General features: G+C 44.9%; 1 protein-coding gene across 3 annotated transcripts; it reads right to left on the reverse strand.

The window, feature by feature from the left end:
• Window positions 1-9,971: 9,971 nt before the first annotated feature.
• Window positions 9,972-68,135, reverse strand: LOC147703415 (phosphatidylserine decarboxylase proenzyme, mitochondrial-like). Of its 3 annotated transcripts, none has more exons than XM_086931862.1 (8): window positions 67,999-68,135; window positions 53,757-53,845; window positions 42,839-42,965; window positions 41,534-41,764; window positions 35,566-35,707; window positions 32,663-32,809; window positions 12,384-12,544; window positions 9,972-11,271 (listed from the first exon to the last, which is right to left on the reverse strand). In XM_086931862.1, exons 2-8 carry the CDS (start codon window positions 53,807-53,809, stop codon window positions 11,047-11,049), a joined length of 1,086 nt encoding a protein of 361 aa, XP_086787988.1. In that variant the 5' UTR covers window positions 53,810-53,845; window positions 67,999-68,135; the 3' UTR covers window positions 9,972-11,046. The 3 variants fall into 3 exon arrangements, with proteins under 3 accessions (XP_086787988.1, XP_086787986.1, XP_086787987.1); XM_086931860.1 differs by lacking the exon at window positions 67,999-68,135 and adding an exon at window positions 67,887-67,957; XM_086931861.1 differs by lacking the exons at window positions 53,757-53,845; window positions 67,999-68,135 and adding an exon at window positions 45,372-45,442.
• Window positions 68,136-144,179: the final 76,044 nt, after the last annotated feature.

The following is a 144,179-nucleotide window of genomic DNA, read 5'->3' on the forward strand; positions in this document are numbered from 1 at the left end:
AAATATTAGGCGTTACGAGAGTGTGTAAATAAGTAGTCTGTACATATCCCCGTGTATAAAATAGTTCCCTCCTCACGATTCACCGTGCACTGTGTATAGATTGTATATACGTGTGAGAGTGGCACTATCACGACTGTAGATAAATACCCTTGCACGTCCCGACACCAACGTCACCCTATTCCCTGTCCGCGCTATATCTCCACCCCTCTTACCTTCCCATCCCTTTCCTCACAGTCGTTCTAGCCCCAACACTCCGGTGAAGGAACAGGATCTTGTCCTTAGATCCACCGACAGAGCTAACGGCCATATTTTCTCTCTCCTTTTCCCCCCCTCCGAGGAACCACCGTCCGGGAGCTGAGCCTATCGACACCTCGAGGATTGGCCCGACTACCGTCAAGACCAACGGCTGTCCCTGGAAGACCATACCCGGACGACTCCCTACCTCGGAACCGGAACCCACAACCTTTTTGGAACTCTCTACTTCCCTGTATTATATCATTGCACCTTTGTACAGTAATAAACACCGGCTACGAAATAGCCCACTACATACGGCCTCCACGCCTGTTATTCCGGTCTGCTACCCCCACCAGCCCACAATCATTTTCTAATGTTATATGTTACCTGTCACGTTGTCCTTGGAGGCGCTGCCACCACCCCTCATGGTGATCACCTTCAGATTGTTGTGTGAATTTCGCAAATGCTATCTATGGTTACCTTTCAGTACTACAGAGGAAAGATTTGTTTTGCACTGTTATTTGTTAACAATGATTCTGCCTCTCTGGTTGGGCAGGGAGGCTGGGAGGCGGGAGGTGGGTACAGGGGGGGGGACAATGTTTAGTTTCACTGGGATATTTTCATTTGCACAGATTGTTGATTGTGATAAGTACACAAGGTCGATTTTCATTCAATGCACATTCACATTTCCCCCATGGCCCAGATAGGACATAACGCTGGCCCCTCAGAAATTGTTTTGGCTACCTGGAACGTCCGCGGACTGAATAACACTCTGAAAAAGAGACAGGTAACACAGTGTCTACTACGTCATAAGGTAGAGGTGGCTTTCTTACAAGAAACTCATCTGCCTCCCACCAACCAGTTCCGAATTGCCACAAGCTGGGGTACACACAGATATTTTGCTAACTACAGCAACTTTGCAAGAGGCACTGCTATACTCATTCACAAGCGGCTTCCATTCCACTTGAAATCAGTATTTCATGACTGCGAAGGTAGATATATTATTGTACTGGGCACCTTGTTGGGTCTCAAAGTAGCCTTAGTCTGTATATATGGCCCCAACATCGATTCCCCCGACTTTTATTACTCCCGGCTTTCCAAACTGGCGCAGCTAGGCCCAATTCCCCTTTTGATAGGGTATGACTTCAACATTGTCCAGGATTTATCGTGCAACACCACATCTAGCGCTCCCGATCCCAAACCACGAGCGAGAAAGGCACTGAGTTCACTCTGAGAGCACTTTACCCTAACAGACATTGGTAGGACGCATAATCCTATCCACGCTGACTTCACTCAAAACACCAGTTGTCATAACACGTGGACTAGACTAGATTATTGGCTGGTTTCCCCAGTTAGTCAATTGGTGTCAAGCGGTCAATACACTCCCACAAACTTTCTCAGACCACTCTCCAGTATTGTTGACTTTGAGGATACCTCGTCCTGAGGGTTTTGAAAGGCAGTGGAGGGTCCCCAGTCGCGCACTTGATGATGTATTTCGAGAGGAACTACGGGAGGCAATAGAAGACTACTTCGCCCTTAACACTGGTTCAGTGGATACTACGGCAATGCTGTGGTAGGCTTTTAAATCCTACATGAGGGGAGTATGTATATCCAAAAACGCTGGAGTCTTACGAGACATGCGCAACACATTAGCTCGGCTAGAGCATGAATTAGGAACATTAGACTCTGCACAGCTACAGACAACTGGCTCTAACCTAGACGAGCTTAAGCTTTCCCTGCTCGCTAAATTCAGAGACACTGCTGAGAGGGAAATACTCTACATAGGAAAATACCATAACGCAAGGGTGTACGGCGAGGGTGAGCGTCCAGGCCGAATACTTGCTCAAACGATTAGACCCCTCTATAGCAAGGCATATATCCCCGAGTTGAAGACCACACTGGGACAACACATCACTGACCCACTGGACATTCAGAGAGAATTAATTTCTTATTTTAAGGCTTTATACACTACTGACTGGGTGCGGATAAAACTGATCGAGAGAGTTATCTATCCGAAGTTGCGTTAGTGTACCTTGACAAGTTCATGCAGAACTTTCTTGCTGTTCCCATAACGGAGGAAAGCATAGATGAGGCTATCTCAGCCTTGAAGAGTTCCTCCGCACCGGAACTCGACGGATTCACAGCAGACTTTTATAAGGCTCATAAAGAGTTGTTGATTCCCCAGCTCCTGGCCATGTATGCAGAAGCCCTGGAGCATCAGGGGTTACCTCCCACCCTGCATGAGGCGGTCATTATTTTACACTTCAAACCCTCTTGTGTGGCCCCTATCATTCATTGTCACTTCTCAACCTAGACTACAACATTCTGGCAAAAGCTCTGGCGTGCCGGCTGTCTCTATTGATGGGGTCCATAATCTACCCTGCCCAGTCTAGATTCATACCGCACCGATCGACTGCATTCAATCTACATACGTTTAACACTTTACACAGAATTAACCCTGAAACCCCAGCGGCGTCTATTCTATTGAATACCGATACCCTTGATTCCCTTGAATGACCTTTCCTTTTATCCATCATACAGCGAATGGGAATGCCGTTCGGCTTCATCGCCACCACTGCCCTGCTATATAGTCAACCGACGGCCCAGTTGAGGCTAAACGGCACACTGACCCCTCACGCTATCCCGCGGCACCAGGCAGGGTTGTCCGCTTTCGCCGCTGTTGTTCATCTTGGCAATGGACCCCCTTATTAGCCACTTTCAAAAAAAACATTTGCACAGAGGATTGCAGTTTCATACACAGGGCTCAAAAATTCCACTCGACCGCCTGCATAGTCGAGCTAAATTTAACAAGGTCGAGCTGTTTTTAGGTCCTACTCGCCCTTTCTGGCGAGTAGGAAAACAAACCAACTTTTGTCTTCTGTCTGTGAAAACGGAACAAATGTGGCAAGATAACAAGGTTTAACGGCATTTTTATTGCTCACAAAGTTAATGAGCAATAAAGATGCCTTTAAATCTTGTTATCTTGTCACATTTGCTCCGCTTTCAGAGACGGAGGTCAAGTAGGTTGCAGTTAGGTTGAGGACATTTTTTAAGGGGCTAGTCCTGCAGGACTAGTAAAAATTTTGGGATTTTTCGAGCCCTGCATACAGGACCGCTGTTAGTCTCACTATACGCTGATGACATGGTTTTATATGTTCGCAATCCCCAGATTACCTTAGACCCCCTCATTGGGGAAATATTGCATTTTGGTGTGTATTCCGGACTGGGAATCAACTGGCACAAATCTGTAATTTTTCCGCTTCCTGCCAGCAGGATCCAATGGGACCTGGAGTTCCCTCTGGAGTTGGAGTGGAATACTGATTTGGTTAAATATTTAGGCATTCATATACATCTTAACACAGAACAGATTATTCGTCGTAATTACGGGACAGCCGTTGCTAAATTGGAGACACAGGTTGAGAAATGGCTTCAACTCCCACTGTCCATGGCTGGCGGAGTTTCCCTCATTAAAATGGTTGTACTGCTGTATAAAATAGAAACCTTCTTACGGGTCTCACTGATACTTGGTCCTTTTAAACCAACAAAGAAGAAATTGGCACAGAAGCTGTAATATAAAAAGAATGCATTTATTCACCTCAGATGAGGGAGAATACGTCACACAGAAGCCTTAGCAACTGAATGAGGCAGTCTAAGGAGTACAGAAAACTGGGGCCTTATATGTGCTTAGGGTTACATAGTCAGCATAAGACCAAGGGGCAGTCCTGGCTCATGTAAGCATGCAAAATGACTAATATGGGCATACAAGATCTGCTTGCTCAACAAAGTGGGAGGAGCTAACAGTTGCTAATTCTGGTGAACACATCCTAACATTTACAGACTAGAAACAGCTGCAAGGGCAACTGCAAGCTCAACTGAGCTTGTGCGAAGGTGGAAGATGCTAAATATAGTTCGTTTCTAGGCAGATTACAAGAGCAGTTAACACTGAGCGAGGACAGAGCACATGTATTGTATTGGCATGCACGTGGCAACACATGGCAAACAAGATGGCTGCCAGAAATACAAAATGGCTTTCAGCTCATGCTAACAAATCCCTGCAATATTTAACACTGCCTACATTTTTATATCTATTTCAAAACATCCCCATCCCACTCACAACGAAATTCTTTTTAACTCTGCGTTCCCATTTCATAAGACTGGTCTGGGGGTGTGGACACCCTACGGTGAGCTGAAGGGTGATGACACTCCCCTGCGATAGGGGTGGTTTTGGAGTACCTGATCTCAGACTTTACTACTTAGCTGCCCAGTGTAGTTTTGCGCAGACATGGTACCACCCAGACGCCAGAATCCCCTACCTCCGACTGGAATCAGACTTAGTCCTTCCAGACACACTAGCGGCACTTTTACCAAAGCGTTTCCCCAGAGACCCCAATGATATTCAACCTGCCTCGACCACTAGTTGGGCCTAGGACCAATTGCGCCGCATCACACACACTCCACTACTCTATTCCTTGGATCTCCCACTCCCAAACCCTAAAATGATACCCATAACTAGCAAAAAGTTGATACAGAAGACTTGCTAAGATGGGCGACTTATTCCCAAACGGACATGCCTTTGACCCAGATGATGACTCCTGCTTCCCAGAGTGGGCTAAAGAACGGTGATGGATTAAACCCAGATCTCTTGACTGGGTGTGAGTGTTTGATTGATTCAGATGCTCTGTCCATCACCACCCCCTTTTGTACCGCTTTTGGCCGCCATAAGTGTGGCAGGGTATGCTCAGACGTGAGTCCCTTGCTCACTTTGCCACTGGATTCAAGCAAGCCGGGCTGAAGACGGCTGGAATGTCAGAAACCGGTCCTCGGAAGCTTGTTTCCAGTCCAGGGAAGACATGGCTTGGCAGTTCGGGCTGAACTGTTCCCATGAGGCACAGGGTCAGACTGATTTGCATATAGCCATGTCTGAACTGGGGTGGCAGAGTGGGCTAAAGAACAGTGATGGATTAAACCCAGATCTCTTGACTGGGTGTGAGTGTTTGATTGATTCAGATGCTCCGTCCATCACCACCCCCTTTTGTACCGCTTTTGGCCGCCATAAGTGTGGCAGGGTATGCTCAGACGTGAGTCCCTTGCTCACTTTGCCACTGGATTCAAGCAAGCCGGGCTGAAGACGGCTGGAATGCCAGAAACCGGTCCTCGGAAGCTTGTTTCCGGTCCAGGGAAGACATGGCTTGGCAGTTCGGGCTGAACTGTTCCCATGAGGCACAGGGTCAGACTGATTTGCATATAGCCATGTCTGAACTGGGGTGGCAGAGTGGGCTAAAGAACGGTGATGGATTAAACCCAGATCTCTTGACTGGGTGTAAGTGTTTGATTGATTCAGATGCTCCGTCCATCACCAACCCCTTTTGTACCGCTTTTGGCCGCCATAAGTGTGGCAGGGTATGCTCAGACGTGAGTCCCTTGCTCACTTTGCCACTGGATTCAAGCAAGCCGGGCTGAAGACGGCTGGAATGCCAGAAACCGGTCCTCAGAAGCTTGTTTCCGGTCCAGGGAAGACATGGCTTGGCAGTTCGGGCTGAACTGTTCCCATGAGGCACAGGGTCAGACTGATTTGCATATAGCCATGTCTGAACTGGGGTGGCAGAGTGGGCTAAAGAACGGTGATGGATTAAACCCAGATCTTTTGACTGGTTGTGAGTGTTTGATTGATTCAGATGCTCGGTCCATCACCACCCTCTTTTGTCCTGCTTCCCTGACGCCACCTTCATGGACAGATTCGCCCTTTTGTGACTTCGCTCTGCCCTACGGGCTGCCTTCCCAGACTACCCTTTGGAACCCCCTCCTTTCCCCCACTTACTAAGGTGATTGGTAGTGAGAAAGGGGTGCACATGGTGTCCCAGCTCTATAGGTCATGCGCTGATATCATGCCGGTCAATGAGGATAAAATACTCAAAGCTTGGGAAGAGGACCTGGGTGGTCCCATCTCGTACGAACAATGGGGCGCCTGCTGTGCGGTCACAAATGGGTCCCCCTCAACAGCAGACACAAATTAATCCACTTTAAATTCCTTCGTAGGATGTACATTAGCCCGACCAGACTCCATAGAATAGACCCTACCAGATCACATCACTGCATCAGATGCCATGCCCGAAGGCCGATTTCGCTCACCTTGCCTGGACCTGTCCGAATGTTCAATCATATTAGGTGGCAATACATGGGAGGGTGAGTGACATGGTCAAGGTACCAATAACCCTATTTCCTGAGATTGCATTACTGGGATACGTTACACAGTTCCCACAGACTACACGTAGATTTGTTGCTATTAGTTTGCTCCTGGCCAAAAGGGAAGTGGCAATCCACTGAGGTGGCAGGACAACGCCCTCGGTATCAGGATGGCTAAAGAGCATGGCATCTTGCTCTACAACCAGTGACGTTTATACAACTACACTCCCCACCTACTTCCAGGCCCAAAGATATCTGGGGTCCCTTCAGGACGTTTCTACAAGCTCAACAACTGACCCCCTCCGCTCAGACAGACCACGGTATAGTGCCAGTTGGTGTTGGCTAGGCTGTCTCACAGCATATGGCACCACTCACCTCTTCGATTATGTGTTATTCCTTCTGCCATTGGTGCTATGTACCCTGACATTGAGTATGTAAACTACTTCTGTTGAGCATGTGATTGAAAGGGCCTACGCTTTTGGAAACGCACGCTGGGGCGGCAAATGACCACCACAGCATTGTTGAATGAATCATGGGAAATGTATCTTTTACCTGCTTGTACTGACCAAATAGTTCTTTTCTGGTACCAGTGCACTGCTGTAACTGTAACTAAAAGCTAAATAAAGTTTAAAATAAAAAAGATTTTTGCGCCCCACTTGTAAATTATTCTTGTCACTATTTGTTTCAATAAGCATATTTCCAAAACAAACTCTGTCTGGCTGGACAAAGAACATATTGTCTATCTAGAATATGTTACATTGTTTCTTCATATCTATTGTCTAGGGACCACGGGCTCTAACTTCCAGTCTTTCTAGGGGAAGTGTCATGAGATATTTTTTCCAAGGGCTATTTTTTTCCCCCCAGAGCGAGTTCTCTATTGAGGTGAATTCTACACAAATGTATGTTTGATTGTTTTCCCCTCCACAAAATATTTTTCCCATGGAGAAGATATCACCCTACCCCGATGCTTCCTTTCCCATCCAAGAAAAGAAGTTGCTAGAGCCCTTGACTGGATTTTTCCAGAAACACTGAACCAATTCTAGAATGGTTATAACTTAAGTCAGACTGAGTTTGGAATGTCCGTAAAAGTGCACGATTTTGAGATCTGCCAAAACACACCTTAAAACAGCCGCTTCTCAACCCTTAAGTGGGATTTACTACTGTGAATTTCTTTGCACTCATCGTAGAAAAACGAAACTTGTAAAAACATTTAGGCTCACGGGTGCTCAATTTTTTAAAATGTAAGTGCCATCGTCCAAACTATCTTGCACGAGTCCACTGCAACTGGCACCACTTACTTCTCACCTTAAACTGTCTTAAACTATAGGTTGGAGTCCTAGTTTTATCCTTTTTTTAAGGAGTACTAAATAGCTAAATGCTCCACTAATAAACCCTACAGAAAAATACACACAGAGCGCCACAAAGTGGTTGACTCTATGAAATACATGCAAGTGTTTCCAAATAAGTGCCCGTGCTCTACACCATCAAATGCTGGCACAAATTAAGCACTAATACCTACAGGGAATCCTTTGTTAATTCCATGGCAGGTTTAAAATTGGGTCATTTGCTTGTAAACTTAAGGTTGCTACCAAATGTGCCTTTGCGATTCAATCCCTCTATGTTTTGTGTTGCCATTGATGAAGTGATGGCTGTGAGGAAACCACGTTTTGTCCTTGACGGAAGTACCATGTAAACCATGGACAAAGCTAACTTTACACATCATGGGCCAAATTATGGAGCTTGGGACATTAATTTATTGATTCATTCACACCAAATGGACTAATATCAAAACCTATTAAAGAAGTTACACACGTACAGTTCTGAAATTTTTTATGTTTAAAAAAAACCTTTTAGAACTATTAGTCACAAAGTTACACCCACTGTACTTCAGAGGACTCTGCTTCTGTAATATGGTGCGGGCACAGAGTTAAAGTGCTTCATCATTTGCATGGGAACTCTTCCCTTGTGTTTGCATCAGCAAAACTTCTGCAGCCCCTCCAACAATATTCAGGGGCGTGGGGGGAAAAGTCTGCATTCATTTTGTGTGTGCAGGGCACAGGATTTTAAGGTGATAAAAGAAACAGGCATTGACTGATCCAGAAGGTACGTCCTCTGTATAGTGCCTGCCCACAGAGATAAATAATGTTGAGGGGGACATGCAGACAGACAAGATGCATGTATGCAACACGTGCAGGCATATATGCACACACTACTAAATAGCTATGCCCATGTAGGCGGATGAATTCATGAGTGTCGGTGGTTCATGGATTAATTACAGATGACCAGATGTGGCTGCATGAATGGATCCATTGATATGACTGGTAGATGGTAAACACCCCTAACTCCGTCACCACGCATGTTGTTACAACATGGTCGTTACAACGACTGCGTTGTGACAATGTATACCATTACCCCGCAAGTCGTGACAACGACTTGCGAAGGGGGGAGAAGGTGTTGGATGTAAAATCCAACACCTTCCTTACTGTGCGCACAGACTGGAGTTGGAATAGTAAATTATACTATTCCAACATCCAGCGCCCCCCTCCCCAAGTCGTTGTTACGACTTGCAGGGTAATGGTATGTGTTGTTAAAATGCGGTCGTTGTAACAACATGCGGGGTAAGGGAATGCGGAAAAAAAAGCATATTCCTGGTAGATGATTGAAAAAAAACAAGCATCTGGTGCTTATGTTGTTGGAAACTTCACTTTTTTCTATTTTTGTATCCTAGGTCTAAATTAGTTTGTGTTGCAAAAGTAGTTGCAAAGTTAGAATAAATTTGTTCAGCAAATGAAGCAGGTTTTTTTGTGCGTTCCGCTATTTGAGCGACTAGCAATGGAAGCATACGAAGAGGTCCTATACTGCCCCAGGAAAGCTAAAATTAGTGTGGCAAAATAGAATTATTTAATTTTGAGAAAAACAGGCCTCAAACTAAAATATTTGCTTTACTTAAGGAAAAGTAAAAAACACACCTGCTTCTGTCTGCTAATTGTGCTAGGATATACACACAGTCAATAGACTGACCTCTATAAAGAGACTTTCAACTATGGGATTTCAAGATAATGTAGAATGACACGAGGAAATCCCATACTAGTGCCGTGGTAACTTTGTAGCTCTATTGCTTTCTTGCCAAGCACCAATCCTAAAGTAAACAATGTTGCATTTTACCTAAACCCCCTTCTTCTTGCATATGCCATGCATTGTCCATGAATGGTTAAGCTAAACCTGAACAGTTACCTATTATATGTGCATGGGAAAACTTTACAAGTTCAGAGTTTGAAGGTAGTCCTTTGCACCTTCTGGCCACATGCATTCTCGCTTGCACCCATGAGCACTCGGTGTTCCTTTAATACTGAGTGATTTATGCAGACGCTTTCTGTTTTTACTGTGTGCGCTTTGAGTATAAAAAGATCTCATAAGTAACCCAAGTGCCAGTCTTTAATGGCGGAGGGGCTGCCCCCCAAACCCCCCCCGGCAGACATAAACAGTGTCTTAGGCTGATCAAAGACCAGGTAAGGCACCCCCATGCTATACATCTGCTAAACAAGACAAGAGGCTGCAATCAATTTCAGTTTTATTAGATTCTGTGGCCAGCACAGACATTTTCCTGCCACAAACGTTAACAAATGTTAAAAAGAGTTAATTTATTAAAATAAAAAAACAACACTTGTTACTTCAGGTACTGAATCCATGTAGGCGGGGCAGAGAACCATTCCCTTAGGAGGCTGCAGTCTATATTGGTTTTGCCAGTGGCAATTTGGCATCGATCAGAAGAGCACTGCCATGTTGGATGGCAGTTTTGTCAGCAGTATCAGTACAGTAGGTAGGGCAGTGTACTAGATTCTTACTGCGTCGATCCTTGGGTAGACAAGCATTTGGTAGAAATGAAGCTACAAGGTGCGACTACAGCAAGTCACATTCAGATGGAGCCTGACTTTAAGATGTTTGGGAACTGTAGGCTAATGGAAGTATGGTGCCCTTAAGTCATTCTATCTTCACTGGCCTTGTTGGCTTTTTAGAGACAATAAGCATTGGCTCATGGATTTTCTGAGGCCCAGTGAGATGGTGTTTTGCTGTATCGGCCCTCCCTTTCTCCAAGCCACGATGGTCATTTTTGGGGCTTTTTGTTGCAATGCGATGACCTCTTCTGGTGGCGCCTAAAGTAGTCATTCATATACATCAGCCCAACATGCATATGGCTACTCCAATCCTTGCAGATTTTCTTAGTATTTGCTCTGTCTAGAAAGTCTGCCGCGGAGTCTCGCTGATGACACCTCACCTGGATCCCAGTTAGCAGTGAGTTTAAGTTAGACCACCATTCACGCACTACCAATATTGTCTGAGCAAGTTGCAGACCATTTGTTAAAATCAACTATCATTTCTCAAGATCATCAATCTTTAGTCAATACTGTGCAAATGAGCTTCAAGATATCCCTGTCTCATCAGGGCAAACATTTGTGGAGAAATGATCCCCTAGGCTTTCATACTACATATACTGCCCTTCCAATTAGATACGCAGACCACTTCCAGGCAAACGCCACGGATGACCTGCAAAACCTCTCCCTGCCGTCTCTGGGTTCATGGCTTTGTCATCATCCTTCACGTTTTTGTCTCGCTCCTCTGGGTTTTGCCTCAGGGGTTCCCCAGTGCCTCACCCACACGAATCTTCCTGCCGGCCAACAAGCCAAAGTCAAAGCGTCGTGGAGCCTCAAAGATCAGGACAATAGTGGAGCCAAGATTAAATTCACCCAGATCGGCACCCTTTGCCATGAAGACCCCCAAGGGCCCATAACTTTCTGTGTAACTTACGTCATGATACCGTCCCTTCACATGACGTGAGCAGTTTGTGCGTAGTTCCTGTGACAAATGGGAACACAAGTGTTTATTAGGTAGGTAAACCGAATGAACATGGAATATATACGAAGTCACAATGACTGGACAACAGGAAAGCAATCACCCAGTGTCACTGCCAAAGAAGGAGTAGACCCAAAGCGGAAAGCTACCCCCACCCAACCCTAAACCGTCTTTTTCTCTCTCTCTCTGCTTCATTACCCCAATAGGTATAAAATGACCCACAAAAGCTTTAAGAAGATCATTTTATTATCCTTTGTGTCGGGATGGGAAAATCCAATAATTGCCTAAAACAAACAATTGAAAAAAAAATTTCAAGCACACAGATTTCATGTGTAGGGGAATGTGCAGAAAGAAAATTGCACTGCTCCATTATAAGGTTTTTTTCCACATATATTTAAATAGCATACAATTCCCCCAATTATATTCACCTTTATCTGGCCCTATTGCCTTGGAACTCAATACTACCACACTTCATGGTGACGGGTGTAAGGGGAGTGGTGCAATTGGCAATCTACTGTTGTTCATCTAAGGTTTACCTTTAATGTCATTCCTCCACACTTTGAGAATCTCTGGATGAGACCTGACTGGGTCAGGAACAGGGGGCTCAGTAACAGGAGATCCTGGGAATCTATCAGTATCTATTGTGGAAAATGGTGGCGGGCCCTTCCAGACACCTCTATGATTAAAGGAATCGCCTATCTGCATTACATCACAGTGCCACTGAAGTGATGGAGGATACACTTGAATATTGCATTGTGAGGGATAAGAGTTAATAGTAAAAGACTAACCCATTTAAGAAAGCTCCACTAAGTCCTTGGCTTCATATAACAAAAGTTAAATAGAAATTCAGTGAGAAAATGCAGTACACTCATCCTTCATGAAATGAAGGCCAGTGAATGCACAAAGCCACCCTCTTCCCCTACCTCAGTTTGCTCTATAACCCACAGGTAACATGGATTAGGTTGGAGGCTATCTAAGGAAAACCTTCCCCTTTTTGTGCTGGTGTTCACATGCTTCCCTCTTCAGCTGTCTCGAAGACAGAGTCTGCAGGGAGTGGTGGGCTGAACTGAGCGTTGGAGTAGAAAGAGAGTTGCAAGGCCCAAGAGAGCACTTACCTGATCACAGTGGATTTTTATGGAACCCACGTTGGTGGCACCCACTGCAGTGAGTGAGAAGAATCCGTGCTGCCACTCTCCTGAGAGAACCACCCGCTCGTTCTGGCAGAAGAGGCCTTTGATCCAGTGGGCAACTCCGGGGTTCACGGACATGAGAGATCCTGTGAGACAAGGAGAGAGGTCAGCATTGGTGATGCATAGAAGATCTCATAATTGTAGACATCAGGACAGTGAGGTTTTGTATACAATGTGGAGATGTGTGTGAAGTTGTTGTTCAAGGACTGGTTAAGTCTATAGGGTTAGGGGTATTGATATCGAAGACGGTCAATCCAGACAATGTGGTTCCCATTTCAGTTTTAAAGTGGTCATTTTATGGCAGAGTTGTCTCCCATTGGTGTAATGGGGGTTCCTTTGGGGCTGATCAGTGCATGAGGCTGGTACTCAAATTTAGTCTTCCCACTAGTGAAGCAGAGAGTGAAATGCGTGCTCCAGGGCAGGATGAGTTCTCATTGGTGGAATGCTTTTATGAGAGAGGTGAAGTTGGAGTAGGATCCAGAAGTGGCAGTTTGTCATGGGTCCCTCTTAGGTATGGTTAGTTCTGTTGACTAGTTCTCATGCGTGCGTGAGGTGCTAACACCGGAGTTGGTTTCCATGAGTGCAGCGGCATCAAGTTATGCCTCCAGGTCGGGGTTGGCTGAAAATGTGTGAGTTGTAGACCCTCAGCAGCACAGTTTGTTACCACAAGAAGAGTAGTGTGACAAGATGTTCTCTCAGGATGGAGTATATGCCTATGTAAAATCTAAGGTCAGCAAATGTAGGTATGGTGGGATGTTGCCCTGTTCAAGGGAAATGTTTTTGGGAGTAAGTCTCTTCAATTCTTAGGACCAGAGTGGGGGGATGACCTGCTAATCCCTCTCCCTAAATCTGAGTGTTCAATCAAACTGCATTTGTGAAAGTAAAATTAGATACTACACACACAAGTAACAAGTAAGGCAGTACAGCTTATATTTTTTATCAATTGAGCCACTTAAGTGAAAGAAGTAACAGGGCATTGGTGGAGATGCAATGTATTCTTGTCATTTTTATTTGAGGCTCTGGGTGTGAGAAGCAATATTAAAAATTGACATTACATCAGAGTGCTTCTGCCTTTGCATATATGTTTACGTTTTTCCCTGTGGAGGAAGGCATTTTTAATGAACGTGGAACAGTGGAGCTATATATTCCTTGGTATTTAGGAAGATTGGGGCATATTTACAAGGGAAGTGGCAGAGTGAGGTGTTAGCCTTCATGCATAATGCCTCACTGTGCCACTTTAGAAACACAGGGCTGCACCATATTTACAAGAATATGATGCAGCCCTGTGTCTTTCCCTGCACTGGAGCTACACTTAGTAGCCCAGCGCCAATGCAGGCGCCAGATTGTTTATGTACAGGAAGGTCCCTCTTCCAGCTCTAAAACAAACTTTAAATGCCGTTATGTAACTTCTATGTGTGCTGTTTAATGCAGCACACATAGAAGTTGCAAAATGACATTTAAATTTTTTTATTGTTTATGTGCAGGAAGGGGACCTTCCTGTACATAAAAAATATTTGGCCTTTTGCTATTTTCATGTGTGATGCACATTGGAGCACACATGAAACCAGCAAAAACGAGGAGGAATGAAACATTTCTCCTCGTTGCGCCAGAGTAAGACCAGGTTTTCCCTGGTCTTAATTCTGGCGCCGCCTCCTATTTACACATCCCTTGTAAATAGGGGGCAGCGTCAGAATCAATGGGCGTTGCTGTGAAGCGCCCACAGCAACAACCATTGCCCTCCCCTTTCACGCTAAGCATAGTGTCAAAGGGGGCCTTATTTACAAAGTAGCGTTAGGCAACGTTAAGTGGCTTAACGCTGCCTTGTAAATAGAGCGAAGCCCCTATCGCCACAGGAATGTCGTAAAAAGTGACGTTCCCGTGGCTGTAGGGGCTTGTAAATATGCCCCTTTGTGTCTTGTAGTAGTTTAACTTGAGGAGTTTAGGTTTTGTGTGACAACACCATATGTACTCTGTGTTTCTACAGCCAGTAAGCAGCTTTACTCTTGTATGAGAGAGAACCACTAAACATAATGTTGTTTAAATAGTATACATCCTTTTATTGACATTTAAAAATTATATAATTCAGTGACCCTAGGTAAAGCCAGAGAAGAAGCAAGATAAGAGCATTATGACCCTTTTAGGAAAATCAAATGAAACAGATGAAACAGAGGGGCAAGTATTGAGGCACATGAGTGAAGAGAATGACACCAGGAATCGGAGCAGGGAATACGTTTTGCTGCCCCAACTTTCTGGGAAGGAGTTGTCAAGCTTCTAGGCAAATCTGAAAGTATTCTCAGCATGGATTCCAGATTTTTTGATGCTTCTGGGGGCATTCCAGGTACATGCCCTTGTTGATACCCCTGATCTAAACTATCAAGATGGGCAGATTAGTGACTCTCGATTGTTGTGCAGTATCACTTTCTGCTAAGACCAGACCGAGTTTCAAGAGGATCTTAAAGTTCCTATTAGCATCAATGTTGTCCAAGATATTTAATAGAGTGGGTTTGGGAGGCGGTGGAATAGACGAGCCCAAGACTTTTGAGAGCATGGATTTACAGCTATGGCATACTGAAGAAGGTCCCTAAAGTTAAGCTGTGATTGACCCCTGAGATAGTAGACCCTCTGTTAGTCCCTTAGTTGTGCACAATGACAGTGGAAAGATATATTAACTTTTTAGGGAACATAAGGATGTGCCGCCAGTCCTCATTTGTTAGGGCTCCTATGTTCTCCTCACAAGCCTCTTGTAGTGTGGAGAGCGTATAATTAAGGAGTGGGACAGTCATGAGATTTTCTTGCCTTCTCAGTGGCTTATGGTAAGCTCTGCTTCTTCCGGGTTAAAGTTGGAGATCTCACCAGTTACTTTCAAGTAAAGGTGGAAGAGTCTTAGCTTCAGATAATGAATGAATTGGGACTTGTGGAGTGGCAATTGTTGCAGCTCTGCAAACAACCAAAGTTGGGACTGCATGATCCTCTTTCAATGGGGAACTCTGAGGTGGCCTATCCTTCAAATCACTTGAGGAACGAGACCTGTGTCCATAGAGGAGTCTTACTACTCAACTGGTTATGCCACTGGATTAAGCATATTGTGTCCAGTGGCAAAGTATCCAGTGGAGCCCCCTGTGATGATCCGACCCCCATAAATATGGCACTTAAGTGAGAAGTTGCTTATGGCCTATCGCTCAGTCGCATAGACAGGGTCATTCTGCGAGCTATACAGCCATTCTAATTAAATGGGAGGCCCTCTAGTAGGAAATGATATCTATCATGCCTGTGTATCCTTCTTATGGTGATTTACGGAACTTAAATGGAGCTAAGCAGGACACCATCTCACCAATAGGAAATTATGAAGGAGGGGTTGATTTTGCAGAACGTTGGGGGATCCGGTGAGGAACATTCTGCTTTGCATTTAATAATTTGGGCAGGGTAACCAGCTTAATGAATGCAATGCAACTGAAAAAAGACAGGGACGATGAAAGAAGTGCTTTAAATCCCTAGGAAGGTATTTCACAAGTTGGGGATGTTGCCAGTCCAACTTTATATTGGCGAGACATAGTATAGACTCTGATGTATCTGCGCCTTCTGATTCTACCTTGAATTATGGGCACCTTTGCATGGCGTCTCTGTGGAACCTCTAACCATTTTTCTTTCATACCTCCTCAGATCTTTGGAATTATTTTCCCTACTTCTTGGTTTTATCTTGGTGATAACACCCTACCTCCCACTATCTTCAATTTGTCAATTATGACATCTGTATATACTTTACAGCCTTGGAAACATCGCTTAGACGAAACACATGTTGGCTGCATTAGCTTCTTAAGATGTCTTCGACTGTATACATCAGATATGCATCAGATCACAGAACTACATACTGTTTCCTAATAAGTCTTCAATTGCATCTAAAATTGACAGCAGTATCATATTGCTGGTACTGTTAATAGATGGACTTCACCACATATGCTGTTACATTATTCATGGACACTGGTTGTATTTGAAGTATGAACTCCTGAGAAGTTTTTATTTTATTTTATTGGCATATTTTTCAAATATGGAGGCAATCACTTTGGTACAGCGGAGTTTTGGAGATGTATACACTTATTACCAAATCATATATTTGAAATAAACATAACTTAACAAAATAACTCCAATGCAGTTGTGTATGTTCATTACAAACTCCTGAGAAGTTTAATAAAATTAAATACTTGATTAAGAATATTTGCCGTGGATGGTCGATAAGTTACTGACAATTATACTTTGAACTTTAACCACTGATTTGGTGTGCTCCCGGCTACTTCATAGTTTCATGTAACAAAGTGTATTTGCTTTGGTGTTGCTTTCGACTTCCTCTGGGTCTGAACAAGTTTAGTTTAGTCTGGGGGGAGCCATTATGCAGTAGTGTGTGTGTCATAGAGGACCGAATTTAGGCAGTAGATTACTCTCCAAATCTCTGGTATGCCATTGTAAATTATCACTTTGGCAATCACTGGACTGGGTGGTACACTGGTGGAAGGCCTCTGTGGAGAGAGAATTTGTGAGCACTACAGAGCTCAGCCACAGTTCAGGGAATTGTTTACTTCGGCACCCTCTAGAAAGCTCACTAAACACAGGTTGTTTCCCTATGTATTGCCCTCTATGTCTCTGATGCAGTTTTCGAGACAGTAGTCAGTTGTGCAATCGAAGATAGTTGCTGTCTAACTGTTCGGAATCTGAAATCCAGTTTCAGCTTTAGAGACCTTATTGACTGTGTTGTTGTGAAGATAGTGCTTGATTGACCCACTGATATTTAATAAACACTCATTCTCTGACTTAGGCATCCTGGTGCTAGGAACAATAAGACAAAATAATAAAAACAAGAAATGTAAGAAGAGAAGAGGGTGCAGATATGTTGAGTTTTTACTACCATTCTGAAGGCTAGGTAAGAGTGAATATTATTAAAGTGGAAAGGGAAGCTGTGTTTGGGCCCGAGCGAATGAGAGCGCTCCAGTCGATCCAAGAAAGTTTCACACAGAGGAAACAAGACCAAAACCTGGGAGCTTGGATCCGAATTTCTCAAACCGTTGCGCCAGGTGAAGCCCTGGCAAACTGGTGATCTTTCTCACCATAAAAATCTGTACATGTATGGTATGGCACTTTGAAGAGAATTCTTTGTTTTACTGGGAACCAGTGAAGATTGAGTCTAGCCTGGGTAACATGATTAAACTTTCATAAGTTGCTTGAGGACAGCAACATTCTGAGTCCTCGTAGCTGTCCAAATGAGGATTGTGGCAGGCTCAGGTAGAGGATGTGACAGCGTGTAGGCAGAGACTGCCTGATTGTGAAATGGTGAGGTATTTCTTAAATGTCTCTGGTAGAAAAAACATGCAGATGATATAGCATTGGTCTAGGCTTTAAAAGAGAGATGTGAGTGAGTCTTAACTCCTAATGATTTGACTTTAGTTGCTGGTGAGGGAGATTTTCCTCGTAGTTGTGGGCCAAAGAGTGATTGGCATCCCTCAGTGGTATTACTGACTAACAGAACCTCCGTCTTGTTGGCATTAAGTTTAAGGACATTGTGGACCAGTCATCACTGGACTTCAGTCAATCACATGGTAAATTTGGTTGCGGAATAAGGTGCACAATAAACTGTGCATCATTAGCGTAGGAAACTCTGAGGCATCCAAAAGACCTAACCAGCTGAGTTAGAGGGCATGTTAAACAACAAATAGGCGATATAGTAGCTCTGTGGGACCCTGCAGTTGACAGACTGAGGAGACGAGCGATAAGATGAATGTGCCACCGTCTGGGTCTGCCTGACAAGGAGGCAGGAAACCCATGCTAAGACAGGCCCTTCAAACCCAACTTTGGCTAGGAGGCAAAGCAGTGTAGCATGATCCTCCATGTAAAAGGCTGCTTAGAGATCAAGTAAAATAACAGCAACTGAACTCCCTTTGTCTAAAATGGATCTTAATTCAACAAGAGCAGCGTCTGTGCCTCAGCAAGGGCGGAAGCCTAGTTTCCAAGAAAAGAGCCAGTGAAATCCTTCCAGGTAATAAGCTAGCTATTTAGCTACAATCTGCCCAGTGACTGTTCCCGATAGGTGGAGGTGGATAATTCGTCTTTATCGTGTTCCACCATTGCTCGGTCCAGGTTTACCATTTTGAAAAGAGGGAAGACTACTCTCCCTATTTGTCCAAGTGGGGAGAGACACAGATTGATGATAGTGGTCTAAGATTGAACTAAGGCCTGTGAACAAGACTGTAACAAACATTGGCAAAGCCAAAATGTCTGACTTTATTGTGGATTTTGTCAATGCAGGTTTGGCATTTATCATACAAGACTTTACGTATAATACTGCCTGCCTACACATGTGATATGCATTATTGTTATTAATGTAAGATGTGCATTGCATATGTGGCAGAGGAAATGCTTTGCAGGGAAAAAGTGTAATGTGCCAGTTGGTGTTGATTGGTACAAAGGGTGCTCGTGGCCCTTAGGATAGGAATTAAGCAGAATCTGGGACCACAAAGTGCACAAACATGAATAGGACAGAGCTGGGAATCTACTTGTTCGAACTTATTGGACAGATATGAGGCAAAGACGAAGGGCTGCTACAAAAGCTTCATAGGGATGTGGGCTTGGAGGAGAGTGGTTAAGGTGAGGTTAGGAGGAAAGGAAATGGAAAGTGTCATTTCTTCTCTATACCAACACTTGTAAAAGTCCTGTGTACACAAGAGCACATCAATAGAACACTAAAACATTCAATGAGAAATGGCCAATTGCGAAGGATAAAATATAAACCATTTATATCACCTTTTTTTGGTCCATAGGACAAGACATTAAATACATTTTTCGCACTAAATGTGTGCCTTATTGTCAATTAACCTTTCAGTAAACATTAATTCCCAGGAGGAGGCAGGCTTGGCCCAATCATGTCTGAGATCACTAAACATATAAAGATGAAGGAAAAGTAAGGTCACATATGAATGGAAAATATATATTTTATATGAGACCATTTGGAGAGAATCATTTTTTTCACATTTAAGTGCAAAGTTACACAAAGTGTAGAGTTGAGTGCACAAGAGGAATAGTTTTGCATAGTAGCCTTTTGAGACAAGCATTTGCAGCGGTATATATTGGGGATGATGGTAGAAAGAGTTTGTTGGGTAGCATACAGGATGATAGCAAATGATATGACACAAAGTGGATGTAAATGCCCCAGAGGGCCTAGTTTGGACAGCAACAATGTACATAAGACCTTGAGCAAGCCGTTACAATTGTCAACAAAAATTAAGGCACAGAGCATGAAGGGGCAAGTGTCCTACACATGCGCAATCAAAAAGGGACGATGGTGCAGGATACAGTAGGTCTTAGAGGAGGATGAAATTCCATCGTCCACATAGGGCCCAACATTCACTGTATCCTTTTAGCTGAACCGCCAATCAGTGGGCGAAACACTGCGCGCACTTTTCATTTAGCTTTAAGTCCAATGGGAGGAACACCATGTTCTGGTGTTCAGGGTGGACAGACACAGAAAGCAATACTCCAATCATGGGGCTGGCTGGATAGTGATTAACACAGCTGGTGTGCTTCAGTGGCACTGAAAAGCTAGAGAACAGTGTCAGCAACAGAGATTGGGAACGATCTTTTGTAGTAACATAAACATGACATTATCTGGCACATAGAATGGCTTTCTGTGCAAAGCCCTGCCGCAATTTGCTAAATCTCTGAGTAGCATTAGCAAAATCATAGTTAATCATCTGCCTCATGACAACAGGCAGAGAGGTGTAATCCATAACAGCACATAGTGCACAGCACAGTCAGGTACTGTACTCATGCAGCACAGACCTATTTGCTCTTGTGACTTATTTATCTTCCTCTACAGCACTCTGTAATTACATCCTTTCCACTTGACTTCACTTCCTTCCGTGTACTGGAGCTCTGAAAGCAGTGATGTAGGAAGAGACTGTGTGGCTGTCAGTTTCACAGCGCAGAAAAGTTGCTGAGTGCTGCAACTGTTTCGTGTTACTTTCTGTTGATCCAGAAGGGTTAAGGAATGCCTGCAGTTGTCTCCAGGTTAGACTAGCAGGAGTCAGGCCTACCTTTCAATAGCCATATGCCCTCCTATTTTACTTTTGTGGTTTTATGTGGTGTGGACAGAGCCAAGGGGCATCAGAGCTCTTTACAAGAGTGCAGTGACCAACAGTCATCGCAAGTATGTTTCTGCGATACGGCACAGAAGTGAATAACTGACATTCGAGACTGTGTGGGAGATTATAGATCTAGCCCAAGTGTCATTCAAAGATAAGAGTCTTAAGTTGCTTTTTAAAAGTAGCATGGCATGAGGTCATACGGAGTGTTGGAGAGTTCGAAAGTCTTGACGTGCTTCCAGATAATGATTGGTTCTTGTGTTGTTTTCGTTTGAAAGTGGAAGGCTCCAGGAGAAGGGATTGTAAGTTTAATGAACCCTGTTTTGCACCTGCAAATTGGTGTGGCGCCGCGGCTAGGGCGACTGACTCCGGAATCTGGTGATCACGGTTCGATCCCTGGCACCAGCAGCAGATTAGGCCAGCACCATGTGACTCTGGGCAATAGCTTGCTTAACCTTCCCGACGGCCCCCAGCGCCTAGAGACCCTTAGTGATTATACGCTTTACAAATGTGGATTATTATTATTATTATTTATTATTTGGTTTTAGGTAGATGAGCGAAGAGGAATGCAGGGATTAATCCGTGATGAAGCAGCTCTAAACTGAGCTCTCACCTCAATAGAAAGCCATTGGAGGGATAGCAGGACAGGATAGACATTTGAGCCCAGTTGCAAAGCAGGCTACACCATGCAGAAATGCTCTGAGTGGAGCTAAGTGTGCTTTGTTAATGCATGAGAGGAGTGAGTTCTCGTGGTCTAGTCTGGGGAGAACTAGTGCCTGAACAACAGATTCAAAGTCCTGTTCTAAAATTAACTGCCTGATACCCCCAACCCCAGAGTTGAGTTAGTTGGAACTGGGTGCTCTTGGTCATGGCTGCGATTTGACCGAGGAGGTTGATCCGATTGTTGAGAATGAAGCCAAGTGGCTTGGTGTTCTAAATAATGGTGCGTTGACACTCCACGTCAAAGAGGAACTCTGTCCATTCTTGTACAGGTAGGTCGTAATTCTTGCCAAGGTGTTGGAGAGAAGTGTAATGTCACCCAGGGATGAGACATTCACATAGATCTGGGTAACGTCAGCGTACAGCTGAAAGAGGATCCCAGAGTTCCTAAGGGGCTCACAAAGTGGCTCATGATAGAGGTTAAATAGGTTTAGATAAAGGATCGAGCTTGCGAAACCCCTTATGACTTTTTTTTGAGACAGAGCTCCCAATTTTCTGTACTTGTAAATTGTTCATGAGATAGAAGGTAAACCCGTCAAGAACTACCCCATTGATGCCCCTTTGATTCCTGAGGATGCTGATAAGAGCGTAGTGGTTGGCTGCATCAAAGGCAACAGAGGGATTGAGAAGAACTAGAAGACATGATTTTCAAGTGCCAAGGATGCAGAGTGAGTCATCAACGATCTGCAAAATGGTAGTCTGTGTTGTAGCCCTGTCTGAAGCCAGATTGGAGAGTGTCCAGAAGGTTATTTTGCATGGCAGGATCGTAACGTACGCTGCTGCATCACCTGTGGCACAGGAGGGATCCTAGCCCTTCAAGGGGCTTCCAAAACTTCACGGGCCCCTATTCTGAGGCCAGAATACCTATGCAATATGGGACACCCAGGGGCTCCTCGTCACATTATGCAGAGGGGCCCCATCATTTTACGTTAAGCCACTGTTGCATGCATGTGAGATGGCAGTCAGGAGTATACGCAGCTTGATATCACCTTACCTAATAAAGGAAGAGAAGAGGCTAGATGTAAGTTGGCTAGGTCATCGGAGTCCAGTAATCTTTTTTTTTTTAAAGACAAGTGATTTGGGCAACTTTCAGACAGCCAGTGAAAGTACTTTTTTCAACAAAAGAGTTGACTAGGGTGGACTTAAAGGGGAGGAGCTGTTTGGTGAGCTCTTTACTGATAGAACCATCGATAGTGTCAGAATGGTGGTTCGATGGTTTCACCTTAGTTATGGTCTCCAGTAGTTCTGACACTGGCGCAAAAAGAGACCATGGACACTGTGCTTTGCACATTACATTTTCTTCAGCTATTTTCTAAGAACAGGCTGGCAAGGAATAGTCTATGCCCTTTAATTTTTGTTGAAAAACTCCTCAAAGTCATTGCATGAGGACACGGGCGTGGTTGTAGATGAAGGGTTGTTATCCAGCCTGATTACTTTGAATACATGTTTAGGTCGATTCTTTATCATGTCCAGGATGGATCTGATATGCGTCAACATAGTTCTGAAAATGTGGTCTTGGTATCTTTTTCTCCTGGTTCTCAGCCGAACCGGACTCAGTGGAGAGGGTGATTGTCTCCATTCGTTCTCAAGTTCTCTGAGGTACACACGTCTTTTGAGAACCAAGGTAGAGAAAGAGATGAAATTCCTCTATAAAGTTTTCCATGCGCTCATTAAATTTGTCAGTGGCCGCTTGATGTCAAGTTGGGGAACTAGCAAGGTGAGATTTGAGTGAGCCTTGTTTGCAAGGGCCTTAATATCGATGTTTCTGCAATCCCTAAACCAGATTTTCTCCTTCCTTTGGTTGGCCAAAGGTTTTATTGCACAAAAAGCTCACTGTGAAGCAGATTAGAAGGTGGCCAGACCAATCTACCGGGATGAGATCATCTGCTGTTAGGCGAGGAGCTTTGGATATGATTAGATGCGGGAAACATCCTTTACATCGCTGTGATTACACTGCGATGCAGTTGCAACGCAGCAGTTACTACGCAAGCGTTGCATCGACTTGTGCTGGATGGCGCTATAACCTAAGGAATAGTAAGATTCACTATTCCAACACCTTCCCTACTGTACGTAGACTGGTCTTGGAATAGTAAATCTTACTACTCCTAAGACCAGCGCCCTCCAGCGCAAGTTGTTGTAACGACTTGCGTTGTAAAGACTGCGATGTAACATACAGCGAACATTTTGATTGCGTTGTTACATCACATATTCATTAGATACAGAATGTATCCCTTGTAGTGTGTGGGTTTCTGTTAGTGTTGCAGGAGATCATTGTCATTAAGAAAGGAGGAGCAGGTGTTCATTGGTTTGCGTCTCTTGATACCCAAGTAAAGATTGAAGTCACCCAAGAACATGATGTTGATGATGCTAATGTTTTGGGATGAGATGAACTCTGTGTATTCTTCCACAACAGTTATAATTTTTTCTGGAGGATGATAAATAATGTTCACTCTGCACGTGAAGAAATTATAGCGAATCAAGGGAAGAAGCAAACAACTTAGCAAGTTGTTTGCCGATGACAGCTAACCCCCATTGTGTCTGTTTTTCCAGTCGCAGCGCAGAATGGAACAGAGTGGAGGCAAAAGGTCCAGTATGTTGTTTGCAGCATCACTGAGCCAGGTTTCATAGAAAAACATGATATCCAGGTTGAAACTTGTGATCGTTTTAATGAAATCTCAAGGCAGTGTTCAGCTCCTTAGCAGCATTTATGGAGCATGCACCTGAGAGAAGAGCTGGTGAGTGTAGGCACCGGGTCTCCAGGGGGTGCTATGGCCATTTAGATAAGGGTAGTGTGATTTTGGGTGACTGCGTTAGGTGGGCCATGGGGTCTGTGGTTCTTGATAATGGTGAAAAAGGGTATATAGCTTTGAGCTCCTTTGAGTGGTTGCCTGTCAGTAAATTTAGGATGTTGTAGCTTTCAAGGAGAGTGACTGTTCTCATCAAGAGAGGAATACATCCAATGGGGTCTGGGAGTGTGGTTGTTTCTGGGAATACTGTACCTCTGATGTCTGTTATTTAGGGAAGGGTCTTGAAGTTACTGTATGCAACATTTGTAGTGAATCACTGTGCAGACAAAAGACTGGACGTTAAGGACCTTATATATGTAGCATTAGTAGTTGTACTAGTAGCAGTACTAGTAGTCAAAGAAAGTATTTTGAGCAAGTTCAGAAATGTTCCTGTGTGGTAATGGTAGAGAGATTTTAATATCACGTGCTCTACATCCATCATACTTCCTGACCGCGACTCCATCTTTCTCTAAAACCAGTCCAGCCTGGATTTCCCTAGGGGTATCCAGGTCCCTTAACGTCCATGGCCAGCTGCTCACAAAGCTGGTCTGAGCTTCTGATACATGTTTTTCATCGATGATACCGTAACTATTGAGCATCCATGTGTTAGAATGGACCACCCATCTGGTGATCTCTCTTCAAATCTTTGCAACTGTTTGTTACCAACTCATTGGAATGCCACGCAGATGGACTGGCCATTAACTCAATCAGGGCTGCATTACAGACGACCTGTTGAAAGCAGCTTTGCTGCTGCTTATGGGTTGCTCCACTGCAGATCAGATGATCATATTTCTCCTTATTAGTATCTCTTAAAGAGAATGTGTTCCTAAAGCTGTGTTGTGTATCACACCGTGTGCGCTGTTGCTCCTCCTTACCTGCAGTGTCAGACGGGGAAAGAAAATCAGCCCTGGCAAAAATGTTCAAACTAGCCTGCTTCCTTCCTCGTCTTTCTCGCTATCTTTTCCTCTTTTTCTCCTCTCTGCTAAAGTATCCACTGTGCCCGCTGTGGTTACCTGGTGGGGGATTAAATGGCAGGGGTGGAGGGTGGGCTTAGTGGTGAAAGTGGCAGATGTGCCAGAAGTGGCCTTCAAAAACCTAGTATCTGGTACACCTCCCCCCTGAAGGACTGCGCAATGGAATAAAAGGGTAGTCCAGCACAGCCTGGTACCCACTGATGACACTTTTGAAACAGAAAAATGTCTGTGATGTAAACCTGGAGACTTGGGCGTTAAAGTACCTGGACCCAACAGCACTGCAAGGCCTTGCTATATAAATCTGTTAACATAACATCTAAACAAATGCTGCCTGCAGGCACCTCTGCACAGCTCATGCACAAAGTGCAGGACTGGGCAAGTGACTTCTCATGAGCCACTCGAGGCGATGTCAGCCACACTTGCCTCTCCCTAAGATACAAGTCTGCTATAGGAGTCTCTTCTCCCAGGCCATAAGGGTAGCATATTGGGATGTACGACGTTACAACGCGCACTTTTACAACGTGTGCCGTTACTACACAACTTTTACAATGCAAGTTGTTACAACGACTTGAGTTGGGGGGTGCTGGATAGTAAATATTTTAATTTACTATTCCAACTCCAGTCCCCGTGGATTGTAGGGAAGGAGTTGGATAGTAAATTAAGTTATTTACTATCCTGGAGCGCCCCCCAGCGCAAGTCGTTGTAACGACTTGCGTTGTAAAAGTTGCGTGGTAACAGTACCGTGTTGTAAAACCTTTGTTGTAAAGGTTGTTCCCCAGCATATAGGGTTGCCACATTTCCCAGAGAAAAATACTGACAATCTGTTCACAATTTAAGATTCTACAAAGTCCCCGACATGATCCCTGTGTGCACTTTATATTAAAGTGCCTGTATTAATTTTGAACACAGCCATTCTGTCCTTGCTTACTTTAATAATTAGTCCAGGGTCATTAATGGAGCTGTAGAACACTTTTCAAAGTGTTTCTGCTTATATTTACTGTTTGAAATATGTATCGATAAGGGGAACATTAGAATACCGGTCAGGCCGGTAAAAACCGGGCAGGTGTCAACCCTAGTGGCATACATGCCATTTGGGAATATATATAGTAAACATATATAGTCAGGGTCGGATTGGGATCACAATTCGGCCCGGGCACTGACGAAAAAAGTGGCCCACATTTAAGAGGCGTGGCCCATATTTAAGGGGCGTGGCCCACATTCAAGGGGCGTGCCCTTTCATGAAACACCATTTGCACAGACATGGAATGAAAGTGGGAGGATACTGTTCTTGCACACGACACAGGGCCAAAGTGACAATGGCCTAGATGCTGAGCAACTAAAAAAATAGCAAGGCCCCTTTTTGTCACAAAATTATTCCAGCCCTCCAGCACAGGAGCACCTGAAAAGCAGGAAAGCCCCTGCTATTACTAACCTACTCAGCCCTCCCCAGACCTTCAGCTCAGGAGCACATGAACAGAGGTAAGGCCCCTGCAATTAGTAAATTAATCAACCCTCCAGGCCTTGGGAAAATGTCCTGGCAGGGGAGGACAAAACATAGCTTTCTGGGTCATCCAAGGTAGCCAGGTAGCCAGGGGGAGGCTGAGGTGAAGCTGGTGCATGGGAAGTGCCTTCCCAGTGTGTTCTGGCAGTTTGAGTGTTTACCATTTACTGTAGTATTACCCTTGTACCTGTGTATGGTACCCTTTTGTAACTTGCACAAGTCACTTTTCTCTTGTAACACACTGTTTGCTCCTCTCACTATTGTTTGCTTTAGATACTTGCACAAGTGCCACCATTGCCTACGTAACGTTTGTTCTTGTGCTGGAGTGTCTGCCATTAATTGCAGTATTATACCTCTACTTGTATTTTGTACGCTTTTGTAACCTGCACACATATCTCTTTTTCCTCCTGTAATGTATCGTTTGCTCCTCTTGTATTTTGGTTGCTCACTATTGTCACTTTTGATTCATGTAACTTAACGTTTGCTTTTGTAATTTGTCCACTTGTAATTTTTCTCCTCATGTATTATTGCTGTTCCTTGTGTGAAGCGCTCTGACTCCTTCGGGTAAAGTCTGCGCTATATAAAATCGCATAAATAAATAAATAAAACAAAAAAAATTCCAAACATCACCAGGCCCCCACAGCAAGACCCATTCTTCCTCGCCCACTGTGCCCTGAATGTGAAGGGCTGTGGGCGAGGTGTTAAGACTAACACCGTTTCTGGGCTGCATGGGCGCCAGGGGGCCGAGGTGCAAATGGCTCAAAGGCCTGAGAAACACCTGGCCCCCAGGGAGGCCGATTATTGCAAACAATCACCCCTGCCCAGCCCAGCCTCGGCTTGATTGCTTGGCAGGGCAGGGGTGAAGGAGAGGCCACAGCTGACAATCGCTGTCTGGCCCCACAGCGAGGCTGCTTTCATTTTCTCAGTCTCTGTCTCCGTGCACTCTGTGGGCCGGTTTTTTTCTCCCCTTTCCTAGTCCACTCTCTGTGGACTGGGACAGGGGAGAAAAAAAACGGCCCACAGAGGGCACTGAGGCACCGGCCCTTCGGCCCATTCCCGACTGCCCGCCTTGCCAATCCGACCCTGTATATAGTAAAATAGCATACCTGCCAACAGACCGGATCCAGGCGTGAGACTCCCGATTTTATTGTACCTGTCTCACGCCTGAAATTGCTTTTGTGCCAATAGAAGTCAATGGGGAAAATACATTCCTTCATTATTTTTTCAAAATCTTCCACCTTTCCTGCTCTGAAATGTTGGTATCAGGTTTAGATACTAAAAGGTCGAGGGTTTTTCGTTGATTTCAGTTCCCCATAACCTTGCATTGATTTGGAGGACATTTTAAGGGAAAAAAAGATACAATTAAGCAATTCGTATGTTCTTTAAAATTCGGTATCCCCAGGCCAGGCCTATCGGGAGCGGCTATCATCAGGCATGTGTTAGCCGCTGAAACGCTCACAATATATTGGCAGTTTCCTGTTTGACCCGGCGACAGACAAACAAACACAGCTGGTACGGCAACCGCACCACAAGGCGCACATAAAGGCGGTAAAATAATCTGATGATGGAGTCGGTTACTGGTACTTTGTGGGTTTCCGGCCCTCAGCCGAGGAAGTAAGTAATTCTAGACAATAGATGAGAAAAACAACTTGCAGTTTTGGATTATAAACACTAGATGGCGGAACGGACACGAAAAACTACGAGTAACAAACGGCCTTCTCCCTTTGTATGTGTGGCACTGGCAAGAATAATACCGAACTCACGTTTGGACCCTGCGTCCTTGTTTCAGAATCAGTCATTATTAATGGAGTTACCGGAGCCCACTCCATTTTTTTTTTGCCTCCTTAGGACGATCTTAATTCCTGTAGGAATGGAGAAAAGCAACCCTTTTTTTAGCCTTGTACCGCCAGTCAACTTGCTGGTTTATCTCCAGTTATTAGAATTTGTTGGCCAAATTGAAAACCGAACTGGAAAAAAAACGTGTTTTTTTCAGAATATGGGTCCCTTTATTGGTTAAGAGTTGCCAATTTAAAAATTCCCTTCCTCGGTCTATCGGACTACCCTGTTCGACCTTTACTTCTGATAAATTAATTAAATACATTACTTGTTGTCTGTATACTTGTATATGGTTTTCACGCTCATTTTTTTTTTTTATCAAAACACCCAGGGCGGCTCAGTGTGCAATAAGCGTTTACAATCCAGGATGCAGAAACCCTTATGAACCTAAAACGTTCCATTGAAATTTTAAAAACTTGCTCTTGGGTGGGGGTCTGGAATGGCACCCTATGCCACGAGCTCTCCCCAAGGTCAGGCAGGCTTATAGGCAGGGCTTCATTTGAAAAATAATAAGTGCTGGGGCTCAAAGTTTTGCTCAGAAGCCCGCAGCAGGCGGTGTTGAAGGTTCGGGTGCGAAATACCAAGGCCGCGTAGTCTTGATTGCATTTCACGCCCCTTTAATCTACTCCATACGCTTCATTTCTCTTTATCTCATGCTTGCAGGTTATTTTTCATCCCTCCTTTCTCATATTAACACTGGTTCTCCCTTTTTCTCTTCCTCCTCTCTTTAAATTTTTATCTCTCTCTTGCCCTTGATCAAAGTGTGCTAAGGAAAAATAAGTGCTGGTCCCCAAAAATGAGTGTTGGTGGGACTCCCTGCAACCACCAGCTCAAATTAAACACTGCCTATAGCATGCATGTCAACCCTTCCGAGTCAGGTGGGAAACCACCGATTTTAAGGCTAGTCTCCCGCCTCCCGATTCCTGTATGCAAAAACCCGATTCCTCGTTGAAAAGATGCACAGAGACCATCACTGTGGTAAGCAGAAGCTTTATTGACCATCAGCCATCCACCTCGGGCAGCAACTGCCGACCACAGAATATTGCAATGAAAACATTGCTGACCCAAACGTTCCCATTCTAATACAGACCCCACACATCTCCCTTCTTACACAAAAGAACATACCAAATATCAACAAATGGAGAAACAATAAGCAATAATGAAACAATAAAGAAAACGCAAAGTATATGCAAGAATAATGCAATGATGGGAACACGAGAATGAGGTTGAAAGTAAAAGCTGAGAACACAATAGCACAACAACATCAATGCATTACATAATCACTATAACGTGTGGGAGGTTTCTTGTTTCGAACAGTAGCCTCAGCTAAAACACCACTGCAATTCTCACCAGAAATCTTGATAATTACAGTTCAAGGACAAAGTGCGTAGGGCTGAAACAAAATTGTTGATTGAATCTCCAGAGTTGTGCCTGTTGTAAAAACCTATGTCTTTCTAATACTACATTCTTTTTAGTGGAAAATCTTTTGCACATAGTTTGAATTAAAGATGCATATTCATCAACGATAGGTTCAGCATTTCCCTCACTGCTGGGAAGAACATATACCATTTCGATCTGTAATGTTTTCAAAATCGATCTACCCTTGTGACCTAAATGATACACTAAAAGCGCTTTTTTTCTTTTTGGGTGTGAAGGTGTCCCCCTAAATAGCATCAAGATAAGCTTTGAAAGCCTCATGCCATAGTACCCAGTTCAACGGTGGAGAACCAGGATCTGCTAAAAAGGGAGGTGGTGGAGCTATTCCCTCCATGACTAAAAGAGCACTCAAGGATAGTTGCTGCCAGCATAAAAATAAAGTAAAGTAAGAACTGAATATATTACTGACTCGAAGAGAAAGCACAACAAAGCAAAATATGTGATTATCACCACTTGTACAGTATTGCTAAAAAGTCACGCAATCAACCAAAAATGCACCCAAAAGTTGACAGGAAATGATCAAAGGTGTGCCTGTCACCGTACACAAGATGGCACTTGAAACGTTGGTCACGCATATGCAGCGATGGCATTAGGAAGAAAGTTTGGAGATCAACAGCAATACTTTAGAGTGCACCTGTCACCGTGAAGAAAATATACCTTAAAGATGGACGCCGCACGTACAGCGGGGGCACCTTGACGTCAGGGGTAACCCTTGGTAGAAGAAAGACACGTGCACAGCCACGCAATCACCCGCTGCCGCACGAGCTGCGATGACTTGGTTTCACACGAGCTCGAACACGCGCCACCCAAATCCTGCTGAGGTCCCGATGGCTCACGAAATTGCAGAAAAATGCCACGGACACCACAGGAAGAAAAGCGAGGAACCCTGATGAAGAGAAGAAGACTAGAGTGCTGGGAACGACGACACAGCAGCGCAATGCACCAGCGTAGAGAAACTGGCGCACCCAAAAAAGCAGGAACCGTGCTCCAGGAAGGTAGCAGGTAGCACAAAGGAGGTGGACAGACTGACGGTCACTCGTCGCCACTGAAAAGATGGACGGAGACCATCACTGTGGTAAGCAGAAACTTTATTGACCCTCAGCCATCCACCTCAGGCAGCAACTGCCGACCACAGAATATTGCAATGGAAACGTTGCTGACTCCAGCGTTCCCATTCTAATACAGACCCCCCACTCGTCAAGCTTCTGCAGCCAGGGACTGGACTTGAGTGACTCAGAGTATGCACTGCCAGTAACCTGTTCCTGCACACCACTGCACAACATTTATTATTATGCCCTCTTTGCCTGCCATATGGCCTTCTCCGTGCTCCTGACAGGTAATGTAAAAAAAAACTATATTTTTATTTAGTCTCTGTACATGATGATAGAGCCGATTCAGCTGGTGCTTTCCGGGGCTCAGCACCAGCAGTTAATTGTTTTTCAGTGCTCGGCACTGGTCCCTAATTGTCAACACCATACTTGGAACAGTCTACCACATGGTGGCACTGCTCATATAATTTAGAGAGGAGCAGAACAACTGTTGTTTAGGAATCCAATATACATTAAAATTGCTAATACCTGTCTCCCCAGCCATTCTTTTAGCTTTTGGGACCTGGAATAATCTGAACTGTCGCATTTACATACGAGAGAGGTGGTTAGTAGTTGTTTTGACAGCGATGACAAGGGCGATAGGTGGTGCAAGCTGCAGTGGCCTGCTGGTCAGAGCCCTGGTACTTAATATTTTACAAATTAAGCACTGGTTTGGTGGCTGTTTGTGGGCCTGTGTGATGGTCTGTGGCCCGTTTTTCGCTATTGAGATTTCCCTGATATTACCATAAACATTGCCTGCAGCAAGCACAAATGCACGCAGTCTTGCATACTTTGTAAAATAACTATACAGCTTGTCTTTTCAAATTCAAATCAATCCTGATTTGCAAAAGTGGGCCATATTTTAAGCTGTTTCATTCACTAACGGGGGTTACTTTTATTTTGGAGCCTGGGCCTATTTTCTATCCCAGTCCAAGCCTCTTTTTTACAGATGCCTCCTTCTCTGGATTGTTACACCAGCAAGACAAGAGAGGCCGGTTTTACCTGTGAAATCTGTTGGATTTAACTCAGAAATGCAAAGTAGCTTTTGGCCACAAATGAGCAGTGGTAAAAGGAGAGAATCAAGCAGATTGAAATACACCATTTACCAAGTTCTAGATTTCAATTGTGTCTTTGGTTTTATTCTCTTATTGACCTACACCCCAACCCTCAAATAGCTACTTCTTGTTTAGGCCCCCAGGATAATGCAAAGGTTGTCAAAGAAATGCGAATAACAAAATTGAGTCACCATTTTTTTTTGCTGACAATAAATGGGGGTGTTACACCTTGTCAGGAAGATCATGCTATGTGTTTTGTGTATCAAAATTAGTTTATTGGTAAAAAACAGAAGTACAGAATATAAAAAGTAGCAACATCTGCTAGCTATGTACACATCTGAGTCTTGTGCAAAAAGATATCTTTCAATTTTTATTCCCTCTAACATAACACGGCTTGACGTGAACAGGTTTGTTGTCTATTAGTTGACCATCATGTGAAGATGGACTGCCATGGTTGGTTCCCATGGGTGGAATAGTGTGTAAGGAGATCCAACAGGGGCACTGATGGTTCCTTGAGAGGGACTGTGCATGAGGTGGTCTCTCTAGGGATCTGTCTGTGGGTGGAGCAGTGTGTGAGAGAGCTCTAAGGTTGGGTTGTGGGCTGAATGTAGTTTATCAAACTAGTGTTGGTTCCAGTAGGTGGAGCAATGTGCAATTTGGAAGTACATACTAGGTAGGACTCACCAGGAAAATGGCGCCGGTGGTGGATGCACCAGTCCGTAGGAGAGTGAAAGCGGTGATAATCCCCCGGAGCGAGGTAGATGACACAATGGTATAGCCGGTTACCTTTCTGCAAGCCCAGCTGCTCTTGGAAGGATCCTTTGACATCACCTGGTGGAGATAAAGAATATTGAAAGGTGTTCAGTAGCCTCAAGACTCCCAGACAAACCTTCAAACAGCATGGTGAAGTCCAATCGCAGTGAGGTCTACAAAGCGATCTGAGTGCAGGTGCACAGCAATATTAATCTCCTGCACCCAGAAATTGATGACAAAAGAGATTTTATTGACCACTTATTGACCACTTAAATGGGCCGTAAGAGATGATGCTGCCTCTACTGAGTCCCCAGGACAGAATAGTCCCTCTACCCTTATGAAAGATCATAAGGTTGACTCTCAAGACCACAGGACTGAAATAACTCAAAGAAGCCCATTCCTTCTAACCCTGGTCCTAGTATAATTATGTATGGCCCAAGCAAGTAGTAGAGGGAGTGAAAATCTAGGGGCCTGAAAGGACCATGTAAGCCGTGTGGGGCAAGTAACTAGACATTCTGGTAGTACAATTCACCTACCAAAGGGAAGGGCATCAACCACATGTATACCATCCCACACTGTGTAAACTCTGTACGAACTACACAATTTAAACCTCTCCCAGGACTCTAACAGCTTTCGGGTAGGAGACATCAAGAGGTGATTTCAGGAAGATATACCCCAATGCATATACTGATGAAAGATTCCAGGGAAAGGCACATATGCACACACCCAATGAGTAGAGATTACATGGAAGAGACGGGAAAACACCAAGAGACACAGCCCACATGACTGGACAGAGGCACAGATGTGCAAAACACTGAGGCTTTTAGTCCAAGTGCAGAGCTGAACCGTGCAAACACTTGTTTGAGCAGGGATTGGAATTACAAGTTGTATGATAATTAGAACTCTCAGACAGTTTTATCGTGATCTGTTTCCACAGGTTTGACCTGCAAGAATCTATCAGGTGAAAAGGCCTGCAAAAAAAAGCCAGAACAATGGAATTGTGTATGTTAAATAATGATACCACGGTTATGCCTCATTTGAAAGTTAGAAAATGTATATAGAAGCTCTTTATCATAGGTGGTAAATTTATCAGTCAGTCAGTCATAAGCTTTTATTCGATACGCAGAGATATCTTATAAGCACATACATAATACAATCAATACAAATATACAAAAAGTTTTATGCCATAAGAAGTCAGTAGAAATGTTGGAATATTAAAAAGTGATAAAAGGGTGTAAGGTCCATTAATAAATTAGCTAAAACAAGGATTAAACAGCTACTGACATTCTCTTACATCGAATGAGCCAAAACTGCTTTAAAAATTTAGCTAATCCACAGACTATGGGGGGGGAAGTGTCAGTACTCAGGATACGCAAGGCTACTAAGTGACTGCGTGTGCCCATGTTACGGCAGAGTGGCTTCAGCCAAAAGCTCCTAGGCCTTGCATAATCCGGGCATTCAAATAAAACGTGCGCAATAGACTCAATCTTACTCGGGCAACATGCACAGTTGGGAGAAGTGCGATCCGCTGTTGACCATTTCGATACCAGGGCACCTAGCGGGAGGGAACCAACTCTAAATTTAAAGTAAAGCGCACGGTCAAAGGGGAGAGTGATCAAGTCCAGGTAAGGTTCAATGGCCACAGTGTCTTTAATTTGTAAAAAGGTGGCAGTGGACCTGCAGTGATAGAGGTAAATTTATCATCCCGGCGTAAAGGTATCTATACCACTTGCGCTAAATATCTCACCTATTTTGCCTAACTTGTAATGAAAGCGTGGGACTGTATTGTATAGAGACAAACCTCTATAGACCTCTGAGGGGAATTCCAGTGAGGAAGGCAGACACACACTTTCTTGTTCAGACAGAGAAACACTTATACAAACAGTTATAATGAATGACACAGATATGGAGGCATATAATTATGAGAAGAGGCTCTTGGGAGATGCGCACATGTGAAAACACAAAATACAATTCAGAAAGGCATGCATGCACTCCGAGAACGCAGGCTATACAAATGCATAGAGGTTCTAGGGAGGCACCCATATTCGGATGTATGACGGTACAACGCGGTATAAAACACCGCAGACCATCACAACGCAAGTTTTACAATGCAAGTCGTTACCACGACTTGCGCTGTAGGGTGCTGGACTTAGGAATAGTAAGATTTACTATTCCAAAACCAGCCTACGTACAGTAGGGAAGGTGCTGGAATAGTAAATCTACTATTCCTTAGCCTAGAGCGCCCTCCAGCGCAAGTCGTGGTAACGACTTGCGTTGTGAAACCCGCGTTGTAATGGCACTGCAGTGTCATTCCTGCGTTGTAAAGGATGTTCTCCCCCATATTCTAGTCGGATATACCAAGACAAAGAGTGGAGTTTGGGGGGGGTGGGGACAGACATAATATTTTATGAAAACATTTGTAATTTCACCGAAAATTAAAGGGAGGGACTTTATTTTCATATGAAGGGCCTGGCCAAGTATCTCACACCTTTTATTCACTCTCGGCTGCTGTAAACCCTTGAGTTGTCACAACTTTTGTGTGGGATTGAGGCGAGATTCCTGGCAGACATATTCACTCTCTAGAAGAATTCAGTTACATTTGGTTCCAAAAGTTCCAGAAACGTAAGCGACAAACACACATTGTAGACAATAAAAGCTACAAAATTAAACAAAACATTAAAGAGAGTTAGTCTACTAGAGGTCTTGATATAGTACAAGGAAGGAATGGGGACACTCTTTGTCCATCCATTTTTTGATATAGTGGGTTTTAGGATGATGCATTGCCAGTGAATTGGAATCTAATCTAATGTTTCATGCCAGATGCCATCACTCACCTTCGATCTCATCATAACAGCTCGCTCGCCAGTCCTGTGGCCCGAAGAAGGTCTCGAGCGGGTAGGTGAGACCCTTTACCTGCTCCACCTGGCAATGCTGCACTCGCCCAAAGTGCAGAATCTTCCCATCTGCCGGGCTGACCTAAAGGAGCAGGAACAGTGAGCGTTAACTTGGGCTACAATGGAGAGGCAGAAATAGAGATGCAGAGGCATAGCTTCAAGGGAGGGGTGTTTGGGGTGTTACACCTACTTTCATAAATGTATTCTGCAGTGGCGGCTGGTCTTTTTCAAAGTAGTGAGGCTTAAAAGTCAGGGATGAGTTTTACGCAACAAGTGAAGCGAGCAAGCTCGACTATAGTCATGGGAATTAAGTGGGTTTCTCCCTGTGAGAATGTTTTTGCAAATGGGGCATATTAAAGCTAATTTCAAAAAAGAATTTTGTGAGACAACAAGGTTTATAAAACAATTCTAAACCTGTAGTCTTGAATTAGTACATTATTTAAAAGCATTGAAGACTGCCTCGTACCTTAGTGCATTAAATCTGTCCAGCAGTTATTCTAGTGTGCAATTGTGCTGTGCCACAACTAAAGTTTTTAATTGTCATATTCAGATTTTTTTTCTGCATCATTAACTTGCTTTCATGCAGGACATCTTGAAGACGCCTCTTTTTGTTTAGAAAGTACTGATCTGGTTTAGCAGAAAAGCTGACAAGGGTTATTTTTAAAGCAAACAAGGCCAGTATTATCCCCACTCTATTTGCCTTGTCCTGTTTGCACTCCAGCGAACTTAACCATATCACAACCCCTCTGAACAGGAACACAAGCAACAAAGACATTTGGCATAGGCTTTCTTCGGCCTTGTCAGAGCAGTTCTGCGGTGACGTCTCTTTACAAACTGCACATTGCACATGTATCTTCATTCTGCGCTGTGGTTTATGTTCAGGAGCAGAACATTCACAGGGCCTACCCACCTAAATTAACCTACTATATCTGCAGTGCATGCACATATATAACAATAAATAATATAATATGCATATATTTACAGATTTATACTGCACATTCTTGATCTGGAGGTATTGGAGCACTTTAAGAGAACTCATTACATTGAAAGAGGCCTGATTTATTTTTCAAGCACAGGGTCATTAACCCCTCCCATGCTGAGCTCGTCATGAGCCACGGTTCTCGTGTGCTCATGACCAGCTGAGCTGAGCTCGTCATGACCTTTAGAACGCTCGCACGCTGGGCAAATTCCCCTGCTGTGCGAACGTTCTAAAGAAACGGGTGTGGTCATGACGAGCTCAGCTCGTTATGAGCACACGAGCACTGTGCTGCATGACAAGCTGAGCTCGTCATGAGCACAGGGGCGCTGTGCGCGCCCCCCCTCCCAGCAACACAGCGGGGGAATGTGCCCAGCAGGGAAGGGGTTAATTGACTTGCCTAGAGTCACAGGATGGTTGAGCTAACACCGAGACTTGAACTTTGCTCTTCTTTTCAAAAGAGGCAGCTAGGGATGTAACGCTAAGCCTTGCCACTCAGCCCTGTGTGCGCACACTGTCTAACTGGCAGAACAGCAGCTACCCCTTGATATTGCACGTCTTAGTATTACTTTTTAATTCAGTTGCCATTCAGCACCCACAGTTGTAAATATGTGACAAACACCAGCTAGAGCATTCACCTTATTCAGTTCAGAAAACTTTATTTCGGACAGAATGGCCTTAAAAGTACAACTCACAAAACATATGTTAAAATGCACAAGAAAATACATAATTATTTTAGAGCATTTCATAAGGCACAGACACCAGAATTTGGAAAATTGTCCCCCTTACTACATCGAAACATAATAAAATACCTAGGTATTTTTACTAAGAGGTGATTGCATAATAGTTTTCAAAAAGTGCTTAATGCAATAAATAAATAAATACTTTAGCTAAAAAAAGTTCATAAAAAACACAATTCCATAGATCAGTGACACTACCCTTAATCACGGGCTACATATATACTACATTTAAAAATAACATTATTTCCCTAGAAGATCCTTAACCTCCCTGGAAGGTTTCAGTAGAACCCTTCTAATGTTCCACATAGAGAACAAAAATCCGGCAACTGAGAAAACAATCCGGATACTGGGATCAGACATCAATATCCGAAAGACATCTCGGTAGTATCTACTGCCTATATACCTACAAATCTGGACCAGCCACCGTTTCCTGGCTTTTCGGTAGCCAGGGCAACTGAAGAAAACGTGTAGCACCGTTTCTTCAGCGAAATCACATGCAGCGCAATGAATCACAGTCTGATTGCTCCACTTCGCTGTGAAACATCGGAGCGGCAAAACCCCATACCTGAATTGTAGGAAAAGCTTTCTTGCCTTCACAGGTGTAATAAGATCTAAGACTACCTCAAAACATGGTTTATCTTTTATTTCTAAGAAGGCTAGAGATAGTTTGCCTGTTTTGGGGCAAGAGTAGAGTTGGGCCATTCTAAATTCCTCATAACGGGTCTTCAACTCTTTCCTCGAAATTTCATGACAAGCTCGAGCAGGTTCGGTCCACCAATCACCCAATCCCATGTTAGTTAAGGTGAGTTTGATATGGGCAAAACAAGGGAGTTTTTCGGCGCCCTGTAGCGACAGAACTTCAATTAATTCCTCCCTGTACGCTAAGAGTTCACGAGTGGTCCACAGACGTCGCCAATACATTAGAGGTTTAAGGCCTGACACGTATAAGATCGCCACCACTCCCGCATCTAAACGCAGCGGAATTAATGGGGTGCCTATTGGTAGTCTGAACAGTTCTCTGAGGTATTGATTTTCCACCATTACCAGTGTTTCAAGTTTGCAATGGCCCCATAACTCGGCACCATATATTGCTCCACCTCGTGCTTGGGCCTTGTAGATTTCTAATGCCGGGCTGACAGCTCTCTTGTCGGACCTGCTAAATACCTTCATGATTCCCCCTGTACATTGAGCTAATTTTAATGTTGATTTACTAATGTGGGCCCCCCAGTCCATGTTATCAGTAATGGTGATGCCTAAATAAATGAACAATGTAACTCTCTCACCTTATTGAATTTATTGGCGCCCTTTACCCAGCACCTCTGTTCCCGGTTTATTCCTCCATTAGGATGGCAATGGGGGAAACGCAGATGTTTTATTTAAATAAATTTCGTTATTGCAGTCATTATTGCTCGAGTCTGTCAAGCAGCATTTCTCTGCATGTTTCTTTGAGATAACCTCTTAAAGTAATCGTTTGTGTGTCCCACTCGCTTACGCCCGTTTTACAGAGGGCGTAAGCGAGTGGGAGCCCCTGATGAACGTACATTTTAGGCTCATTTTTGGCAGGCTTTATAATTTGCTCTGCACTTCGAATATCGTCTACGTTTATTTTAGTGGACACCTGACCAGCCTGCTGTTCTGTACCGGTAAAACCAACTTAGAGCGGCCTCTAACACACCAATCACCACCCAGGCCCTTTATGCACGGCGTTGATTGAAGTGCGCAGCCTGGGATGGATAGACGTGTAAACAGCTCGATGGGAGTTGAGATAAACATATGGACGGACACACGGAAGGAAGAGTGGACACAGAAAGACGGAAAGCACATGATCATTTCTGGCGTGGGGTAGTGTCCACACTTACCAGGCGTGAGTTTAGCTAGGATTGACGGGCGCTGGACCCCGGGTGGGATTAGAACGGATATGGCTTTTGTGCGGTGCAATGATCGAATCTCATGTAGATGTGTGTGGAGGGAGGTGGGGGTCTTTGTTGGTAGACCTGAGAGGCTCAATGGGGTGTGTTCTTGTTTCTCTCCGAGGTTATGGATCTAACCCTATACCCAGGGCTTTAAGTGGGATGAAAAAACTGGGGTTCTCTCAAAGGGGCATGACCAATGGAATTAAGGGTGTGGCTTAGAAACACCTAAACTAAAAATCTTTGCTTAGTAAAGTGTGCCGCCAGACTTGTTTTTTGCTGTTTCTATCATTGCATCCAGATATCTGATACAACAAGTAACATCATACCTACAAGTCAGTACTATTGGCTTTGTCAATGGCTGTTAGTTGCATAAGACAAATAAGCAGCAACTACGGCTTGTTTATAATATTGAAAAAGCTTGCACTTAAAGCCCTAGTGACACCGCGACAAAGTTGCTGCTCCTGAGTTTCAAAAAGAGAAGGGATATCCAGAAAGAAAATGACTCTCTTTAAAGGATTTCCCTTCCCCTACAACGCTTACCTGGCATGAGGTCATGCCCTAACTTCTCCACTAGTGTGAAGTGAGCAATGTGAGCACGCGCACATCGATGTGCCTGCTGTCACTGCAGTCCAGACAAAAACGGACGCCTGTGCAGGTGCACAAAACGGAGCCCGATAGAGACCCGGTTCGAGGCCTCTTTTAAAAAAACTGTCGGTGCTCAGCACGGTGAGACACGGCCCACTTAAAGCCCTGCCTATACCTTTAAACGGATTCTGGGGCTGCACCTCAGTTCTTGTGTCTACCTGTGCCTTCTTCCTCAAGCCAGGGCCCGGCCCCCTTTAGCTCCTCCCCCAGTCTGGTTGCCCGACAGCTGGCAGTGACCTGGTACCTGGGCTGGGGCTTTGGAGCCAGGAGGAGTTCAAAGTTATAATCCTGACTGGCTGTCTGCAAATCACGGGCGATTAGGGCATGCGCTGTGAGCCTCGGTGCCCTGAGCTGCTCAAATCGGATGCACATTGAAGCCGATATTAAACTGCTATGTACATCACAGAACCCTTTCATCAGGGAGTGTCTAGAGGCCATTCATTTGGTGTTATTGTGCTATGAAGGTCTCGCTCACTCAGCCCGCTTAGTCGGTAAGTTATTGTTCCCTAGAGGTCTGTCTGTACCCCCTTTGTAATACACTTGCACAATGTCTCACTCAGTCACGGCTCGCAATACAGGGGGGGGCGGATAAAACAAAAAATAAATAAATTTACCTAACCGGGTCCGGGGTACCGCGTACCAGGGCAGGCCCGTAATAAGTAGCACAAACCGCCCCTGTGAACAGTGAACACGAGTCTAACTCTGACTCGGGGAGGCTCCGACCTCACCATGCTAGCTCCTGGCTGGCTGGCAAGCACACCATATGACTCAGCCAATCCAGATGCTGCTCCAGCAGCACCAGGATTAGCTTGAGCAGTGATACCTGCCACTCATTAAGAGACATGGGGCTGCAGCATGGAACAACCCTCGCTCTTCTAATGAGCAGCCTCGTGCGCATGTTCGGGCTGATCGCATCATTTTTCAGCCCTAAACAGAACATAGGCACTCTTGCTCCGTCGACCACCTGATTATCGAAGTCCTCGGCACTTGCACGCACTGAACTCCTGCTGCCTCACCCCCTTCTGAGCCGTGAGTGACGGCGCACGCGCGTGAGGCTTGCTTGAGTGCCTCTAATTAATTAGTGGGGCAACGCCCAAGCGCCCTAATGGTATTCTGTGCATTCTGTGATAAATAGTTGGTTACAGGTGCTTTCAGTCGGGTATGGTGAGGTATCTGTCATATTTCACAAGGACTTAAAAAAAAAACAGACAAAAAAGTTCACACACACTCTCCCTCTTTCGGTTTGGAAAGACTTTAAAAATCGTTTGCTTATTTCACAAAATAATGTACGTTCTCTCACTCAGTACTCCCACTTAGCATTCCTCTCCCTTTCTGCTACCCCTTAAGCCCCTGTCATGCGCCTTGCTTGTCGTATAATGTAATTTAACATTATGTGCCAGAGTGATAGTTGGGAAATCGAACCTCAGCCCCACCAATCTTACTTACCAAGCTATGCCCCTGTAGAGATGGGCAGCTATGACACCAGGAATCTAATGAAGACTTGCTCAGGAGCACGTAGCAAGGAGTGGTAAAGCATAAGCTAGCAGGACAGTCCTGTATGTTCACCACAGCATAGACAGCCTGCATCCCCGGTGCCTGCACAAACCCAGCTACAAGAAAGGTTGTCCACATACCAGGCTGTGGGAGTCTATAGGCCTCACGGAGGGCTTGAGTTGGCGCCGGAAGAGCTCGCCCAGGTTGCGGTACTTCTCCAGGTCCTCCACAGCCGCTTCCTGCATGTTCACAGAGAAAGCCCAGACGTACACTGCAAGCAATGGCCGACGCAGCCACAGCGGGAGGTTCACGGTGTTTAGGAGCCCCCAGAGGCGTGAGAGTAGGCGAGTGGGCGCTCTGCTATACACTGCCTGTGGGAAGAGATTTGGATCATTGATGTGAGGGCCAGTTGTAAATACTGTCGTTCACACAGACCGTCACGCACCCAGCAATAATCCTAGCTCATCATGCCATTAACGCTAAATCTACCTTGTCCTATTGGTGTAAATTAATCAAATGAAGTTAATTCAACTGTTTGCGTCAAATGTACTTTATCTAATTGCATACATCAAATTTAGATGATCATGACGACACCAAATGCACCACATTTCGCCCCTGACAGCAACAGCATCTTGTGCCAACCCTGCAATGACTACAGTCCACCTTAACACTCGCAACAGATCTCACTCATATCACTCTCCCTCCACTGACACTAAATGTAGCTCATCAACACGATGACACAGATATAGAGCATTTCATACCTAGCATCAGATTTTGCTTATCCCAGTGCTGACATAAAATTCAGTCTATCACAAAACTGAGACCAGAAGTAGAGCAAGCCAAGATCAATTGCAATGTAGCTTGCCCCATCTCTGATGCAAAAAACCTACCTCACCACTAACACAAAGTATAGTTGGATCCACTGGTAACACCAGTTATAGGTCACTCGGCCACTGACAGTAAATGTAACTCATTACCCTGCTGAAATGAAATGTAGATTATACACTTACTGACATCAAATGCCACTCATTCCACCACTGCCATCAAGTGGAGCTAATCTCACCGCCAACACCAAATGTAGATCATCCTACGAGTGGCATCAATGTTGAATCCCCCTTCATCCTAAACAAGCTTCGTTTGTCCAACTATTGATACCAAATATAACTCATCCCACTGCCAAATGATATAGGGTGCCATAATTACAGTTAATTTAAAGTCTGACAATGGCTTTTTCTACATTTCTGTGCTTCCAGGCTATGATTCAATTTTTGATATGGCATGGTCCGGGTCAGCCAAGCCTCCTGGAAATCCAGATAGCTGCCCCATCTTCTGGTCTGATTAAGAGGTGGTTTGGGTCAACGCTCATATCTTCATACTTGTAGTATGTGAAAAATTCCCGGCTCCTCTCCGGCCCAGAGTCCCCACCATTGTCCGCATGATCATACCTTGCTTGTAGGCCTCAGACCAGCAAAGGCCAGGGGTTTCAGCACCTGCCAAGATTTCAAACGAAGGGCATGGCGAGGAAGCTGGCTAAGGCGTTTCTTCAGGGAGAATCGTGGCATAGATGCGAGCCTTGGAGAGGTACAGAAGGAGAAAATGCTATGTTAGATGAAAGCATACAATCAGAATAATTACTTTTTAAAAAACTCATCTGCTCAGACCAGTCCATTCGCTCCAAAAACATGCCCTCTAGACCATAACCAAGATCAGACATACATACCCAGGCAAGCTCATGAACACCATGCAAAAACAAACCTTCCTTAGGGCAAAGAGACCCGTATATCTTAAAAAACACCACGTAAGATTCAACACACTGTTACCTTGTTACCCAAAGACCTGTCGATACATATGAAAAATCTCTATGAACACATTATTTCAATCAGCAAAATGCTTTGAAATGGTCTGTGATAGAACACATTACTTAAAGATCTATGCATCATTCCAGAGTAGTCCCATCTCACAAAGTCAATCAACATTGTCCACTTAAATCCAGAAAATGGTTCAGATGACACCATCAAAACACTCTCACGTGGCTCCTGTTTAGAGAAAATTGTTTGGTAGCTACAGGCACTTCCTATACGAGAGTGATGATACCAAACCTAAAAAATGTATCCCGTGCAGATCTATGTGTATCTGTTTTGGGGAATTCCGGTACATTTAGGTAGGACAGTTGTTTTATAATTTTCTGTGACGTATTATCGACAATTCACAACGGGAAGGAGAAAGGGGAACTTTCCAAATAAGTGAGAGCCAGACCCTAGGATACTGACTGCACTTCGTTTCTTACAGCACCTTGAAACAAGCCTTGACAAAGGCAAAAGGCTGGCAGAAATTACACACTGATTAAACTTTAAAATGCAATCGTTTTCATAAATACAAGTTATAGCCTTAATGCTAAAAAATGAATTCTAGATTTGTAATTATTTACCTAGTTATGAAGCTATTAGACTAAATAATCATGTACTGTAACATTTTTGAAAGTGGTAATCTCGGATAATACATTTGAGAGCTACTTATTCTTTCCTTCTTTTTAGAATGAATATAAGCCTTTCAGTACTCGCCTGATGGATGGTTGATTTGATGTAACTGGAGAATGTACATTGGTTTTCCCACTTAAATGAACACTTTACAACTATTTTGTCCAATCTGAGGGTTTTAGCTACCAAATCGAATTAACTTTTGTATTTCGTGTGAAGGCTTTGAATTTATGTTCTAAGTTTCTTATTGAAAATGTTGATTGTGTTCTCTCTGGCTAGATGTATGCTATTTATTTTAGCACCCTTTTCTTTTCTTCTTTTCTGTCTATATGTTACTTTTAACAGTGCAAGTCTATTTGTGTCCCTACAAGTTGAAATTTGCACAGTAGTTTGTGTTAGAAGTCAGTGTATTTCACTAAAGTTTTATAATAATGTTTGAGCTTTGTAAGTTGGGGCCATATGTACAAAGCCCTTTTTGAGATTGCAAATGGCTCGATTCTTAGAATTGGACTGTTTGTGACCGCAAATAAGGTTTTTTATATGTACAAAAGCTGCATTGTGATTCAGTAATCTGTTACCAAATCTCAATTTGGGTTTGGAATCGGGATTTGGAAGGGGCATGTTTAGGGCGTCCCTTCCTAATACCGATTCACAGTGGTATGTATGAATGTTTTTGCTACCAGATTTTGGTTTGAAAACATTCATTTTTTTATCCACACCTCAGGGTAGGTGGTAACCATTCATGAATGGGTAGGAGTCCCCATAGGACTCCTTCCCCTTTATGAATGTTGCTACAAATATTTTTTAAGAGCAGGCAGTGGTTCCATGGACTCTTAAAAAATTAAACCTAAATGTTTCATTTTTTCTTTTTAAATGCTTCCCATTTTCGTTTAAGGAAAACAGGCTGTATGTAGAAAAAAGATTATTATGATTAAAAAGCAATCACAGACATGGTGGTCTGCTGGCCCGAGCAGGCCACCATCCCTGTGATGACTGCAATTCCTTATGGGTTGCAAACTGCGATCTACCTCATAAATAGTCATGAGGTAGGTCGATTTGTTACCTACTAGGAACCGCTAAATGAAACTCAATGTGTTTCATACATTAGGAATAGCAATTTCCTAATTGTAATTTGCAGAAAATCACAATTAGGTAATCACTATTCCTATATTTATTACATATAGCCTTTAATGTGTTGTAATTGTTTATCGTACGCTGGTGCATGAGGGTTCGAAGTATGAAATGGTTAAGATTCCCCATTTAGGTTGGTGGTTATTAAGATTTATAAAACACAAGTTCAATTCCAAAATGTTGTTGAATGATGTTGTGTTCTTTAATGTGAACAGGATACTTGGTACTACAATTGTAATGTTACTCTTGAGTTTGGGTAAAGGTCGTACATATTTGAAGTAAGACCAGCAGAGATGGTGCAAGTAAAATGTGCTACCTTTTTTTTCTCTGTAACATGTACCACGCCTGCACGGCCAACATGCCACCTCACCTTCTTGCTCTGTCCGCCACATACCACATGAAGGATGCTTGCCCCTTGCATATTCAACTGTCCTTTTGTGCTATGGTAAAATTAAAGCACGTATAATATCTCAATTGATTCTGACAGAATTTGAAATAATGATCAACAAGAAGGATTTAAAAAAGCAATACGATCGAGATTAGGAATAATGACTTTACCAGACGCATTAGAAATAATGACAAAGCCAGGCAAGATTAGATGTGAAGACACTACCATAAAGAATTAGAAATAATGACTATAGCAGACAGAATTCGAAGCAATGATAATGTAAGGTAGGTTTAGCCAGTACTATTTCCAGGCTTTGGCATTCTTACCATATAATGTAACCTTTCAAACAATGAACCATATAATACAGGATTTAGGATAACAACCATATGAGGCATGGTTAGCTCCAATACCCATATTAGGCAGGATGGGGAAAAAAGAACTTATGAAATAACCACGTGATGCTGGCATTGAAATAATGCCTATGTGAGGCACGGTTTGACATCCTGGCTGTTTCAGACAGGTTTTGGAAACTAAATCATATCAGACAGAATGGTCAACAATGGGCTACATTAGGCAGGACTAGCAAAAACATGTCTAAGACATGCAAGATATGAAATGAAGACCATCTTAGGTTGGTTTTTAAACAATGGTCTATGACACACTGTTAGCAATGACCATCAAATAGCATTGGGAGAATTGACCGTCACGCACAACCGCTCCTTCCACGTGTGCGCATTTTCAAGCAATCACATGCACTCATAGATTTCGACATTCAAAGATCGCCTCCATGGATTGCATATCCCACCACATATGTGGTCCACCAAGCACACACAAACCCTGTCACACATTGAGCCATGACATAGAGACCCCAATACTTACGACCATACACAGACCCGCTGCACATATCTCTTTCAAAGGCTGCTCACATAACAAACAACATTCTATCACATTTACAGACTCTGCCATAACTACTCTATAGGTGCCATACAGAGGCATCCCCAACACATACAGAGTAAGACTGCACTCCCAAACCCCCTCACACATACGTTCACACAAAGACTTCTCCCATACACTGAACCACAGTGCACAAGACACAGACTCCACGATTCACAAACTTCTATCACACGCAAGCTCTCTGCCAAATTGACTCCCTGTCACAGATATTCTCACACCACACACAAACACACTCACTCCTTGGCACACAGCCTGTGCACACACGGATGCCACAAACGTTCTACCCACACACAAAGCTCACCATACATCATATGTTGCCCCATAGGCAGACCACATCATACACAGTTCTCAAGACACCCACTCTCTACAAATGTAAAAGATCTCTCTCTCGCTCTCTCTCTCTCTCTCTCTCTCTCTCTCTCTCTCTTTCTCTCTCTCTCTCTCTCTCTCTCCCCCTCAAAATTACACAAGCAAAACTCACAAAGAAACTTAACGAATGTAAATATAAGCTCACCAAACACACACACAGAAACTCCCCAAGCAAGTTTTCATTTATCTATGTGTTTATTCACTTTTGTAAACAGTCAAAGACGTTGCTATTTGCACAGAACGGTTTGTCATATTTCACTCTAGTTTCTCGGTTAGAATCTGTTGTCTCAGCAACAGCTAGGATTCCTTACCTAAATATCTCTTTACCATTGCCTGCGCAGGTGAGGAGGAGGAAGGAGGCGGGGATGAGAAAGAGACTAGGGGAGAAAAAGATGGAGAAAGGGGACACAGACTACAGAGAGAGAATGCCCCAGAGAGTGTAGAGAGGGGCTGACATTTGACGGAGTGTGATAGGAGGAGGAGCAGAGACACAATGGACAGAAATGAAGAGTGGAGATAGCAATAGAACAATACAGTTTTCATGTGAGCATTGAAGTGCCGGAAGCGTATGAGTCTAAAAGAGAGTGAAAGAGACAGTAAAGATCTGAAAGCTGAACTGAAAAAAGCAAGAAGAGAGATAAGTATTGGACATAAAGGAGCACTGTGGAGGAAGTCTAGAGGTGCGTAGCAACAAGGCTGTTAGTTTTGATGAGTAAGGCTTTTTCCTGTGCACATTTAGAAAATGTAGGTAAATCTGAATTTCTGCTATTAAAACCGCTAAAATTATATATTTATTCCCCAATGTATTTGAAACAAATTAGCCTGACAGTGTATCCTTTGGCCACATATGGAAAATGAATAGGTGGAGTCGGTGTCAGAATCCATAAACTCTTAGAATGAAGGTGCTTTGACGAGGATGACCCAGATTTGCCAGATGAGATAATGGTTACCTTAGCCAAGCTGAACTCTTTATCAGCCCCAGGTTACAGCAGATCGCAGCAAAGTTCTTTATTAGAACTTTATGGGTCTATCATGTCTTGGGAGTTGGTTGGGTATACCCGCAATCTTCTAATACAGAACTAAAGGGCTAATATTCTATCCAGTTGAGAGAGAAAACACGAGGCATCGATGGACGCCACTCTTCTGGAATCAAATTAGCGGAATTACCAGTATTTCTAATTCAGTAGACTGCAGGATATTAGCAAAATATTGTTTTATTTGCATTGTGTATTTTTCTTACGTTTAGATGCCCCTTGGTTATTTAAAAGGTGAATGGGCATGTGAGTTCGAGGGAGTGACTGCTGTGTGCAGGTTTTAAAACGTTGAAATTAAGAAAGAGATTGTGCCATGTATGGTCGGCACAAACTTGTTAGAGGGTCAGTAGTTGATAATGTACAATTAGAACAGGTGATATTGTTAATATGTAGTTCTTAATGGATAGTGCTCTCTGTCAGAGCTCCAACGGAGCTGGGAAGAATCAGTACATGTGTTGATCCGTGGTGTTGTCAGAGAATGTTTTACAACTTATAGTTACATGTTTTTCAAGGATCACATTAACAAGAATATTCCTGAATTAATTTTGCTGAGTCCTTCTGTTTTGGTCTCGACTGGTGACCTCTGAGCTTTTTCAAGGTGTAATGTTTCTCTTCAATCGTTTAGCTAGTTTTGCACTAAGGTAATTTTCAGTCAGCTTTTAATTCGTGTACGGTCCTTCTTTGGTCTCTTCCTAGAGCTGCATTCACATATTGCCCACTTCCTCTGTCTCTTCATGCTTCCATCAATTTAAAATACTGTATTAAGGGTTCTTTAGAAGCTAAAGTAGGTTATATTCAGACTTCCATTTCTCGAAATAATGTGTTAGTTCAAGAAGCTGGAAGCTGTTTGTAGCTTTACCATGTTCAAATGGCTAGGTGTGAGATAAAATGGATGCGATTTCTTTTCTCAGCATCTCAAAACCCTTTATCTTCCTAGATGCATGAATGTGAAATTAAGGCAATGTTTTTGACGAGTAGCACGTAAGTTGACCAGTGGCCACCGGGACATGGAATCTGCATCACATATGTGGCGCTTTTACTCATTTCGAAACTGAGGGATGTATGAATGCAAAGACAGAATCTCAGATTAATGGCATAAACTTGTTCCTGTATACACATTTTTATTTTAATAGCATTGCTATTAATACATACTAACATAATGAAATACGAAAACATTGAATATGAAAACGGCTTTCTGCCCAGCAGCACATCAAGGCACCCCATTCAGCACTTTTTATGGAGCTCAGTTAACATTAAATTTCTTTGTTCCGCCTGAATGCAGAGTCCCAGAGCAGAACTGAAGGCCAGTCTCTCTACTCCCGGGTCTCCTAAGTAGTGGAAGATGGTCACTGCTTAATTTATACCGGTGTTTGCCAGTGCTCGGCACCAGCACCTTTTTCTAAATGGCACAATGTATTTATCCACCATATGGTGGTGTTGTGTGTCCATTTTCTTTTTTGCAGAATTCCTCAGTGGCGATTTAATATGTATTTTTAAAACGACCATCTATGTACTGCTATCACTGGCATTTGGCAGCAGTGGCAGGAGCTGAGGTGTGGTGAGCTGTAGTAAACTCCAGAAAAATACTTCAGGCGCTTCATTTTTTGCAAATTTAGCCCTGAAAGATGGTCAAAGGTGTTCCTCACCCAATCTGCCACCATCAAAGAGCCCCTCTAACACAGGCTTGAAAGGTTCTAGTTGCATTTATGAAAGCTGCAGCGATCCTGCTGGGGTAAGCCTCCAACAAAGGATACCTAAGTGATATCAAGGACAGCCTACAACAGTGGTTCCAAAATGGGGGTCGCGACCCACTGGTGGCTCTCGATTTTTGGTGGGTAGCAAAACTCCAAGCAATAAATAAAGATGACTTTAGATTCTGTATGCGTCTTGTCAAATTTGCTGTGCTTCAAAGACAGAGGTCAAATGTCAAGCTATGTCTTCTGACAAATTTCTGCTTATTTTTTAACATGGGGATTGGTGTTTAATAACTCCTCTCACTTTGCAGTCAGAGAAAAGTAAAGAAAAGTAAAGTGAATTATGTAACAGTCTTGTTGGGGTAGAGTGTGTGTAAAAGGAAAGGTGTACAATGTCTTTTAGTGACACATCAAAGAATAAAATACCTATGAATGAACTGTTCCACATTCAGCAGTTAGGAAAGTTCAAATGAAGCATAACTTTTTTTGTATTTCTGAAGTGTGATGGAAACAAGATTTTAATAGGATCACAAGAAATCAAGATACTTTTAGTTGGTGATGTTCAAATGATAAATATTCAATGAAACCCAATTTACACACATTATCATTTTGTGCTAGATAATTTTGTCAGTAAACCTGTATGCCTGTGCAAATTTAGCGCCCATCTCAATGGAAAATGGGCTGTCTGTAAATGACAGTGCGCTACTACACGAGGCTTTAGTTACATTAAACCGCCCCCCCACCTCGTGTCCATCAAAGCTAGGTGGGTCGCAAACTTTTTTTGTTTAAAAAAAAGTAGGTTGTGATTCTCAAACGTTTGAGAAGCACTGCCCTACAAAATGTGCCACCCTGCTTTCAAAATCAGGCTGAGGTGAGGCAGTACAGGCTAACCCCACTACTAAAGACGAGGCCCTCTTTTTCCTTGTAGGGACCCTGAATAGGAGAACTTCCAAAACGATGGCTCAATGTGTTACAAAAACAATGAAAATTAGGATATAGATGCCCACAAACCAAAAATAAATTAGGGTACCATATCAAAACCTGCCTGCACAATGTTTTCTGTCACTCTTAGGAGTGCTACAACGTCTAATCAAATTGCCCTACTATGTATTCTAGGCAAAAGCCTGTGCTTTAAAAAGTGCTACAAACTGATTTCAGTCCCCTATTTGAAAGTATTTTGGAGACTATCAGACTTTTGGTTAATTTTAGTCAAGTATTTCAAAGATTATAGAGGGGAAAATGTAGAAGAATTCCCAGTAGAAGATGCAATATCGCTTTACATATGGTTGCACAGGCACCTGCTGCCAGCACTGCCGAATGCCAAGCATGCCTAGTTTTGATTCCATCTTATGCCTCTTTCTTCCACCACCCTACACGTCCTCTCTGTTTATCTCATTCTTACAGGTTCTCTTTTGTCACCCTGCAGTAAAGTAAACAGCCTCATAAGCGCTGAGCAATTCTCAGATAATTTTATTTCAGTAACTGTCATCACCATCTCAGCAGCTGGGCTACTGTCAAAGAGATGATATATTTATCCAGCATTTTCAAGGAGCAAACCAATTGGCAAGTGAGAGAAGTGGAACGCAGGTACCAACAGGGAGCAAAATGGAGGCGGTGAAGATCAGGAGAATAGGTATAACAGTATTTAAAAGCTAGAACCTCAGTACATAAACTAAACGCTAAAACCATAGATACAATAGACAATAAGGCATGGATGCATTAGATGACAGGGAGTATTTATAAAGTACAAAGCCACTAAACACTGCTTTCTCACTGTTTTCCTACCGTTTGCCTTTTTATCTCTCAAGTCTGATGATGAAAAGAAAATATTGGTACCCAAAATGAGTGCCAGTGTCCACCGCCTCCGATCACTGGCACAAATTAAGCACTGGAGGTGCAAATGCCCTATCTAAAATTGCCTATAGATTTAGAACTCTTTGAGAAAGATTCAGCAACTTTCAAATAATTTTCTTCAATACACGTGTAGTTTGGTGACACCTAGTGAAAATGTCATAATTCAAAAACGTGTTCTGAAGAGATTTTTTGCGGTTATTTTTTTTTACAGTGGGTTGCTCGACAGTACATAGAAAAGCAAAAATAGTTCAGAAGTGTCCAGGTCAAATGCATACTACAAGTAAAGAACGCATTTGGACCCACGGCTGCATAATTACAAAATGGTAAAAAGTTGTTTTCGAAAGGAAAAAAAAACCTGTTTTAACCCCATCCTAATTTATCAATAATGTGGGTGTTTCCAAACTGAAGAAAGTGATATTCAGTGACTCGTTGGGAAGCACATCTTGCAGTACTCAAAGAAGCTATTACCTATACATGTTTAGGTGTAATAGAGCCACATTGACATGTGCATTACGTAACACAGGAGGCACAATAATTGCAGCTGAGTCCAAATGAATATGCTTACCAGCCAAAGGGCATTTGGACTAACCAATGTACATTTGAAGTACAAATTGATTGAACATGATTTTTTTCCGGGTTATTTACAATATGCAAACCTAACCTAGGATGGCAGTTGAGCCAATAAGTTGCAAATATTAAATTCCTTGGATCCAACTAAGAGTGCTCCAAGTGAAGAGGCCTTGAAAGAAGCCATCTTCAATGATGCAATATTGAATAGTCACACCATTAAAATGAATGTGCAAAGAATTCCTTTCTGGACTGGATTACTCCAAAAACACAGCATCCTTAAGCCACTGGTGGGCAGCACACCAACTCACCAGGGCAGTGGAGATCCTGGCCTCCCCTCCCCTGGGGGGTGACCTCCCACCATCTTATGAGATCCCCAACTGCCTGTTGTGGATCTCTGGGCTTTCGGTGTGACCACCTTTGCGGCAGAGGAGTGCGACGAGTGAGAATTAAGATTGTTTGGATCAAACAACTATCCCCATTTGCTTTCCCTCGAACAAACTCTCAAAAGCAGGAGTTAGTTTCAGAAAAACAAAAAAATTCAGGGTCCCCATACACATGAAGGTTTCTGTCTTCACACCAGGGCTGTTGTGTTCTTTTTGCAGGTCAGGACCTCACAGCACCCCCAGGCTGGGACATCCAGTGGCAGGGTGATTGTCACTGTGACCTCATGTCTCAGAGGCAGACAGGTTGTCAGGTCAGTGGACTGAAGCCCACTGAGGTTCTGCCAATGCAAACTCCATGGATTGCCCACTTCTATGTGAGTCATTTAGGGGGATGCCTAAATCTGCCCACCTTTAAATACCCCAAAGTTTTCAGCTGGAGCTGGGTGTACAGTGGGGGCAGACAACTTTAATTATAAAAAAATTAAAGCCCCAGGAGTAGTGCAATACATCAACCTAACATAACACAGACAAAGTGACTTCGATACAATTAGAGAATTGGCCACTGTTTCCAAGCAGGTTTCAAAAGAGTGTGATTAATGTATAAATGTAAAAATGACAAGTGCAATCATAGCTATATTCTCTGACTTGTACAAAAACACATTTAAGAAAGTGAATGTCCATGCTCTTGGCACCACTAGTACCCCACATACAAAAGAAACAAATTAATTCGATTGAGTTAAGCTCTTGTTAAGTTTACAGGTTTCCATACTAAAATAAAACGAGGGCTGTGTGAAATGCGCATGACAGACACCATTAGGCCAGGGACGGAGCTATGCGCCCGCCTCTGACCTATGGTATGCTCCCTTTAAAACAAACACACACGTAAAGGCCAATAGCAGACCGGAAAGCAAAAAACACACGCACGAGCGTGTGGAATTTGTGGAATGTACAGGTCCATTTCTGAAACGCTAGTAAGAGGGCTTTTCGCTTCGCGAGCCCTAAAAACATCCTCCTATATGTAGTGGAATGCCAGTGTCAACTTACGATTGCAACATTAACTCACATTATTCTACTCAGAATTGCATTGTAAGTGATATGTCGACTCACAACAGGTCATGTGTTGCAATGGTATGGCTTGCAATGTGCTGTGATATCCTGTCACTTGATGGCTTATAAATTCCTGCGGACTGAGCTCTAACCAGTTGTGCCTGTCATCTTGCATCCATCTTGAGTGGGAGTTAAGGCAATATTGACGCCTCATCTCTGATGAAAACCCGCCACATTAAAGTCTTTCTTTTTTCTTTTTTTCTAAGTGATTGTTAGAGCTATAAATAAAATGTATCTAATTGTCAGACTCTATTCCAAAGTTTTTTCTTGTGAATAGCTAGATGAATGTTAGCATGATAAGCTAATGTGGTATTATTGGCGAACTCCAGGGAATCCTGCAAATGCTTTTGAAAAATTTGCCAGTTTGCTACTGATGAAAATGTAGCATATAGAGACACCTACCAGCGCTTGGGGCGCAGCAGCCCTGGACCAGAAGCCTTCGCTGTTTTCCGCATCTTCTGGCACAGCGGAGATGATATTGATAAACCAGTCTAAAAGTTAAAGAAGACGGGGTTAACATGGCTTCCACATCAGTCAGAAAATACTCAGATTCCCCCACTTTCACCCAGTTAGGTTAAGCATATATGTTATTTTTAAAAAGTAATACATCTGTTGGGATATACCGCGGTGGCAAGTGTCGGCAACCATTTTAGGGGCAGGATGTAGGTTCAAGAAGAAGTTCAAAGGTTGTTATGATCGCGATTGAGTCTTGGTGCAGGCAGCGCATGCACACCGTTCATGTTTTCTTACATATCAGTTTTCCACAGAGAACTCACTCAGACTGACTCACACATGCCATTCGCTCCAAGCAAAGGCAGTGCGTGTACATGAGACCCGACATGGACATGACCTTGGTTGTGAGCTCTGGCCGCATCGCACTCATCCACTCTCAGAGCAAGGAGAACCCACATGTCTGAATTTACTGTGGTCTACACTCAGTAGCGAGCTCTCTGCATGTCACATTCATTATTCAGTCCAAGTGGAAGCATCACATCTATGTAAAGATCCACCCAGATCTCTTTTCAGTAGTGAGTTTAGCTTGTGTCGCACTTGCCGTTTGCTCCTAATGAGGGCAGTGAATGATTGTGAAAGTCCTCCTGAACCTGGGCTCAGTGGAAAGCTCTATTTTTGGGTCACATTTGTTACTGGCTCACATGGAGACTGTGCATTCACGTAAAGCTTGACTATCATCTTGACTGAATAGACAAAGCTCTCCATTTCACACTTGTCAATCACTCCCAGCTGAATCGGAGCAGGCAAGTGACAATTCACATGTCACTTGACTCAATTGAAAACCCCATCCCCACAACCTCAGCATTTGCTTCGGGAGGAGGCGCGTTGGGGAGACAGGTCAAGGTTCCAGCATCTCGGCTCAGCAGAGATCTCTGCCTGTTACTTCAATGATTCTTTAATGCTGCATCCATGTGAAACACCAGCCTCTCCCCTATTCCCTGCTCATCTATGGAACCTGCATATTACTTCAAGCTATGACCCTATGACAGGAGAATATACAGCTCTTTGTGAAGCCAGAGTTGAATAGTCGAGCTGTCATTGAGGATATACACACGGTTCAGTCTCTGACTTCAGAATTCAGGGCGATACCTTAAGGGAGACAAATCTTTCACGCCACAGATTGTAAGGATGTTCCCCAGATAACCCCAAATAGCGGTGAGGTGCCCTTAGTCACTCCAAGAGCACGAGCCAAACTGGTAAGTCCCTCGTCTATTTTGCCTGGAAGAGGAGACTGTCGCCAGTGATGTCATCTGGGGGTGCCCGGACAGCATATATGGCATTACGATGCAAGGCATCAACTCCTTTTTCCCTCTCCACCCTGCACCAGCCAGTATACCTCTGCAAACAGGTCTCGGTCTTTTAGCTGTATAAAGCGAATCTGTAAACGGTGAGCATCGTAGATGGTGGGGACCTGTGGCATAGCCTGGGATAAGGCTGCAGTAATGCAAAAATAGAGCAGGTAATAATTTGGTGGGGTCCTCTAGCACTCATTCTGGGGGTCCAGCACAAGCGTTGTGCTGTAATGGGTGGAGACAACTGTTTTATTGCTTACACAATCGTTCAGATGTTTTGCTGATCTTATGTCTGGTATTTTCATAACTATGTCCGTAGCTGATCTTACTGTATTCTCATAACAATAGTATATGCCTCAACCATGGTTATCATTACTCACTGCTGCTATGTGACTATGTGAATAAAAGGCTACGCCCTTGGTTAAACCACATTTATTGCAGTTGTCTATCTCCTTGGGAGTAGTTTCAGTAGGGGCTGCGGGTGGCACATTGTGAGCGCACTATGGATGGGGTCTCAGTGAGCAGACCTGTCTCTCTGGTTCAAATATCTCAAGGCTGGATGCCTCGGCTGGCACATCAGTCCCTCATGTTCCACTGATCTCCAGGCCTGAAGCATCCAGAGTTGAAATGTTGTGGAGACAGACACAGGGTCAAATGTACAAAGGGTGTCGGGCTAGGCAACTGATGATCCCTCAAGAGAATGGTACTCCAAGGAGATGAACACAAATGGAGGATTGTTTTCTTCTTACCCTTCTAATAGCGAGTACTCCAGTTACTGCGCCCTACAAAGAGCGTCAATGAGCCACTCGGTTTTCCTTTTGTAAACAAAGATGCCGCCCATGGCGCTTGCTCCACACCGTCCGCCTCCTGCCCCATTTTGATTAGCCACAGGTTTCAGGCTTGCTTTGTTTCCCACATCGACCTCTTCTTTAACCTGGTCATTGCTTCCTTTAGGAACTGCTGGCTTCTTTTAAGTTTAACAGTGCCTTCTGCTTTCTTTAGGGAGAACTCCCTCTCCCCTCTGTTCAGCAAACAGCCCTATACCACACGCATGTCCTATTAGTCAAATAGTGTGTGCAAAGTGCTTTAGAGTTACTTCCTTGTCTAGCTCTCTTCCTGTGCAGGGGGTGCAGAGTGCTCTAAGAGTCCTGCTTCAGCATCTTTCCCTCTGTGCAGTAAACTATGACGTGGCAGCTAACACACAGGGGAAGTTGTGGTGTGGCACCCGGTCTGCATCGCTATTTGACGACTCAGAAAACTGAGTATATACAATACGCCAAGGTATACATACATACATACATACATACATAAATAATTATACACTTATCCCATGCCATAACAGGTGGCAGACCTGTGTATGCTACTTGCGATCCTATTGTCACACACGTATGTCTCACTCCACCAAGTCTAGAGGACAGACTATAGGCCTCGCACATGACACCAAACCTCACCACCAATATGAGTTCTGCCAACGCCCTTATTCCATCTGTGCATCACAAGTGTAGCAAGGTGTACACAGATGTGGCAAAGTGTCATTACAGAAGCGGCAAGGTGTATTACAGAAGCAGCAAGGTGTATTACAGATGTAGGAATGTTGCCTTAAAAGTGTAGCAATATGCATTACAGATGTAGCAATGTGCATTACAGAAGCAGGATTAAATCAAAAGAGGGAGAAGGAAGAATTTGTGATCCCTTCAGCTTCCTTGTACATAATCAAAAAAATCAAAGTGGGGAAGGATCACTTGTCCTGAGTAACCAGGGTTTTGTTATTATTCATTCTGGTACCGATAAAAAACCCTCATTCGCGTACTTAAGCTTGAATGGCGGTATATGTTGATTCTCCGCCTTTCTTTGGTTTCTAGCTACGTGACAGCATCATCATTGGGTTGACTTCTGTGCTTCCTCCACCCGGAGGTAAACAGTACAGTAGTGATTTAGTACATTTAGTCATTTAGTGATTTAGTACAGTAGTGATTTAGTGATGAAAAAGGATTAGTGCATAAGAAAAAGTGTTCTTGCTAAAAGGCCTGGGTAACCAAAAAGTGATTTTATTAGGTTTGGTATCAGGCTTGTTAAAAAATATTTTTGTGCGTAGGTAGGAACGTTATGGGGCTTCCGCACTGTTTAGAGTCCATACAAAAGGTCGACAAGTTTCAGCCTTGGTCTGCCCAGGGGGGGTCAAGTAGGCTTTCTTCAGGACCTAGAAACTAGTGGAAAATAAATTGAAAGAACCTCTTCGTTGTGAAGGTTGGTCTAGGTATATTATTCTGACCTGTATCAAGGTCTATGAGTACCTCGTCGGGGTTTATTCTAAACTTCGTCAGGCTGCCAGAAAGGGGGGACCTGCTCTTGCGCAGTCGTGCACCACTTGTGCTTACTCTGCCCTTCTGGACCCGGATCCAAGCCTGACACCAAACCTAATAAAATCGCATTCTTTTTGGTTACCCAGGTCTTTTAGCAAGAACACTTTTTCTTATGCACTAATCCTTTTTCATCACTAAATCACTACTGTACTAACCAGTGGTTCACCTTCGGGTGGAGGAAGCACACAAATCAACCCAATGATGATGCTGTCACGTAGCTAGAAACCAAAGAAAGGCGGAGAATCAAGATATACCACCATTGGAGCCTAAGTACGTGAATGAGGGCTTTTTATCGGTACCAGAACGAATAATAACAAAACCCTGGTTACTCAGGGCAAGTGATCCTTCCCCACTTTGATTTTTTTTTCATTACAGAATCAGCAAGGTGTATTACAGATGTAGGAATGTTGCCTTAAAAGTGTAGCAATATGCATTACAGATGTAGCAATGTGGCATTACAGATGTAGCAATGTAGCATTACAGGTGTAGCAATGTGTATCACAGATGTAGCAAGGTGCATTACAGATGTAGCAATGTGGCATTACAGATGTGGCAATGTGGCATTACAGGTGTAGCAATGTGTATTACAGATGTAGCAAGGTGCATTGCAGATTTAAGAATGTGGCAGTACAAGTTTAGCAATAGGTATTACAGATGAAGTAATGTGGCATTACAGATGTAGCAAGGTGGCATTACAGGTGTAGCAATGTGTATCACAGATGCAGCAAGGTGCATTATAGATTTAAGAATGTGGCAGTGCAAGTTTAGCAATGTGTTTTACAGATGTAGCAAGGTGGCATTACGGATGTAGCAAGGTGGCATTACAGGTGTAGCAATGTGTATCACAGATGCAGCAAGGTGCATTATAGATTTAAGAATGCGGCAGTGCAAGTTTAGCAATGTGTATTTCAGCTGTAGCAATTACCCACCTGATAGTCTGGAAAGTGTTTTGTGGCATCTACAAGGGGTTGGGAAGTGCTAAGTAAATACTGAAATGCAATGCAACACATACATCTGTGATGTATCAGTGCACATTTTGGGATTCTTGCCGCCCTCTCCCACTCCCTGGCTGATCAAAAATCTAAAAATAAATACATGCAGGATATATCGTCAGAATCATTAATGACCCCTTTGGTAAGAAAGCCATATCTCAAACGTATGACACTAATAAATAACTAACCAGACCTACTAAGGAAGGTTAGAGAAAATGGGATTATGGTGTTGCCCATGACGAGGACGAGGAATGGGAGAAGGCCAAGAGGGAGGCAGGTTCCGACTGATACAATTTAAAGTGTTTCATCTTACATACTACAAAGGAAAGAAACTTTGTTCTATACACTGTGTGCAGCCTGCCCTCTGCTTAAGAGGATGTAAAAACGTGGGAAATTCAATCCGCACGTGGCGGAATTCCCTAAAGTTGCCAAATATTGGAAAAGAGCCAGTGAATGCTAGAGCAAAGACACAGGGACTGAAACTGACTGAGACATTTAAAAGATGTTCTTGGAATATGGGGGGACCGAGCCCATACGAAACATAAACTGCTGTTCTGCAATCTAGAAATGGCCATGTCCAGGGGAAATATACCCCACATATGGGATGTGAGAATAACAGCGAAGGTGAATGACCGGCTGCTGAGGATGGGTGGGTGTCATAAAGCAGAAAGAGGGGCGAGGGTGTTTAAAGCAGGATCGGAAGGTCTGGGGAAAAGGGCGTGAGTTACACAGCCTCAACTATGAAAGAGAGCGAAATTCATAAATCTATATATTTCCATATAGTAACAGGGTATATACTGAAAATAAGTATACGACAGAACCTATGTATATGATGTATGGAGGGCTCCCAGACAATTAATAACACAGTCTATTGAAAGAAGTTAATTCTCCTGAGCACTCAAAATGTACAGTTCAATATCCAAATTAAAGTTCCGCTGAATTTATCTGAAGCAGTCCCAGGTTGGTAATCCAAAATAAATCATCAACGAAGGTCCTTCAAATCACGGATAATATTTTATTTTCCTCTTTTCTGGATTCAAACTCTCCAAATTCCATATACAGAAGTCATTGGATTATTCAGCCAACACGTGTTTCGTCATGTTAATTATTTACACATCGACTTCATCAGGGCTGAAATCATAATACAAATAAACATCACTATGATTCATTTGAGATAATATATAAATCTAATAATTTGTGAAATCCCGTGATGAGCAGAAGAGAACCCGGCAAGAAAAACCAAGAAAAACATACACCCGATATGTGCACGTCTTCATTAAGCCACCACCAAACATTATAATTAAGTTTCAAGCATTCAATCCAAAAGATTTTAATATATGTAACCTAAAATCCTCTTCCTCGTATCGAAAAAACATTTGCTGGTTAAATTACCCCAAATAATGCCCCACAAGGGATCTGCTATCTCATATTTTTATATTTTAGATGAACGGCCCCATCATGAGTAATGCCTCATTTAAGACTACTAATCGCGTGTTACTCTATCTCATGTTTTTCAGAGTAATTATAGACTCTAAGTCACCACCCAAAGCAAGAGTCAACTCGGGTGCTTTAAAACAATATTCCAAGAAATTAAAGGTTCTTTACCGTAATCCACATGTATCGATAAGTTCCCTGTTGAACTAATCAGTCACTTCGTATTTCCAATATGAAGTCAAAAGACCCTGCAATTTAAGCAACCCCAAAACCTCCAATTAGAAAAATATCCCAGGATAACTTATAAACCAACCTATAACACCCGTAGTTCTCCATCAGAAAACTTACCCCACTCTTTAAGTATATTCTGAACAGGAGTCCTCACATATCTTCCAACGTAATCGAGTTACCACACTCACGATCTGTAATAATGATCGAGTGTAAGATTAAATATTTCTGTATTTTTATAAATATGTATTTAAAACTATTCAGTTTTATCTAATAGTTCTCACATAGGTGAAATCCTCCTCGTACATACCTATATCTAGTTTCGTGTTCGTCTATCCACGAACGCGTTCCCCGGTCTGGCGTTCTGCACCAGCGCCATATTGGAATTCCTATTTATATCCTCCCAAATCACACGCCATCTTGTAGTGGCTTGGTAGGTTAGTACGCGAACATGTTTTCTGGTCGGCGTCCTATCCGGGCGCCATATTGGACTCTTGTTAGTATTCTTATTCCTAAAGCGCCATCACGTAGTGGGTTCGTTACCGTGTTATATAAATGAATGTTACCCTTACAATACGAAACTATCTATTCAATCTAATTAGTGTTTACTTAAATCTATCTACATCAATATTTGGTTCTCATCTTGGGTTTGCGAAGATTACGAGGTCTCATTCATTCCACAGCATAGTAGTAGATGAAAATGAAAAGTGGGAGTTACGGTGAGACATATAATTACATCCTCAAGTTTTCACTTCTCTTGATTCCAAAAGAAACACCAAACAGTTATTTACACAAAGTCTCCGGTGTAAACAAAGACCCTCATCAATTATTTAAATACAATAGATTCACGAAGTGGAGAGTATCAAATTCATTTCAAGTTCTAAACATTTTCGTATGACACAGTTCAAAACATTCAATAATTGGGATTTGTGGTTATTTGCCACTTCTGAATAGACAGCCAAATACAGTTAGTAATTATATCATCACAGTTTGCATATTACTCATCTCCCAAATAGTACTGGAACTCATGGTCATTGTTTAGACCTAGTTCCACAGCTTTAAGTCTCATCAACACTGTTACCTAAAGTGAAGAGTACGGGATCTAATGATCAAGTAAGAATGATTACAAATTACAATATGGATAGTCATAAACTCTTTTCCATATTGAATCGGTATTGGCATTTATTGAGAACAGACAAAGATTTGATGCCCTATATAGGGGAAAGACCGAGTATTACCTATAGAAAGGGAAAAACCCTGGCCAATGCAGTCAGTCCGAGTTACCCAAATATGAGACCAGATAATTGGCTGACGAATAAGACTAAGGGTTTCCACAAATGTGGACGTTGCAGCTCTTGCAGGTGGGCACAGAAGAAGGTACTAAATTTCAGCTACAATGGTTCTGGAACATATGATATTGTGAGTTTCATAAATTGTGACACTACGTATGTAGTGTATGTGATAGTTTGCTCATGTGGAAAGATTTATGTGGGCAGCACAATCCGGAGACTACGAGACAGGATAATGAAACATATAAGGGCGTGGAAGAATGGTGATACTCGATATCCCATTGCGGCACATGCTGTCCAAAATTGTGATAACAGGGAAGGACATAACTTTAGCTATCATGGGATTGAACATATTAGCCCACACCCAAGAGGAGGGAACAGACAACTTAAATTGAGAAGGACAGAGGTTATGTGGTTGATGAGACTTAAAGCTGTGGAACTAGGTCTAAACAATGACCATGAGTTCCAGTACTATTTGGGAGATGAGTAATATGCAAACTGTGATGATATAATTACTAACTGTATTTGGCTGTCTATTCAGAAGTGGCAAATAACCACGAATCCCAATTATTGAATGTTTTGAACTGTGTCATGCGAAAATGTTTAGAACTTGAAATGAATTTGAAACTCTCCACTTCGTGGATCTATTGTATTTAAATAATTGATGAGGGTCTTTGTTTACACCGGAGACTTTGTGTAAATAACTGTTTGGTGTTTCTTTTGGAATCAAGAGAAGTGAAAACTTGAGGATGTAATTATATGTCTCACCTTAACTCCCACTTTTCATTTTCATCTACTACTATGCTGTGGAATGAATGAGACCTCGTAATCTTCGCAAACCCACGATGAGAACCAAATATTGATGTAGATAGATTTAAGTAAACACTAATTAGATTGAAAAGATAGTTTCGTATTGTAAGGGTAACATTCATTTATATAACACGGTAACGAACCCACTACGTGATGGCGCTTTAGGAATAAGAATACTAACAAGAGTCCAATATGGCGCCCGGATAGGACGCCGACCAGAAAACATGTTCGCGTACTAACCTACCAAGCCACTACAAGATGGCGTGTGATTTGGGAGGATATACATAGGAATTCCAATATGGCGCTGGTGCAGAACGCCAGACCGGGGAACGCGTTCGTGGATAGACGAACACGAAACTAGATATAGGTATGTACGAGGAGGATTTCACCTATGTGAGAACTATTAGATAAAACTGAATAGTTTTAAATACATATTTATAAAAATACAGAAATATTTAATCTTACACTCTATCATTATTACAGATCGTTAGTGTGGTAACTCGATTACGTTGGAAGATATGTGAGGACTTCTGTTCAGAATATACTTAAAGAGTGGGGTAAGTTTTCTGATGGAGAACTACGGGTGTTATAGGTTGGTTTATAAGTTATCCTGAGATATTTTTCTAATTGGAGGTTTTGGGGTTGCTTAAATTGCAGGGTCTTTTGACTTCATATTGGAAATACGAAGTGACTGATTAGTTCAACAGGGAACTTATCGATACATGTGGATTACGGTAAAGAACCTTTAATTTCTTGGAATATTGTTTTAAAGCACCCGAGTTGACTCTTGCTTTGGGTGGTGACTTAGAGTCTATAATTACTCTGAAAAACATGAGATAGAGTAACACGCGATTAGTAGTCTTAAATGAGGCATTACTCATGATGGGGCCGATCATCTAAAATATAAAAATATGAGATAGCAGATCCCTTGTGGGGCATTATTTGGGGTAATTCAACCAGCAAATGTTTTTTCGATACGAGGAAGAGGATTTTAGGTTACATACATTAAAATCTTTTGGATTGAATGCTTGAAACTTAATTATAATGTTTGGTGGTGGCTTAATGAAGACGTGCACATATCGGGTGTATGTTTTTCTTGGTTTTTCTTGCCGGGTTCTCTTCTGCTCATCACGGGATTCCACAAATTATTAGATTCATATATTATCTCAAATGAATCATAGTGATGTTTATTTGTATTATGATTTCAGCCCTGATGAAGTCGATGTGTAAATAATTAACATGACGAAACACGTGTTGGCTGAATAATCCAATGACTTCTGTATATGGAATTTGGAGAGTTTGAATCCAGAAAAGAGGAAAATAAAATATTATCCGTGATTTGAAGGACCTTTGTTGATGATTTATTTTGGATTACCAACCTGGGACTGCTTCAGATAAATTCAGCTGAACTTTAATTTGGATATTGAACTGTACATTTTGAGTGCTCAGGAGAATTAACTTGTTTTGTAGACCTACTGGATAGGTTGTGTGGGGTGTTGGTGACCACACCCTTCCTTAGGAGCACCGATAAGATATCTTGGAAATTTATACTACTCCCTTACTTGCAGAGCGCCCTCTTGACCTGGGGTACCAATTGTTTGCAGTCTATTGAAAGAGACGGCGAGGGACGCTTGTAGAGAGAGGTAAGGTGTAAATGTCCCCTCTGTACTTAGCTGGGAACCTTGGAAGTTGAGGGCAGAGAAGCCTGCAGTGCAGAAGGAAGGGGGCTTCTTAGGAGTCAGGATCTGTACATGTCTATGTAGAAAGCCTGTCCCTGGATTATTGCAGGAGTCTTTTTACCGCCTACTGTTAGCACCTACTCGTGCTCAAATGCTTTTCTGTGAGTGCCTATTTATGTGCCCCTGCCTAGAGGGGAGGACTTCTGTTTCCAATCTCTGTTTTGTTTTCACAAGCTCCAAATGCAGGACGTAAATGTATCCACGTTCCCAGACAGGAGTTCATTTGGAATGGGCACCAGAGGAATAAACTCCTCTGTCAGCCTGTTACGGAGCACCGTTGGTGACCTTCTAGGCCTTGGAGTATGTGTTGCATATGCTTGATGGAGGGATCTTGTGTATTGATTCTCCTTGACCTTGTGGTCATCTTGGTCATGAGCCTCCACTGTCCATCGTCTCCATCAAAAGCAAGCCATACAAAACTGAAAATAGGACACAGTGCTCCAGATTTGCGCCACAGACCATCATACCACATTACCATAAGGAATCCATAGGAGTCTCTGCTTTCTCAGCACAAGTCGCCAAACTCTAGAATTTACTACCAGAGAAGATTCCAAGCGTTTAGACTTCAGAAGAGAGCTGCTATTTCCAAAATAACTATATCACCCCATAACCCTGATAAAGAACGGAACCCAGAAAAATAATGACATCCTCAAAGACAATGTACAGCCTCCAGCCACAGAAACGGAAAAGCCCAAGCAGCACACAATGTTCGGTTTCCAGGTGAATTATGTAGGGCTGACCTGTTTCTAGCCTGGGTATTATGTAGTAATGTCAATTCATATATATGACCGCCTGGCCCTCGCTGATATTACTGCCATGCGAGGCAGCGGCAAGGCTTGTGGGTCAAACAAGCCGCATAATGTCTCCCTTACATTGCTTGACCCTTGTACCCTCACATAATACAGAACTCCTATGAGTCGCGTCCATCCTCCAGTATAGTACCAGTCCTCAGTAATAAACCAACCATCACCAACTGAACGGGCATGGAATAAGTGAAGGGATATGCGACATGCCGCTGGCCAACAGAGGACTTTAATTTAGTCCACTGCTGCGTGGGCCAAATTGCTACTTACTACCACCACTTCTAGATATCGCCCACTGATTATCAGATAAGGGAGGAGGTAACGGAGTCCATACCAGCTGAGCTCCCGCCAACCTATGCCTCCTCAGGAGCATGAACCCTATGCTAAAAATCGAATGATGACATCCCAGTGCAGTGACCAACCAAGTAGCAAAGCTGTTCATAGCTGCCAGCTTACTGAAAACCATAACTTGTGACCCTCTTATGCACACAGCACAGTACTAAGCGCTGAGTTCCAAATGAGAATAACCGCACATCAGTGGTCATCACGCACAACAAGGAAACATTTCCCATACAGGATGAAAGCAAAGACAGCACCCTTCCAACCACACACCCTACATACTGTAGCCTGGTACCCATGTGGGCTAGTGCTTCAGTTCCTGACATAAGGGTAGTAGGCGCTATATAAATGTTACAGGATAGTACAATAGAGTACACAGCTTCCCAGACCTAGATTGGCACTTGCATCCCCGCACCTCAGTCCTGACTTGCATCATGCTCTGGTACCCAGATACGGATGGATGTCGTTACAACGCATACTTTTACAACACATACCTTTACAACGCATTTTTTACACCGCAACATCCATTACAACGCATTCCATTACAACGCATGCCATTACAACAAATTCTTTGAAACTACCTTTACAACGCATTCCACTACAACGCATACTACATTTACAATGCATACCATTCCAACGCATACCATTACATTGCATGTATGGTAAGTGACGGATAGTGTAGGGGTAAAAATTACTATTCTAACTCCAGGGGGTGCAACAGTAGGGTAAGTATCGGATACTGTAGGGGTAAAAATTACTATTCTAACTCCAGGGGGTGCAACAGTAGGGTAAGTGTTGGATAGTGTAGGGGTAAAAATTACTATTCTAACTCCAGCGGGTGCAACAGTAGGGTAAGTATTGCATAGTGTATGTATGCGTTGTAATGGTATGCGTTGTAATGACTGCATTGTAATGACATGCGTTGTAGTGGTATGCGTTGTAGTGACATGCGTTGTAATGGTTGCATTGTCATGGCATGCGTTGTAATGGATGTTGCGTTGTAAAAGTTGCGTTGTAAGTGTTGTTTCCCACCCAGTACTAAATATTAATCTGTACAATGCAGCTGTATCCTGACCTGCAGCATGCAGTTCAATCCTAACTCTGAGACATCCACAGGGCACTCATAACACCACTCTGTCCCTGTTTCCGGTACAGACATGTTATCCAGTGCTGTGCCTAACGGAGGATCTCCCAAAAAGAAAGTTTTCTGAGTACCGAAGACCCCAAAGCTCTCACAATGCACATCCATCCTGACCTGCACCGCGTAGCACTATCCCAGTACAGAGACTTCAAAGCGCTTTCACAAAGCTTCTCTATTCTGTTTACACTGCTTAATTTGAGGCGTGGTTTCCGGTGCTCGGCACCGGCACCACAGTTTTAACACCAGCAATTATGACAGTCTGACACATGGCAGCGCTGTGTGTCTAATTCAGAAATGAGCTCAACAACAGTAGTATATTAATTCACTATATATTAATAGGGATTTATACCTGCCGCCCAAGCTATTCTTATAGTGTTGGGCACCTGGAATAGTCAAAACTGTCCCACTTGTAGGAGTGTGATTGTCAGTAGTTGTGTTGATATTGTCATTGGCAGCGCATGCATGACAACGGGTGGTGCAAGGGCTCTGACACTAAGCAGCACTGCTTGTTTGCAGCATGCCCTGGTGAACCAATGCTGGGGTGCAGGGGGAGCTCTGGGTGGGAATGTATCAGTATCTGAGGATAGTGTATGCCCAGAGCTTGCACAATGCACCTCTGATCTGACCTGCACCCTATGGAAATCCCCAGCACTGAGCTATCGAAAGAGCTCTTGCAGTGAACCTCATGCTGATCCAGTGTGGACTTGGAATCTTAGCGCTGAGACAAACACGGAACTCTGACAAAGCGCCTCAGTCCTGACTCGAGGTGCTCTTTCATCTCACCACTGAGGCTCTCACCACATTCTTTAAATACCGTTTGCGGGATGCTTTATAATGTCAGTTTGAAGAACTTCACGCTCTCTTAAAATCGCGCGGGGAGGAGGCGGCGGGGGTCAAGGCACCTGCTGCGGAGAATGGATCGGCAGAACCATCCTTCTAAAGGTGTTAAAGCCCATTTCACCATCGTGCTGGGAAGATACCTCTTAATCTGGCATGAAACGCGCCTCTGCACTGTCTCGGTTTGTTTCCAGTTAAAGTGTGCTCTGTACGTGTCCTCCACTTACCCCGAGAGCATATATACAGAACGATATAGAACGGGTCATATGTGAGGAGTCTAACCACACCAAACATGATGCGATGATCTCGAGTAGCCAACGGATCTTAATGATCGATCTCAGTAAGATAGCTCAGGGGGTTGAGCTCCGACTCAAGAGAACTGTGTCTAACCTGCAGACCACACACAGTTTCAATCTAAGACAATAGCTCATTCTTCCAGCCCGTCCGCTCCTCCAGCCCTCCGAGTCTTTACTCAGTTCTTCTTCTTCCCCCTCCCGCTGCTCAACTCACCTTTTCCCCCATCCCCCCTCTCCGGCGTCAGACTCATGCGCGGCTTCCTTCTCGTTTGCTCTTTTGCTCTGTCATTCTTTCCTCCTTCCTCTCTTCATCTCTGCCCTCACACCGTTCCCCGCTGCCTCTCATCCTCAGACCCCGCCTCCTTTATTTTCCTTACCCTCTCTCCTGTGCTATTCGATGTTTCCTTTCCTCTACATCCCTCCTCGTTCTTTTCATTGTTATCCCTTGGATCTTACCTCACCACCTCCATCTTTCCCTTCATTTCCTCTCACTTGTTTCTCTCATCTCGCTCCCCCTCCCCTCCCCCATTCTCTCCCCCACTTCCCTTTCCGCTCTCTCTTCACTCACCTCGCCCGGGCGCCGCTCGCTCGTGACAGCAGCTGATCCAGCAAAGTTGATATGTTTTAAACCTCTCCGGCTGGTTTCATCACTTCCTCCTTCTGAGTCAGAAAACGCGAATCCGCCCCCACCCAGTCCGGGCACCGTCACCGGCCCACCCCCGCGACACCAGACAAAGGGCCTGGGGTAACAGCCTTAAAATAGCCTCCTGCCAAACTGACCCGGAGCCCTGGGAAAAACACATCCCTGTCAAAAAACACGAGCCGGAACCCGGGGAAAAACACATCTCTGTCCAAATACAGGACCCGGAGCCCTGGGAAAAACACATCCCTGTCCAAAAACACGAGCCGGAACCCGGGGAAAAACACATCTCTGTCCAAATACAGGACCCGGAGCCTGGGGAAAAACACATCCCTATACCCCGGTCTGTGGCTCTTGTGTTGGGATATGAGCACTTTATACCCCGGTCTGTGGCTCGTGTGTTAGGATATGAGTAATTTATACCCCGGTCTGTGGCTCGTGTGTTAGAATATGAGCACTTTATACCCCGGTCTGTGGCTCTTGTATTAGGATATGAGCACTTTATATCCCGGGCTGCGGCTCGTGATTTGGGATGCGAATACTTTGTTCCCCTGGTTCTGGCTCGTGCTCCAGGAGAGTACTTCTTTCATCCCCAGGCTTGTGTATCTGGATAAAGTGCTCATATCCTAACACACGAGCCACAGACCGGTGGTATAAAGTGCTCACATCCTAATACACGAGCCACAGACCGGTGTATAAAGTGCTCATATCCTAATACACTAACCACAGACCAGGGTATAAAGTGCTCATATCCCAACACACGAGCCACAGACCGGGTTATAAAGAGCTCATATCCTAATACACAAACCACAGACCAGGGTATAAAGTGCTTATATCCCAAAATACGAGCCACAGACCGGGGTATAAAGTACTCATATCCTAACGCAAGAGCCACAGACCGGGGTATAAAGTGCTCATATCCTAATACACGAGCCACAGACCATGGTATAAAGAGCTGATATCCTAACACACGAGCCACAGACCGGTGGTATAAAGTGCTCATAGCCTAATACAGGAGCCACAGACCGGTGGTATAAAGTGCTCATATCCTAATACATGAGCCACAGACCGGGGTATAAAGTGCTCATATCCTAATACACGAGCCACAGACCAGTGGTATAAAGTGCTCATATCCTAATACATGAGCCACAGACCAGGGTACAAAGTGCTCATATCCTAATACACGAACCATAGACCAGGGTATAAAGTGCTCATATCCCAACACAAGAGCCACAGACCGGTGTATAAAGTGCTCATATTCTAACACACGAGCCACAGACCGGAGTATAAATTACTCATATCCTAACACACGAGCCACAGACCGGGGTATAAAGTGCTCATATCCCAACACAAGAGCCACAGACCGGGGTATAAAGTGCTCATATCCTAACACACGAGCCACAGACCGGTGGTATAAAGTGCTCACATCCTAATACACGGGCCACAGACCGGAGTATAAAGTGCTCATATCCTAATACACTAACCACAGATCAGGGTATAAAGTGCTCATATCCCAACACACGAGCCACTGACCGGGTTATAAAGAGCTCATATCCTAATACACGAACCACAGACCAGGGTATAAAGTGCTTATATCCCAAAATCCGAGCCACAGACCGGGTTATAAAGTACTCATATCCTAACGCAAGAGCCGCAGACCGGGGTATAAAGTGCTCATATCCTAATACACGAGCCACAGACCGGGGTATAAAGAGCTGATATCCTAACACACGAGCCACAGACCGGGGTATAAAGTGCTCATATCCTAATAAACGAACCACAGACCGGGGTATAAAGTGCTCATATCCTAATAAACGAACCACAGACCAGGGTATAAAGTGCTCATATCCCAACACACGAGCCACAGACTGGGGTATAAAGAGCTCATATCCTAATACACGAACCACAGACCAGGGTATAAAGTGCTCATATCCCAAAACACAAGCCACAGACTGGGGTATAAAGTACTCATTTCCTAATATATGAGCCACAGACCGGGGGTATAAATAGCTCATACCCTAATACACGAGCCACAGACCGGGGTATAATGTGTTCATATCCTAATACGCAAACCACAGACCAGGGGATAAAGTGCTCATGTCCCAACAAATGTGCCACAGACCGGGGTATAAAGAGCTCATATCCTAATAGACGAGCCACTGACCGGGGTATAAAGAGCTCATATCCTAATACATGAGCCACATACTGGGGTATAAAGTGCTCATATCCTAATACATGAGCCACATACTGGGGTATAAAGTGCTCATATCCTAATACACGAACCAGAGACCAGGGTATAAAGTGCTCATATCCCAACACAAGAGCCACAGACCGGGGTATAAAGTGCTCATATTCTAACACACGAGCCACAGACCGGGGTATAAATTACTCATATCCTAACACACGAGCCACAGACCGGGGTATAAAGTGCTCATATCCCAACACAAGAGCCACAGACCGGGGTATAAAGTGCTCATATCCTAACACACGAGCCACAGACCGGTGGTATAAAGTGCTCACATCCTAATACACGAGCCACAGACAGGTGTATAAAGTGCTCATATCCTAATACACTAACCACAGACCAGGGTATAAAGTGCTCATATCCCAACACACGAGCCACAGACCGGGTTATAAAGAGCTCATATCCTAATACACAAACCACAGACCAGGGTATAAAGTGCTTATATCCCAAAATACGAGCCACAGACCGGGGTATAAAGTACTCATATCCTAACGCAAGAGCCACAGACCGGGGTATAAAGTGCTCATATCCTAATACACGAGCCACAGACCATGGTATAAAGAGCTGATATCCTAACACACGAGCCACAGACCGGTGGTATAAAGTGCTCATAGCCTAATACAGGAGCCACAGACCGGTGGTATAAAGTGCTCATATCCTAATACATGAGCCACAGACCGGGGTATAAAGTGCTCATATCCTAATACACGAGCCACAGACCAGTGGTATAAAGTGCTCATATCCTAATACATGAGCCACAGACCAGGGTACAAAGTGCTCATATCCTAATACACGAACCATAGACCAGGGTATAAAGTGCTCATATCCCAACACAAGAGCCACAGACCGGTGTATAAAGTGCTCATATTCTAACACACGAGCCACAGACCGGAGTATAAATTACTCATATCCTAACACACGAGCCACAGACCGGGGTATAAAGTGCTCATATCCCAACACAAGAGCCACAGACCGGGGTATAAAGTGCTCATATCCTAACACACGAGCCACAGACCGGTGGTATAAAGTGCTCACATCCTAATACACGGGCCACAGACCGGAGTATAAAGTGCTCATATCCTAATACACTAACCACAGATCAGGGTATAAAGTGCTCATATCCCAACACACGAGCCACTGACCGGGTTATAAAGAGCTCATATCCTAATACACGAACCACAGACCAGGGTATAAAGTGCTTATATCCCAAAATCCGAGCCACAGACCGGGTTATAAAGTACTCATATCCTAACGCAAGAGCCGCAGACCGGGGTATAAAGTGCTCATATCCTAATACACGAGCCACAGACCGGGGTATAAAGAGCTGATATCCTAACACACGAGCCACAGACCGGGGTATAAAGTGCTCATATCCTAATAAACGAACCACAGACCGGGGTATAAAGTGCTCATATCCTAATAAACGAACCACAGACCAGGGTATAAAGTGCTCATATCCCAACACACGAGCCACAGACTGGGGTATAAAGAGCTCATATCCTAATACACGAACCACAGACCAGGGTATAAAGTGCTCATATCCCAAAACACAAGCCACAGACTGGGGTATAAAGTACTCATTTCCTAATATATGAGCCACAGACCGGGGGTATAAATAGCTCATACCCTAATACACGAGCCACAGACCGGGGTATAATGTGTTCATATCCTAATACGCAAACCACAGACCAGGGGATAAAGTGCTCATGTCCCAACAAATGTGCCACAGACCGGGGTATAAAGAGCTCATATCCTAATAGACGAGCCACTGACCGGGGTATAAAGAGCTCATATTCTAATACAGGAGCCACAGAGTTCAATAATTTATGTGGCAAGAAAAAGAAAATAATGCAGCACATTTTCTAATAGTATTATTTAGACATTTTTACACTTCTTAACAGTGTCTGAGCATTGGTTGCACCTCATTAGTACCAGCTTAATATCCAAATACAGCAATATGCAACAGAAAGGTCACTAGTCAATTTTTGCACAGGGGCTTCCACTATGTGGTAGTCCATGCTGCTGCATTTTTTTTGTAACCTTTGAACCCTTTGAGCTACAAGCATTTTTTTCATTAAAATCTAGAGATTGTGTAACATATGGATTATGTGGCAATTGCATAATTATTTGCAGAAACACTGTGGCTGCACAGTCGCATAATTCCAGTGGCCGAGGTATCGCAGACCTCATGCATTTGCACTTGCTAAAAGTAATGTTTGTGGTAATATCAGGGAAATCAACAGTGAAAACCAGCCCGCCAGACTGTACCACAGGCCCACAAACAGCCACAAATACAGCCAAACACTGACCTGATGGACTAGAACTACTGGCATCGCCAGATTGCCCTACCAGCCAGTCCGACCATGCCAACACAACACAGCAGTAAGCCCTTAATTCAGAGTGCTTTCTTAACTATTAAACTGCAGGACATAAAAACTTTGTTTCACTTGTTTGGTTTGAAAGTGCTTTTTCCTCAAAAAGGAATACATGATCAAACATTTTATCTGTTTGATAAATCTGAATGCTTTCTTGGAGGGCCACTTGTTGCACTAATGTAATTGAAAGGCTAGACTGCAGTAGACCTAAGGCACAGCAAACATGTTGCTCAGGGCATCTGTTCACAATGCACTTCCATTAAGTGGCAAATCTACCGTAAACAGGTAAGGAGTAGGTTTACATTCCCCAGTATTTCTGTATTTGAGGTTAGTTGAATAAAAAAAGATGCATCACCTGATCAAAGAAGAACTCCTTCTCTAGCCCCCAGCACTTCCCTTTGCCAGGAGGGTGTGAACTTTCCTCACTGGTGGCCGGCACGGCCCGCGGGTGCGGGGGGTTAGGCGGGTGCGGGGTGTTGGGGGATGCTAGGGACACAATAAAAAAGAAAACAGACTTACTTTCCCACCGGGCTCCGCGTCTCTCTGTTCCTGCACTCGTCTTCCAGGAACAGGAAGCACCCTGCACACAGGCTCCCCTGACCAATCACAACGCTGCAATGCAGCATTGTGATTGGTTTGAGCTCCGAAACAAGGCTCTCTGCCAGGGGCTGTAGGGGTAGGCATGTTCTCCATGCAGGCTGTAATTCCGCCAGCAGTTAGAAAAGGGAAAGTGCGCATGACTGTTTTCGGCAGTCCAAGAGGGCAGACCAAACAGTCATTGCACACGTAGGAGGAGTGTACCCTCCTCTCCTGCTCTTCAGCCCCACCACGACCCCTCACACAATCTGCCTCAGCAGGAGGACACAATAAAATGATAATAACATTACGTTATAATTTTATTTTTTCCTTTCTTTTCTTGCTTGAAGGCAGTGGGGCAACGCTCCTGCGCTTTAGTATTGGAGCAGCCACTGACTCTCCTACTTAGAGGTAGGCTCAGAGTCCTCCCTGCTGTGCCCTGAGCCCAGAATAGGAGGAGACGCATCAGATGCTGTACCTCCTCCGGCTGGTCATTATCATTCCATGGAGAATGACAATGACTGGCCAACAGTTCGTGGTAAATGGGGAGTCTGCCCCAAACCTGAAAAACAACTGCCTACATCTGGCCTCAGGAATTTCTCCTCGGGCACGGCGAATAAATCCTACCCTGGCTGAAGGCAAGTTAGCAGGTCGAAAGAAAGGCTGTCATAGGTAGCGTTTTAACGCTATAATGGGCCTGTCAACAGTGAAAGTACACAGGACCTTTTCTGTCCCCTACACCCTCCCAACACTTCTTCCCCATGCCCCATCCACTCCAAAATCTGGGTGGCTGGATAAATCCCCCACATCTCCCACACTTCCTACGCCAATGCTTGGCGGACGGGTTTCTCTTCACAACGGTGACAGATATCCCATCCGCCAAAATATAAGTCCCATTATTTTCTATGGTATTTATATTACAGACCGGTCTAACAGTTTCCAATGTGTAGGGTCAGCGTTTGCCTTTTTGAGCAGAAGAATTGCGTTTGCCCTCTTCCAATCATCCGGCATGGCACCTGAGTGGAGGGACATGGTAAATAGCTCTTGATAGGTAGGGGCAAGAATATATGAGATGGTCTTCAGGATATGACTTGGCATACAGTCGTTTGGGACATAAAAAGAGAACAGGTTGGACTCTGGGGTCAGGGTCTTGAGACTTAGCAAATCTGACAGCAGACTCAAATGATTCACCCCTACAGAGTTGGACTGAATTTTGAGGATTGTATCCCCAAAGAAATCACTGAGTCGTGAGCATAGTTTCTGGCTTGACTCAAGTGGGCCCGGAGGCATAGTTTTCGGGTTTTTGACGCTGGCGACAATTTTGAAAAATGTCTTCCCTTCATTGTCAGCTTCCTTAATACATTGAGAGTAAAAGGCACTTCAAGCCCCTTTAAGGTTCTGGTGATTAAGTTTAAGAGTCCATTTGTAGCGTGCTTTATATGTTCCCAGATAGTGACAATGCTGAGAGCCCATTTTTTGCAAGCAGCTCTTTCCTGGGCCAAACTCTTGAGCTGAGCTGGCTGCAGTTACTTTCCTAACTGCCATAATTGGGGCTACCTAAGCGTCTGCCTTCCTGAGCCAGGACCTAATGACGACATCACCCTCAATCACTAAATCTGGGGTGTATGGTTTAGATTCGATCAGGGTCCTCCTGAGGTCTGCTGTAGACACCTTGCTCCAACATCTATGTCCATTCCTTGGAAGGAGGTGGCTCTGGTTTTCTTCAGACAATCAAAGTCCCAGGAGAATGAGAGTAAGAAGTGGTATGAGCAAGGCACTTGATGAGGATTATCTCACTGTATTAGTACCTTGGATAAAATGCCGTCAATGGCATGTCCAGCTCTGTGTGTCGGGCCCGTCTTGGCCCAAACTAAATTGAAAGAGGCCAGAGTTTCCACAAAGTGGATGGACAACAGGTCATTTGCCTTATGCAAACGAATATTAAAATCATTAAGAAAGGCGACAGTAGTATAAGTAATACATTTAGGGGCTAATGCTTGGTCCAGGGATGCTATAGATAGAGTTCTGTACTCCAGCAGTGATGCTGAAACCAAGGGCTTCTGCTCCTATGGTTTCATTTAATTTAAACATTTTATATTTGAAGATCTTCTTATATATAATGGCAACTCCTCCCCCTCTCTCCCCCACCCTGTGTGAGTGAACACACACACAGTAGTCAGGGTTGGCGAACTGCAGATCTGGACAGGAGTTCTCGATTATCCAGGTTTCTGTTATAAAAAAGCTCATTCAGACTCGTCTCCTCTAACAAGTTACATATGCCCGATGCATGTTTATGTAGGAAACTGATATCAATCAGGGCGGCCTCGAATTCCTTCTGATTTTTATTTGGGCCTAACATACTTTTGGGCTTCTGGTTCAGGATATGTAGACTGTTTACATTTGACACAAGAAATAAGGCCAACGAAGTCTAACAGAAAAGGACTACAAAAATGTGTCGCCCCCATACCTTTAAGCAGTTTAGGTCTTTTTTTTTTTTTGGCCCTCTGCTGCTAACCCGACATGGTGGCTGGCGCTGGACGCGGTCGGGACGCAGATGAGCTTGCCTTACGCACCAATGGTGCATCAGCTCTGCTGCCATTAATATGTAGCAGGGAAGACTCCTGCTGATTATTCTGGAGCACTAGAGCATGCCTAGCTCAAAATGGCACTGCTCGGTGTCCCGCTACTGCCCCTCCTCCCAGAAACACAGCCCTGTATGCGAAGTGTTCCCCACCCACTGCGTGTCAGATTTCCCACGCGTCCTTTCCAACAATGCGATAATGTTGGAAGCACGTGACTCTTGTTAAAATGGTCGGTGCCCAGTTTAAAAAGAGCAGACAGTTTTAAAAATACTTTTTGTGCAAAATATAAAAGCAAATATGTACAAGCTAGTGTCAGTGCAAATTAGCAGAAATCCTTTAATTTCATTTTAGTTAACAACGTAATTGGAGTTAGCAGCGTAAGTTTGGTGTAAAAGTCAGGAACACTGCAGTCCTATAAGTGCTTGTTGGATGAGAGGTAATACACATACACACACAGTACAGTTTGCACACAATCAGTAAAAAAATGTTAGCAGTAAGCCGTTTCTGGTCTTTTATTTCCAGATGTACTTGATACGCAATTGATGGAACCAGCCAACGCGTTTCGCCCAAACATGGGCTTCTTCAGGGTTGTAATGGCATACAATGTGGGTTTGCCATGTTGGGAAGAAGGAACTGTGTTCTGGCAACATATGCAAGTATTGCTGCGCTCATTCTGTTTTTCAAGCTGAAACCTATGAAGCAACCCAAAGCTTTGACGCCTCCATAAATTTATGATTTACAGCTTCATAAACAGTGGATTCCAGTGAACAGTGGAAATAACTTGTGTTCTTAGATTTATTTTTTTTAAATAACAATATAAAAGCTGTACAAAATGGCTGAGATTCAGTTAGTCACTGACTTTCAAGATTATTTTCTGAGGAATTAATAAACGTCATATATACAAATATATATATATATATCTAGATGAATGTATTCCTTTGTATTAACGTGTTTATAATTATGTTTATAACTATATAAATATTTGTTAGTTCAGCTTAACAAATGTACATATTATTTATGGTTATGGTAATAATATTCTATGTTTAACATGTATATAGGTCACTGCATAAATAAGTCAATTTTTATCATAACTATTTATCTACAATTGCTTTACTATTGAATTACCTAAAATATGTTTTATAAATTAAAAAAAACAAATAAATTAGCTTAAAGTAAACGCAACACTTGAAAGTCTGGGTTTATTAAATACAACTTAAATTTACATATATCACCTTCCTTATACATACATACCTTCCATGTACTTCTGTATCTTTATATTTATTACTTTACTTCTGTTTCAGCATCTCCAATGCACTACCCCATATGTCATCCAATAACTCTCCCAATATATCCTCTATCTCCACTCTCTGACTCATCCCAAACCTCATTCTATTACTCTCTCCAATGCACTACCATATACCTCTTTCAATATCAATATATCCTCTACCTCCACTCTCTCATTCATCCCAAACCCCATTCTACTAGTATGATCCCCAAAAAAAACCTTTCTACTCTCGTCTCTCCTCTACCCCCTTGCAACCTTTCAAACCTCTTTTACTTTTCAGATCTCCCCAAACAAGCCTTTCTAAACCCTTCCCTCTGACTCTTCCTCCTTCACCTCCCCTTTACTCATCTCAAGCCTCCTCCAACTGCTATGAGCCCCACAAACACACTTTCTAGACCCTTTCCTCTTCTATCTCTCCACTATCCTTTTTAACCCGACTAACAGACTCACATGTCCACCAGTCAAATTAATTTTGTATTTCACTTTATTAATTCCCCACTAATGCTGTTTGGGTTCCGGAGTAGCATGCTACGTGATGGAAAGCGCTTCAAGACATCAACAGTGGTAGCCAGCGCTAAATAAATGAAAACCCTTCCCTCTTCTATCCCTCCACTATCCTCTTTCATTCCAAATAACAAACTCACATGTCCACTGCTCAAATTAATTTTATATCTCCCTATACTAATTCACCACTAATTTTTTTTGGGTTCCAGAGTAGCATGCGACTCACCGAAAAGTGCTTTGATGCCTCATCAGGGGTATTAAGCGCTATATAAACACAATTAAAATTACTTCCTACACCCATACTTGGCAGACGGGATACTCGTCACAATGGTGACGAATATCTCGTCCGCCAAAATATAAATCCCATTATTTCCTATAAAATTTGCATTTCAGCGGACGGGATATCCGTCACCGTTGTGAGGAGTTAACCCGTCCGCCAAGAATTAAATCAGGCTCCTAAGCTCCCAATATAGGAGCTATAGTCAAGGGACTTAAGGAGCTATATCTCAAAGCACGAGATAGTGCAGAAATGAAGGACTCATCTTTCAATAGATGAACCAGAGTCTGAGGAGTAAACTATTAGTCTGCCACTACAAGAAGCACAGTGCGGAGATTAAAAATCCATCTCCCAAAACATGAAACGAGCCTGGGGGTATAAAGGGGTCCTCTCCCAGCACATGAACCCAAATCTGGAAAAAAAAGGAATCCTTTCAATATCCGAGCCATAAGGGAATGAAAGATTCAGCTCCCATAACATGAACTAGAGTGGGAGAAATAAAGGATACATCTCCCAGTAGAGAAGCCACAGTCTGCAAAACTAAGGATTGTTATTCAATTTTTATTTATTTATTAATAATATAAAACAATGAGTCAGTCGTTCGTGCCAAGCTGGGGTACAAACTATCAGGATAAAAAGACAACAATGGATATTAAATTGGCTGGTGCCCAGCAGTAATCCTTATTATCAAGAACAACAGGATTCATCAGCAGAGAAGATAGATCAGCGAGCTAGGCGCCTGCTGTTGAGAGCTGCATGCGTCCTGTAGGTCGGAGGTCTGAATCCTCATCATTTCCAGGTCCACCAATTGTGTAATAAAGTAGTAGTCACCACATAAAACATGATCATGTTTCGGTGCGTGTATTACATGCTCTCATCTCTCTACACACAAAACAGAATGAAAAATAAAGCTATCAGGCCCAGGGGCGAAGCTATAAATGGGGCAGCTGGTGCAGTGGCACCGGGGAAAACTGCACCACTAGTATGATTCCCTTTTACTTCCCAGCCAGGTATGAAGGGGACGTTTTCCTGTTTGTATTAGAATCCAGTGCACCCCTGCTACGCTGCTTATGTCCCTATATAAAAAAAACTGTGTGTAGAAATGAAGGATTAATCTCTCACTGCACGAGACAGAGTTTACAGGATTAAGGATTCATCTCAATGTGCACAGACATTTCTGCATTAATAATGAATTGATTTCTCAACTAAAAACATACCCCGGTGCGTGTAGAAACACCAGGGCCTCCAGGCTAGGCATTATATTTACTCTGACTGGGCTCTATTTATGACCCGCAGGTTTAACACTTTTCTCTGCAGCGAGTGCATTAACTGCCTGAGCTAAGTCACCCAGATAGCAATGTATGCAGCATCACTGGCATTGACCCATTGAGCTCTCTCCCTGAGCTCTAACACTGAGGTATCTCTTCAGAAGGTTAGCTCGCTCGGTTATCTTCTGCGACTGTAACTCTGCCAGGTCTCTACAGCGCGTATATCAACCCTATTAGCTATGTAGTTATGCTTCTCACAGGCCGCTTCCTGCTCCTCGGGCTCTCTTCCATGCTGTGCTCGTTGTGTGTTTTTGTGGGGAGGCCGGGTGGCGCTTCATTCGCGAAGCGCATTCTCTGCTGATAACCTCGACCAATCCCCAGCCGGCCCCGCTCTCACCATCAGCTAGAGGCGGGACAAAGTCCACAGGGAGCTGCTGCGTGGAACAATCTCTGGCACCGTGTCTGCGTCTGTCTTGTGTTTACAGGATTTTTATAGCGCCCACTCACAAAAGGTCACGTTTACACACTGCTGCCTCAGTGTCAGCAGAGGGAATACGTGAACATTCCTCTCCTCGGCCATATTCTTTAGTGAGACCAGTTTAGGGTGACCAGAATTTTAAAGCCAAAAACCGGGACATTTCACAAAAATAGAGGAAGGACTACAATTTTACTTCAAGCGATGAGAGCGCTCCTCAGCAGAGAATTACAGAACAGGCAGTAAGAACATACATAAAATGCAGATTGTAAACCCAGTAGCTTGCCTGTTAATTAAATTGCTTTCTTGAAACAACTGCTAACTATCCCTGCTTTGTAAACCATAAAAAACACCTCCCTCCATTTTCAGTCGACCCTCTCCTAAAACGGGGACATGAGCTAAATTTCTTGAAATGTGCTGGGACAGCTGGTTAAAAACAGGGACCGTCCTGGCAAAACGGGGACGCCTGGTCACTCTAGACCAGTTGGAGGCTGGTAAATGGAGTGATTCCATCGCCGTCCACTGAATGCGGGCTGACCGACTCGTCCCCGCAGGGGACCCTCATAAGAGGGCGGCCGCTTTAGTGCCACAGGATGGCACACTGGACAGCCTAGTGTCCGGTGAAGAAGCATTGACTAAGCCAACAGATGGACTTGTTGTAGGCGTAGTGTTCCTTTTGTAGTAACTATAGGGAGGCTATGACATAGCAGCGAAATACCAGGCAATATTCAGCACATTGACTGAGCGAGCTGGGTAGCCCTGCGGATTAGTTGGGCCTGCATAAGCCACACAAATACCTCCTACATTCTGGCCCACGCTGAGACAATTACATAAGTTGTATCACAGCATTGCCAGTTTCGTATACTCGGGCCCATTGGCACTATGGTGATGCGTTATCAATTTGCACACAATTTTGGACCTGCATTAGCCACACATACCTCCTCCAGTCTGGCCCCACTAAGACCATTCAGCTCTGGCTCCACTTCGGGTCTGGCTAATACAATAAAGCTTCTAACTTGTTTAATCTCGTGGGACACAGGTTGGCACGTTAATGGCCATGTAGGCGATTGGTTTGGCTGGTTTTACTTGAAGGGTCCGGATGTGGGCAGGCAAATTCAACAGTCAAAAATTCAACAACAAGGGTTGACAGGCGGTGGAGTGCCCTTGGTTAAGTGGACTGGTAAGCTTTTTCCTAGACAGTATTTATTTAGTGGTTATTCAGGTACTAAAGTAGGGTTTCCTTTTGCAGTATTCACATGCGGGGAAGTACGAGTAAGGAAGTAATAGTTCCCCTAGTTGCGCAACATATATATACATTTGTATAGGGTGCTTGTTAAAAGCTTCCTAGGGTACAACGAGTGCCAGGCAAACGGGGACGACTAGTACAAGAGATAAACATGAGTAGTTACTCAACACAGTGTTAGAAGGGATGTTGCCTAAGCAGAACTCAAACTGGCCTTATATGCATGATGGAGAAGTTTGAGGCCAGGCAGTGGGCTTGTCCAACTAATGTAATATGTTAAAGGTTGTAAGCATGCACAAAGAGATGGATCCTCAAGATCATCCAAGACGGACAAAAAGACCGCCCTATAGCCAGGCTTTTGCGGAAGCTGGGATCAATCGAAAAGAACTGTGAAATTGTCTGGTCAATGGGGCAAATGAATGCACCCTAGAAGAAGACCACAAAGTGCAAATTGGCAACCAGTTGGGGACAGGTGAACTTTAGTGGTCTGAATTCACCCCCGGCTCCCGTGGCATGGAGCTCGGTTGGGGAGGCGAGGCAGCCTGCCCGCAGGAGGTTCATCTGCGCGATGCGTAAATTCATTGAGCAGAGATTTGGCTTTATTAGACATGAGTGCTACACGCCAAATTCACAGGGTGTTTTGAGGACTGTGGGGTACATCTTTCCAGTATAAGCATGGACCTATTTCTTGCTGGATAGGGGAGTTGGCCCTAGAAATCGCAAGTAGGAAATAGTATGGAGGAATGCCGGCCTTGGTGGGGGGCCCTGGCTGCGACGGTCGCCACACCCAGGCAGTCGCGGCTGGTGACATTTGAAAGTGGCGGGGCATGATGACAGCTGTCGCAGCTTGACAGGGCTCTGTGGTATGACCCCCCCCCCTTCCTTCAATGTAGAGCTCGTAACACAGACATCGCACCACCACCCTGGCTCCTTCTGTGGCCCTCCGTCACTCGTGATGTCACCGAATGCACGTCCTTCTCGTACTTTACTCCCACGTCATTCAGGCACTCCTGCAGCAGTGAGTCATGGGTATTGCACTCACGCAACTCTCGGACAGGCAATGCACCCGCAGTGCTGGGGGTGGGGTCGCCGGGGGGTGTTCGTGTAAGACCACATCTCAGATCTTACTGTGTCATCCACACCGTTCCTCTCACTGCCGATAACCTCGCACACTCTCGTACCAGGCTAGTCGCCCTCTCTGCAATGCCACTCACGTGTGGATGGAGCAGGGTGCGCCTCTTGAGCATGGCCACTCAAACACGCGTGCATCTCCACAGAGGTGTACTGCGCGCAGATTACATCTCTGCATGGCCACCCCCAGACCCGGACGCGAACCCCCACTTCTCGTCTTGGATTCCTCGTGGTTGCCAAACACTTATCAGAGAGTCTGCACGCCAGGCAATGTCTAACCCTCTGCATAACGCCCTAATCCACACCTGGCCACCGACACCTCTCTCTCTCCACAGACTGTTGAAGGGACACGGAGGGAAAGTGAGCATCAAAGGGCACTAGGGCAGGAAACGGAGAGGGGCCTCCCGCTTCATGTGAAAAGGTCGGAATACATTACAATCCATAATAAAACAGTCATAAGTCAAATAGTCAATAAACTTAACTACTTACCTTAACTTTCCGGCTTCCCGCCTTCAACTCAGCTCCGACCCCCGCCGCCGTCCTGTTCTTGAATTCGTCATCAGACTCGTCATGCAGGAAGCCAGGCAGCCTCCCTCCCCTCCGGCTCCACCACAGCACAGCGCTGTGATTGGTTCGGCCGGCTGCCCCAACACCACGTGATTTCTCTGTATGCTGCAGCATACAGAGAACAGGGAGAGTGGGAGGGGTTACCCGAGGGCAGGGGGGAGTGGCTTTCTCCGCTGTTATGAATACAGTTAATACTGTCTGTTTGGACAGCCTCTCAGGCTGCCAAACAGACAGTATTAACGACAGTGGGGAAAACCACTCCCCCCTGCCCTCGAGTAACCCCTCCCACTGTCTCGAGCAGGAACTTCTGCTTTCTCGCCTTCGAGAAGGCAGAAACAAATGGTAGTTATCTACTATTTGTTTTTGCCTTCTCGCACGGCAAGAAAGCAGTGGGGCGGCGCCCAAACGCCCCCATGGAGGATCCGCCTCTGCACCCAGGGCTGTTGCGGAGTTACAAGTCAATCTAGAGGTGGAAAGGTACTCAGCGGTACCCTCTCCAGGAGCACAAAGGGTGCTGAGGCCTACTATCCCCAGGAAGTCTGTGCGGTGGACCCTGGGGTGCGATGACACCCCGTCTGTCCTACGGGCGGTTGGAAACCTGTACAACCAGGGTCCCTTGAACGCTCTGCCCCTCGTAGGGGGGCATGAGTAAGAGGGTGAACCAACGGTTCACCGGAAGTAGGAGGGGCTATCCCTTCACCACAACCGCTAAGCACCGATTGGCTAAGGCCACAATGCAAGTTGGCCCATCAGGTGGTAGCACCTCGATGAGTGGCTTGCCTTTGGATCGCCTGTAAGATAACCCACCATGTTGGCATATTTTGTATGCTAATAAACTTGCAGCAATTTTTCTCACTTAAAAGTTGTCTTGTCTGCTTATTCATGTACATGTATGTTGCTGCGGGAGGGCTGGTTAATTTGGCCGATATTGGCAATATGCGGGCTAACCGTCTAATCGCCGCAGGGGACCCTCATAAGAGGGCAGCCCCTTTAGTGCTATAGGATGCCCCCTGGACAGCCTATTGTCCGGTGACCCCTTCGGGCTACCGTGCGTCACTTCCGGCCGAGGTGGGGGAAGGGGAGAGGTATATATGCCTCCCCCGCCCAGCAGGCGGCCTCTTTGTTCCCCACCCTGACGCTGTTTCCCTCCCTACCGCTTACCCGACATCCCAGGGTGGGGGGAAGGTTCTTCCAATCCTTTTTATTTGTGTTGCAGGCGGATTTACAGGGAAATCCAGAGGTGGAAAGGTACTCAGAGATACCCTCTCCAGGAGCACAAAGGGTGCTGAGGCCTACTATCCCCAGGAAGTCTGTGTGGTGGATCCTGGGGTGTGACGGCGCCCCGTCTGTCCTACGTGCAGTTGGAAAACTGTACAACCGGGGGTCGCTTGAACGCTCCGCCCCTCTTAGAGGGTGGCGTGAGTAAGAGGGTGGACAAATGGTTCACCGGAAGTGGAAGGGGCTATCCCCTCACCTCAACCGCTAATCACCGATTGGCTAAGGCCACGATGCAAGTTGGCCCATCAGGTGGTAGGCCGCGAGGGGCGGCTTATCTTTGGATCACCTGTAAGATAACCCACTGTGTTAGCATATTTTGTATGCTAATAAACCTGCAGCAATTTTTCCCATTAAAAAGTTGTCCTGTCTGCTTATTTATGTACATGTATGTGGCTGCGGAAGGGCTGGTGAGTGTGGCCGATATTGGCACTAGGGGTGATGGTGACCAGCCAATCTTCAACAGAGCCGGCTTTACGGCTGGGGGCGTCTGGTGCCTATGAGAAAGTGCCTTTTGTGCATGGTTAGGCCCCCACTTTTTGCTTAGTTTTGATGTGGTTTCGAATGTAGTGCACCGGGCCCCTGCCAACTAGCTGCCCTTTGCCAGTGCTCCTTCCCTAAAACAAACTCCCAATTGGTACTTTTGACCCCGGTAAGTCTCTAGTAACTGGTACCCTGGGTACCTAGGGCCTGATAGACGAAGAGGGTCCCTTGGAATGCCACTGTCCTTGCAGCCTGCATACCCATGTGACAGAGAAGAGGAAAAAGTCGACATGGTACCCCATCTAGCTGCCATTTATTTATTTATTTAAACTTCTAAAGCGCGCAGCTACCCGCAGTGGGTTTCCCGGCGCTCAGGGACAGACTGAAGAAGAAAGACTGGCGAGCTGATTTTACAGGGCTACATATTACTGCTGGAAAAGCCAAGTTTTAAGTCCCTTACGGAAACGAAAAAGATTGGTTTCTGTCTTTAGGGACACAGGAAGAGTATTCCAGAATTTAGGACCTAGATGGGAAAAAGAACGGCCTCCCATTTTTGCCAGTCTAAATCTGGGGACAGAAAAGTCACAGTGAAGTGATGATCTTAAAGTTCGACTGGGTTTGTAGGACTGGATAAGGTCCTGAAGGTATTTTGGGGCTGAGCCGTGTTTGATTTTAAAAACGTGACACAGGGCTTTGAATTTAATTCTGTTTGAGATTTTTAGCCAATGAAGGTCACGAAGTGCTGTAGAAACAGATGATCTTCTAGGAACTTTGCAGAGTAGTCGGGCAGCAGCGTTCTGCACAACCTGGAGTTTTTTTATGGTTGTTTGGTCGGATCCAAGATATAGGACGTTGCCATAGCCCAGGCCGAAAACAACCAACTCATGGACTACCGTTCTTCGTGTGGAAAGGGGCAACATCCACAGGATCTTCTGTAGCCACCTCAAGGTGGTAAAACAGATGGAGGCCACCTTTACAGCCTGCTGTCTCATTGTAAGTTTCTCATCGATGAGAAACCCGAGGTTGCGAACCGCGGTTACTGGTTGCGGAGTAGGTCCCATGTCAGTGGGCCAATGGTGGGGGCCCGAGAAATCCTTGTTTTTGCCCAGTATCACAACCTCGGTTTTGTCACCGTTAAGTTTCAAGAAGTTACTCTTCATCCATTTAGAGACACGGATCAAACGTTCTTTCAGAGCAGAGGTGTTATTGCAATCTTTATTAGAGAGAGAAAAAATGATCTGTGAGTCGTTGGCGTAGGAGTACAGTGTAAGACCCGCCTCCTCCACAATAGTAGCTAAAGGTCTTACATAAATGTTAAATAATAAGGGACTAAGTATCGACCCCTGGGGAACACCATACGCCGAGGGATAAGTTGTAGAAGAAGCAGAGGCGGAAAATACCTGAAAAGTGCGGTCTTTTAAAATAGAGGCTATCCAGGCGAGTGCCACACCTTCTACTCCCAGGGACCGAAGAGTCGTGAGGAGGATGGAATGAGACACAGTGTCGCAGCCATTAGCTGCCAGCGAACACTGCCTGGCAGCATAGGAAAGTCACCCCTCCAGCAGGCCTCACAGCCCTAAGGCAGGGGCACTATACTACAGGTGAGTGCATATTTTCTCAGACATATCTGCCTAAGAAGATATGCCCCTACAACATTGGGCACCATTTCCCAGTACTGTAAGTGTCAGAACAGCCATAGAGAGTACATGGTCTGGGAACTCAACAACTCGGGTTCCACAGCACCATCATGGCTTTACTGAATACAGGAGTGTTTGGTACCAAGCTACTCCTTTTATTAAACCCACACTGATGTCCGGTTGGGATTTATTGTACCATGTACCCAGAGGGCACCTCAGAGGTACCCCCTGACACCCTACCAACTCCGGTGTGGCCTCTGACCGGCTGTAGACAGCCAGCCACTACTTGACCTGTTTTAGGACCCCCTAAACAGGGAGCCCCTGCTATCTGGGACCAGAAACAATGACTATCCTGGGCAGAGGGTCATTCATTCTTCCCTCAGGTTGTGCCAGTGTTAGACCTGGCACCATTGGCGTGGGTCTTCCTTCCATGTTTCGCTGTTGTCTCCTCTGTTTTCGCTGGTATTAGATGCTCTGGGTGCTGTGCCACTGCCATTCAGTGCCACAGCGTGAATGCTCCCTGTGTAAATATGACTGTGAATTGGTATATCCCTGGTTGGCTTATTTGGTTTACCTGTTAGTCCCTAGTAGTGTGGCCTGTGTGTGCCCAGGGCTGGTAACCCAAATGCTGCTGGTGGGCTTGCAGCGCTGGTTTGCGCCAACCACAGAAGCAGCTTATAAAGTGTACTTCAGACTTGCCACTGCAGTGTCTGTGGGCAGTCCAGAACTGTCATCTTGGCTGTGAAGTGCCCTCACTTCCCAGCCCCTGAACCTTCCCGTGGCATCATATCAGTCTCCCCTCTGGTAGGGAGCTTTCTGTGTGTAAGGTAGGACATTGCTTGATATGTGTAGTATGTCCTGGTAGTGCATTACCCCCATTTCGTTTTTCACTAATGCAAGGCTACCTGTTCTCCATAGGTTAGAATGGGCAGTTTGGCTATTACCTCTTATAGTCCTAACTGACTCAGGGAACACAGTGGAAATTCGAGTTTAGTACACCTGAACTCAGAATAATAAAATACATATTTTAGCGAAGTTGGTTTTAATATTCTGTGTTTGAAAATGCCACTTTTAGAAAGTAGGTATTTTCTTGCCTAAGCCTTCCAGTGTGCTCTGCTGTTATGTGTATTAGCTGTCTGGGTTTAGAGGGGCTAGGTAGGCTGAGTCAGACCTGGGTTGAATAGAGAGATTTGCATTGAGTACTGGAGAGGGGTATCTCCTTGACCTGAATAGGGCTGTGCCTGGCAAGGTGAATGCTGACTCCACCTCCTACTGTGCGTCTGATGGCAGACCCCCTCTTCCTGACAGGAAGGATGCAGCCTGGTAAACAAAGTGCTCTAGGCCTGAGCAGAACTGGTTTTGGCTGGGTTTAGTGACTAGTGACTTTTTAGAACAAAGACATTTGGGGTATAATTATCTGTGCCCAAACCCCTGATTTTTGTATTGCTCCTGGATGTCAAGAAGAACCTCTGTCCGTGTCACTGAAGGAATCTGCAGGAGAGAACTGTCCTTGTGCTTGTGTGCTATTTCTTGGATTGACCTGCAGTAACTTCCCCTGGACTTGGAAGAAAAGGGAAGAGGACTTTGAGAGAACTTTTATCTTTGCTAAAGCAACCACCCAAGGGCTAGAAGAGAGCTAGCCTCCTGCTGGAGTCACAGGCACACCTGAATCCACCACCAGCTTCCTGATTCCTCCCCACAAGGATTTCTATCTGCAGGTGAGGCTCCTGTGGGTTCCAGGTCCTCTAGTTCTATTCCAGAGAAGAGAGTGCTGAGATCATCGCCAAAGCACGGTTGCGGGTCGCCACAGCTGAGAGCGCCAACAAGAACCATTGCGCTGCTGCCACTGAATGCCCGCGACCCCCGTCCCATTGCATCAAGCGCATCGCAGCCCAGTGATCGGCGCAGCCCGACATTGCAGCGCGGACGCATGGAGGACGCCCTTGTCCTCGCACCCGGATCATCACTCCCGAGCAGAGTGCCATTTCGCTGCATCACAACCTACTCGCACACGCAACAGGATCGTCACCTCGCCTCCTTCCCCCTCGGCAAGGAGTCCTCGCATCGATGGCCTAGCGTGAAGAAGCCTGTCACCTCGTTTCCACACGCATCAGCAGATCGGCGCATCGTCTCCGACCCCGCGGCCTGGATTCATCGCACCACCGGCCTCGCGTGCAGAAAATCATTGCTACGGCTTTATTGGACCACTTTGTTTGTTTTGCTCCAGAATCCAGGTACTTTGTAAGTACCCGGGTCGAAGAGACCACTTCTTTGTCCGGAACCCCCCCTTTGCGCACCTTGAACTATTTTTGCAGCATTTCAAGAATAATCCCATTTTACAGTATTGTGGCTTTTTAACGTTATTGGTCTTGTGTTAAGTCCTTATATAAAACTACCTATTTTTTATAACTACTTCTGTGGTGTCCCTTTGTAGTGTTCTCCACTGTGTTATTGTGTATGATCATAAATGCTTCACACACTGCCTCGGAAATAAGCCCAGCTGCTCGTGCTACTTTACCACAGGGTTGAGCAGGGGTTATCAAAGGGTGTATCCCCCTCACTCTGACTTAGGAAGAAGGGTTCCTACTTGGACAGTGGCCAGCCATTGCCAACTAGAGACCCCCATTTCTAATAGCCAGTGTTTGAAGAGGGAAGCTCCAAAGGCCTGCTGCCTTTGTAAAGCAATCCCCCGCCTCTGCTGCTAGCAGCAGATGACAGCCCCTGGTTTTCACCCCCACTTTGGACAGGTAAACCGTCAAGACAATTAAAAAAGGTAGTAGGTGTGTCCACCTCTGCCAACCGTACCCCTAAGGTGGGCGGAAGCGAGGTGAAGTACACTTTTCAGTCCCCGCCATCTTGAGGATTGGGGGACCCCTCCAATCAGGGCTAGGTCAATGTCCCCGCCCCCAGATGAGGTGCCCATGGGCCCTACCTGCTACTCCTCTAACACAACTCCTAAATTTAGTATTTAGGTGGCTGCCCCAGACATGGACCGCAGATCAGCGAGACCTAAGAAGAAAAAAGACACCCTGCAGCAGAAGCCAGAAAACAACAACTGCTTTGGCCCCATCCCTAACGGCCTGTCTCCAGCTTCGATGAACCCTGCGACCTGTCTTGCAGCATGTCCTCCAAAACCCCTTCAATAAAGACTCCAATCTCCTGAGGACAGCAGACCTGTTCAGAAGAAACTGACTCTAAAGACTCTGGATCCAGTGAGATCCGCATCAACTCACTCTGCACCCGATGCCCATGGCCCGAGTCTGAGTGGCTCACCTGTGCAGCTGTGCAGTGAAGTCTCCCCAGTGATCCTGACCTCGTGTCCAGCATTGGCTAACCTCTCCTGCCTTTCACGACCGTGCCTGCAGTGTAAATTTAGAGGCTTCCCCCAACTGCAACCGGCAAGAAGACCCAACCGTCCAAAGGCACCACTGCACCGAGGCCCTTGGTAAGCTGAGCCAACTGTGCCCCTACAACCTCTTACATCCCAACTTACCTCTGCTTGCATTGGTCTTCTTCCTGCCATCTCTGGTTCTGCGCCTGCAGCCTCTTTGCGGTCAAGAAAATCAAATCCTAATTTGAAAGTATTGGGCGCCCAATGCCGAATTTGCAGCCAGAACCAGGCTACCACTCTGTGGCCGGTGGTGTATGTTTGGTGCTGCTTTGTGGCCCCCCTGGTGCTCACCCCTAAAGCTTGGCCCCTGCAACTGATTTACTTACCAGCAAGCCGTGTGGCTCTAAGCACCCCCTGGCTCAATCAGAAAGCATTGGGGCACACTCCGATTTTGACCTCTGTACCCGGCTGCCCCTGTGCCGCGGGTAGTGTAGTTTTGGTACCTACCTGACTCCTCGACCTTGCTGACTTTTTTTCCTCAGAAGACTGAAAGTGTAAGTTCGATACTCACCTGTTTAACCACAATATTGTTCTCCCCGTAAGATAACATTGAACAGTGTGAAAAAGTTTCTAAGTGTCGATTTTTTAAAGTGAAAGTTATTTTTAATTAAAAACGTACTTACCATATTAAAAAGACCTCGGTCTTAAAATAAAGTACAAAGTTCTAATTTTATAAAATTGGTCTGGATCTCCTTCTTTAGTTGTGTGTCTTTTATTGATCATGTGTGTGCAATGAATGCCTCACACTCCTCTATATTAGGCCTAAGGCTGCTCGCCCACATTACCACTATTAGAGCACTTTGGGTTTTGCATCGAGCCCTCTGCACTTCTGGGGAACTCCTCAACTCTGCGTACGGTATTACCACCTAGTGATAATATCATATATAGAGCCAGCTTCCTACAGTGCCGCAATCTGTATTGGCAACCGCCAATGAACTCCTTTCTAGATTTCCTCACCACCACCCATTTGTCCCTCCTTAGCCCCTCATTCACATTTATTTTACAGTGCTACTCATCCCAATATGGAGTGTCAGAGCACCTTATATATCATAAACATATTATATAGAGACACTGAGTGCTTGCATGAGGTCAAGCTTAGGTTTTATACTGGAAGGGTACCATTTCAGCACACAATTCTATGCTTTGACAATGTTTAACACTTTATCACTTTGCATATTTGCTGTATTGTGTAGTACACATGCAAAGTTTCAAAGGTTTGGAGAAAATTTATATTTTCTCCAACTTTACACCTGCCTCAAGGAGGTGGAAATGTTTGATGAAAATCCCTTTCTACTAAAGTTATAGATAAGGATGAGCATCAAAATCCATGGGTGGGTGCATGGAACGTCCGTGTATCACTCATGGTAGGCCTTCCTGATGTGTAGTAATGCATAGTCCTACTTTGGGTTACTTTAGGGCTCCTGTCCAACACATTTCAGGATTTATGCTCGAAGGTAAGCCTTAAAACAACTCTTTGCATCTGGGTTACATCACTTTTGTGACGCAAACCAGGAGCAAAATGTTTGTAAATCCGCCTCATAAACTCAGGATGTGAAGCGTACAGTAACGGCTGGTGTCGTTTGAAAGTGGTGGGGCACCTTGAAAAATATGAGACCAGAATGTGCGTTTTTGTACAGCCCCCACCCCCCCCCCCCCCACCCATCCTGACTTTACATATTTCAAGGCGTGTGCTAATGAGGTTGTTAGCACATATGAGAGCGTCTTGAAATACGTGAATGCAAGATGTGCTCGGTGCAAAAAGTCTTTTTAGTACAGAACCCATCTTGTGCTCACATATTTCAAGGTGCTCTTTCATGTGTTAATTACTTCATTAACACTTCAGACCTTTTTTCCTGAAAGGCCCCTCATGTTTGCATTTAGGCTCAAGGCTGGATCCGAAGATGTTTAGCCACGAGGTTAAAGTAAACACACAATAGCACCACATGGTTGGCAGTAGGCACCGTCACGAGGCGAGCCCTCGGGTCCAAGGCCGGCTTACCTGCAGGTTGTGCTGACTGGCCACACAGCGCCGGGGACAATTATAATTCAAAATTTATTTTAAGTACCTGCTGCCTGCCGCCCGCTGCCTCAGTGGTCTTCTTCTCCGAATGCACTGGTTCCCATATACCCCTGCTCCAATCCAGACACGGCTCTCATGCTGGTAATACCCAGCATGAGAGACACGCCGGGATTGGGCAGAGCAGGCTGGTTTTATGCTCCCACAGGTACTGGGAGCCTGTACCTGGAGAACAGGGGCTGTGCCTGCTGTTCTCTATGTAGCAGCCTGAAGAGATCTCTCACGCGCATTTCAGTTTGGCCGTCCTACGACAGCCAGCCAAACTGTTCAACTCACCACTCCTCCTTCAGCTTGCTGCTGTCAGAGAATGGCCCTGCCCCCAAGACCCTTGCTCCCTTCATCAGGAAAAAAAAGATAATTAAATTGCTTTATTATAATTTTATTTGACATGTTTTCATCTACTGGCTCCAGCAGTGAGGTGATGCTTCTCCTCCATAACGGACGAGCCGACACTGGAAATTTAACACAGCGATGGGGTTATCCAGCACTGCCAAGTTTGCCAGGTCTGTGCGTGATGTGCTGCTCCAGACCGAGATTTTTCTTTGAATTCTAGTACTTGTACTCTTGTTTATCTATACTACTATTATAAAGAGAGAACACACACCTTTGAGCCAGGTAAACTCGGGAACCACAGCGCCAATCCACACACCCGATACATTGTAGAAATTGTCAGGGTGTGCAGATGGACATAGGCGATAAAAAAAAACACGTAAATTTACAAATATAACTTAAAAAAAAAGTATTGCCCTGAAAGTAGCGCCGGCCTCGACGCTGTGCTGGCCGCGACGTAGCGCTGGCCGCGACGTGCGTGATGACGAGCGGCGGACATGGAGCGGCGGTGACGTGAGGAGCGCGGGGAGAAGCGGCAGCTCAGGTGCGTCATGACGAGCGGCGGACATGGAGCTGCGGTGAAGTGAGGAGCGCGGTAAGGAAGCGGCAGCTCAGGTAAGGTAAATGCACATTGGAGTCAGGGCGGGAGGGAGTCGGGCGGGAGGGGGTCGGAGCGGGTGTGCACAGAGGGACGGGCGGGAGGAGTCGGGCGGGAGGGAGTCGAGGAGGGAGGGGGTCGGGAGCGGGTGTGCACAGAGGGACCAGCACGCAAGCATCAAATGCTGCCCCCAGCCCTTTCTGCCCCAGGCAACGCTGGGGCGGGCTGCTAGTTACATTATAACACAAGACTGCAAGTACCACAATTCAAAGAAAAAAATAATCTTACCTGGAGAAGCACATCACTCATGGAGCTGTGAAACTTGTCAGCTATGGGTATCCTACTAGTATAATTGTTTTGCTACCCAAAGGAACCCCTTTTAGCAATCTTAGAATAATGAAAGATTGAATGAAAAGAACGATAAGGTTGTAAACCTATGCTCTTTAATTTGCATGCAGTGCTTGATGTGAGTTCACAGTTCAATGTACTATATTAGAAGGATTGTAACTTATGAACGTCAAGTAACAAAAGGATATCTGTCACAAAACCACAAACCTGTGCAGTTATCTACATACACTACTCCTCTATGATCTGCATGTCACACAATTCTGCTTTACAGCGGCAACATGAACTCTCTATGCTACTTTATCATGAGTCAAAACTGTGACTAGACAAATCACTGATATCCCTATTAAGTGCATTAACCAACAGAGTTTTCATGCTGTTGTAATTCTCCCTGGCAAATTCCGGGTACACATGGATCTCTGCAGATGGCTCTTATCTTGCCTCAGCCTGTCATGTAGAGGGCACCTCCATTATCCCGGGTACCCGGTGCAACGGCACCGGGCGCACCTCCCTAAAGCGGCACTGATCTTAAAACATGATGTGGCTTGAATATTTAAGCGCTATGTTCACCACCAAATGGTCTCTCTTGGTGCCATTTACAGGGACACAATGTATGTTAAGGATACCAAACTCAATGGTATGAGTTAATTTTGTTTTTTATATAGCGCTGACCACATCAGTGTGACAACAGAGTGCTTTGCAGTTGATGTATTGATGAACACTTTGTGCAAAATAAGCAACACAATATGCATCGCATTCACAAGTTCACATCGTGTGAAAATGCATAAAGCATAAATATATTATATAATGTTATGACAACTAGAGATGTTTTGGGGCATGGGAAAAGTGTGCAACTGGCCAGGGCCCCCACCTTCCAAGGCTCCCCCCGCCCCTGGAAAGTAACCCTTCTCTATATCCAGCTCACCTATGTCTATTTCCAAATCTCAACCTCTCTCCTCTCTGCTTACATCTAACACTGAGTCTCATTCTCTTTGCCAAGTGGCATTTTAAGGGTTTCTGGGGGTCATGGAAAGACATATTTCAACAGTTTTTGTGTGAATCATGTTTCTTAAAGTTTGTTTGGAAACATTCAGTCTTCAATTACCCGAAAATGGGTAATTAAATTCAAAGTTGTTATGAGCCGGGTCCCCAAAATTCGTTGACCATGGTCCCACAAATCCTTAAGACAACAATGATGACAACTTTGGGAGTAGGAGTCCCACAAATATTGTATTTGCTTTTCATAATTGGAAAGATAGGAAAAGTAACTACTGAACCAGTTAATAGTACTTATTCATGGAATCAACATTCTTTCAGACCTCTTTTTAAGATAAGGTGTAAGATGGCCAGTTTATTCCAAATCCTCGGTCCCCCACCATGAGAAGTCTTGGGTGGGTGCATTATGCTTGGCTTGTTGAATTTAGGGATTGCTAGTTCCAACCCTTTCTTGCTCTGGAATTTCTGTTTATTCATGAATATGTCGTTTCTGTGCTTGGTATGGTGGGGAGTCATACTGTGCAGATTTAAAGGTTAAGCATCCTATCCTGAAAATGTATCGCTTCTCTGCCAGAAGGGTAGGAAGAGAAAGGAAAAGGGTAGGTCGGGGGTGCAACAGTATGGGAAGTATACATTCTAAGGATGGGAAGCGAAAAGAAGGTTTGACAAACAGACCATATAGATTATGTTTCAGGAAACTGAGAGGAGGAAGCTGGCAGGTCAGCAGTAGAAGGCCGACCCTCCCCCGTTCGGTATCAGCTCCAGATTCAGAGGGAGGGGGGGGAGGCTTGTTCGAAAAGTTGGAAGGCTCTAAGCCGGGGTGGCGTAAAACATAAATGTTCCATTCTGGTGAAGTGGCTGCCAGATGTGGGCAAAGTTGGGCTCAGTGTGTGCTATTCTATATGATAAAAGTTCCATAGCTATGACATGCCAAAGGCGTGTGAACCACCGGGCGATCGGCGGTGCGGTGGTCTTCTTCCAGTGCAGAGCAAGTTACTGTTAATCTACACCTAGCATTTGGGCTATGTGGTACCATTCAGAATGAGTCATAACAGTAAGTGTTAACCCCTTTGCTGCGGCGGCTATTCCGCCGCAGCGCTATGGGGGAGGCGGGGCCGCGCGGCGGTCCCGTGCTCGTGACGGAACCGCTCCGTCGCGGCCCGCGGGTGAGCTGCGCTTGTGATGGAACAGTTCCTTCACGGCCCCGCCCCCTCTTCAGAATGCTCAGCGCAGGCGTGGAATTAGCGCCGCGCAGGCGCGGCGAGCGGGTCGTGACAGAACCGTTCCATCACCAGCACAGCCCACCCGAGGCTCTCCGTCACGAGCATGGGAGGGGTTAAAGGGCGAATTTTGGAGAGCGCAGGACAAGTATGAACTGTTCTGTGTCATCTTTATGCTTGTGATTACTTCCACAACTAAGTGATGAGCCATTTTGATGTTAGTCAGGCTAGGTTCGGGTAATCCGGTGAGTAATACTATTCTATAATCTAACCTGGAGGTCACAGGGAATAGCACTTGTGTTAATAGATCCTACTCAGATATTAGGTATTTAAGTTGCGAATGGTGTGTAGTTGCCATTGTGCATTTGTTACCAGGTTGATTTCCCAATAAAAACATATTCTGCTTGATGTATTAATACCTGAACCTGTAGACTGGGCATTACTTTTACTGTGACTGTGGTCTTTGACCTCTAGGGTTATCACTTTTCTCTGTAGCATGCACATTAGCCAGCTGAGTTATTTTTACCTAGATAGCAATGTGTGGTTATTGAACACACAGATTTATGCAGCAATGTCTTTACCTGCTTGAGCTATCTCACAATGATCTAAAAAGGCTTAGATTACTCAGAGATCTCTGCAGGAGGTTCATTTGCTCACTCAGCTATCTCCACCTACACCTTGAACTTGCCCAGACATCTAGAGGTGACTTAGTTTGCAGCGTGCGCTATATAAGACTCATATGTTGAATGACAAAAAATTGTTGAACATGTCTGGTAAAAGTAAATTCTCCCAGGAAATAAGTACAAATACCACTGACGTAAAGACATCAGACCCAACTCCATTTTAAGTAAGACGTGACTCAGTTTTCTGTATTTTTTGCAAAATCATCAACCTGTCTGCTATTGACATAGATGTTGACTGTCCTTATCTTTCCAAGAACCGTGAATGAGTTAAGTCATTCAGATATAGACATCAACAAAACACCTGATCCGACATCAGTCTGGAACAAGTGCCTTCTTATCTCAATTTCGACGTCAAACAAAAAACAATAGCCACAACAGAGTAGACTGAATTGTCTTTTTTTTACCTTATTTGTTTAAAGGAATGCGTCTTAGACTAGCATCCTGATGCTCATTGGTTATATCAAACATTCCTATGCTGATGTTGGAAATTCCATCATAGCTAAGGTGTAGTATAAAAGGATTGCCTATTGACCACTTGTCAGGAGATGTAATTTGCCCCAGATTATCAGTGTTAGACCTGGCACCTTGGCGTGGGTCTCCCTTCCATTTTTTGCTGTTGCCTCATGTGTTTCTGCTGGGTATAGATGTTTTGGGCACTGTGCCACTGCTATTCAGTGCCACAGTGCAAATGCTCCCCATGGTAAATTGATGTATGGATTAGTGAGTCCATGATTGGTTGGTAGCAGTAAGTGTTAAAGGGCTAATGCCAAGGATGATGGTGTTGTGGAATTTGGAAGAGGGAAGTCTATGGTGTCCTTAATGTGGCTCAGGACTTCTTTCCAATGGGGGTGGAAGTATTGGCACCGCAGGAGCCTAAGATGCCTCAGAAGCCAGGCCAAGTCCCAAAGGGAGCAACATGCCACCGTTCGTCCATGTGGAACCAGTGCTTTTCACTCTCACTGACAAACCACTCAGAACCATAACGTAAATGTGCAGCCCACTAGTACACCAAAAGATTAGGGCACGCCAGGCCTTGCCGGTCTCTAGGAAGCATAAGAATCTTATTAGCAAATCATGGTCATTTCCCAAACCAGATGAATGTGTGTTGGTCACATTGAAGGCAAAAGATAGCATCTAGGGGGATAAAGGTGGGCAATGTCTGGAACAAGTAAAGGATTTTCGTCAATATGTACATTTTCGTTAAGGAGGTCAAACCAAGATATCTGGATTGGTTTTCACCTATGTGTGTCCTCCAGGATTGGCCTTCTCTGTTCCGACCACTATGCGTGGGTCCAAGTTGTCAAGGACAGGGTTAAGTTCAAAGCCAGATATCGAAGTCAGCGTGTGGCCCTTTGGAAAGGGGCGAAAAATTGCAAATCAGGCAGGTCCTATTGAGAGATTGTTAAATTCAAAACTTGGGATTTGGCAATATTGATTTTAAACCCTGAGAGTTTTTTCAAAGGGCTGAAGAATATTTACAAGGGCAGGAAGGGAAGATTCAGACCTGGCCAGAGTGAGCAGAAGATTGTCGGCAAAAAGAGCCATCTTATGGTCACACCAAAATGAACCCCAACAACATTTTCTGCTGGTGTATAGCTGTTGCTAATAGTTCAACCACCAGGGCAAAGAGCAGGGGCAAGAGCTGTCAGCCCTGTCTGGTGGCCCTCTTCAGATGGATTGGTTGGGAGAGCAAGTCGTTAATCCGAAACTATACCATGGGGGAGGTGTAGGAAGCCATTATGCAAGAGATCATGGCCATCCTTAGACCAATCTTTTGTAAGACTGCCATAAAAAGGCCCAGCTAAAGCGGTCAAAGGCCTTGTCTGAGTCTAAGGAGAGATGGCAAGTTGGGATGTCCCGGCTGTGAGTTTTCTCAAATAAATGGCCTATTCTGCGAACATTGTCCGTGCCCTGGTGATGTTGGATAAAGCCAACCTGGTCTGGGTCAGTCATGCCCGGAAGATGCGGGTCAGGGCAATTCACCAAGATCTTGGTGTATATCTTAGCCTCCCTGTTTAACAAGGCAATGGGACGGTAAGAGGTGCATTGTGAGGGTCCTTGCCAGACTTTGGTAAAATCACTATTTTGACAGCAGACATAGTGGGAGTAAGGCTGGCGACTTCAGTAAATTAGTTAAAAAGCTGTAGCAATTGATCTTGGAGTTGAGGGAGACATACAACAAAAAGAAACCGGGAGACCATTCGGTCTTACCGTTTTCGAAACTGGGAGCTCTCTGAGGGCACGCCCCAGCTCAGTCAAAGTGATAGGGGCCTCCAAAAGCTGTGTGTGTTGGGAGTCAAGGGGTGTCCATAACCAAGTGTCCTCAAGAAAAGCCTCAATGTCTTCCCGGGGAGGGTTATCTTCCTCGTAAAGGGCAGTCTAAAAAGACTGTAATATGCATTGTTTGGCTTGCTTAGAGACCGTCTTTGAGTTTAATTTTGGTGCTTCCTGTTGACGGTGCCGAAAAGCAAGTATGGAACCCACGTTATCAACCTCCCTCATAATAACTCTGCTTGAAAGCGAACAAGGATCTTTCCACCATGTTCGTTTGGTGTGCCCTCAACTGGGCCAAAGCAGAGCTAATTGTCATTTGTGGCATCTAGAAGTGGCCGAATGGTCTAGTCATTCCAAAGCTTTAATGTCCTTAGTCAGGCCAGATTACATCAGTCTGGCTTCCCTCGTACGGGCAACAGTGATAAATGTAATGACACCTCGAATCATCACCTTAAAGGCTCCCAAAGAGTAAAGGTTGAGGTCTCTTGAAGGGCGTTGGACTTAAGATAAGCAGAGAGCTCTCTCCGGATCTCGGCCACATCTGCAGGATCTCTCAGCAGATAAGGGGGAAGCCGCCAGCGAAAGCTGGATTGAGATGAGAGACCCCAACAGTGGAAGACCAATTCTTTGTGAGCATGGTGAATAGGGAGATATCAGATATGTGGGAAGACTCTAGGTTCCACAGTAATGAACGTGAGAGAAAAAAAGAAATCCATGTAGGAATAAGAATTATAAACGAGTGAATAAAAAGAATAATCCTGTGTGTCAGAAAACCTGTAGCACCAAGCAGCCGTGAGACCCAAGTCCATAAAGTCCCTCTTCAAAGCAGCTTACATCGCTCCCACAACTTGGAAAGATCAGCACTGCAGTTCAATTCAGGATCCCACTGACAGGGACTGCCCGGGACTATGTCTGGAACTCAGTCAGAGACTTGGGCAAGTACAGCACTGCTCAGGATCATACAGGAATTCCGAGGAGAAAAGGGATCCAAAGGAAAGCCTGCACGAAGGAACAAGATGGCTAAGATTCAGAAATGACAGGCACTCATGAGGTGATTTAGCATTCAGAATAACTACACCCAGGACCAATGTGCAAGACATATATATATGAAACAACATTAACAATAAAGCGAGTGTGAGGTAAAGCACTCAGGAGCTCCACACGGTAAGACTGACGCTCAGTACGTTCCTCACCCACAATTGCTGTTACAAATACTGACTGCAAATACCCACATATAGGATACGCATGCAAAGCAGGGTATGTGAAGCTGATACCTATGGTGATGTTATAAATGTAACTCAAAGACCATTCTCACAGTGAACAAGAAACACCACCAAGGTTGTCAGCTGTGCCCATGAATCCTGGCGATCAAACAGGAACACGCAAGGCAGTAGCAGCAAGAGGGTAGAACTAAATACAAGCACATGGACAAGGAGCTAGCAAGGAGGAGTGCTTAACAGAAAATGAAGGAGATCACAGGGTAAACTTGACAGAAAGCAAGTAACAAACATATAAGGTAATAGAAGCAAGACAGCAAGGATAGAAAGATAGAAAAGTAGGAACTGGAACAAAGGAAATGGAAAGATAGGCTAATCAGATGGGGAGGCTACAAGGGTATACTAGAACAGTGCTGGTTCAGAAATTAAGAAAACAAAGTAGCACTGAAGGATGTGCTGGAGCAGGAAAAAGAAATGAGTTGAGCAAAAGCTCAGAAGTCAAGGTAGGCCTGTAGGCAGTACTTTTTCAGGAACAGGGGAAACGTCTGCAGCTCAGAAACAAGGAATGCTAAGGATCAGGAGTCGAGGTAGCACTGCAGGCAGTGCCTATCAGGAACAAGGGAAACTTCTGTAGGTCAGGAACAAGGAAGGCTAAGGGTCAGGAGTTAAGGTAGCACCGGAGGCAGTGCTAGTTTAGGAACAATGGAAGCTGCTGCAGCTCAGGAACAAGGAATGCTAAGGGTCAGGAGTTAAGGTAGCACCGGAGGCAGTGCTAGTTTAGGAACAATGGAAGCTGCTGCAGCTCAGGAACAAGGAATGCCAAGGGTCAGGAGTCAAGGTAGCACCGGAGGCAGTGCTAGTTTAGGAACAAGGGAAGCTGCTGCAGCTCAGGAAAAAGGAATGCCAAGGGTCAGGAGTCAAGGTGGCACCGGAGGCAGTGCTAGTTCAGGAACAAGGGAAGCTGCTGCTGCTCAGGAACAAGGAATGCCAAGGGTCAGGAGTCAAGGTAGCACCGGAGGCAGTGCTAGTTCAGGAACAAGGGAAGCTGCTGCAGCTCAGGAACAAGGAATGCTTAGGCTCAGGAGTCAAGGTTGCACTGCAGGCAGTGCTAATTCAGGAACAAGGAAAAAAGCAACAGCTCAGGAACAAGGAATAACTAAAGTGCAGGAAACACTGGAAACAAGAATATCAAAATTTCAGGTAACAAGGCTCGGTCCTACTGGTACACAGCTACAATGACCAACGCTGGACTCAAGGGAGCTGGGGCTTAAAAGAGCTCACAGTAATCACGTGCATCAAGTGTGAGCAAGCTAGCAGCAGCCAGCCACAAGTGAGCTGAATTCCTCCACCCATCCTTGTCCTGCAGGGGTGGAGACAAAGCAGTGAGCAGGGAATACTAGGTAATGGAGTTTCAGAAATGAGCAGGCTGGCTATCATAAAACCTGCATGGAATAGGAATTGATAGCCATTTCCAAGTAGAGTCCAAATGGCTAGAAGTCAGTGTGTACATGAAGGGAAGGGTCTCAAAGCTTTTTAGAACACTGGAGAGTCCCACAGTTCAGCCCTCTGATGGTGGTCACAAGAACGCCGGAAGCAAGTTGTGACAGTACACTGCCTCCAAAGACCAGCTCCCCGAATCTGGAAATGGATTCAAAGCCTTTGCTCCGTCGTAGTAAGTCAATTTCCATGAGAGATGTAGTGCAAGATACCAGTTGACTGCAGGAAAACTGTGATGTTCTGCAGGGTAGGATAATAGGCTGTAAATCAACAGCAGTATTAAAGGTAGAAGCTGAAGAGCCCAAATCCAATAAAGGGGGCTCAAAAGATTGAATTAAAGGTTTATGAAGTCCCGATGATGAGTAGCACTCTAAAAACAAAGGCAAATTGACAGTAGGGTCAAAACCAGATGACTGATTGGCAGGAGGCATAGAGGGCAAAGGCAAACTGGCTGAAGACAAAGGAGGTGACAGGAAGCAGGCCAGAAGTTCTGGCACTGGACAAAAAAATACAGAAGACTTACATGCAGGAGACTTTGGAAGCGGGTATTGAGGAGACCCATGCCCTAGAGGTTTACATGTTGAGAGTTTTGTCTCTGATGCTGGAGGTTCAGTCTATGAATGTATACGTACGGAGACCTCTGAAGGCTGGCAAACTGGAAGCACAGTGTAAAAAGGAGGCTCAAGGCCAGAAGGCAGGCAACCTGGAGGCACCGACTCTGTAGGCAGGCAGCCTGGAGGGGCCAGCTCTGGGCAGGCATCCTTTGGCCTGAAGGCAGCCGGTTGGCTGAGTACTCTGGTGCCGAAAGCCAGCAGGCTGGCTGAGGACTCTGGTGCAGAAGGCAGCAGGCTGGCTGAGGACTCTGGCACTGAAGGCAGCAAGCCAGCTGAGGACTCTGGCGCCAAAGGCAGTAGGCCGCCTGAGGACTCTGGCCACAAAGGCAGCAGGCCGGCTGAGGATTCTGGAGACTGCAGGAAGGCAAGCTGAAGGCAGAGAGGCATAAGTATGACAGACTTTAAATTCTAGGAATGGTGATAGCCCGTGAACCGGTAGATTCCCTGTTGTCAGTAGTGAAATCTTCACAGTTCCTTGGTACACTAAGAAACACTTAAGCGCTTTCTTCGGGATGGCTAAGAATAGTGCTTTTCTTAGAGTCTCTGATGACCAGACTTCTTTTACCATTTGGCAGTTCACAATTCTTAGTCAGAGGAAATAGGCCAGAGATTACTTGGTCATGGGAGATCTTTTCATTTTCTTCTGCATTACAAAGTGGTACAGGTGCATCAGAGCATACAGTACTATCAGTCCCTGACTTTTCAATATGTGATGTGCTTGAAGGCAAAAGAATAAACAAGGGGTCAGGATTTTGTTTCTTCTTAGTGAGGAGGTTAACTTCAGTCACAGCAGTTAGATCAAGAGAGTGGTCTGAGTCACAGGAAATTGTCACATCTGGGATTATGTGGGGCTCTGCTTCAGGTTTTGTCTGAATGTGAATGGACTGCTTGTGGGTTATCTCGGAGATAGAACTGACCTCACTACCAGAAAAAGAAAGCAAGGAGATGTTCTCTGTTTTGTCTGGAATTTGGGGTTCCTGAAAACTGGAGGGACACATCTCAGATGTAGCGCCTAGATGTAATTTGGCACTAGAAGACAAAACATCAGAGGAGTTAGAAAATTCAGAATTCAAACAAATACTTTCTTTAACTGCACTTTGAGCCAAGGTACTATGAACCTTCTGAGTGGAATCTGAGTGATCAGCCACTGTATTATTTACACAATCACTATCCAGCTCTAAGGGTAACACAAAAGAGAGCGCAAGGCTTCACTCTTCATTTGTGGGGAGGTTAACATAGATTCAGAAAAGTAGTCTGGTACAGAGGTTTTAGATTCCCACTTGAACTCTGGGTTATAGTTTTTTTTAACAGAGTCTGAAACATTGTATTCTCTTGATGTAATCCCAGAATCTTCAATTTAATTATATCCTGTGAAGATTGTAGATATTTTTCTACAAGGACAGAGGTAGGCTTGGAAACTTCACAAGAAGCAACATAACTAAACCTTGGATTTTGTTCAAAGTGGCTATTAGCTGCCTGTGTTCTAGTAGGTCTTTTCTCTCTTTTATTAAACTGATTGTTTACTTTGATTGTACTATTGAACATTGTGTCTTTAGTATCAGGGACTGTGGTCTTAAACTGGGTCACAAGACTGTGCTATATCATTCAAATGGAAAAAATAAGTTATGACATGCATCTGCTCTGTGGTTAAACAAGCTTTAACTGGTAACACGTACACACACACCAGCAGACCAAGGTCAAGCACCTTCACTCTTTTAACTGGTGTCATTGAACTACCAGTTTGGTAAGGTGTCAATAGATACTGTGTCTGGAAATTGTCTTCAAAGAAAAAAGACTCTTAGTTACATACTTCAGAAACAAATTCCCTTAATAGTAGCACTCTTTGAATTACTAGTTTGTATTTCTGCTGCTAACAAGGTTTGCAGAAACTCGTTTTCATCCTGTAGGTCACTGACTGAAATCGGGTGAGGATCAGGGTTACAGATGGAATGAAAATCTAACATAGAAGGATCAGCCAACCACAGGGAATAATATTCAGCACGTTAAAGTCTATATCGTTCCACAAATCGATCTCTAGTGTCAAAGGACTTTCTAGGTTGTACTGAATTGCACTGCCTTCACAATGGATGTCTGCTAATATACACAGACCTTCTGGATCTGATGCTAAACATCTTGGCAAGAACTGACAGGGCGAGCTTTGAGGAAAGAAAATGGCAGCTAACTGAATGCAAAGAAACCTCACAAGTGACCCAGGAATTATGAGGTTGGCTATTCTGTCAGGGACTGTCCGGGACTATGTCTTGAACACAGTCGGGGATTTGGGCAAGGACTGGCGTTTTGGTAGAGAACATACGCAGAAAGAAGAGTACAGCGCTGCCCAGGATCATACAGGAATTCAGAGGAGAAAAGGGATCCAAAGGAAAGCCTGCACGAAGGAACAAGATGGCTAAGACTCAGAAAGAACAGGCAGTCATGAGGTGATTTAGCATTCAGAATAACTACACCCAGGACCAATGTGCAAGACATATATATATGAAACAACATTAACAATAAATGGAGTGTGGAGTAAAGCACTCAGGAGCTCCACAAGCTAAGACTGAAGCTCAGTACATTCCTCACCCACTATTGCTGTTTCAGATACTGACTGCAAATACCCACATACAAGATATGCATGCAAAGGCAGGGTCTGTGGAGATGATACCTATGGTGATGTTATAAATGTAACTCAAAGACAATACTCACAGTAAACAAGAAACACCACCTAGGCTGTCAGCTGTGCCCACGGATCCTGGCGATCAAACCGGATCATGCAAGGCAGTAACAGCAAGAATGTAGAACTAAATACAAGCACAATAGAGAAGGAGCTAGCAAGGAAAGGAAGAAAATCACAAGGCAAACTTGGCAGAAAGCAAGTAACAAACACACAAGATAATAGAACCACGATAGGAGGAATACAAAGACAGTGCACTAGGAACTGGAACCAAGGAAATGGGAAGAAAAGGAGGGACTGGAAAGGATATGCAGAAGGGGAGGCTACAAGAAATATCAGAAATTCTCTGAAAAATTAAGTTTAAAGAAGGTGTAAATGACCACTGCAATGATTGGAATAGTGCTGCTTCAGGAATCAAGAAAACAAATTTGCACTGAAGGCAGTGCTGGAGCAGGACCTATAATTGATCAAATATTCAGGAGTCAAGGTAGCACTGCAGGCCGTACTAGTTCAGAAACAAGGTAAACTTCTGCAGTTCAGGAACAATGAATGCTAAGGCTCAGGAGGCAAGGTAGGACTGTAGGCAGTGCTATTTCAGCCAACAAGGTAAACTTCTGCAGCTGAGGAACAAATAATGCTAAGGATCAGGAGTCAAGGTAGCACAGCAGGCAGTGCTAGTTCAGGAATAAGGGAAACTGCTGCAGTTCAGGAACAAGGAAGGCAAAGGCTCAGGAGGCAAGGTAGGACTGTAGGCAGTGCTAGTTCAGAAACAAAGGAAACTGCTGCAACTCAGGAACACCGAATTCTAAGGCTCAAGAGGCAAGGTAGGACTGTAGGCAGTGCTATTTCAGGAAAAAGGGAAACTTCTGTAGCTCAGGTACAAGGAATGCTAAGGCTCAGGATTCAAGATAGCACTGTAGACAGTGCTAGTTCAGGAACAAGGGAACCTGCCGCAGCTCAGGAACAAGGAAGGCAAAGGCTCTGTAGGCAAGGTAGGACTACAGGCAGTGCTAATACAGGAAAAGGGAAAACAGCAACAGCTCAGGAACAAGGAATAACTAAAGCTCATGAACCACTGGAAACTGGGATATCAAAACCTCAGGAAACAAGGGTCGTCTCACTGGTACACAGCTACAATGACCAACCTTGGACTGAAGGGAGCTGGGGCTTAAAAGAGCTCACAGCAATCACATGCATCAGGTGTGAGCAGGCTAGCAGGAGCCGGCCACAGGTGAGCTGAATTCCTACACCCATCCTTGACCTGCAGGGGTGGAGACAAAGCAGTGAACAGGGAATTCTGGGTAATGGAGTTTCAGGCAGGAGCAGGCTAGCTTGAAGCATGAGCAGGCTGGTTTCCACAAAATCTGACATAGATTGGGAATAGATGGCCATTTCCAAGTAGAGTCCAAATGGCTGGAAGTCAGCATGAATATGGAGGAGCGGGTCTGGAAGCTTTTTAGAACACTGGAGAGTCCCACAGTTCAGCCCCCTGATGGTGGACAGGAGAACACAGGGAGCGAGTCGTGCCACCCACACAGGGTTAAAATCTTCCCACCACCAAATCACCCCTCTCTTGTGCCACTTGATCTCGCAGTATGGTCCTTAGACACACATTTTGTGAATGATTGAAGGCATAAATGTTTAGGAGGTTGAAAGCATGAATGCCCCATTGAACTGAGAGTTTTAAGACGTGGCCCTCACCTTCCCGGACCACCTGCAGCACTTTAGAGCAGAAGCCCACCTTGCACAAGATTGCAACCCCAGCTGCTTTAGTTGTAGAGGATGACCAATTACAAACATGGAACTTCAGACACGACATTTGGTGCATGTTGGAGCTCAGAACGTGAGTTTCCTGAAGAAAAATGACATCAGGGTCCTGTAAAAGGAGATACTCCTGGACTTGGCGTCTCTTGTTTGGAGCATTGAGGCCCGAACGTTACGGGACAAAAAAATGTAATGTGGGGTGTGTTAGCTATAGTTTGGAAGCCTGAGACTAGGTAGTGAAATCCTGAGGGAAAGGAATACCATTCCATAAAGGTAAAAGGCAAGAGAGAGACCCCAAGAGACATATAGCACCAACCTCCAACCGTTTAAGAAAGGAAAAAAAAAAGAAAGAACAATACAAACAGTAAGAGGCCAACCGGGTCAAATGACTCCATTTAAGTCCTGGAATGACCTACACTACTGGGCACGAGCCATTCTGGAGAAGTCACTCTCCAAAGCAATGAATTGAGTAAGGGAACATGGATACAACAAGCAAGTCTGTAGATGTCCACCCTCTGTAGCTAGATGTTGTCAGGGCAATGATCCACTCTGTGTGGATCACAAGATCTTTAATAAAGGAGGCTCTAAGTCAACCCCATTGTGGGGTCCCAGATGCCAGTTTGTAAGAGGAGAAAAGCTCCAAGGTGCAAAGGCACTAATCCCTTCAGGTGAATCTCTTCAGCATGGCATTGCAGTGGGGCGAGAGCCATAACACAGCTGTGTCAACACCAAGGAAGTGCAATAGCCAGGCAGGAGGGACAGAGCGTACCCCAAGATACAGTTTCCCTCAGGTTAGATAGAGGCTAAGTAGAGGGTGCCAGTTAAGATGTGCCGTCCAGATTGCAGAGATGATGAATAATATTTTGCTTAGTTTGAAGAGAGGCCCACTCCTTGTTGTGTGCTTTAGGCCTGGTAGGCTTCACTGTAGACCATTCCAAGCATATGTCCTCGCAGGTCAATGTACCCAGTGGAGACGGGCTGGCCTCTTGTGAGTCAGATTGTATCTTTAAACATGTTTTAGCCTCTTGTAAGAAGCAGACCACTTGGGTCCTGCCCTCCCCATGTGAAGATCTAAGCAAAGGGATGGGCCCATTGGTATTTGACATTAATTTTGCGTAGCGTGTCTGTGACGGGCTTGAAGTCTCTGTGGCATTGTAAAGTTACTGGTGCTAGATTGTGAAATATTTGAATGGAATTGCCTTTGAAGACCAAGTGTCACAATCAGCCAGATTGACTAACCTGGATATCCGGTACAGCAGGAGCGAGGTCGTAGCAAACTTCCTTCCTCCCTGGATACGGTACTACAGTCGAATGCAAACGTGCACTCGCCTATAGGACCCCACCCCGGGAAGGGGAAAAAATGGATAAATAAAATATAAAGTGGTGGCAGCCAGAAACCATCTACCGGACTTGACAGCAGAAGAAACGCCAAACGTAGAGGTTGTAAATAAGGACCTGCAGAGGAATACAAGAGCAAGACCGTTACCTTTGGCCCTCCCACTCCCTGTCTTATTGTGTATGTAATAGTAGGAAAGGGCACTTACTCGATGAGGCTTCCACTCCACCCAACAGAAAAGAAGGCAAAATGGTAAAAATAAAGAGAAAAAAAAAAGAAGAAAGGATTTGCCCAGAATCCTTATATCAGGTAAGAAGTACACGACTTCTACAGTTCTCTTCAGTAATGTCACCAGCCGGTGAATAACACCAATCAGATCACAGGGATCCAAAGCAGTTTCAAAAAGGAAGGTTCAAGTAAACACAGGGTTACAGAATCCGGAATCCGAGCCACTCAACAGCTCACTGTGAATCCCCAAAATGTTCAGCAAGGTACCTTTGCCACAAAAAGAATGTCCATAAACGTTTGCGCAAACAAAAATAAGAGGAAGAGTTTCAACAACACTCTTCCATCTAGCATCTGCTAGTGCCTGTTCAATTGTCAAACTGCTGAGGCAATCTAATGTCTAATCAAGGCTCCACTGGAACCCCAGCTCACCCCACGGCTCAACAGCCGATGTCTGTATACCGCGTTCCTTACTTCCAGCGCGGTTCCTGACAGCACGGCTCCCGTCTCTCTCTCCAGCTCTCAGCGCGGCTCCGGTCTCTCTCCAGCTCTCAGCGCGGCTCCCCGACGCTGCTCTCCACTGATCCCAGTGTGCTCCAATAATCTGTAACACGAGCGCGGAAAAAAGGTTTCCGCATCAGAAAAACACAATCCACGGAAAGCACAGATCCAAGGCTCAATCCACGATACGAGGAAACTCAGGTGACAAGCACCATTGCGAACGCGGAAAGAAAGTATATAGAAAACGGACTTCAGCAGTCAAGGACAGAGACAAGGGACTACATCAGGCATTCTGGGATTTGTAGTGCTCTATGTGGCTACAGTCGTGACAGAACCCCCTCTCAATGACCGACGTCTCGGCGGTCCACCAGGCTTCGATGGGAATGTAGCGTGAAACCGCCTTAACAAACCAGGACAGTGTAAGTTACCGAGAGGTTCCCAAGAACGCTCCTCAGGACCATACCCCTTCCAATCAATCAGATACTGCAAGGCCCCCCTCACCCTTCTAGAATCCAGCACAGCCTTAACTTCATATTCCACATCCCCTTCCACCCTAACTGGCTGGGGTTTCGCTACAGCTCTTGTCCCTTGGATATAGGGTTTCAGCAAGGACACATGGAATACGGGATGTATGTGCCAGGAAGAAGGAAGCTTCAATTTCATGGCTACTGGATTAATCACAGCCACAATGGGATAGGGACCCACAAACTTAGGTTGTAAACGTGTGTTGCCTTTCACTCTCAAGTGTTTCGTACTCAACCATACTTTGTCTCCCACTACATAACAAGGTTCTGGGGTTCTCTTTCTGTCTGTCTGCAGTTTGTCACGGTTTCTGGCTGCCTCCAATTGTTCTTTGGCTGACTTCAAAACAGATTGAAGATGGGCATGATGTTGTTGTATTGAGGGATGAGAAGAAGGGCATAACTGGTCGAACGGCAAGGAATTGGGGTGATATCCAGTGAGGCAAAAGAAAGGAGAACACCCTACTGATGAGTGAGTGGTGTTATTATAGGCGAACTCAGCCATCCACAACAACGTCCTCCACTCTTCCTCCTGTTGTAATGTAAAGCACCTCAAATACTGCTCTAATGTTTGATTCAGTCTTTCTGTTTTACCATCCGTCTGTGGATGGTAACTTGTGGATAGTCTGGCATCTATTTTCATCACTTCACATAGCGCTTTCCAAAACTTTGAAGTGAACTGAGTGCCTCTATCCGTTATTAGAACAGAAGGAAGCCCATGCAACCGCACAACATTCTGCAGAAAAACTATAGCTAATTCACCAGAGGTGGGCAATTTGGGTAAAGCAATAAAATGACCCATTTTGGTGAGGTGATCGACCACTACTAGAATGGTGTTGTTGCCGAAACTGATAGGCATCTCCACTATAAAGTCCATAGAAACTGTATGCCATGGATAGGGAGGAACAGGGATAGGACGCAACAATCCAGTACTTCTTTGATGTTGCGCTTTAGCCTGGATACATATGGGACACTTAGTAACATATTCTTCAATGTCTTTTCTCATGGTTTCCCACCAAAAATACCGGGAGGTGGACTGGAAAGTCTTGAGGATCCCTGGATGCCCACTCAAAGATGAGTCATGGGTCCATTGAAGGACTAACTCCTGTACTTCATGGTCCGGTAGGAACAACTGATTGTTTCTGAAGAGAAGTCCATCTTTCTTCTGCCGTTGCAGAGGCTCCTTGGTTACCCAGGCTTGTGTATCTACAAGGCTGCTTTTGTCTTTTACTAGTTTCAAGAAGTCTGCAGGACCAACCACTGCCGCTACTGTTTGATGGAAAGATGCTCTGTGAAGAAGGAAGGGGGGTTCTTCCATCGCAGTAGACTGATTCTTGAGTACTGATTACGGTCTGGATAAGGCATCAGCTTTGCCATTTTGTGTGCCCGGACGATACTTGATTATGAAATCAAAATTGGAGAAAAATAACGACCACCGCAATTGACGAGGTGTTAAAGCCTTTGCACTCTTCAGGAAGAGAAGGTTTCTATGGTCTGTAAAGATTTCCACGGTATGTCTTGCCCCCAACAAATGATGTCTCCATTCTTCGCACGCTCGCTTGATAGCCAATAACTCCTTATCAGTTATGCTATAATTCACCTCGCTAGCAGACAGTTTTCTGGAGAAATAGGCCACTGGGTGCAGCTGGCCGGTATCTGGATTCCGCTGGGATAATACACCTCCGATAGCAAAATGCGATGCATCAGTTTCTAATACGAAAGGCTGCTTGGCATCTGGATGGCGTAAGATGGGTGCCGTAATGAAACACTTCTTCAGGGTTTGGAAAGCCTGTTCAGCAGCCTCAGTCCCCTTGAACGTAGCTCCTTTCTTCAAAAGGTGAGTTAACGGCTGGATAATCTTGGAGAATCCTTGTATAAATCGCCGATAAAAGTTGGCAAAACCGATGAAGCTCTGCAAAGCTTTTACACTCCCTGGTGACTCCCATTGGGTGATAGCTTGAATCTTTTTATGATCCATTTGTAATCCCTTAGGGCCGATGATATACCCGAGGAATTCTACCTCAGTGGCATGGAACAAGCATTTCTCTAGTTTGGCGTATAGTTCATGCCTTTGGAGCCTTTCCAGTACTTCCATTACATGCTTAACGTGTTCCTCCTGTGTGGCGGAGTAGATAAGGATGTCGTCAATGTACACTATGCAGGATACATCCAATAATCCCCTAAGCACCTCATCCATAAAGTATTGAAAAGCCGCCGGGGCATTGCACAGGCCAAAGGGCATCACTTGATATTCGTAGAGCCCGTATTTAGTGCGGAAAGCAGTCTTCCATTCGTCTCCGCGACGAACCCGCACTAAATGGTATGCCCCCCGCAGATCAAGTTTAGTGAATATCGTCGCATCCTTCAACTGATCCAAGAGCACAGGTATTAAAGGAAGAGGATATCTGTTCTTCCTGGTTACTCTATTGATGGCTCTGTAGTCAATACAGGTTCGCAAACCCCCTTCCTTTTTAGGAATAAAAAACAGAGGAGATGATGCTGGAGAAGTGGAGGGTCGTATGAAACCTGAGGCTAGGAGTTTCTTCAGGTACTCTTGAAGGTAAACATTTTCTGATTCTGTGAGAGCATATATTCTGCTACATGGAATGTTGGCCCCAGGCTCTAACTCGATCACACAATCGTAATCCCGATGAGGGGGTAGTTTGCTGGCTTCTTTTTCATCGAAAACGTCACGATATTGGCTATACACCTCAGGAAGAAAAGAGATGGCATTCACCTCGAGATGTATTCCTACTCCTGCCAGAGTGCTTGCTGGAGATTCTACGTGGATGGTCTCATGGATACAAGGGAGGGAACAATGATCCTTGCAGTACGCAGAACTCAAGGTGATAGTTCGATCAGCCCACTTAACAACAGGATCATGCAAAGTCAACCAGGGCATTCCCAAAATTAGTTTGAACTGCGGGGCATCAATTAAATCAAATGATATATATTCATGATGGTTTTGTCCCACTTGCATCACCAACTGACTTGTATGATAACACACTGGCCCGGAAGTTAAGTCAGACCCATCCACGGCCTTCACAGCTTCAGGGGTCTCTTTTTGGATACAAGGAATTCCAAGTCTTTTGGCGTATTGCAGATCGATGAAGTTTCCTGTTGCTCCACTGTCCAACATGGCATGTACCATCACAGGTTGACCCCCTGGCCATTGTATTGTAACACAGACATTCATGTGGGGTACGGCTGGTTGCATCGTATTGGCGATGGCATGGTAGACCTCTGATTCGGTGTCGAAGCTCAAGCAAGGGGTCTGTGACTCGCTTGAGCATTCTCGTTTCCCGCCACATTGAGGGGATGTTCCACCACAGAAAGAGAACGGGCACTTTTAGTCTTTGCTCTGCATTCTCTAATGAAGTGTCCAGATTTCCCACAGTACATGCAGAGTTTGAGATTGCGTCTTCGATTACGTTCATCTGGAGATAATGGTCCTCTTACACCTCCGATTTGCATGGGTTCAGAGGTATCGGAGGTTGTAGCGCTTTCTGCAACGGCTTTAGGTTTTACCATAGGGAACCGGAAATCATACCGATGTTTGTCGCCTCTGCGTTCTTGTAATCGATGGTCAAGCTGCACTGTGAGGTCAATTAATTCTTCGCAGGTGGGAGGCAAGGTGACTACCTGCGCCAACACATCCTTTAATTCACCTCGCAACCCTTGATAAAACAAGGAGATTCTCTTTGAGGTTGGCCAATCAGTTTCAACAACAAGACGGTTAAAATTGGTAATATAAGACAGCAAGTCTTGCGATCCTTGTTTTAGGGTAATCAGTTCCCTATCTAGGGTCAACATATGTGCCTTACGATCAAACAGTTTACGCATCTCGTCACAAAACCCCTCAAAGTCGTCTAATACGGGATCCTTCTTTTCAATGAGCGGGAACGACCAACTAGCTGCGTTACCCCCCAAATAGGACAACATAAAGGCTGTTTTTGAGTGGTCATCAGGGAATACCGTTGGCTTACATAAAAAATGTAACCTACACTGACCCAGGAAGGTACCGAATTTCTTAGGGTCCCCCATAAACCTTTCTGGAGGCGCAAGAGGCAGCTGAATCGGTTGTACTACTTGAATAGTGGGAGACCCTTGTCCTGCTCCCTGGACAGTGGGGTTCTGAGTGTGTGTCGGAGGCTGGAAAGTAGCTTCTTTAATGTAATGGGTTCCTCTTAAACCAGTAGGACTGGTACGTGCTATTCCTGCTACCTCCTGTCGTAGGGTACCCATCTCCTTTCTAAGTTCCTGGTTTTCTCCTCTAACGGCATTTACTTCCACCCGTAGAGCGTTAAGGGTCTCTAACATAGAAGCTAGAATATTCTCAGTCTCCATCGCTCAGGCTGTAATCCAACGTGGGCTTGTCACTCTGTCACAATCAGCCAGATTGACTAACCTGGATATCCGGTACAGCAGGAGCGAGGTCGTAGCAAACTTCCTTCCTCCCTGGATACGGTACTACAGTCGAATGCAAACGTGCACTCGCCTATAGGACCCCACCCCGGGAAGGGGAAAAAATGGATAAATAAAATATAAAGTGGTGGCAGCCAGAAACCATCTACCGGACTTGACAGCAGAAGAAACGCCAAACGTAGAGGTTGTAAATAAGGACCTGCAGAGGAATACAAGAGCAAGACCGTTACCTTTGGCCCTCCCACTCCCTGTCTTATTGTGTATGTAATAGTAGGAAAGGGCACTTACTCGATGAGGCTTCCACTCCACCCAACAGAAAAGAAGGCAAAATGGTAAAAATAAAGAGAAAAAAAAAAGAAGAAAGGATTTGCCCAGAATCCTTATATCAGGTAAGAAGTACACGACTTCTACAGTTCTCTTCAGTAATGTCACCAGCCGGTGAATAACACCAATCAGATCACAGGGATCCAAAGCAGTTTCAAAAAGGAAGGTTCAAGTAAACACAGGGTTACAGAATCCGGAATCCGAGCCACTCAACAGCTCACTGTGAATCCCCAAAATGTTCAGCAAGGTACCTTTGCCACAAAAAGAATGTCCATAAACGTTTGCGCAAACAAAAATAAGAGGAAGAGTTTCAACAACACTCTTCCATCTAGCATCTGCTAGTGCCTGTTCAATTGTCAAACTGCTGAGGCAATCTAATGTCTAATCAAGGCTCCACTGGAACCCCAGCTCACCCCACGGCTCAACAGCCGATGTCTGTATACCGCGTTCCTTACTTCCAGCGCGGTTCCTGACAGCACGGCTCCCGTCTCTCTCTCCAGCTCTCAGCGCGGCTCCGGTCTCTCTCCAGCTCTCAGCGCGGCTCCCCGACGCTGCTCTCCACTGATCCCAGTGTGCTCCAATAATCTGTAACACGAGCGCGGAAAAAAGGTTTCCGCATCAGAAAAACACAATCCACGGAAAGCACAGATCCAAGGCTCAATCCACGATACGAGGAAACTCAGGTGACAAGCACCATTGCGAACGCGGAAAGAAAGTATATAGAAAACGGACTTCAGCAGTCAAGGACAGAGACAAGGGACTACATCAGGCATTCTGGGATTTGTAGTGCTCTATGTGGCTACAGTCGTGACACCAAGTCAGCTTTGTGGCATGATACTTGTACTATAGCTTCTTTTTCAGTAAAAAAAAGTGCACACACATGAGGATATCTGGGACAAAGTCCGGGCAACCAGGGTCCATGGCCACTTGATGAGCACTATCCAGGGCAGGAGGGGAAGCCTTGTCATCCCCCAGATCACCTCGAGTAGGTCGGCTGTGAACGTCATAATATCCGAGCCCCCTGCCCCTTTAGGGGCTCCCCTATGCGAAGGTTGTTCCTCCTGCTCCTATTTTCTAAGTCCTCCTGCTTTGTCAAGAAAGATCTTAAATTAGTTAATACCTTACTGATGTATAACACACAAAGGTTAAATAACCTGTTTTACACTCTAATTAGAGTGTGAAAGTAGCACCCAGCTTTATCTGAGCTCACGTGGCATAGTAGGGAGCTTGTTGTACTTGTACTGGCAGCAGCACCTGAGGTATCCTCCTTGCAGTCTGTTTTCTCTGTAATAGACCTCTGTACACATCACTGAGTGTTTCTCAAACATCTACAGAATTAAGCATATAATAGAGTGTTCCTGGTGTAAAGAGAACATTGAACTACCATTGAGAGAGCCATAACACTATCATAGTGCTCAGAATCTCTTCTAATATCAGGGGAGTAGATTAGATTCCTGCAGCCAATTTGCAGTTTTCTCCATAGTATTCTGGCATAGTGTAAAGAAATGGCTCTTTGCAGGCTCACCCTCACTTTTTGCCCCACTTTTTGATGACCTGAGGTGCTCTTTTTCATGTTTGCTGTGCACTGGGCCCCGCTGTTCAGGCCCTAGTGCATATACTCTGACCCCCAGGGATGTGTGCAATTAACTAACACTTGATAAGCATATTTAGATTACCTATAAGTCCCTAATATATGGTACAAGAGGTACCCGGGGCTAGTAAGTTAAATGTCACTTGTGGACTGCAGCACTGAATTGTGCACCCAATACAGTGACAGCATGAAAACATAACTCTAGGCCTGCCTCTGCAGCCTAGTTGAGCAGCTTCCACACTGCCAACTCAACATAGCAAAATAAACCCTTTTGCCAAGTCAGAACCTTCCTTTATAATATTGCAAAGTCACCTTTAAGTAGATTATTGGTAGCCTACTAAGCAGGCTTTTAATTATTGAAAAGAAGGTCACGTTCCTTATGTGCTTGACATGCCTTGAGAGTGACATCTTTACTACAGTGAAAATACAGTTTTCACTGTAGTAAAGTCGGTAGCCCCATTGGCTAACATGGAGTTACACTAGCCACCATGCTAAGTGCTAACTTCCATTTAGGACTACCAAAGACAGTGCTCCAAGGTATCAAGTTATTCATTACATCAAACCTGACTCATTGCTGAAGTCAGATTTAAAGTAAAGTTTAAGATGAAGGTGACTTTAGAAAGTCGTCACTTTGTTGCCCAAAACCCTGGCAGCTTCTGCTGAATGCTTGCAGCTGTTGTCACCTGAGACAACAGGCTCCCCTTGCTAGGAAGTGTGAAGTGCTTCCAGGAACAAAGAGAACAGTTGGTGGGAGGTAGGTGTGACCTTCTCCAGCAGATGACTACCAAGTGATGGCCACAGATGGCCTAGTTTCAAAGAGGTTAATGTCTCAGTGAAGCAAATGCCAAATCAAACCTAAGCCTACCCCCTCGATTGTCTTTGCATACAGGCTGGCATCTCCTAAAAAGGGGGAAAACATGGGCAGAACTTTTTTTGTTGTTGGGGGGAGTGGCTCTATATGGTAGATACAACTTTGGGGTGTGCTCAGAGTCCCTCACAGGGGAAGAAGTCCTAATCCACCTTGGATTCAGGCAGAAAAGGGTACTCTTGGATTGTTTATAGACAAACCCTATGGAAGTGAGGTAAAGTAGGAAGGGCTGCCTTATATGAACGGGTTCCCCTTTGGCTAATGAGTTCCATTATCCCACAGACCCGGAGATGGCATAAAAGTGGCAACCCTAGCAAAGAGTCCTCAGTTAAGACTGGACTGCACCTGCTACACCCAAGGGACCCACAAAGAGGACGGTGCCTGCTGTGTCCAACAGTGAAAAAGGGCTCCCCTGGTGCCATAATGGAAGAAGTGACTCCAAGGGCTAGGTGGCTAGCCCCCTCTTCAGTACCAGGGATACAAAAGCTGAAGGAAGCCTGCACTCTTGAATGCCCAGCTTGCCAGGAGCCTGCCTGCCGCTGGATATCTGTGTACACGTGGTCGACAGCTAGGTGGACTCTAGTTGCCACCAAGAAAGGGACACTTACCAACAAGAAAACGCTGAAGACCTCCGGAATCAGGATACCAGTTGACTAGTAGTTACTGGACCAGCACTCGACTCCTCAAGAATGAAACCTTGATGTTTGTGGATGCCAGAAAGGCCACAGGAACATGCACCGCATCTCAGCAGCATCTTTAGCATCTCAGCATCCTGCACCACCAGAATCAGGACCACTTATTGATTGGACTGTGCTAGAAAGGAAAAAGTGAACTAAGGACCATAAGAATGCGGACAGTAATAGGTAACTGTTCCCCTGGCTGGGATGGCCTCTGTGACTGGCTCCCTACCCATTGTGGCTAGTCCTAGAGAGTTTTAACAGGCATTTTAGCCCATTGTCTACAAACCGTTTGCAGCGTTTTATTGCATCTAAGACCAAGTTAAAGTAATTTTACTTACCTTTGAAAAAAGCTATCTCCGGTTTCCCTAGATAGAGGTGTGTTGTTTTGGTGTCTATCTAAAGCTAAAAATACACACAATTTTTATAAATTGGTGATGGGTTTTTATTGTGTCGTGTTTCTTACTCACCAGTTGTTGTGGTACTTCTGAATGAATGTGTTCCTTTGATTGCCCCTGACTGCTCTGTGCCACAATTATCTAGGACTAAACCAAGGGTTTTATTGAAGAAACCTAACTGCACCTGATTAAGATTGTGACATTATTACATAGGTTAGGTTTCACAAAAACGCTAATAATCCAGTTTCCAACACATAGTACTTCACTTCTTTGTCTAAAAGCTCAATTAATCAGTAATCAACGGGACACCTTTTTATTTCTTAAGAAAAGGATGCAACACTGATCCCTGCCAAGAATCAGAAATCATGGCAATGAGGAGAAGACCAGAACTGTGCATCATCTTTAATAACCGCACAGGAAGTGAGCAGGACCTAGTGCTGCATTACTCCTGCAACCTGTAATTAACTCTACCACTCTGCTTGGGCTGGCCTCTGTCTCATTCTCTGTAAGCCTTCATGAAAGGGCAATGACCTATCAGTGACCCGGGCTGAGTTCTTGTTCTATTTCCATACATCCAGTGCAATAATGTTCTCCCGTACCTCATCCCCTTTCTGATCAAGTTTACAAATGAATGAGTGATTGAATGGGTATGTATAAAGCGCACTGTCACTCAAACAAATGAGCACCCTGCCACTGATATTAAACATCAGTGTGAACCCTTTACTCGAGCCTCAGAGGGGTGGTTTAAATGAGGGAGTAAATATGCCAGAAATATATGAGAATCCTAGCAGGACTGACTTCAAATACATCAATCTATTGCCTCTCTATGAATATTCTCTTAGCATTCCAAATTGCGAGTTTATAAGTGTTTTCCCATTACCTGACCTTTCGGGACGGTCAGCGTTGCGGTTGTATTTCGGTTTCCTTGTTGCTCTGTTGAGCGTCATTTTTGTTTATTTCCTTAAGGCGTAAGTGAACCATTTGTAGTAGGTAAGCCACTACCTCACCGTAGCGGCATACCCTCTATATTAGCAACTGAGTGCATCTCATTTAGCAGTGTAATGGCATGGGTTGAATACAGCTTGGTCTTCGGTGACCATTTAATCATTTTCAAGTGTGTAATTCCGGCACAGTCCTCACTGGGGAAAAGCATGCACTTGCCACTAATACTATGTATCTAAAAAAACACTTGCATCGCTTAGTTACACCAGCTTCATGCAAAAAGAACAATTGATGGATAGAATCCAGAAAATGTCATTCAATTACCCCAGTACAGAGATCTGGGCCTAAATCCATTGTTTTTTTGCTTCTCATGCCATTCCAGTTTGAATCCAGCCATATGCAAATCAGTTTTGACCCTGCGCCCAATGGGAACAGTACATCCCGAACTGCCAGGCCAGGTCCTCCCTGGAGTGGAAAGACGCATACTAGGACCGGTTTAGGGGTTGCACCCTTATCAGCCAGGATAGCTTGACTCCAGTGGCATGGAGAACAGTAGCTTCATGACAGGACCACAAACAAATATGCAAAAATTCCCCGTGATGCAACCCTTTTTGGGCCCTCCGAAGCATCAACTAGTCTATTCTAGAATAACATCAACAGTGTCTTCATCTTCCTGGTTTTCTCTAGGTCTCGTGGATTCCAAGAGCAAACTATCAGGTTAGGGTGCCCATCTTTACAAGTTGGCTAGGTTGAGGTGTGGGATATTAGCGGGGTTCTGAAATCTGCAGATCTGGTCGGCATGCCTGCGCCTAAATCTGGCCCTTACGAGTACTTGTCCCTGGAATAGATAATAAACATATGTTCTCAGACTCTGCGACTTACCGCATTATTTCTTTAATTATTTAAACTTGGGTTCTGAGATTTCAGCCTTGCACATTATGTTACTGTTGTTATTCACGTTTGGTGGGAGGTACAATGATATAGGTGTATAATCCTGTGTACTGTGCACAGTTCTATTCCTGTACCGTAAGCAAAACTTGACTTATTTTTGGTTGTAATTCATGCTATACCGTAAAATAAAATGTGTAAACATATAAGTTTTTTAAAAAGTATGGACCCAGAATAATGACAGAGAATTGCTGTGTCCTCTTCCACTAGTTTTATGTGATTTTGTGGTCAAATTCACTCACATTCACATTGACACCCGCTTGCAGGTGGTAAATGTGAATGGGGAGCTCGTGTTGATTGTGTGTGGGAGGAAGGAGCAGTGAGGGCGACAGAGGTGGCTCCTTCGTAATGGCGGAGGAGCATCGCCACACTGCACAGAGCCAGCCGATCATAAATAAAATGATAATAACACAATGTTATCCTTTATTGCTGTCTGAGTCGTGGAATAGCTATATGGCGGGGCGTGGCCGGGCATGGCAGGGCGGCGTAGTGTGTACTTATAAGTGTGCATGTTTGTTTGGCTGTCTTTCCCAGGCCCGCCAAACAGAAATGTCCATTTATGTTTCTCCAATCCAACGGTGTTGCACAGCCTAGTTGGAGAAAAGCCCCAGGCTCCAAGGCTCTGTCTGAGCGGTAAACTAGTCAGCGCAGACAATCCTGGCCCTGCTCTCATGCTATGAAAGCAGCGTCTGGATTGGGTGTGGAGCCTGTGCTCTTAGGCCCATCCACATCCAGGCCAAACGAGAGAAGCAACAAAGCGGCCAGGAGCGTCAGCGGGAGAAGACCGGCAGGTAAGTCTTGTTTTATTTGATATTATTACCCAACCCTCCTCCCCACCACCCTGGATAGGCAGACGCCACCACTGGAGGGCGCAGGGGTGAAAGAAGGCTGTGGTATGGCTGTGGAGACAGTTGTTTACTGACCTCTTGGTGCTAGAGGGGGTCAGGCTACGCTGACCTTCCCGCCTCACCATCTGCATTTTTACTGGATGTGGATCCTCACCTGGTTTTCAGACCCAATGTTTTCGGGTCCATATGCACTAGATCACTTGTAGAATGGTGGAGCGATATCCCATCGGGCACACTGGTCCATCACACTCGTAATCAGGGCCTATTTTTACTTGACCCCTGGAGACACCTACTAGACCCCTGCACTCTCTTTATAAAAAAGAAAATTGCCTTTTGGACTGAGGATGATTCATCATCCCAGAAAGGGCTTCAGCAATATACCCTTTGGGCCAGATTTATCAAACTTTGACACAACGCAACACAGCAAGACAACTTGCTGCACTGTGTCAAATGGAGAGGGCAGGAATGCACTATATCCATCAATATATATTGCCTTCCTACTCGCTCCTTGAGCTGAAGCACTCGGACAGCCTAGTGTCAACGTAGGCACCCTTGCGTCATGGTGCAAGGGTGCCTGCTCTTCAGGCAGGATTGTTTTTGCGCAGGAAGGGACACCTTCCTGCACAAAACCAATCCTTAGAGGTCTTTTCCTCTTTCTTAGGGTGCTACAGAATGCAGCACACTTAGATAGAGGAAGCAACAAGGAGAAATAGATATTTCTCCTTGTTGCGCCTCTATCAGGAAGTCACAGCATTTTGATGCATTCCCCGGTTTACCAGTCTTGATGAATCTGGGAATGAGCCATAATCCATTAGTGGATGCTTTTGTTTGGAGTAGATGGTAGTTATTCAAATTCATTTCCTTTTCCTTAGGTCCTACGCCAATGTTGGAGAATTGCTGAATAGCATTCAGAAGTTATTTTCAATACCCGGTTACTCCTTCCTGCAATTATTGTTCTTCTACAAGACACAAATTCTTCTATTTCTGGCAGGGCCCGTGTCACTAAGGTGGTTGCATTGCTCAGACTTCCAGCTGAATTCCATGCGATCAATGCTTTTGGAGTCTAGATGTTTTGAATCAGGAGATGACATACATTATGCTGATTGCAAACATCAAACTTGTCTTTAGTTGTATATTCCATGGATAGGTTTAAGTGGTTACTAGCTCATACTCTATATGGTTATTTATCCTCTGGACACCCTAGCCTGAGGAAGCTTAAACAAATGTATGGGTGGGCTGGGTTCTTGTTTTAATGCTCGGCTCCCCACACACAACCTTAGAGCATGTTGTTTTATGATCAGAATGGTCCTGTAAACCACTGTGGGAGTTATTGTCTTGGAAGGATTTGTGTCCTTATTCCTGGCTGTTGACTGCAGGTATACAGATATTGGGCCGCTGGGACAAAGCCTTCATCACAAATAGCTCGACTGTCTGCCATCCAGTTGCCCCATGACTTTTTTTGAGTAGCCAATACACCAAGCAGCCTTTTGAGGTTTTTTCCATACCTGAAGTAGCCACAGGAAAAGCATAGGAAACTGGTATGTGCACTGAAATAGTTCTGCATGAGGAACTTGTATGTTTTCCAGCCATCCTAAATGTACAACCAGTATATTTTGTGGACTCTTGTGTTTTTCTGCTACCCTTCTTCCAAAGAACCCTTTAGATTATTCTACAGTCCATACATCGAATAGACAAAAGACTTCTGTAGATTGTAGATTGGTACTTGTGAATTGATTTATGTCAGCAGAATGCTTTCAGCCTTTGCCTTCTTTGGCCGTCTCAAAAATTGACTCAGAGTCATCACCTTGGCTTTCATGATAATTCTGAACCTGTGGCCTATTTTACTGATCTGCACAGAATGGCCACCTTTGCTCTTGGTATAAGAAGACCTTACCCCTGATTCTCAAGGAGCCTGGTGCAGGTACTGACCAGCAGGAGCAACTATTTGAGACTGAAGACTCATTGAAGGGAAGGCGCCTGTTACTGGGTCACCAGCCTTTCCCTTGTTCAGATCCTCTTCAGCCTGCAACATAGCGCTGAAAAAGAACTCAACTTCTCCAGAACTGGAGATGAAGTCACGAGCATTTCTATGAACCTCACCATGTGCCCAATCCACCCATCTATTAGCTTTTAAAATGGAGCTGGCCAATAGGAGCGCAGCTCAGTTTCAGCATTCCGTTGCTTTCCACTATTTTCACTGCCACATTCCTGCCACAAAGAAGGTATACACTTACAAGGAGGGTCCTAGTGTACATGGACTGTGGTAAAGTGCTGGTGCAATTATTTAAAGATCGGCGCAAGAGCTCCAATGGAGCAGCCATTAGATGCACTTAGAGGCCAAGCTAGCAGACCAAAAGCAAATGGCCACATCAACTACAGGGTGACATTAAAGGGGACAACTCCCTTAGTATTTACTGCAAGTTGGTGCACACACATTACTCCATCTGTAGCCATACCAAAGCAAATCACAGAGAGGCATTGCAACATAAGCTGACCCCAAAGCCATGTCATAATATGCACTGCTGTCAAAATGGGTGTACAAGGGCATTTAAAAGGGATTTTTGCAAGAGCTAGCCCTCTTTTGCCCAGAGCAACAGCAAAAATCCGTACCCTCTCATCTTTAAGTGAAAGAAATAATATTTCATTTTTTGAGTGCTATATAGGGTGATCCCAACTCACATAGCACAAATGCTATGAGAACTTAAGATGAGTCGCAAACTCAATTATGGGGGACCTCTAGAAGAATACAACGGCAACCCTTGTAATCCATATAGGACAGATTGTAACCTGCCAGCTGTGGGTACAGTGACATCTGCCTCTGTACGCGGATGGGGGGCAGGAGGGGTAAGGCATGGTATAAAAAAATAATTTGACTAACCTTCTTCGCCTTTGCTGCACGTCTCTACCGTAGACCTGCAGAGTACCGGAAGCACCCACTCTCCCGGACTCTACCAGCCAATCATGACACTGCAGGAGCAGCAGTGTGATTGGTCTGAGCAGCCAAAACGGATGCTCAGGCAGTAACTGGGAGGCTGGGCATGTTCTCCACTTGGCTGTGCAACACATCCCAGTGGAGAACTTGCCAAGTGTGCATGACTGTTTGGGCGACCAAGCCGTTGTGCGCACTTTGGGAGGGGGTGTATACCACTCCTGCTCACTCTGACATGGGGGAGCCTATCCCCGCCCCACTCAACCTGGCTGGAGTCGGAGTCCCACTAAGAGAAATAAAATGATAATAACTTCTTGTTAATATCATTTTCTTTTTCTTTTGCACGGCTCAATGAGCGGTGAGGCAATGCTTCTCCACCTTAGCAGAGGAGTCGCCACTGTGTGAGTAGGCTATTAATAGCTCTTGGTTTCATGAGTGAATCAAATCAGTGAAGAACTGTATGGTGAAATCAGGATGTTGATATATAGAGAAAGTATTTTATAGATTATTACAACCGGAAAAGCCTAGGTGTGTGGTTATGTCACCTCCATTGTGCTTGATAAGCTTGACAATCTTATAGTCAGGCTGTGTTCATAAAAAGACTCGGAGGTCTGGGTTGGCCTTCATATCCAGCAATACAAACACATTATCAATTGTGAGTCAAAAGAACTAAGAATTGTGTTACAGGGATACATTTGTATACATTACAATCATTGTTCGCACATGTTTAGTTTTATGAATAATTATTTATTGACAAGGAGTCTAAAAATCATGTTGAAAGAAAAAAATCCCACAATTTTATACACGTCTGTTGTTGAGTAAGAAAAGTGACAGACATAATGTTTTGATCCTTGCAGCGTGTTGCGCCTGGGTCTTCCTCAAGGTATTTGCTAAACATTTGGCTCATACATTCATACATACATGTACTTAAAGTAAATGGACTTTGAAAAGCCCATCTTTCATCGATGTCCCCTCTAAATATGAATGTCAGGACTTACTGGGGGTTCTTGGGGTCTCAGGCTTAACAGAAAGTTGTACCCTTTGTCTCATGTTCAAGCAGGGAATGTATGATGTTACATTGCATACATTCACAACGCAGTAGTTTACATCATGTTCGTTACAACGCAAGTTGTTACAACGACTTGCGCTAGAGGCGCTGGACTTATGAATAGTAGAATTTAATATTCCAACTCCAGTGTGTGGAACAGTAGGGAAGGTGTTGGAATAGTAAATCATACTAGTCCTTAGTGTAGAGCACCATCCAGCGCAAGTGGTTGTAATGACCGCGTTGTAAAGCTATCGCAGTGTAATGACAGCGTTGTAAAGATCGTTCTCCTCAAGCAGGGTATTAAGAGTGCTTAACTGACAGTTTTTTGAGAATGGTAGCAATAGTCATCAGGGAAACAAAGGACATTGTTTGCAAATTTCGTTCTCTGCTTTCCGCATAGTTTTAGTCCTGCCTGATACAAAATGGCTACCGCCATTTGACAACCTCTGTTTCCTTAAAGTTCAATTTCTCAATCCAAGGTGGCTGTCAATTAATTCTCTCCAGTTATTCTTGTAGCCTTACTAGTAGGAGCCAGTGTCCAGGTCCCGCCAGGTCCAAGTTGACCTCAGGAATAATGGTGGCATGTGTTTCTGCTTTTGGGTTTGTTTAAATACTATCAAGTGTGTAATGTAACATTAATTTATGTCATACTTTACAGGAACTGGTACGGTTCTGACTTATCCATGCTGTGTGATCAGCTTTTTTTCTGTCTTCCCTAACCAGTCCTGCATTGCTACATTTTTAGTACAAATAAGGTTGAGGGCATTAGGAATTTGGGAGACTGGTGAATAATCTGCAGGCTGGAACTCTGGTCATGACAACACTGCGAGTTTTTGGCAAAAAAACAAATATGTGTAATGATAAAATGACAAAGTTCCTCATATCAATATCTTGGGGATCCTAACCTGGAAAAAACTGAGGTCTGAGGAAAGGAAAAGTAAAAAATTGGGACAAAACAAGAGATGTCTATATTCTTACGGGGAGTAATCCTATACGTGGTGAATAAATCGATAATTGTGTTTAGTGAACTCACCTATGTCGCTAAAATAGTCTGGTTTCTGTATGACACTGGAATCAAACAGAACTGGGAACCCAAACCAGCCCTGGAAATTTTGTCAACACTGCCCCTCGTGGGTTGGGGAGAGTGCAAGTGTGAAGCACTGCTGCTTTTGTTACTGGCGGCCTATTTTTCAGCACTGCTGCAAAACCGGCCCCCACCACTGCAAAACCAGCCCTCAACCGCCTCCCCTGGAAAACGCCTGATGCCCCCTGTGGTATTGTAAACGTTCTAGTAGCTGGGTGGGCGGAGTTAGTGGGCTGGGGGAAGAGGAGGATCCAGGTGATGGGCTAGGCAGTTAGAGTAGGGACGGGGACCTGAGAGCACATGTTGAATAAAGCTCTTAGATACATAAAGAAGTAGTCTGTCGTTATTACGAGGAGACACGACAACTTGCGACGAGGGTGGGATGCACAGCTTGCTGTCCCTGAACCCGCAAATTACATTCCGTCCCGTTCCTAGAAATTGGGAAGGAAGTCGCTGTTGCGACGCAGGTGCCCCAAGAATAATTGCCGCCCAGAGAAGAGAGGCCAGCAGTTCGTATCTGTTCCATGATCGGGAGATCGCGTAGAGCCCCAGCGAAGAAGCGCAGTCGAGCATTGGTGAAGTCTTGAATTTGGCGCCGGTACGCGCCTGAAGCGGTGAGAAGCTAGGAGGCCCGGCGTGGTATGAGGCCTACTGACAAGCTCTGAAGCTGGGGCGCAACTAGGTCTTAATTTCGGGGGGGGGCTAACATGGCAAATGAAGGGGCGTGGCTAATGTTAATCAATGGGGCGGGGCTAAAATGGCAGATAATCAGGATCGATTAATGCTCAGGTCAAGCGGAGAAAACATGCAACCCTAAAATTACCCCCTCGCACCCCAAAACCCATTACCACCCTGAACCCTGAAATCATTCCCCTAGAACCCCAAACCCCATACCCGCGCTGATCCCTAAAATTACACCCTTACCCCCTAAAACCATTACCCACCCTGATCCCTAAAATTACCTCTGGCACCCCAAAACCCATACCCGCACTGATCCCTAAAATTACACCCTTGCCCCCTCAAATCCATTACCACCCTGAACCCCAAAATTACCCTCCTAGCACCCCACAACCCATACCCACCCTGAACCCTAAAATTACCCCCTGGCACCTCAAAACCCATTACCACTCTGAACCCTAAAATCAAACCCTGGAGCCCCAAAACTCATACCTGCGCTGATCCTTAAAATTACACCCTTGCCCCCCCAAACCCATACCCACCCTGAACCTTAAAATTACCCCTGGCACCCCAAAACTCATACCCATGCTGAACATTAAATTTTCCCCTGGCACCCCAAACCCACACCCACCCTGAACCCTAAAATTGCCCCACTGACACCCGAAAACCCACACCCACCCTGAAACCTAAAATGTCCCCCCCTCACACTCTAAAACCCATACCCGCACTGAACCCTAAAATGAACCCCACGGCACCCCAAAACCCATTACCACCCTAAAGCCTAAAATTACCCCCTGGCACCCGAAACCCCTACCCACCCTGAACCCTAAAATTGCCCCCCTGACATCCGAAAACCCACACCCACCTGAACCCTAAAATTCCCCCCTCACATCCTAAAACCCATACCCATCCTGAACCCTACAATTAACTCCATAGCAACCCAAAACCCTTAACCACCCTAAACCCTAAAATTACCCCTGGCACACCAACACCCATACCCACGCTGAACCCTAAAATTACCCCCTGGCACCCCAAAACCCATACCCACCCTGAACCCTAAAATTACCCCTGGTTACCCAAAACCCACACCCACCCTGAAGCGTAAAATTACCCCTGGCACCCCAAAACCCACACCCACCCTGAACCCCTAAATTACCCTCCTGGCCCCCAAAACCCATACCCGTCCTGAACCCTAAAATTGCCCCCGGCACACCAAAACCCATTACTACCCTGAACCCTAAAATTACCCCTGGCACCCTAAAACCCATACCCACTCAGAACCCTAAAATTACCCCCTGGCACCCCAATCCGTAACCCACTCTGAACCCTAAAATTACTCCCTGGCACCCTTAAACCGACACCCACCCTGAACCCTAAAGTTACCCCCTAGCACCCCAAAAAATGAACACTACAAACTTACACTACATTTGCATATTCGGAGGGAACTCTCCTCTTTGACGTTTCCATGTAAGTCAAAAACAACATTCACTTAGAGTAACCTAGATATGCAGGCAGTAGGTAATGCTGTGCTGAAGAATGCATTAAAGTTACTGAAACTTACATAAAAAACGGCTGCCTGCTCTTCTGATACTATTCAGTTGAGTTGGGCTGATCAGCAGCACTGCGTCCTGGCATCTAGCCCCTCCCAAAAATCTCACAGTGTGGACAGGTGTGGGTCAAATGTTTCCTGGTTTCTCCTTGCCAGGGCCTCCTCTGCTTCTCCGTCATTGGTGCCCTTGGATGCAAAAAGAGAAATGGCCCTGTTCACCATTTATCTGGTGAGCAGCGCCCTGGATGTGAATTCCCTACAAGTGCACAGACAGTAGGGGGAAAGGGATGTCCAGTGCAGGTGAAGCTTTTCCTTTGTAAATTAATTCCTGCTGGCGTCATAGCCCAGGGTTTGCTGTCTGTGCACTTGTATGGAATACACATCCATACAAGTGCACAGAAAGCACACCCTGGGCTATGACGCCAGCAGAAATTCCTTTACAAAGGAAAAGCGTCAACTGCACTGGCCGTCCCTTTCCCTCTGCTGTGTGCATCTTCCCACTCCCACCCCATGCTGAACACATCAAGTGCTTAGGTGAAATCCCTGCCTTCAGGCAAGGATATCGCCTTGGCGCCAGTAAAGGAAAACAAGAGGTTGGGGCAGGGGGTTCACTGAAACTGTTCAGAGGCTGGCTGGCTCGGGCTGCTGGGCCTCTCAGAAAGCATCATAAAAACAAGCACTGGCGTTGCCAATAGGTCTCGCAGTAGGAAAGTTGGAGCTATTACAATTGCAAATAACAATGCCTTTTATTTTTGTTTTCATTTTAAAAACATAAAGGGCTTTGTCATTTACAAAACCAATAGCTCCAACTTTCCTACTGCGAGACCTATTGTGCACTGCACAGTGTGGGTGGGTACACAGACAAAATATTGAGTTTTAAATATCGATATACAATAATATCGAAGTTTAAATATCGATGGGACAAAATATCGAAGGTAAGTAATATCGACAGTCTTAATATTGATATTAGTATGATATCAGTAATATCGAAGTTTTAAATATCGATGTCAATAATATCGAAATAAATAACTTCGATGTTACTAATATCAATTTTTAAATAAATTTAGTGTATATTGTATTGTATTTATTATGTTTTATTATTTATTTTTAATGTAATTTAATTAAATATTGTCTTTTACTACTGTAGCGGGTTGTGGGTTTATAGGGGAATAGGGTGGGAAGTAATTTAATTATGTTAAAATAATTATTAATTAGTAGGAATTATTAATTAATTAATTGAGAAATAATTTTTAATTAATTTTAATTAATTGATTAATTGATAAATATGTTCTGTAGCGGGTTATGGGTTTATAGGGGAATAGGGTGGGAAGTAATTTAATAATAATTAATTAATATATGTTTGTACATATTTTAATTAATAATTAATTGGTAATTAATGTATATTAATTAGTTAATTAATTAATATAATTTTGTACATATTTTAATTATTAATTAGTTGGTAATTAATTAATATTAATTAGTTAATTACATTAATTATAGTAATTTTTTTATATATAATTTTTTATTATTCTTAATTAATTGGGAAAAATAATATTAATTATTAAATTAAATTAATTACAGCTAATGTGCTAATATATTTACTTTATTGTTAATTAATAATTAATTGGTAATTAAATAATATTAATTAATTTTGGGTAAAGGAGTATTTTTAGGGTTCAGGGTCAGTTTTCAGTTTTTGGGTAAAGGGGTATTTTTAGGGTTCAGGGTCAGTTTTCAGTTCTTGGGTAAAGGGGTGTTTTTAGGGTTCTGGGTCAGTTTTCAGTTTTTGGGTAAAGGGGTATTTTTAGGGTTCAGGGTCAGTTTTCAGTTTTTGGGTAAAGGGGTATGTTTAGGGTTCAGGGTCAGTTTTCAGTTTTTGGGTAAAGGGGTATTTTTAGGGTTCAGGGTCAGTTTTGGGTTTTTGGGGTACAGGGATATTTTTAGGGTTCAGGGTCAGTTTTGGGTTTTTGGGGTACAGGCGTACAGGGTAAAAACAAAAAAATATTACATTAAATCAATTAAATAACATAAAAAAAAATACATTAAATTATTAAGTGTTTTATTTATTTTAAATGTATATGTATTAGTTTTAATTTTGTTTTAATATTTTTATTTAATATTTGTAAAATTATATGTATTTTAAAATTATTTTTACATTATTATTAATACATTTAAAAAAACGATATTTTTAATTCCGATATTTTTGTACTACGATATTTTTTTTGGGATATTTTTGTACTTACCTTTATGAAGATAGGATTCCGATATTTTTGATGTCGATATTTTTGTTCCGATATTTTTGTAGTTCGATATTCTGTCTGTCGATATTATGTCAGACATTTGTGTGGGTGAAAGTGGCACTGCGTGGGTGTGAGTGGCTTTGGGTGAGTGGCGTTGCGTGGGTGAGTGGCGTTGCATGGGTGAGTGGCGTTGCATGGGTGAGTGGCGTTGCATGTGTGAGTGGCGTTGCGTGGGTGAGTGGCGTTGCGTGTGTGAGTGGCATTGCGTGTGTGAGCGGCGTTGCGTGTGTGAGTGGCAATGCGTGTGTGAGTGGCATTGCGTGTGTGAGTGGCGTTGCGTGGGTGAGTGGCGTTGCGTGGATGAGTGGCGTTGCGTGGGTGAGTGGCGTTGCGTGGATGAGTGGCGTTGCGTGGATGAGTGGCGTTGCGTGTGTGAGTGTTGTTGCGTGGGTGAGTGGCGTTGCGTGGGTGAGTGGCGTTGCGTGTGTGAGTGGCGTTGCGTGTGTGAGTGGCGTTGCGTGTGTGAGTGGCATTGCATGTGTGAGTGGCGTTGCATGTGTGAGTGGCATTGCATGTGTGAGTGGCGTTGCATGTGTGAGTGGCGTTGCATGTGTGAGTGGCATTGAATGCAGGTCTGCTCGACCTAAAAACGGAACGGGATACAATGGCAATCCTAATAATGTGTAACATTGTTATCAATATCACAGAATGTTGAACAGCATGCTTCAATCTATTTCCAGTTATAATCTAATTGCATTTACCTTAAAAGGATGAGTTGCAGTGGCGTCACTAGGGGGGTGCGGGGGTGCGGAGCGCACCGGGTGACACCATCACCTGGGGTGACACCGTGACACCTCCGTTTGAACCACGGACGTGTGCGCTGCAAAAGCTCGCATCACTGGCGACGCCTGCAGTGCTCTGCTCCAAGAGATATGTTGCTGCCAGTGCCAGCAGCTGCCCTTCATAAATAGTTAATCACTGTGAGAGAGACTGAGAGACAGCAGCGCTAGGTGGCTACAATGTAAAGATCCTTCTGCTGGCTCCAGGTTGGCGCTGCAATTTCCTGCCGCGCCGTGTAAGTGTATACAGTTATGCTGCCAATTAATTACGAGGGCGGCCTCGGGGGGGAGGGGGCCTTGCCGTCACGTCCAGAGGAAGTAGTGAGCACACTGAGGCAGAAGCGGCAGGGGACTCAAATCGAATCAGGGAGTCCTTGCCGTGGCGTGCAGCACGGCTGCACACACAGACAGTTTTTGTTCTCACCAATGATTGGTGACTTGTGTTCTGAATTGGTGATCTGACTCACCCGCGGCCCGTCCGCCGCCAAAGACAGTGGTGGTGCCTCAACAGGCAGTGAGTGCAGCAGAACCGAGGCCATGATAAAATGTGAGGCCTACTCCAGTCCTTGACTCGAGGCCTGGACCGCTGCTCACCGTGCAGGGAGGGAAAGTCGTCCCGGCTGGCTGGTGTAAGTGTGTCACACTGACTACCTATTAAGTTAGTACCAGTTGGATGTTTCAGACAATAATTGAAAGTTGCTTGTATTACGGTCTCACTCCCCCCTTGATATTGAAAGACACCAGCTCCTGTTCATCAGGTGCGTGCTCACAAATATCACTAGCGCACTGTTGTAATTAGCGATTGTTAACTAATGTACATTCCTAAGACGGCCGCGGCGCGGCTTCTTTAGGTAATTTTTTAATTCTAGCGCTCGGGCCGACTCGCCCGAACAGAATTGTATTTATATGAAAAAGGAAAAGAAACCAAAAGCTTATTTTCAAAGGATTTGGTAACGTGTGTTTGCTTTTACTCATTTTCTGTCAATGGGGGCATTGAGTACTGATCCGAGCCAAGGTGCTGGAGTCGCACACCAGTCGCATTCCCTGTCTGCTGTTTATTTGTTCCACTGAAATTGTCTTCAGACGCCAAATATCACGCATTCATAGCTGTCAAGTTTTCAGATTGCATATGAAAACATTAGCAACGTTTAAGTGCTTTTTTTGTATAAGTGACATTCCATGGCTTTTGTGTAACATTTAACATGAAACTTAATTGTGATTAAAAACAAACAGCAAAAATCCCTGTACACAATACATATCAGAAGTAATCCCTGTTGCCGCAACATGAAGCTATAAAAGCAAGTTCCACTTCATCTTTTTTTCAATGTTTCCTCTTTCACTGAGGCACGGCTGCTCACTGGCACCAGGCTGCCACTGAATTTGAAGGAGCCTGCGCCTGTAGAGAGCATGGACTCCCATCACAAGCTAGTGCGCATAGATTGTGTAACCATCTGGGTCTGCAGTCCAGTCACACGGTGATCCGACATGCTCTGTGCAGGAGAAGTCCAAAAACATGCAACGATCCCTTGGTAACCTGGGCAGTCACGAGTGGAGGGAGGGGTCCCAGGGGGCGGAAGCCGAGCAGTTCTTCCAAACTCCCTGCAAAGACTACGCTATTCACGAGCCCCAACCCCTTCTGTGAACTTTATACTAGGCCCACCCTGTGATTAAGTGCCTCTCGCACACTATCAAAAGCAGTGTGGACGTAAGTGCCATAAAAGTACGAGGCAGTCAGACACGCTCCGTAAAACAAGTCTGAATTATAATGCTATCCGGCCAATATACACATACTCTCTTCAGGCGCTTCCTCCTACTAAATATTTACTTCGTGTCCATGTGCCAATGTCCATCATGGGGTAAGTCGTGAGGGGGGTGACACCATGAGGTTCGCACTGGGTGACACCAACCCTAGTGACGCCACTGATGAGTTGACTGACAATATGTGTACCACAGACCTGCGAAAGCCACAGACTGAAGCACGGAATGCTAACCCAGTGGGCTTTATTCAAACATTCACTGGATGCTCACTATGTGTATACAGACAAGTACATTGCCATAAACTGGAAAAAGCAGACCCTCCGCGATTAGAGCGGAGCGAGTGATTCTTCTTTTTAATACATCACTTTTGGTGAGTTCACTGCATATGCTAAGTAGTCCCACACTTATTTATTGTAGGACTTGCACCCTGTTCGTCACACTGCACTTGTTTGTCTCTTGTGCCTGAAGGACAACCAAGTATTACCTTTTCCTGTGAAACTAGAAACAGGATGAGATAAACGTGCTTGCATGCCTCTGCAGACAGAGTGAAAAGCATAGGTTCAAATCTCTGCTTCCTTCCTTTGCTAAATGTTTGATCCTGTGCGAACTATTTGACCTCAGTGTACACCATCTCAGTATCTTTGTCTGGATCTTGCGTTATTTATGTCATAGTCTTACATTGCACTCGCTGCTTGCACTGATGCGTATTTTAGACGTGGGCTACTAGCAGAGTCTGACAGTTGTGACAACTATTCCAATGTGGGCCAAAGCTTTAACTACTCCTTTTCTATCTTTCAAGCTGCTTCCTGAGCGCCACAACGGTGACCCTTCCGATGAAGTCACTTCCTATGATGCCCCTTCCTGTGATGTCATGGTAACTCGAAATACATGCGTTACGGGTCAGCAAGCTAACTACCGCACGCCCTGCACCCCCTCCCTGGGGCACTTGGCAACTCTGCTATTACCCGATTTATTGTAAACAAATTCACTTCATTACTACAGTTTATGTAGTGGCTAGCCAAACCTGCCTCTTTTACACTCTCGGCCCAATTCCCTCTAAGCAAAGCACCAAGAAGGCATTTATGAACACACGAATTACAGCTGAAAACATGATACATTTTTGCATGGATTTCCAAAAGCGGCAAATCAGCTTTTGCGATTTGGGGCTTCCCGAGTATATATCTGTTACAACAAGGTTTTTGCGAAATTGCTTTGAATAAAACCCAACAACTGTACTGTACACTTATGTGATTGTGGGGTTTTATTCAAAGCTATCTCACTGTATTATGATATATAGTATATGCAACAGCTTTGTATCAGTGGACAGTGCCGACTGTCAAAGACGCCAAGAGGCCATAGTCATGGCAGATGTACGCTATTCAAAGAGCGCGCACACACGTACATGTAATATTATAAAACAGTGAAATAGATGAACATTCATTACTCTTAAGGGTTTCTATACAGCGCCATTCGCCCACTAATGTAGCGTCTTGGCGCAGTAAGTTGTCTAGAGAGGAAATTGCCACGCAGAGGAGAGTACATTTCAAAAAGTCTGGGACTCTTCCATTTCAGGGGTATTTGAAGAGCTAAAAGGCATGTCAAATTAAAGTTCGCCAATTTGGGAGATTCCACGGAGTTCCGGGAGACCAGTGCAACCTACCAGAAAAGGGTCGTCAAGCACCTTTAAAAAGGCGCAAACTCTGTCTGGCTTCAGTGCGCGCGCATACATTTAATGGATAGACACAGCCTTCAGTTTTGAATTCCAAGCATTGAATAAAAAAAAATAAAAACAAGCGTTGGCAAAGCAGGCAACTCTTCCGTGCGACGTGCTGAAAGTGAAACCAGCCCTCGGCATTGCTGTGGTGGGGGAGGGGGGGGGGGGCGGGGGAGAGGCAAGCAGGGAACAAGTTAAACAAGTTTTAAAAGGAGACGAAACTGAAAGCCTTTGAAGTACACAGGCATGCTGTGACGGAGGTGTGAGAGGTCTGGCAGTGAACAGATGGCCTGGCCGTGAAGCAGGGGGCGGGGCAGCGCTGGGGAAGCCTGTGGGAGGGTGATTGATGACTTTGATGTGGGGAGGGAGGAGAGCCTTTTGCGAGCCTGCAGGAGAAATGCTGCCGATGCGCGTGCATGTTTAATCACGTGATTCACGTGAACTGCATGAAAACCTCGGGGCTGAAAGCCCTTGGTTTGACGATGATTTTCGCCACTTGAATTCTCGTTCCCTCAATGCGCTTGCGCGCATTGTAGGTCACGAGACCTAATGACATTCTCAGCTCCGATGCGCAGTCATTTCAGTGCGTGTCAAATTAGCCCGGGCTGAAGAAGACGACGGGGGGGGGCTGAAGCCCGGTAAGCCCAATAGGTGTTGCGCGCCTGCTCTGAAGTCACCTAGTACCACCGTGCTACGAAATCGTAAGAAGTGTCAGATCAGGATGAATGCATGGAAAAGTACAGAACAGATGAGATAGCCCGCCACGAGAGACCCTCACCCCAAAAGCGTGCGAAGTGGCATGCGCGCAAAAAGCCGAAGATTGAATTGCGGCCCAAGCGTACCTGGTGAAGCGGAGTGGCCGGCGAGAGACAAGCAGACGATTGGAGAGATTGTTGTGCCAGCAGTGTGGTGGTGACCGGTGAGTCCCTGTTGCAACGCTTCGTGCGAGTGAAGAGTGCATGTCGTCAGACATCGTAGAGTGAAAGCCGTCAGTCAAGCGGCCATTTTGAAGTCAGGCAAGACGGGAAGGACCTCCCTGGTAAATAGTGATGCGGCCATCTTGTAGTCAGGCATCAGTGCGCGCCATTCAGTTAAAGAAACTCGAGCACAGTAATGATCGAATAACGGACTGTACCAAGAGCGCATCGCCCCGAGAGGCAAGACAAAGAAGGACACTGTGGTGATAAAGCAAGAGCAACAATCATAAACAGATTACCCTGTGGTGATAAAGCAAAAACAATCAGCGGAGGCAGACTGTCCATTCTGGGACGATCCTTTGACTACCACATGTCAGAAGGGCGCCCTAGTGACCACAGCACCTGACGGTCAGCGAATCCCCAACAGCTTGTTGCATGCACTCGAGTGTGCCCCAGTCCTGAGAGACACCCTCGCTACAACAGTTGAGCCATCCAATGGTGAATGCAGTGAGAGTTCTGTTCTGAACATTAACCCTATTCATACGGACACCCAGTCTGAGAGTGAGATTGCCAGTGGAGCAGGCTCCCAACGGCCCTGACGAGCTGTTCATCGGCCTAAACGACGAATTGAGGAACTGTAAATTAACTTGTTATTCCGTTTTGTCAAGAAAGGGGGAGATGTGGTATTGTAAACGTTCTAGTAGCTGGGTGGGCGGAGTTAGTGGGCTGGTGGAAGAGGAGGATCCAGGGGATGGGCTAGGCAGTTAGAGTAGGGACGGGGACCTGAGAGCACATGTTGAATAAAGCTCTTAGATAAATAAAGAAGTAGTCTGTCGTTATTACGAGGAAGACACAACACCCCCTACAGCCAGTCTGGCCCTGCGTGGAATGCTGATCTTGCGGTCTATTCCCAGGTAAGCTAATCATGTCTGAGGTCAGTCAGGATTGCTGCAGCCTAGCTAAGATTGTCTTGGTGCATGTTTTAATAGATCTTTGTATCCACTGTAGGCTGATACATCAGTTTGTGTCTCACCATGCATATTTCGTCATATCCTAATTAGGAGCCACATTTATTTCCTTATCTGCTATATTGAAGGATGGTTCCATTTATATGTATGGATAGATACCTTGGCGATGAGTATAGGTGCTATTTGTCGCACCTGATAACAATCCCATTGGTAAGTTATTTATCAGGTGAGCGAAATAGCATCTTTTATGCATTTATGGGGAATAACATGCAACTTTGGTATTTAACGCACATATATCCGAATGGTATGGTAAATACCGTACACATTCCCCCTGTTCAATTTAGGCAGGTTTGACCTGCCAAAATGTAACCAAGGTGGAGGTATTTGACATGCCAAAATTTAACGACGCTTGAGGTTTTTAATGCATCGCTCAATTACCGGATGAGTGAAGAGCAATCAAAGTCGTAATTAGGATTCCTGAGTAAACGGGGGTTTATGACAAGGTCGGAATACAAGTAATAATAATATTTTATTTGATTTAAAACAAATCATAAAAGGGTGGACTTACCACCATGCAAGAGATATTTACATCATAAAAACAACACAGAATAAACTTTGAGTCGAGTTAAAAATTAATAACATGCTCTGCAAAAGTGGCGGAAAAAAAAGGTCTAAGAAGAGAAGAGAAAGTATAAAAGAATAATGGTTATTCAAACAAGAGGCTCGTTATTATTAACTCGTGCTGTGTAAAAGCAACCATTGGAAAGAAGGGAGGAAGAGTCTGTGGTCTGCCAAAGCCTGACCTATTGTCCAGGAACCTCTTTGGATGGTGCTCTTTTTTCCAGCTCTATGGCAGCAAGGTTAAAATTTTTTATGGTTTTATATGATAGTTCTATCCAAGAACCGCTTAGGCATCTTATCACCGCCGCCTTGCAAGTTCTCACCTGGGCTTCTCTTAAGGGAGATCTTAGGAGCGTTTTTCTTAGATTTTGGAGTGCCGGGCATATACATATGAGGTGCAGTAAAGACTCTGCACCGTTGCCGCATAGGCGGCAATCGGGGGTTGCCCACTGCCGTAGCCATTTGGGAGTGAGGTCTTTGGACGAGAAGCAGCCCAACCTTAGAAGGCTTAGTTTCCTTTTATAGTGGTCCCTGAAGCATTCTTTCAAATAATCCTGTGGTTTTAGGTGGGTATATGACGGCAAGACGATCCAGGCATGGCTTTTGCCAGCCACTGCTGCTTTGTCCATGAATAGTGATGATTGTTTGACTGCTTTCTTGGTTAGCAGTTTGAAGGCAGAATATGTCATGGGCAGACGCCAAGATTCATCTAGTTTTAATGCCTCCAGCGCTTGCCTCAAGATCTTGTATATTGAGTCTGGCTGCCCGGCCTGTTTTTCGACTTCTAACCAGCAAAGGTGGGCCAGGGATTCCTCTTCTGCCTCCCTCATGCGCCAATAATATTTGACGAGTGCTCCTTGTCTTGCTGGGAGCCGGTTAGTAAGACCGTACTCCAAACGGATTTGGGCTTGCGAAATGTGTCTCGGAATTGAGAAAAGAGTTTTGAACAGCCTAGATTGGGCGAGATTTAACGCTGTAGCGTCCCGGGTTGCCAGTAGTTCGGACCCGTATGTCAATGATGGCAAAAATTTGGCAGCTACGATGTTGAGAATGTGGCTGGTGGAATGACCTTTTAATTGCTTTTGGACTGTTTTAAAGGCTAATTGGAGCTGCTTTGCTTTGGATTCCCCCTGGTCTTGGTGCTGTTTAAACTTTAATCGGTGGTCTAGTAAGATTCCCAGGTATTTATAATGATTTACCTGGATTAGAGGGGTAGAATTAATCCTCCAGACAAATTTTTTTTTTTTTTTCTAGAGCCACAGAAGCATATGATGTTGGTTTTCTTTAGGTTTATAGTCAGTTGTGCGTTCACAAGGTACTGCGACAGTTTAGAGATCGAACGTTGTAGACCGATGGGGGTTTTTGAAAGGAGAACAATGTCGTCAGCGTATTGGAGACTTGTTATAGGCGAGTGGGCCAATTTTGGTGGATCTCCCGGGATGGTGCTTATGACACTTTCTAGGTCCGCAGTGTAGATGTTAAAGAGGCTTGGGGCCAGAACGCAGCCTTGCTTTAAACCGTTAGTTGTGTGGAATTTCCTGGTCAGGCGTCGACCATCTCCTTTTTTCACTTGGACCCAAGTATCTGTGTAGAGCTCAATAATTGCTCCCAGCAACTTTGGCGGCACGCCCCAGGCTTTCATTTTTGCCCAAAGACTTGATCTAGGCACTTTATCGAAAGCCGCTTTTAGGTCCAGAAAACAAGTATACAGCTGGTGGAGTTATGGATAGCTTTGTTAACAAGGAGGGTTAACGCGGATAGATTGGTCAAGGTGCCCAGGCCTGGCCGAAAGCCTGTTTGTGTCCGGGGAATGATCCCAGTACTGCTCACCCAGGATTCCAGTTCTACCAACAAGGTCGGAATACACGGACACGCTCGTAATCAGCAGGCGTGTAACATAAAGGGGTGTGTATGGGGCGGAACACCGCCAAATAATTCCTCTGTCGGGTCCCGGAATGTCAGTACAGTCAAGTCCTACAGCCGGTCATCACGCTTAGCAAGTTACTGTTACCTAGAGCCCCGGAGCTGAAGTCGGGCCTGTAGGCGTTAACATTAGTGTCTGAATGTCAGCGATTTTATCTAGCATTCTCGCTCCTTTGCTTCCTTCTCTTTCACCCAGTTCAGATCGGGGCAGTCCTCCATCGCCTGCTCTTCTTGGGTTCACCCACCCCTCTCTGCAGTGAGACAGAGGCCTCTGACACCGAAGACGGAACAAACAGATGCCCATCTGCCTCAAAATCATGCTCGCCAGACGCCAAGGCCGGAACACAAAGGTAAGTGTCAATGACACTACACCTGTGGGTTGTAAATACAAAATGGCCACCCGCTTTGCTAATTTACTCAGGAGAAACAAAACTCTTCCCTGCCTCAGTAATGCCTTAGACACCGCCTTTATAAAGATTTAGGGGCAGATTTACAACACCTTGCGCCACTTTTGCGTCACTTTTCCCATGTTAAAAGTGACGCAAAAGTGGCGCAAAGGGCTTGTAAATCTCCCCCTAAGTATCTGAATGAGGCGTTACAAACTAAAACTATCATACACTGCATGCTATTGCAATTTGGGCCACAGGGTCTAGTATGGAGGAAAAAAACGTTATTTTACCAACGAGAGCGCAGGATGGAAACTGACTTTTTAATTCAAATCGTAGGCGCACTTTAAAAATACAAAAAACACTACCGTCTTCGGAACACTGACTCCCTCGTGATCTGTAAACAGCCTCTTATATAAAACACCTTTCGAATGCCAAAATTCTTTATTTTGTTTTGACAAGCTGCGAGACTACACCTGGGGGGCGGATTCATGTAAAGGCACTGGCAGATTTACAATGTAACAGTCAAGTCACGTGGTACCGCTTCTGAAGCAGCCGCAGCGCAGTCTCAGCGTACCAATTACTATCAGCTGAGCCGCGCCCGCCGCATGCCAGCAGATGTGAGAGTAGCAGTTGCAGCCTACATGAATAATTATGTTGAATCTGTCAAATTAATAAACTCTTGAAACACAAAGAGCGTGCTGTTGTTTATGCAGCTTCTCTGGACTGTCATGGCCACTGACTCCTAGCTGCTGCCTCATAGCACACAGGTGGTGTCGAGGTGCTAATAGTGCAGGAAGGAATAATGCATTTTAGTGCGGTGGTAAGTACCACTACACTAAAATTCGCTAGTCTCACCCCTGATGCGTGGTACTTGGCAAGGCTGCAGAGATTCAGAACCCCGTCGCCAGCAGGGCTTAGCAAATGGCAACAGAGGGCTGAGGTGCCAATAGGATTGTGGGCCCTGAAGCTGTTCTCTCACTGAGTCACTTATGGACTGAGATATAGACGGAAAGATTAAACGTTAAAAGAACAATGACAACCCTGAGATGCGAATCAGCCTTGCCCAGAAGTCAGTACTTGAAGCCATGACGTGTCGGCACACACAGATACTGCGGTTAGATGTCACAAAGCTTACATGTGTACAAGGTCGGACTGGCCTTGTCTTGTTTTGAAGGACTACGGGCAGTGCAGAGCTGACGATGCCAGCATAATGCTGCTGTGATCATACCGGGGTTCGTATCCCAAAAGGAATTTGATGAAAAATAAATGGTTCTCTTTCAGGGTGTGATTTAAGTGCAGGGCAGACTTGGCACCACATGAGTATCACAATTGGCAAATTGAATTACTTGCAAGACCTGTTTATAATGATGAGACACTTCCTACAAATGTTTGGCTTATGATACGTTCCACACTGTTGAGTAGGATTTGAAGGCATTTGTGTTTTCATTCCTTCAACTAACCAATGCTGCAACAAAAGAAACAGAAGGGGTTTATGACTCACACTCTGTCCTGATGATGATCCTGATATTTGGCTAAACGTGACCGAAACGTTAACTGTATCATGGGAAGAAGCTGATTTTTTGTAAATGGCCTATTGCGTTTTTGTGATATACTAGAGATATAGCCTTAGGGCCTCTCTTTTGTTCTTCTTTTGTTTACGTAATTGCCCAAAAAATGTACATGTCAAATGTATAACAAGAGCTATTGGCTTTGGTAATGTGGTTCTCTCATGTGGATCACCAGTGGCTGCTGTTCAGCATGGCTAAAAGGGAGTATCCTAGAGTGGAGTGGGGGGAGTAGAATGTTGGGGATTGGGGTTGTTGGAGTAGCTTGTCGTAGAATTGAGAAGAGGGGAGTAGAGTTTAGTGATTCAGTGGCAGAGAGTAACGTAGAGTGCAGTGTCAGAGTGCAGTGGCGTAGAGTGGAGTGGAGTGAGGTGGAGTGGGTAGGAGTGGTTTGAAGTAGCGGGTGAATTGGACTGGAGTACATTGAGGTGGATTGGATTGGGGTAGAGTGGATTGAATGGGGTGGATTAGAGAGGGTGGACTGGATGGGGTAGATTGGTTTGGAGCGGGATGGGGAGGATTGAAATGCGTTGAGGTGGATTTGATGGGTTGGAGAGGGGAGGATTAGACTGGTTTGGGGTGGAGTGGGTTGGACTGGTGTGGGTTAGATTGGATTAGAGTAGGGTGGTTTGGAGTTGGGTGAATTATAGTGGAGTGAAGGGGGGCTGAACTGGAGTGGGGCTGAATTGGAGTGGGGTGGACTGGATTGAAGTAGGGTGGATTGCATTGAAGTACAGTGGATTGCAGTGGGGCAGATTGTTTTGGATTGGAGTGGGGCACATTGTTTTAGATTAGAGTGAGGCAGATTGGCTGTGTGGCAAATTGTTTTAGATTGGAGTGAGACAGATTGCTTTGTAATGGGGTGGATTGGAGTGGGGTGGGTTGGAGAGGGTGTGGGATGTATTGGATTGATGTGGATTGGATCGGAGCAGGGTGGACTGGAGTGGGGTAGATTGTATTGGGGTGGACTGGAGTGGGGTGGACTGGATTGGAATGAGGTGGGTTGGATTAGGGTGGGTTGGATTGATGTGGGTTTGATTGAAGTAGCTTGGAGTAGGATGGGGTGGATATGAGTGGGGTAGGGAGAATTGGAGTGGGGTGGAGTAGGGTGGATTGGAGTGCAGAAGATTGGATCTGGCTGGATTGGGACGGATTGGATTGGTGTGGAGTGAGCGCACTGGATTGTTGTGAGGTGGATTGGATTGAAGCGGGGTGGATTGGAGTGGCATGGATTGGATTGGGTTGAGGTGGATTGGATTGGGATGAGGTGAATGAATGAATACTCTTTTCTATAGCGCATGGCTACCCTGAGGCATCCCAGCGCTGTTAGACCAGAGGACTGGTTGGAGACAATCAATGGAACAGAAATGCCTTCAGTCGCTTCCTGAAGGCGAGATGGTTACTTTCAAGCCTGCTGTTCTCTGGGAGATTGTTCCAGCACCTGGCTGCTAGAAAAGAGAGCTGGCGACCACCCATTCGGGCTCGCTTCACCCTTGGTACCACCAATAAGTTACGCTGATTAGATCTCAAGGATCTAAGAGATTGGTGTCGGCGAAACAGAGGGTGAAGGATAGTGGGACCATAATTCCAGATGGATTTATGCGCCATGCACAGGGTTTTGAACGTGATTCTTTCATGAATCGGCAGCCAATGAAGATGTCGCAATGCGGCCTTCGCGGAGCTGCGTCTGGGTACGTCATAAGCAGCCGAGCTGCGCAGTTCTGCACCGATTGCAAAGTTTGGATGGACCCTGCAGGGGCCCCACAGTAGACAGCATTGGCATAGTCCAGCCGCGAGAGAATCAGCGACTCTACTAGCATGCGTCTGGCCTCAAACGGAAGAAGGGTCAAGACCTTCCTGAGGACCCTAATAAGCCCATAACAGGTCGCAGCAACCTTCTTTGCCTGGACTTGGAATCCCAAAGAGGAGTCAAGCCACACCCCCAGGCTCTTTATCTGGTGCTTAGGGAGGGGTGGAGGACCAAGACAGTTTGGCCACCATGGGTCGAGGTTGATAGGGGCTTTGTAGCCCAAAAGCATAACATCAGTTTTCGACCCATTTAGTTTTAAAAATGAGGAGGTCATTCACTCCAGCACTTTGGTGAGGCACGGGGTCAGATTGTTGATCCCTTGGTCTATGGCGTCATCCCTCGCTAGGGAGACGACCAACTGTGTATCATCGGCATAGGTGATAAGCTGCATTCCCCAGGGAAGCACCACCTCAGCCAATGGTTTCATGTCGATGTTAAACATGGTAGGACTAAGTGAGGATCCCTGGGGAACGCCGTGATGAAGTTGAAGTTGGTCGGATGACACCTCCTCTTCAAAGACGGAGAAAGATCTCTCCGACAAGAAGGAATGGAGCCATTTGAGGGCCATTCCAGAGACCCCGGCGAGGCGGAGCCGGTGAAGCAGGAAGGGATGATTGACCGTATCGAAGGCTGCGCTGAGGTCCAGAAGGACCACCGCCGCGCAGCCTCCGGCATCCACGATACTCCTGGTCGCCTCTACCACCGTCACCAATTCGGTCTCCGTCCCCTGTTTGGCTCTAAATCCCGTCTGGGTGGGGTGGAGGGCTCCTGTAGTCTCTATAAACGAGGAAAGTACCTGATTGACATGTTTTTCGGCTATTTTGCTAAGTCCAGGTAGCAAGGAGATAGGCCTTGGGTGGATTAGATTGGGATGAGGTGAAGTGGATTGGATTGGGATAAGGTGAGGTGGACTGGGTGGGGTGAGGTGGACTGGATTGGGGTGCAGTGGACTGGATTGGGGTGAGGTGGACTGTATCAGATTGAGTTGGACTGGATTGGAGTGAGGTGGACTGGATTGGAGTGGACTAGATTGGAGTGGGGCAAATAGGAGTGGGGTGGATAGTTTGGATTAAAGTGGGGCAGATCGGAATGGGGCAGATTGGTGTGCAGCAGACTGTTTTGGATTGGAGTGGGACATATTGGAGTGGGGGCACACTGTTTTGGATTGGAGTGCAGCAGATTGGAGTGGGCAGAATGCTTTGAATTGGAGTGAGGCCGATTGTTTTGGATTGGAGTGGGGTGGATTTGGGAGGGAGTGGGGTGGACTGGATTGAGGTGAGGTGAGGTGGATTGGATTGGCGTTGGGAGGATTTAAGTGGGGTGGTTTGGAGTGGGGTAGATTGGAGTGGAGTGAATTGGGATGGAGTGTGTGAATTGGGGTGTGGTGGATTGGATTGGAGTGGGGTGGATTATAGTGGGGTAGATTGTTTTGAATTGGTGTGGGGCAGATTAGAGTGGGGCAGACTGCTTTGGATTGAAGTGGTGCAGATTTTATTGGTTTGAAGTGGGACCGATTGGAGTGGGCAGATTGTTCTGGATTGGAGTGGGGCAGATTGTTTTGGATTAGATTGTGTCAGATTGAGTGGGCAGATTGTTTTGAATAGAAGTGGGGCAGCTTGCTTTGGATTGAGTGGGGCAGATTGTTTTGGATTGATTGGGGCAGATTGTTTTGGATTGGAGTGGGGCAGATTGTTTTGGATTAGAGTGAGGCAGATTGGGAGTGGCAGATTGTTTTAGATTGGAGTGGTGCAGATTGTTTTGGATTGAGTGTGGCAGTTTGGAATGGGGCACATTGTTTTGGAGTAGAGTTTGGCAGATTGGGAGTGTGGCAGATTGTTTTAGATTGGAGTGGGGCAGATTGGAGTGGACTGATTGTTTTGGATTGGATTGTGTCAGATTGAGTGGGCAGATTGTTTTGAATAGGAATGGGGCAGATTGTTTTGGATTGAGTGGGGCTCATTGTTTGGATTGAGTGAGGCAGATTGTTTTGGATTGGAGTGGGGCAGATTGTTTTGGATTAGAGTGAGACAGATTGGGAGTGTGGCAGATTGTTTTTGATTGGAGTTGTGCATATTTTGTTTGTTTGGAGTGGGGCAGATTGGAGTGGGGCAGATTGGAGTGGGAAGATTGTTCTGGATTGGAGTGGGGCAGATTGTTTTGGATTTGATTGGGGCAGATTGAGAGGGGCAGATTGTTTTGAATAGAAGTAGGGCAGATTGTTTTGGATTGAGTGTGGCAGAATGTTTTGGATTGGAGTGGGGCAGATTGTTTTGGATTAGAGTGAGGAAGATTGGGAGTGTGGCAGATTGGTTTAGATTGGAGTGGGGCAGATTGTTTTGGATTGAGTGGGGCAGATTGTTTTGGATTGGAGTGGGGCAGATTGTTTTGGATTAGAGTGAGGCAGATTGGGGGTGTGGCAGATTGTTTTAGATTGGAGTGGGGCAGATTGTTTTAGATTAGAGTGGGGCAGCTTGGAGAACGGTGGGTTGGGGGATTGGAGTGTGGTGGATTGGAGTGGATTGGGGTGGATTGGGGTGAGTAGTGTAGATTGGAGTGGATTGGGCTGCTATTGGGAGGATAGGATTGCGTGGAGCAGATTGGTGTGGGGTGTGGTGACGTGGGTTGGAGTGGGGAGGATTAGGATGTACAGCACCATTATCTGTAAATCATAATTTCAGAAATTACACATAAGAAAGAAACAATGTTGCTTTGCAATAAAATAATCCTCATCTTTTAAGAACAGTGCCCATAAACAAAACCAATAGAAGACATGAGTATAAAGTGAGAAATGAGCATTTGGCAAAATAAACAAAAGTTAACCATAGGAAATAAATATTTGCAATTTTTTTACCCAGCTGGGCACATTTTGGCAG

This window comes from Lissotriton vulgaris, chromosome 7 (genome assembly GCF_964263255.1).
Source record: "Lissotriton vulgaris chromosome 7, aLisVul1.2, whole genome shotgun sequence".
Taxonomy (NCBI): Eukaryota; Metazoa; Chordata; class Amphibia; order Caudata; family Salamandridae; genus Lissotriton; species Lissotriton vulgaris.

Excerpts from the sequence above, each read along its gene's own strand:
- LOC147703415 (XM_086931862.1), bottom strand. The coding sequence starts at position 53,809 with ATGCGGAAAACAGCGAAGGCTTCTGGTCCAGGGCTGCTGCGCCCCAAG. Across the intron at positions 41,765-42,838 it reads GTCTGAGGCCTACAAGCAAG|GCAGTGTATAGCAGAGCGCC; the intron begins GTATGATCATGC and ends CTCTTCCCACAG. Across the intron at positions 11,272-12,383 it reads TAAAAATCCACTGTGATCAG|GAACTACGCACAAACTGCTC; the intron begins GTAAGTGCTCTC and ends CATTTGTCACAG.